The sequence below is a fragment of the Hemiscyllium ocellatum genome, chromosome 16 (assembly GCF_020745735.1).
Source record: "Hemiscyllium ocellatum isolate sHemOce1 chromosome 16, sHemOce1.pat.X.cur, whole genome shotgun sequence".
In the NCBI taxonomy this organism is placed as follows: domain Eukaryota; kingdom Metazoa; phylum Chordata; class Chondrichthyes; order Orectolobiformes; family Hemiscylliidae; genus Hemiscyllium; species Hemiscyllium ocellatum.
The window spans coordinates 4,399,532-4,543,710 of NC_083416.1; the positions used below are offsets into that span (position 1 = coordinate 4,399,532).

The window sequence follows — 144,179 nt, forward strand, 5'->3', positions numbered from 1 at the left end:
ATGGAGATAGAGCTTTTGTCACAGAATCATGAAGATGTACAGCACGGAAACAGACCCTTTGCTCCATATCCTAAACTAATCTAATCCCATTTGCCAGCATTTGGTCCATATACCTATTCATGTACCCATCCAGATGCCTGCAGGCTTTAATTTGACCTGGACCTTTTTTGATAAAGAGCCAATGGATTTGAAACATTAACTGTGCTTTCTCCCCACAGATGCTGCCAGGCCTGCTGAGTTTCGCCAGCAATTTCTGTTCTTGTTCAGATCTTGAGCATCCACAGTACTGTACCTTGTTTTATCCTGAAGAAGGGCTTATGCCCAAAACGTCGAATGCCCTGTTCCTTGGAACTTGCCTGATCTGCTGCGCTTTTTCAGCTCTGATCTCCAGCATCTGCAGAGTGGTTAGCACTGCTGCCTCACAGCGTCTGAGACCCGGGTTCAATTCCCGACTCAGGCGACTGACTGTGTGGAGTTTGCACGTTCTCCCCATGTCTGCGTGGGTTTCCTCCGGGTGCTCCGGTTTCCTCCCACTGTCACAAAGATGTGCGGGCCAGGTGAATTGGCCATGCTAAATTGCCCGTAGTGTTAGGTAAGGGGTAAATGTAAGGGCACGGGTGGGTTGCGCTTCGGCGGGTCGGTGTGGACTTGTTGGGCCGAAGGGCCTGTTTCCACATTGTAAGTAATCTAATCTAATCTAATCTAACCTCTCTTTCTCCTTTGTTTTATTCTGGCCTGGCATAGTTTGGTGAAACAGTAGAGGGAGCTTTACTCTACAAATACACAGAGCAATGAGCTTTCATCGTGATGGTGGTGAATTTCGAAAGTGAGAATGTGCATGATACCTTTCTCCTCACAAAAGGAAACGAAAGAAGATTGTTCAATTTAAATTCATCCAACTTTGCGCAGCTTAGCAAATCACGCAGTTGTTTCAAGTGGCTACAAAGTTGAGAGAGAATAAAACTCGGGTGAAACCACCAGCATTGAACTAAGCACCAGAAATGGTCAAAGGCAACCACTTCTAATGGTTCTTTCAAGGTATTCCACAGTAACATTTGGAGAATTGTGCCAGAATTAATTTTTATTCATCCATAGAAGTGTCACTCCCTGGGCCAGCATTTATCACCCATCCCTAATTGCCCAGAGGGCAGTTAAGAATCTGCAACATTGTAGTGGGCCTGGAGTCACATGTAGGCCAGACCAGGTAAGGATGGCAGTTTCCTTCCCTACAGAACCTTAGTGACCCAGTGGGGGTCTTCCTGACAGTCAACAATGGATTATGGTTATCGTTAGACTTTTAAGTCCAGATTATTATTGAACTCAAATTACACCATCTGCCGTGATGGGATTCGAACCCATGTACCCTAGAGCATTACCTGGGTCCCTGCATTGACATTCTAGTGATAATACCACTCAGCCATCATGTCTTTTAATGGGAGATTGGTTGAACTGAAGGCATTGAAAAATGTATGTCAGACTGTGCCAGGTTGAGAGAGAACCAACAAGAAAACCCTACTTGGTCTTCTCTTTACCATGATACCTGTCGCTGATGGAACTGTTCATCCCAGTGTTTGTTGACGCAGTGGAGACAAAGTCAAATCTAAATATTAAACCTTTCTTGGTGTTATGAGGTACTCCCACCGCACTGAAGTGATGAAGAGGTTCAGAATCTCACTGCACAAAACTGGATACTCCGGAGCACTGTGTCCATCAACAGCAGCAGAAATGTATTCAACAAATATATTCTGTAACCTCATAGCCCGGCACATCCCTCACTTCATCATTATCATCACACCAGAGAATCAAATGTGGTTCAAAGAGGAATGCGAGACTGCAGACCATAGAGTCACAGAGTCGTCGAGATGAACAGCACAGAAACAGACCCTTTGGTCCAACTCGTCCATGCCAACCAGATATCCTAACCCAATCTAGTCTCATTTGACAGACTTGCCCCATATCCCTCTAAACCCTTTCTATTCACATACCCATCCAGATGCCTTTTAAATGTAAGTACCAGCCTCCACCACTTCCTCTGGAAGCTCATTCCATACACACATCACCCTCTGCGTGATAAAGTTGCTCCGTATGTCCCTTTCAACTTTTTGTCGAAAGGTGTGGCACTGGAAAAGCACAGCAGGTCAGGCAGCGTCCGTGGAGCAGGAGAATTGATATTTCTCCTTGGATGCTGCCTGACCAGCTGCGCTTTTCCAGTGCCACACATTTAAACTCTGATCTCCAGCAACTGCAGTCCTCACTTTCTCCTTTAAATCTTTCCCTTCTCACCTTAAACCTATGCCCTCTAGTTTTGAACTGTCCCACCCTGGGGAAAAAAAACCTTTGACTTTCACCCTATCTATGCCCCTCGTGATTTTATAAACCTCTATAAGGTCACCCCTCAGCCTCCAACACTCCACAGAAAACAGCCCCATTCTATTCAGCCTCTCTCTGTAGTTCAAACCCTCTAATCCTGGCAATAGCTTTGTAAATCTTTTCTGAACCCTTTCAAATTCCACGACATCCTTCCTACAGCAGGGAGACCAGAACCGAATGCAGTTTTCCAAAAGTGACTGAACCAAAGGCCTGTACAGCTGTAACATGACCTCACAACTCCTCAATGTCACTGACCAATAAAGACAAAGAAGCAGCATAAGGCATATCGCCAAGACCCACTGGGGTACCGCACCATAGATCGAGCCCTGTTAATTCTAATCTATTATTGAAAGATTTTTTAAGGTATGTACAGTGTCCAAATTCCAACTTGACAGAAAACACAGACCAGGTTTCAGTAGAAACAAAAATTATTATCTATTATACTATAGTTACAGGGAAACCAATACAAACCATTGGCATCTAACATTACTAACTAAAACTCTAATCCCTTTATCAACTGTCCTTGGTGGAGGGAAAGAAAAACTGGAACATCGGTTCACTTCATTTGCTTCACTATTCTAATATTTCTTTGGCTAGCCAGAATCTTGGTGTTGAGTTCTCTTTCTCTGGATGTTTCCTACTGGTTTGTAGGAAGTGCAGAGGGACCGGTTCACTTGGATAATGTCCCTGATTTGTCATTTCAAAAGTCACAGCTCACAGCAACTGCTGCAGGGAATTTAACCAATTTTCTCCAGGTTTACTGCAGAGAACAGGCAGCTTCTGCTGGGAAGAACAACTGCAGCATCTTTCTCTCTCTCTCTCTCTCTCTCTCCATGTCTGTGTCTCTGTAACTTATTTCCAGTTCCAACCTGATCAGTTAGTTGAGAACCAATCAGCTTCAAGTTTAAACCCCTCCTCAGCTCCTGAGTGTCTGCACATTGCAAGAACCCATAACAACGATAAAAACAGAATTCACAATTTCCTTCCTGTGAAATTAAGCAGCCTTCCATGCACAATTTAAAACAAAACAATTCTTTCTCCTTGCAGTGCATAGTTTTTAAAGACTGAAAAATAAAAATAATTTGGAGATGCCGGTATTGGACTGGGGTGTACAAAGTTTATTTGGAAGACATGGTTCTTGCAAAGTCGAAAATGAGATTTCAGCAGGTGAAACTAAACACTAATGTATGTTAAGCAGAGGAAGGCGGCAGGTAATGTATAAAGTAATCCTGCACCAGCGAATCAGATAAAAGCTCTGCAGCCCTTTAGTCATGAATGGAGTTGATAATTAAACAAATAAGGGAGGCTCCACAAATGTCCCCATCCTAAATGATGGGAGAGCACAGCACATCACTGCAAAAGACGAGGCTAAAGAACTTGCATCCATCTTCAGCCAGAAGTGTTGAGCAGATGATTCAGCTGGTCCTCCTCCAAGTAGACAGGCAGGAGGTTGGAAGAACACAGCAAGCCAGGCAGCATCAGGAGGTGGAGAAGTCATGTTTCAGGTGTAACCCTTCTTCACGACTGGGGGTGGGTACAAGGCAGGCTGAAGATAAGTTTGCCCGGGTGGTTGGGGGAGGGTTTTGGTTGGGGAGAGGGGCGCATTGGTGAGGTAGTGATAGGTGAACGTAGGTAGAGGGTACGGCCGAGGTACCCATTTTCAGACTCACTCTTTGTGTTAGGAAGGAGCTATTGAAGACTTTGGATATAGCAAGAGTCAACATCCCAGATGTGGTCTTGAAGGTGTGCGCTCCATAATTAGCTGCACCCACAACCAAGCTGTTCCAATATAACTAGATTAGATTAGATTAGATTATTTACAGTGTGGAAACAGGCCCTTCGGCCCAACAAGTCCACGCCGACCCGCCGAAGCGCAACCCACCCATACCCCTACATTTACCCCTTACCTAACACTACGGGCAATTTCCCATGGCCAATTCACCTGACCCGCACATCTTTGGACTGTGGGAGGAAACCGGAGTACCCGAAGGAAACCCACGCAGACACGGGGAGAACGTGCTAACTCCACACAGTCAGTCGCCTGAGACGGGAATTGAACCCGGGTCTCAGGCGCTGTGAGGCAGCAGTGCTAACCACTGTGCCACCGTGCCGCCTGCTGGAGCAAATTTGGCATATGTGTTGATTCTGATGAGCACAAGATACAAAATTCCAGCACAATAATCTCTCTTGTCAGCAATATTCCAGCGAGAATTGGAACATCACCGATCTTATTGAAGCATTGGCCTTGGTGGTATGACTTCATTCAAGATTATTCTTTTCAATTACATTATTCTTTTTGAGTTGACCATGGGATAAAGTCGCATTTTTCCAACTTGGTAGGTGTGGTTGTTTCTTAAATTGACCACGAGCAGAATTTTATTTCAAGTGTAATTCTGCAAAGGAAAGATTTATAATGCAGTAACGTGTCAGACTGGGCCACCTATCAAACAGTAAACCTGTGACCCATATTCAATGACCAATACCCTTCAGGATAGGCTATGGCGTGGTGGTATTCGTGCAAGACGATTAATCCAGAGACCCAAGTAATGTTGTAAGGACCTGGGTACAAAGCCTGTGGCAGGTAGTGGAATTTGAATTCAATAATAACTTGGAAATAAATAGAACATAGAACATAGAACATAGAAAAATACAGCGCAGTACGGGCCCTTCGGCCCTCAATGTTGCGCCGACCAAATCCTACCTAACCTACACTAGCCCAATAACTTCCAAATGCCTATCCAATGCCTGCTTAAATGACCATAAAGAGGGAGAGTTCACCACTGCTACTGGCAGGGCATTCCATGAACTCACAACCTGCTGTGTAAAGAATCTACCCCTAACATCTGTCCTATACCTTCCACCCCTTAATTTAAAGCTGTGTCCCCTTGTAACAGCTGACTCCATTAGCGGTAAAAGGTTCTCAGTGTCTACCCTATCTAAACCCCTAATCATCTTGTACACCTCTATCAAATCTCCCCTAAACCTTCTTTTCTCCAATGAGAACAGCCCCAAGTGCCTCAGTCTTTCCTCATACGATTTTCCTACCATACCAGGCAACATCCTGGTAAACCTCCTCTGCACTCATTCCAATGCCTCCACATCCTTCCTATAGTATGGCGACCAAAACTGCACACAATACTCCAGATGAGGCCGCACCAGAGTCTTATACAACTGCAACATGACCTCAGGACTCCGGAACTCAATTCCTCTTCCAATAAAGCCCAGTACACCATATGCCTTCCTCACTGCACTATTTACCTGGGTGGCAACTTTCAGAGATCTGTGTACATGGACACCAAGATCCCTCTGCTCATCCACACTACCAAGTAGCCTACCATTAGCCCAGTAATCCATCTTCTTGTTACTCCTACCAAAGTGAATGACTTCACACTTAGCTACATTGAATTCCATTTGCCACCTTTCTGCCCAGCTTTTCAACTTATCTATATCCCGCTGTAACCTGCCACATCCTTCCTCACTATCCACAACTCCACCGACTTTTGTGTCATCCGCAAACTTACTCACCCAGCTTTCAAGCCCCTCCTCTAGATCATTTATAAAGATAACAAAAAGCAATGGTCCCAAAACAGATCCTTGAGGTACACCGCTAGTAACTGCACTCCAAGATGAACCTATACGATCAACTACTACCCTCTGTCTCCTTCCAGCCAGCCAATTTCTAATCCAAACCTCTAATGCACCCTCAATGCCATACCTCCGTAGTTTTTGCATTAGCCTACCATGGGGTACCTTATCGAACGCCTTACTAAAATCCATATACACAACATCTACTGCTTTACCCTCGTCCACCTCCTTAGTCACTTGCTCAAAGAACTCAATAAGGTTTGTGAGGCACGACCTGCCCTTCACAAAACCATGCTGACTATCCTTGATCACGTTATTCCTATCCAGATGTTCATAAATCTTGTCCCTTACAATTCTCTCTAAGACTTTGCCCACCACAGAAGTCAGACTCACTGGCCTATAGTTACTCGGGCTATCCCTACTCCCCTTCTTGAACAAGGGGACCACATTCGCCATCCTCCAGTCTTCTGGTACTATTCCCGTTGACAATGACAACATAAAAATCCAGGCCAATGGCTCTGCTATCTCCTCCCTAGCTTCCCAGAGGATCCTAGGATAAATGCCATCAGGCCCAGGAGACTTATCTATTTTCATCCTTTCCAGTATTCCCAAAACCTCTTCCCTACATACTTCAATGCCATCCATTCTAATCACTTGTGACTCAATATTCACACCAGCAACAGTGTCCTGTTCCTGAGTGAATACTGACGAAAAGTATTGATTTAGTGTCTCTCCAATCTCCTCCGCCTCCACACACAACTTCCCACTACTATCCTTGACTGGACCGATACCTACCCTAGTCATCCTTTTATTCCTGACATACCTATAGAAAGCCTTTGGATTTTCCCTAATCCTACCAACTAAGGACTTTTCATGTCCCCTTCTCGCTGCTCTTAGCTCTCTCTTTAAATCCTTCCTGGCTACCTTATAACTCTCAATCGCCCCAACCGAACCTTCACGCCACCTTCTTCCCTTTCACAAGGGATTCCAATTCCTTATTAAACCACGGCTCCCTCACAAGACCCTTAACTCCATGCCTGACTGGTACATACTTATCAAGGACACTCAGTAGCTGTTCCTTGAACAATCTCCACATATCATTAGTATTCTTCTCTTGAAGCCTGTTTTTCCAATCCACACATCCTAAGTCATGCCTCACCGCATCATAATTTCCCTGCCCCCAGCTATAACTCTTGCCCTGCAGTGCACACTTATCCCTCTCCATCACTAAAGTAAAAGTCACCGAGTTGTAGTCACTGTCCCCGAAGTGCTCACCTACCTCCAAGTCTAACACCTGGCCTGGTTCATTACCTAGAACCAAATCCAGTATAGCCTCACCTCTTGTTGGCCTGTCTACATATTGTGTCAGGAAACCCTCCTGCACACATTGGACAAACACCAACCCATCTAACGACCTCGAGCTATAGCTCTCCCAGTCAATATCTGGGAAGTTAAAGTCCCCCATAACAACCACCCTGCTACTTTCACTCTTCTCCTGAATCATCCTCGCAATATTATCTTCTACTTCTCTCGGACTATTAGGAGGCCTGTAGAAAACACCTAACAGGGTGACCTCACCTTTCCTATTTCTAATCTCAGCCCAAACTACCTCAGATGGCAAGTCTTCCTCCATCATCCTTTCCACTGCTGTGATACTATCCTTGACAAGTAATGCCACACCTCCCCCTCTTTTACCCCCATGTCTGACCCTACTAAAACATTTAAACCCTGGAACCTGCAACAGCCATTCTTGTCCCTGTTCTACCTACGTCTCTGTAATGGCCACAACATCGAGGTCCCAGGTACCAGCCCACGCTGCAAGTTCACCTACCTTATTTCTTATACTTCTGGCATTGAAATGTCTTAATGATGACCGTGAATCGGTTGCTGATTGTCAAAAGGGAAAACACATCTGGTTCACTAATGGGGAAGGAAATTTGCCATCCTTACCTGATCTGCCTACGTGTGACTCCAGACCCACAGCAATGTGGTTGACTCTTAACTGCCCTCTGGGCAATTAGGAATGGGTAAAAAGTGAGGTCTGCAGATGCTGGAGATCAGAGCTGAAAAAGTGTTGAAAATGTGTTGCTGGTTAAAGCACAGCAGGTCAGGCAGCATCCAAGGAATAGGAAATTCGACGTTTCGGGCATAAGCCCTTCATCAGGAATGAGAAGAGGGTGCCAGGCAGGCTAAGATAAAAGGTAGGGAGGAGGGACTTGGGGGAGGGGTGATGGAGATGTGATAGGTGGAAGGAGGTCAAGGTGAGGGTGATAGGCCGGAGTGAGGTGGGGGCGGAGAGGTCAGGAAGAAGATTGCAGGTTAGGAAGGCGGTGCTGAGTTGAGGGAACCGACTGAGACAAGGTGGGGGGAGGGGAAATGAGGAAACTGGAGAAATCTGAGTTCATCCCTTGTGGTTGGCGGGTTCCCAGGCGGAAGATGAGGTGTTCTTCCTCCAACCGTCATGTTGTTATGTTTTGCCGGTGGAGGAGTCCAAGGACCTGCATGTCCTCGGTGGAGTGGGAGGGAGAGTTAAAGTGTTGAGCCACGGGGTGGTTGGGTTGGTTGGTCCGGGCGTCCCAGAGGTGTTCTCTGAAGCGTTCCGCAAGTAAGCGGCCCGTCTCCCCAATGTAGAGGAGGCCACATCGGGTGCAGCGGATGCAATAGATGATGTGTGTGGAGGTACAAGTGAACTTGTGGCGGATATGGAAGGATCCCTTGGGGCCTTGGAGGGAAGTGAGGGAGGAGGTGTGGGTGCAAGTTTTACATTTCCTGCGGTTGCAGGGGAAGGTGCCGGGAGTGGAGGTTGGGTTGGTGGGGGGTGTGGACCTGACGAGGGAGTCACGAAGGGAGTGGTCTTTGCGGAACGCTGATAGGGGAGGGGAGGGAAATATATCCCTGGTGGTGGGGTCCGTTTGGAGGTGGCGGAAATGATGGCGGATGATACGCTGTATACGGAGGTTGGTGGGGTGGTAGGTGAGAACCAGTGGGGTTCTGTCTTGGTGGCGGTTGGAGGGGCGGGGCTCAAGGGCGGAGGAGCGGGAAGTGGAGGAGATGCGGTGGAGGGCATCGTCGATCACGTTTGGGGGGAATCTGCGGTCCTTGAAGAAGGAGGCCATCTGGGCTGTGCAGTGTTGGAACTGGTCCTCCTGGGAGCAGATGCGGCGGAGACGAAGGAATTGGGAATATGGGATGGAGTTTTTACAGGGGGCAGGGTGGGAGGAGGTGTAGTCCAGGTAGCTGTGGGAGTCAGTCGGTTTATAATAGATGTCTGTGTTGAGTCGGTCGCCCGAGATAGAAATGGAAAGGTCTAGGAAGGGGAGGGAGGAGTCTGAGACAGTCCAGGTGAATTTGAGGTCGGGATGGAAGGTGTTAGTAAAGTTGATGAACTGTTCAACCTCCTCGTGGGAGCACGAGGCAGCGCCGATACAGTCATCGATGTAGCGGAGGAAAAGGTGGGGGGTGGTGCCAGTGTAGCTGCAGAAGATGGACTGTTCCTAACCTGCTGTGCTTTAACCAGCAACACATTTTCAGCAATTAGGAATGGGCCATGAATGCTGGTCCAGTCAGCGACACCCATATCCATGAATGAGAAAAACACCAAAAAAAGTGATGGCTGAAATCGGTGTGTCAGATTCATTTTCTATGGTTTGGGTGATCCAACCTTTTGGCACTTGGATTGGGCTGTCTGCTCCTCAAATTGATCAGACAGGACCACTTGAGAAACATGCAAGGATACTGAAAGAACGAGTGGAAATTGTGGCTGCACTGGCTATAATGTTCTGACTTTTGACACACAGGAATGGTACTATGTTCCACCTTTGTCTAAACATGATTGTAAAGGTAAGTCCAGCAACTGCAACACAGTCAGTTTAATCTTGATGATGGGGAACATGTTAGAAACAATATCGTGGACAAAGTTTGTACTTAGGCAAATGTGGTTTAATTATGAAAAGCCAGCATAGATTTGTTCAGGGTAAAATCATGTTTAACAAACTTCCTTGAGCTTCTTGATGAGATATCAGAGACCATTATTGAGGTTAATGCTGGATGAAGTGACTGACTGGAGAACGGTATATTCTGGTGATCACCAGGGATCAATATTAGGATACGCTTGATTCCCAATATGCATTGCTAACCCAGACCTTGTACACAGGCATAATTTCCAAAGCATTATGAATCTTATGTCTCGAGGAATTAAGGGCTACGGGGAGAACGCTGGTAAGTGGAGTTGAAATGCCCATCAGCCATGATTGAATGGCAGAGTGGACTCGATGGGCCGAATGGCCTTACTTCCACTCCTATGTCTTATGGTCTTAATGGAGATCTTCAACGAGACATAGATGGGTAGATAAATGGCAGATGAACGTTCATGCAGGGAATTGGGAAGTGGTACATTTTGAAGGAAGTGCAGAGCAAGACAAATAAAGGACCTAATTCTAAAGAGAGCATAGTGGGGGTGGGGGAACCTGTGTGTATTTGTACATAAACCAGTACATCACAGGATAGATTAAGAAGGCAGTTAATATCGCATATGGCACCTTGGGCTTTATATATAGTGGGGGAAAGTGAGGACTGCAACTGCTGGATATCAGAGTCGAACATTGTGGAGAATGGACGTTTTGGGCATAAGCCCTTCATCAGGTTGATTCTCCTGCTTCTCGGATGCTGCCTGACCTGCTGTGCTTTTACAGTGCCACACTTTTCGACTCTTTATAAATAGTGGCGTGGAGTACAAAACTGTTTAACCTTAGAGAATAGTTAGGAGCTGGAAGGCACTCCCCAGCTGGGGACAGGTTAATTTGAGGTCTTGAAGTGGGAGTATTTGCGGGATGAGAATTAGAATTAGGTATTTTGTCACGTACTCACACGAGTACAGTGAAAAGTTTGTAAAGTGTCTGCTGAGGGAAGAATGGGTGACCAGGGCCTGTTCCCTGAGAAACGTGTTTGCGTAGATGCAACGATCTCCAGGGGCTGATGGATTCCATCCAAAGGGTCTCCAAGGGCTGGAGGCAGGAGGTGCATTGGTTTAAATTTCCTGAGGTTCCCCAGATTCTGGAAAGTTCCAATAGATTGGGAGTTGGTGGACGTGACTGGAGGGACTACAGGGCAGTTTAACATTACTCCCTGTTGGGAAGGAGGTTTATAAAAGGACAGCACTTCAGAAATCTCCATGTCAGAGGGAAATATTGGGGAAAAACTCTTCCCTCCCCATTTAATCAAAATGGAAAACAAATGTGGGCGGGCGGGGACATGACAATCCGGGCAAAATATATAATGATTTTATTTTTATTTAACGCCCGACCGCACCGCGGCGTCAATCTTTCGGTTGAGGTGGCGGCGAGAGGCGTGGTTTAGTGAGCGCAGTGTTGCGGCTGCGCCGGGGTAGCGGTGACGTTGGGTCGCTATGGGAGGCGGGGTTTGAGGTGCGCAGTGACGTCATCCCGTTGGCAGGGTAGGGTAAGAGGGGCGCGGTCACAGGTGATCGCGGTGGGAGGCGGGGCCAGGGCCCAGGGCCTCGTGGTGACGTAGGGTCCCGTTGGGAGGCGGGGTCGGAGGTGCGCGATGATGAGTGATCGCGTTGGGACGCAGGCCAGGGCTGCGCGGTGACGTTGTGAGGAGGCGGGGTCGTAGGTGCGCGGTGACGGGAGGTCGCGGTTGGAGGCGGGACCAAGACGACGCGGTGGGAGGTGGGGTCGGTGCTGCGCGGTCACGCAAGCGCCGCTGAAGGCGGCGGGATCTGAGAGGTGCGCGGTGACTGAGAGACGCGGAGGCAGGCGGAGCTTGGGTTGCGCGGTGACGGAGAATGGCGGTGTGAGGCGGGGCCTGGCGACGGAGAGGCACGGACGGAGGCGGGAAGCGGGTGTCGCGATGGGCGATGACGCGATGGGAGGCGGGGCTTGGCTGCGCGGTGACGTCGGCGCGCCGTTGGTGCGTGGTGGTCACGCGTCGAGCGTCTCGGATGTGCGGAGCGGCAACATTGTAGCGAGAGTGAGTGTTCTAGAACGCGGTGTATCCGATATCGAACGCAGTGTATCCAGTGGCAATGTAGCAGCCGGCTCCCGGCAGCGTGCTCGCTCGCTGTGTGTGTCTCGCTGCCCCAAGGCTAACAGCTAACGCCTTCTCATTTCTTTTAGTTATTTCTCATCTGCCTCCTTTTTTTTAACCTCCTCTCTTTGTATTTCCGGTAGGATCAGCCTCGCTGTGGGAACCAACAGGAAGCAGCATGGTTTAAGAAGCTGGAGCACTTTTTTTTGTGGAAAGGGAAGCATTTAAGGTAATGATTAAATGCAGCAGTGGCGGGGAGAGGGGGTTCCCCCTCTTTGTTTAGGGAAGAGGACTGAAGCGCACATCCGCTGTAATCGGTGCCTGTTTGTAGTGAGGCAGTGTTGCTGCTGACCTAAACTTTCCAAGGCCCAGCTCGGGTGGGATCTGACAATCGTTCCAGTTTCTTTGGGTGGTGCAGGCTGGTTTACTCGGTCTCGAGTTAATCGCGTGTTACTTCAGGTACACGGAACCAGCCAGTTCCCAGGAATGCGAATTGAGTTGAAAGTACTCCCTCAACCATTTGTAACTAGTTCAACTGCAGGATTGCAAAGACTGACTAGATTTTCACTTGCGCTTTGAGGACGAGTTACTTGCAGCATTTTGTCTGATGTTGCTCTTTATCTTTTATGATGTGACACTGTGGTTTTAACCCTTTGCACCAATTATGTAAAAGCTGTAGTCTAAATGCTGACTTCTGGCTAATCTTCACTCTCAAAGAGGTGCAAGAGACTTCCTGACTTGACATCTCCCTGAGCATTGAAGGGGTAATTCCTGCAGTTAATTTTAAGTATTTGGGTTCAGGAGGACATGCTGTATGGAAGTGCTAGATTCCCTCTAGATTCCCCTCCAAGCTGTGCACCTGATGGTTTATTTAACACGATGTGATCTGGAACAGAAAGTGATGTGAAGAAGGGCTCATGCCCAAAACGTCGATTCTCCTGCTCCTTGGATGCTGCCTGACCTGCTGTGCTTTTCCAGCAACACGTGTTTCAGCTCTGATCTCCAGCATCTGCAGTCCTCACTTTCTCCTAACAGAAAGTGATGGTCTGGGAGCAGCTGTGGGAAGAAAACGGGTAACATTTTGAGTCCAGCAACTTGTCATCAGAATGACCTACCAGATAGCACTGTGGGATCATCTGAATCATGTCCGACTAAAAAGGTGACTCAGCGCCACTACCTCCAGGGTAGCTAGGGATTGAATGATGCATTAAATAATATTGCCAACAATTTTCTTCCAAGAATCCTCTCATTTTAAGCAAAATTGGTGGAAGTTACCTTAGTAACTGTCTACAAAAGGTGCACATTGGATTGAGTTAGTGTGCAATCATAATAAAAGTTGGGTTTGTTTGTTTCTGTGGAAAATGTTAGGAATCACTGACCAAGATTCCTTGAAGCACATACAGCTAATAGAATAGATCAGTCCCACTCATTGTAAACGCTTGGCTTTGATTATAAATCTGCTTGACATTGTTGAAATGACCATTCCCTCACTAATTGAGGCCACTCCTTGGAAAGATTGAATGCCTGAGTTTTAATATCTGGGTACCAAGTCTACCCAGCTTTCTTGTAAGTTGAGAGTGGTTTATTACTGACGTCTGTTTAGGAATGCACACTCGTACTACCCCAGGTAGAGGGGAGTTATAATGCTCAGCTGATGTCAGTCAGACGTTGAGGATGCCATAGAATCATACAGCATGGCAGCAGACCCTTTGGCCCAACCAGTCCATGCTGAACATAATCCCAAACTAAACTGGTCCTGCCTGCCTGCTCCTGACCTATATCCCTTCAGAGTTTTTCTATTTCCTATCCATGTACTTATTTTCATCGTTTTAAATGTTGTGATTGTACACACCCTCACCACTTACCCTGCGTGTAAATAAAGTTACTGCTCACGTCCGTTTTAAAATTTCTTCTTCTAACTTTAAAAAAAGTGTTGATCTCCCCCACCCCAGGGAAAATACCTTGTCGATTTTCCCCCTATCTATGCCTCTCATGATTTTACAAACCTCAATAAGGTCACTCCTCCACTTGCTTCTCAGTCCCAGTCTATCCAAAGTGCAGCATCTGCAGTCATTGTTTTTACCCAGTCTCTTCAACTCAATGCCTCCATTCCCAGTAACATCCTGGCAAATCTTTTCTGAATCCTCTCCAGTTTAATAACATTCTTTCTCACGCAGGTTGACCAGAACTGCACACAGTACCCCAGAAAAGACCTCTGACGTTTCAGGGCTTTCCACTGTATTGAATCACTATCCCTGATTGTTTCATACTCGTGAAAATATGTTGGGGTCAGGAGCCAGTAAATAGTGAGTGTGTTACAGGGTTGATCTAGTTTGAGGTATGAACATTTGCTTCATTTTTGAGAATGAGAGCATTTGTACACAATACATGTTTTGTTTTGCCCACCTGTTAAAATTCTTCTGTGTGGGTTAATAACTACATTTTATGTTTATTCCATCTGTCTTTTTAACAAGTATTTCCTCGATCCCAAGTTTCTCTCTTTCTGGTCTGTTTTTTGAGACACAGACATCATGCGGCCTTTATTTTTAACAGGTTCCTCGTGTTGTACGTGGGTCTGTATTCAACTGAGCCACACTCGGCCGAATGTCTCTGTCATGCTCATTTCTTCAGAATACTCTCATGCTTTAATACAGGGTTCCTGCCGAATCATTTCCCCTTTTGCTTCCCCTCTAGTTGTATGTGGTGTGGCCATTTCTAGTCATTTGCAGATAATTTTATTTTGTGAAGCTATGAAGGGTTAATTGTCGAATGGAATTGCAAGTATTTTTAGACACGTGGAAACCACTGAGGCTGCTGTAGCGGTTGTAAAAGTTTGAATTAGTTTAAAAAAGCTGCTGTGTACCTTGTTTAAAAATTGGCTAATTTTAGTCTAACTGGTCATGGCTGTCGCAGGAAGCTGAATGCATTCACCAAGCTCTGGCAAGGTCAAGATTCCTGTTTCGATGTGGTGTACCTGCTAATGGGATGTGCTCCCACCCACCCGGGCAAAACAGCGGCTAGCACTATTGCCTCCCAGCACCAGGGACCCGGGTTCGATTCCTGACTCGGGTGACTGTCTGTGGGGAGTTTGCACATTATCCCCGTGTCTGTGTGGGATTTCTCTGGGTGCTCCAGTTTCCTCCCACAGTCCAAAGATGTGCAGGTCAAGTGAGTTGGCCATGGGAAATTGTACATAGTGTTTGGTGCATTAGTCAGGGGTAAATATAGTATAGGAGAATGGGTCAGGATGGGCTGCTCTTTGGAGGTTCGGTGTGTACTTGTTGGGCCAAATGGCTTGGTTCTATACTTTGGGGAATCTAATTTAATCTCTCCAATCAAATAATCTCTTTAGATAATTCAGGCTAAATTCCATCTCTGGTGTGAGCTGAGTTAGCTGAAATGTGTTGGTCCAGTGGTCAAGGGTGGGTGGAGTTTAGTTTGAAATCTATCTCTCCTTTTTAATTCATTCCCGAGATGAGGGAGTGTCTGGCTAATCCAGCATTTATTGCCCCTCCCTAATTGCCTGGGGCGGAGGCAGTTAGAAATCAACCATATTGCTGTATGGTCTGGAGTCACGTATAGGCCATACCAGGTAAGAAAGGCAGTTCCCCTCCCTGAAGGATATTAGTGAACCAGATGGGCTTTTCCTGACCATCGATAATGGATTCATGGTCGTCATTAGACTCTTAACTTATTGAATGTAAATTCCGTGCATCTGCTGCTGTGGGGTTTCGAGCGCAGGTCCCCAGAACATTACCCAGGCTCTGGATTAACAGTCCAGTGATAATATCACTAGGCTATCGCAGCCTCTTTTGTTTGGCCCTTAATTTCCAACATTGACCAACCTCGTGATGATGTCTAAAATATTTGTAACCATCACAAGGCAGGTGGGCGTGAGAGGTAATTAGATAGAAAACCAACCGCAAAGGAAGAGGGAGGGAAGGATAGAGATGGATTTCAACAACCTCTTGGAGGGTAAGATTTGAGTCCATATGGGGTGAGATTCAGAGCACAGGAGTCTCCAATCCACGGTGTAGCTGCTACCCCCAGGACACAGAGGGGTGCATCAGAGATCAGACTAAAGAGCAAGTTAGAGATTGAGAGAGGCTAAGAAGATGTAAACATGAAGATGTATATTATAACTTCAAGGGATTAAACTGAGGTTTAATCTATCAGCAAGTAAATGGGTGAACTTGGTGTGTGATTGGATAAGGCTATCTAAGGTTTGTGATTGGATCAGGGTATCTGAGGTTTGTGAGTGGATCAGGGTATCTGAGGTTTGTGAGTGGATCAGGGTATCTGAGGTGTGTGAGTGGATCAGGGTATCTGAGGTGTGTGATTGGATCAGGGTATCTGAGGTGTGTGATTGGATCAGGGTATCTGAGGTGTGTGATTGGATCAGATTACTTACAGTGTGGAAACAGGCCCTTCGGCCCAACAAGTCCACACTGACCCGCCGAAGCGCAACCCACCCATACCCCTACATTTACCCCTTAACTAACACTATGGACAATTTAGCATGGCCAATTCACCTGGCCCGCACATCTTTGGACTGTGGGAGGAAACCGGAGCACCCGGAGGAAACCCACGCAGACACGGGGAGAACGTGCAAACTCCACACAGTCACTCGCCTGAGTCGGGAATTGAACCCGGGTCTCAGGCGCTGTGAGACAGCAGTGCTAACCACTGTGCCACCGTGCCGCCCTAAGTGTGTGAGCGGATCAGGGTATCTGAGGTGCGTGAGCGGATCAGGGTATCTGAGGTGCGTGAGCGGATCAGGGTATCTGAGGTGCGTGAGCGGATCAGGGTATCTGAGGTGCGTGAGCGGATCAGGGTATCTGAGGTGCGTGAGCGGATCAGGGTATCTGAGGTGCGTGAGCGGATCAGGGTATCTGAGGTGCGTGAGCGGATCAGGGTATCTGAGAGTGTTGGAACAGTCCAGTCTGGAATTGACTAAGGTGCGGATGAGTGTTTCAGCTCTAGATGGGCACTAGGAGACGATTATATAGAGGTAAGCAGCTTAACTTTGTGTTTTATGCAACACTGATCATCATTTCTATTTACAGTAGATAGTTTTAAAAAATCCCAGGATGTTCCAGGGAACATGACCAGACAGAAATTGACGAAGGAAATATTAGGAAAGCTGATCAAGGGGGGTCTAAGAAGCATCTTGAAGTAGGCAGACAGCTTTACAAAGGGAATCCTAGAGTTCTTGATACCCAGGCCTCAAGATTCTAGAGCAAGGAGTGTATGGAGAGACGCTGGCAGTAAGGTCATTGATTTGAGCATGAGGATGGAAATTTTAAAATCGAGGCATTTTAGGTTCATAGTCATACAGCACAGAAACAGACCCTTCAGTCCAACCACTCCGTGCGGAACATGATCCCAAGCTAAACTAGTCCCACCTGCCTTCATTTGGCCCATTTCCCTCCAAATCTTTCCTATTTATGATTGTAGCCAAATGTCTTTTAAATGTTATAACTGTACCCGCATCCACCACTTCCTCAGGAAGTTCATTTGCACACTAATCACTCTCTGTATTAAAATAAAAGTTGCCCTTCATGTCTCTATTAAATCTATCTCCTCCCACCTTAAAAATATGCCCCATAGTGGTGAAATTCCCAACACGAGGGAACCGAACCTTACCATTCACCTTATCTGTGCCCCTCATTATTTTATAAACATCAGTAAGGTCACCCCTCAACCTCCTACAATCCATTGAAAACCGTCCCAGCCTTTACAGTCTATTTTTATATCTCAAACCCTGGAAAATCCTTTCTGAACCCTGTCCGGTTTAATAATGAGTTCACAGTATCGAAACGGTGGGCAAATGTGAGCTAGAATAGATGCAGCAAAGTTTCAGATAATCCTGGGTTTACAGAAGGTGAAAGGGCAGCGAGAAGATTATCTGAATAATTTCAGAATTGGCAGTGTAGATTAGTCATACATTCTGCAATTGTCTCTGATTGATCTGTGTTTGCAGTTGGAGACCCGGAAGCTGTGTGTTTACTTGGGAAACTATACTGTAAATAGAAAAGGGCCATTGAATTAATTTCTGTGTGTCACTTGCTATTGCAGGATTGAGATTCAAATCAGTTTGGGATGGTAAGTGAGTGGTGTCACATGATGTTGGAGGCATGTCATCTTTACATGCTAATGTCTCACTTGCAGGTTTGAGCCAGGGGATCATTAAACGGGGAAAGGAAAATTCTACCTGTACTAACTGTTTAAATTTATCTCTTTTTTATTTTCAAAAACAGGCAAACGAGAGCTTTTGGAAATACTGAAACCTGTGACCCTTCTCTGATGCCTCCAGTTCTTGCAGTGGTGAACAAAGTAATCCACCCTGAGTCATCACTCTGCTGATCCCTGATCTCTCGCTGTAATGTCTGTGCCCGTAATGGACAAACACAAAGTAAAACGTGCGCGTCTTGATCGGATTTGCGAAGGTAGGAGGTTGAAAAGGATATCCTGTGAAATTAAGTTTGCTACTACTTGTATGCCATTAATTAATTCTTATCTCAGCTGAATTTTGTTTTGGTTTCACGTGGAGGGCTGGCATTTCAGGATGCCCTCAGATTTTTTGTTGCTACCCAGTTAGCGTTAAGTTCTGAACCGTGTTGTTGGTGACTTATATTCAGGCCTGAGGTGGAGTGTGTTAAAGGGACAGCTGTGATGCACCTTGATAAAGGCCTGACCTTCCGTCGGATATGTTCATTGCATTGTTCTAAAGGACCACCGCAAGCAAATCAAAACCGTTTCAGTCTGTCAAATACTCCGTTAACTTGGGTTGTATTCAGCTATAAAGTTTCCCTTTGTGAATAAATTTGGAACCCACTCCTCCCCACACGAATAGTACTAGTTTACTTGGTGTCAAAGTTTCTAACTAGAAATTCTTCTAGAGGAAACTTGCATAAGTGATGTGTGAGGAAGTTAGTGATGGAAATGGTAGCAGCCCTGGGTTCATATTTAATTCAGGCCTGCTGCTGAACTGTTCCTGATTTCAGGCCCCAAGATGAAATGACTGCAGGTGTTTTCAACAATCCAAGGATTTTCGGAGAGCTGGCATTTTCATGTTTACTTGTGTGATGTGGATCCCAGAATCATTGACATGTACAGCCTGGAAACAGGCTCTTTTTGGTCCAACCCGTCCATGCCGACCAGATATCCCAACCCAATCCAGTACCATTTACCAGTACCCAGCCCGTAGCCCTCCTAACCCTTCCTATTCCTATACCCATCCAGATGCCTTTTCAATGTTGTAATTGTACCAGCCTCCACCACATCCTCTTCCTAAAGTGGCATTCACACTGGAAGGAATATCCCAGCTGGGGCTAAGCTAGTGCCTTACTTAATTTCAATCTTAACTAATATACATACAAATCTTCTGAAAAACCTTAACTACTAAATTTTATACTCTATGCCTCTACTATTAAAACCTAAAATATTGTATGTTTAATTGGCCTATCCTGTCACCATTTCTGCATATAAATACCCAGGTCCCTGTGCTCTTGAACTCCCTGACTCGATGTTGTTACTCCCATGTTCTTCCTTTCAAAACGTAATTACCTCGTATTTTCCCACATTGAACTTCAACCACTTGTCTGCCCAATCTACTGACTTGCTAATGTCCTTTTGAAATTCTACTCTCCTCCTCCTTGTTCATCTCGCTTCCAAGTTTAGAAACATCCACAAAGTTTGAAATTGAACCCTCTGTGCCAAGAGAGTGTCTGGAGATGGTTGTGTATTAAGTTGTTGAAATTGTGCTACCAATATTTTAGTTATGGAGAAATCACATGATATTGTAGTAAATTACTGAAATATTTTTCGTTTAGTTTGTGTAAGTAATTTGCCTCGTCAGCTTCCCTAACTAATCTGAGCATGAGATGGTTCTGCATTGCACAAGCTCATACACTTTCATTTTATCTTACACCTTTTCCCAAACCCGTGAACCTCTTGTCCTCAACACTTTGCAGTCTTTGCTCGGGTTTTGCTGGCAACATTGAGTTGACAGAGTAACATTTAATTACAAGGTCTTTCTAGTGATGATCCACTATGTGAAGTTATTCTCCCAATACCGTTGCCATGTTTTAGGTGACAAAAAGATGAACTGACTGTCAGTTAAGTCACGTGCAGTACATCCCTCCTGTATAACTGCTTCAGTCAGATACTGACTCGACTTTGCACAGAAGCAGAAATGTCCACACTCAGACCTGGTTCATGAACAAAATAAAACAAACGGTTCTTTACTCGTTCAGAATTTTTTTCCCTCTTCGGCGGCATGTCACCTCATTGTTTCCTTTTGTTTGATCTGTACAAAAAGGAACCATGTTTGCCAGTGACTTTAACGATCAGGATCCTGTTGGTTAGGGCCAGTAATTAATGCCCATCCTTAATTTGCCTTGAGCAAGTGACCGTGAGCTGTATCTTTTAAAACATTGCGGTCCATTTGGTGTATGGAACACGTGTGCCTCAGTCCTAACCCAGCGACAGTGAGGGAACACTGATATAGTTTTCAAGTCAGATTGTACGTGGATTTGGCGGGAAGGTTGTTATGGTGATTCCATGCACCTACAGCCCTTAATCTCAAGCATGTGCAAGGACATCTGCTTGGAAGATACTGTTGAAGGACTCCTGCCCAAAAATGTCAATTTTCCTGCTCCATGGATGCTGCCTGATCGGCTGTGCATTTCCAGCACTCCTCTAATCTCCAGCATCTGCAGTACCCACTTCAGCCTCAGAAGATAATGTTAAAGGCGCCGAGCCGAGCTGCTGGAATGCACCTTGTGGAAGCTGCTGCTGTGGTGATGGGAGAGGAGTGAAAATTTAAGATGGTGAATGGTTACTGAGAATCCCAGAGTGTTGTTGAGCTGGCCCCCATTCACACGATGGAGAGTGTTCTGTCACACGTTCCTGACATGTGCCATGTAGATGGTGGAAATGAGGGAGTCAGGCGGTGATTTGCTTGCTGAAGGTTTCCCATCGCCTAATCTTCTCTTATGGCCGTGAATCTGTCCGGCTGGTCCAGTTTAGTTTGTGATCAGTGGATATGCTGTGATGTTGGTGCGGAATCCCGCGATGGTGATGTAACCTAATGTCGTGGTTAGATTTGATCTTGTCTGTGGTGATTGCCTGGCACACTTGACTCTTCTCAGCCCAAGCCTGGATGCAGTCCAAGCTGTGCATATTGGTCAGAAACTGCTTCATTGTCCAAAGAATTGCAGAGCACTGCAATTGTCAAGCATTCCTTTTCTGATTGATGTGGGTAGGAGCATCTTTGAAACAATTGAAAGTATCGGATCAATGATACTGATGAATTCCTTCAGCGATATCCTGGGCATTGGCATCTTAGAAACCGATTTCTTTCTTTCGATGGATGTGCTCCAACCTTTGGAGTTAATGGAGGTTTGGAGCCTAAAGGGGAAATCCCAACTGGGTTGTCAGTCAGAGACCGACCTATGGAATTGTGATTGGCAGAGCACTGTGCAGGGACAGAATCTGAGGAGGTTCTCCTTCAATCACAGGGTTCACTCCTTCCTTACTGAAGGGGCAGAGACTGTAATGGGTAAGGAAGCTGGTGTTGGAGGGGGCAGCCTGGTACTGGGAGTCGCGGCACGTTTATTCTGGCCAATTGGTTTTCCATTGACTGCTGGACATGGCGAGCGAGAACCGGCACACTGAAAGGGGGAGGAATCTCTGGCAAATCTTTTGAAGTAACGAAGCCAAGAGCAGATCCAGGAGAGCCATTGCTCAGTCCTGTGTCAGTCTGGACTGGGCTGCCATTGGCCCTCATTGGTTTGGTTTATTATTGTCCTGTATTATTAAGTACAGTGGAAAGTTGTTTTTTGTTTTGTGTGCAGTACAGGCAGACCACACCATACAAAGTGCGTAAGGGTGATCAAACAGAGCGGGGGATGCAATGTCACCGCTGCAGAGCAGGTGCACAGAGAGTGAGATCAACATTAGATTTGAACTTGTAGGGGTTCACTGAGTCAAATAACAGTGGGGACGAAGCTGTCCCTGAACCTGTTGGTGCACGTGTTTTAGCTTTTGGATCTTCTGCCTGATGGAAGAGGTTGGAGGAGATGGTGAGAGGGGCAGTTGTTGTTGGCTGCCTTCCTGAGGCAGTGGGAAGTGTAGGTGGAGTCAGTGGATGGAAGGTTGGTTTGAGCTGCTGCTGGCCCTGCCTTGGTGATTGGCAGAACCAGAGGGATAATCCTGACATGATGGTCATCACCCTTCTGTACAAACCACATTCCAGAATCCTCGCAGTAAAAGGGGACATTTGAACTCCATTTGACTTCCCTCAGGCCTGGGTGATGCCAGGAGGCTGAAGTGTCCCACCCCTTGAGGACTGGGTTGAGCCGTTGAGAATGTGTGACCATTCTGCCCCTCATGCTCTGCTGAGCTCCTCAGGTTGTCATTTCGTGGTACGCAACCTGGCCATCTTCCCCCCCCCCACCACCTGAACTGGCAGGATTCAGGGTGAGAGGCTCCGACAGCGTCTCTCTGTATCACTGAGGGGGCTGCTGCGTCAGACAGATGCTGAATTGAAAAAGACATGACCAGCTCTCGCTTCATCCGATCCCTCGGAATGTCGGTGATTGCTCCAAGTGGCGGAATTGTATGGACAAAAACAAATAGGCCACTCAGCCCTTCAAACCTGCTGTACCGTTTGCGACCATGGCTGTTTTGGTTTTAACCTCAACTCCTGCATATCTCTGGTGATCTTTCATCTGCTTTTGTCGTCGAGAGAAAGTGAGGACTGCAGCTGCTGGAGATCGTGAATCTACCACTACCTTTTAATAATAAAGATACTGCGTGCATTGCCTTTTTTTTTGAGGATGGGACATCTAAAGACTGTCCGCTCAAAAAATCTTCCCCTCTCATCCCTTCCTTAAAGGGACACCCTCTTGTTTTTAATTGCTGACCCTAGTTCACGAACCTTCCACAGGAGGAAATCTCCTTTCCACATCCACCAGGATCTTCCAGGATTCAATTACATCACCTTCTAAACTCGAGGGTACAGGCCTGTACGTCAGTCATATTGCTAATGCCTTTTGCTCATGTAACTTTTGAGAAGTGTCTGTGTCCATGAGGGCTGACTCTTGTGGGACCAGGCAAGCAGGGTAGGTGTGTAAACATGACCCCCACCTATTCTGAGTAAAAGGTGAGGTCTGCAGATGCTGGAGATCAGAGCTGAAAATGTGTTGCTGGTTAAAGCACAGCAGGTTAGGCAGCATCCAAGGAACAGGAAATTCGACGTTTCGGGCCAGAGCCCTTCATCAGGATGAAGTGATACATTTTCAGCCCCCACCTATTCTGAGCCCAGCTATCACTGCCAGCCGAACCTGCTGCTTGCAGGGTAAGGGAGTGAAGGGCTGTGTTAGTTCCCTGTTCTACGTGCATTGCTTTCTAAATAGGAACTGATTCCTGTTGAGTGATGCTCCAGATGGCACCCACCCACCAACAGGAGTGATGTGTGCCAGTCGAAGTTTAGAAAGTGCTTTTTTTTTTGTCCCCCCTTGTTTGGTGAAGTTTGGAAGAGATGTTGCATACTTTTGACTTCTTCTTGCCTGAGGAAGAAATGTGATTGGGCTTCAGCGTGTTCCTGTCGGTGTTGATACTCATTTTTTTCTTCAATTACTAATGGATCCTAGCTACGTCGCACACACGTCATCAGAGCTCACTATTTATAACCTTTCTGGAAAACTGGTCAGGCCACTTTTAGAATACCGCGTTCCGTTATGGTCACCCTGCTATCGAAAGGGTTCAGAAGAGATTTACAAAAATGTTGCTGGGCTTGGACAATTGAACTTCATTTGATTTCCTTCAGGCCTGGGTGATGCCAGGAGGCTGAAATGTCTCACCATTTGAGGACTGGGTTGAGCCGTTGAGAATGTGTGACCATTCTGCCCCTCGTTCTCTGCTGAGCTCCTCAGGTTGTCGTTTTGTGGTACGCAACCTGGCCATCTTCCCACCCACCCTCCCCGAATTGCCAGTCTTCTGTTGAGCAGGATTCAGGGTGAGAGGTTCCGACAGTGTCCATCTGCATCACTGAGGGGGCTGCTGCATCAGATGGATGCTGAATTGAAGAAGACATGGTCGGGTTGTCCCGAAGGGTCTGTTTCCGTGCTGTACCTCTCTGAGTGTATCCAAAAGGCATGTGTTATGACGTTGATCTGCCCTGCAGAGGTCCCTCTGCGTCACCACCTGGACCCAACCACTCCCAGTTGCTTTATTGTCTTTCAGTCATAAGCTTATGAATGGACCACCTGATTGTAAACTCTGTGGTAATCACCTCCATTCATAAGTCAAAAGATGTGGTGCTGGAAAAGCACAGCAGGTCAGAGCAGCCAAGGAGCAGGGAAATCAACGTTTCGGGCCAAAACCTTGAGTCAGGGTTCGGCCAGAAACATTGGCTTTCCTGCTCCTTGGATGCTGCCTGATCTGTGCTTTTCCGGCCTCTGACCTATTGGCTCTGGTTTTCAGCATCTGCAGCCCTTGCTGTCTCCAACTCTATTGGTACCTTCACCAACCAGCAAGCTGGTGCAGACTGCTTACAATGGAACCTAAATAATCAGGCTTGCACTGACCACGCTCAGCCACCACCACGAAGGCAAATTATTTAGGAGCAAGTTACTGAAGATGCTGGAACCTGTGCTGAAATCAAGAAATCTGGAGATCACAGGAGGTCAGATAGCATCCGTGAAGAGAGAGAGAGCAAGCTACAGTCGCAGTTGATAGGATAGTGAAGTGGGCGTTTGGTATGCTTTCCATTATTGGTCAGAGTATTGAGTACAGGAGTTGGGAGGTTATGTTACGGCTGTGCAGGACATTGGTTAGGCCACTGTTGGAATATTGCGTGCAATTCTGGTCTCCTTCCTATCGGAAAGATGTTGTGAAACTTGAAAGGGCTCAGAAAAGATTTACAAGGATGTTGCCAGGGTTGGAGGATCTGAGCTACAGGGTGAGGCTGAACAGACTAGGGCTGTTTTCCCTGGAGCGTCGGAGACTGAGCGGTGACCTTAGAGGTTTACAAAGTTATGAGGGGCATGGATAGGATAAATACACAAAGTCTTTTCTCTGGGGTCAGGGAGTCCAGCATTAGAGGGCATAGGTTCAGGGTGAGAGGGGAAAGATATAAAAGAGACCTAAGGGGCAACTTTTTCACGCAGAGGATGGTATATGTATGGAATGAGCTGCCAGAGGATGTGGTGGAGGCTGGTACAACTGCAACATTTCAGAGGCATTTGGATGGATATATGAATAGGAAGGGTTTGGAGGGATATGGGCCGGAAGCTGGCAGGTGGGACTAGATTGGGTTGGGATATCTGGTCGGCATGGACGAGTTGGACCGAAGGGTCTGTTTCCATGCTGTACATCTATGAAGGCTTTTCATTGCCTTCAGTTTGATGAGGTGGGTTTGGTGCCATGCTTTGTGTTACTTTGATGTTGAAAGCATCTAAACTGCAGCTCCTCTTAAGCAAAGCTAAAGAGCCGCAAATGGAGCCCTGTCCTGTTGTAACCGGGAGCTGATGGGATTGGAGCTCTGTCCTGTTGTAACCGGGAGCTGATGGGATTGGAGCCCTGTACTGCTGTAACCGGGAGCTGATGGGAATGGAGCCCTGTACTGCTGTAACCGGGAGCTGATGGGAATGGAGCCCTGTCCTGTTGTAACCGGGAGCTGATGGGATTGGAGCTCTGTCCTGTTGTAACCGGGAGCTGATGGGAATGGAGCCCTGTCCTGTTGTAACCGGGAGCTGATGGGATTGGAGCCCTGTCCTGTTGTAACCGGGAGCTGATGGGATTGGAGCCCTGTCCTGTTGTAACCGGGAGCTGATGGGAATGGAGCTCTGTCCTGCTGTAACCGGGAGCTGATGGGAATGGAGCGCTGTACTGTTGTAACCGGGAGCTGATGGGATTAGAGCCCTGTACTGCTGTAACCGGGAGCTGATGGGATTGGAGCCCTGTCCTGTTGTAACCGGGAGCTGATGGAATTGGAGCCCTGTACTGCTGTAACCGGGAGCTGATGGGATTAGAGCCCTGTACTGCTGTAACCGGGAGCTGATGGGATTGGAGCCCTGTCCTGTTGTAACCGGGAGCTGATGGAATTGGAGCCCTGTACTGCTGTAACCGGGAGCTGATGGGATTGGAGCCCTGTCCTGTTGTAACCGGGAGCTGATGGGATTGGAGCCCTGTCCTGTTGTAACCGGGAGCTGATGGGATTGGAGCTCTGTCCTGTTGTAACCGGGAGCTGATGGGATTGGAGCCCTGTCCTGCTGTAACCGGGAGCTGATGGGAATGGAGCTCTGTCCTGTTGTAACCGGGAGCTGATGGGAATGGAGCTCTGTCCTGTTGTAGCCGGGAGCTGATGGGAATGGAGCTCTGTCCTGTTGTAACCGGGAGCTGATGGGAATGGAGCCCTGTACTGTTGTAACCAGGAGCTGATGGGAATGGTGTTTTGGAAATAGACACAATGGACTGGAACATTTCCGATATACATAAACTGATCTTTTGGTGAGTGCACTGCTGTGTTTAATTCAAATGGAGTAGACTTGAGTGTCGTGTTGTGCTTTGTGTCAGTATAGTATTGAGTAAGACATTTGGTGCGGTATGGTTGTCTGTTTAGCTGGGTATGTCCCCAGACATTTCATGACATAAACTTTGCCTTATGTCCCTGACATGGGACAAGCTGAGTTAGATTAGAACAGGCCCTTCAGCCCAAAAGGTCCACACCAACACTCTGAAGAATAACCCACCAGATGTATTCCCCTAACACTACGGGCAATTTAGCACGGCCAATTCACCTTAACCTGCACATCTTTGGACTGTGGGAGGAAACTGGAGCACTTGGAGGAAACCCACGCAGACTCGGGGAGAATGTGCAAACACCACACACTGTCGCCCAGGGCAGGAATCGAACCTAGGTCCCTGGCACTGAGAGGCAGCAGTGCTAGCCACTGTGCCACCCTGTGTGCCAGTTGGAAGAGAAGTGGACTTCATTACTCAGTTGCAACATCTTGGCCCCTAGTCATTGTAAAACCTATAAATGAAGGTGTCCAAAAAAGTGAAAAACACTTTTCTAATTCCCGAGTATTTATTTCTTCCATCTGGTTGTTTGCACCAGTGTTCTGGGGATCCTCCTTTCATTGATGCAGACTCCAGGAGAATCCTCGAGGGTTGTTCAACTGATTGTTAAAAGTTTGACGATACGATGAAAGTTGGCTCCAGGTCGCATGAGCTCCCTCCTTAACAGCAACGGGGGGATACCGAAACAAAAGAGACTGCAGTGGTTCAAGACCTCGCCACCACCTCCAGGACAGTGAGGGAGGCAGTCATTGATACAAACATTCCACAAAAACTGTGCACAAATAAAAAATTAACACAAACCAACGTTGTTTGATGTTTGTGAACTAAAAATATTCAAAACAACAATCAGCAATTGCTGGAAAAGCTCAGCAGGTCTGGCAGCATCTGTGAAGAGATATCCGTTAACGTTTCAGGGTCTGATGACCCTTGCGGGGTGAGGGAGCAACATTCGACTTCATTTGAAAACAGTCACACAGCACAGAAGCAGACCCTTCGGCCCAACCAGTCCATGCCAGCCATAATCCCAAACTAAACTAGAACCACCTGTTTGTGCTTGGCCCATATCCCTCCAAACCTTTCCCATCCATGTGCTTATCCAAATGTCTTTTAAACGTTGTAATTGTACCCACACCCACAACTTCCTCGGGCACTTTAGTCCACCCTCGAACCACTCTGTTTTAAAACAAAAGTTTACCTCATGTCCTTTTTAAAACTTTCTCCTCTCACCTTAAAGATATGCCCCTGGTTTTGAACCCCCCTAACCTTGGGGAAAGACCCTTGTCATTCATGTTCTGTCTCTGCCTCTCATGGTTTTATAAACCTCAGGGAGGTCTGATGCTGGCAGAGTTTTATCTTCTCACCGGCGTTTCAGTTCAGCCGAGTGTTGCTGGCTGTGACCTTCCCTTCTGTTGGCTTTGAGCAGGCCTCAAGATGAAGTGGGATCCATTTGGTTACTGACTGTACAAATGAGGAACAAGTAGAATCAGATCAAGTAAAAGTTATGTGATTAACTGGGCCATGCTGTGGGAGATTAGGCTGAGTATGAAGTCTGGAACTAATTTGATGGATAAAATCCCTGGGAGCTTTGAACCGTTTCGAATGAGTGAGTGAGTACGTTAATATATCAGATGGGCAGCCGTGATCTCCTAGAACTTGATTACTTTAGGGAATTGGAGTGGAATTTTCCAAAGTTCCTTCCTGCAGTTATTGGGAGGTTTTTGTATGCATCACAAAGCGTTAGCATTGTTCGTGATTGGGGAGGCTGGTGTACAAGGTTCCTCTAATGTTTAAAGGCGGCTGCGTTGGGTGACATTGACCTTGTTACTTGTATGTCCATGTAATTAGTGTGGGCTAGACTTGATCACAACATGCATTGGCCTGTAATTTGACCCAATCCAGCACTACCGCTTTGATTGTAATGCTGGGAAGTAGAACTGATAGTACTGGCTGTGGGGAAGCTTTGGGATTTATCGGACAGTTGTTGGGAATATTGTGTTTCCAAGCCTTATCTTCCTGCTCTCAAACAAGCGATGTGAATTAGCGGATTGATTCTGGCGATATGTTCTGCGAAGGTATTTATCAGCTTTCAAGGGGGTTCGTGAAATATCCTAGTCTGTTACAGGTTGTGCTGCAACAGCTCACTTTTCGTTAACTCGAATTTACTCTCGTGCGGTTACTGAATTGGGGACACGGTTTCTATAGTGTGAAGTTTTGAAATGTGTGTTGGCTGTAATGCGATTACATTAAGCGCTGTCTCTAAAGTGCAATTTTTCTATAATGTGGGGTTGCACAGGAACACAGCTGCTGCGTTATAGCCAAACTAGTTGGGCTACTTTTCCAACTGATCAAATACACAGGCTACAGGTTGAAGAGGGAAAGTTTTGCATTTTTAAAGCCCCTTATTCTGTCTTCACTTTTGAAAAGTCTGAAGGTTATTTATGGATATTTGCATTGATCAAGGACCGAATGACTGACTGACTTCACTCCCCCTGATTTGGAAACTGAAACAACTGTGAATCGGAAAGGAAAACCGAAGTTGCTGGAAAAGCTCATCAGGTCTGGCAGCATCTGTGGAGAGAAATCCGAGTTAACGTGCAGTCACCCTCCCTCAGAACTGATGGCTGCAGAGGGAGGGTCATCAGACCTGAAATATTAACTCTTGTTTTTTTTTTCCACAGATGCTGCCAGACCACCATCTTGTTTTGTGATCGCTCTGTGATCACTATTTCTTTCAGCTTATATACTCTAGCTCCTGGGAGCCCTCTACTCCTTCAAAACAAAAGTCTATCTCTGATCAAGCTGTTGATCCCTTTATTGGGCTCATTGTCGAAGTTTTAGCGTTGCTTGTTAAATGCCTTGAGATGCTTTAAATTAACTGAGCTGCATACTGAGAAGTTGTCAGTATCCTGTCCATTTTATCCTAGTTTGTCAGAAAGCAGAGAGTGCATTACGTTGGTGTTTCTGAACTTGAGTTGTTGGGTTCCTGCAGTTCTGTTTGGCAGTGAGTGGAAACTGTTCCCAGTATCCCTCCTGTCAGCTGGACTAAAAATAAATTGGAAGTGAACTTCCTCCAACACTGTCACCATCCAACACTCCCAGGACAGGAACAGCGTGGGGCTCCACATGGTGTAAAGCTCTTTTGTGCAAACAGGAGAAAATAATAATGAAACAGCCCTCGCTGGGACAGCGCATTGTAGTCGAGGGCAAATTGATAAGTTGGATGGAAATATACAGAATTAAATAAAGATAACATCGTCAGGGATGATGGTGCACTCCAGGCCCTGGTCTCTAAAGGCCTTGACCATGCCAGTGAGCAGAATCTGCTCCCTGTCCAGGAACACCCGTGCATGGATGTAACCCCAAAAGAGGGGCAAACGGTCAGGGTGGGAGACTCCTTCCTCAGCCCGTGCTCTGGGCCTGTTAATGGTGAGTTGGGCCACACCCTGGGCAAAGAGTGTGAGAAGGCCTGTCGACTTGTCCATCCCTCCCTGCATGGCAGTGCCCATCGATCAGGAGCGTGGGGTTGAAATACAACCTAAATGTGAGCAGCAAGCTCCTTCAGAAAAAAACTAAACACTGCAAGGCAGGCAGCATCAGGAGGTGGAGCAGTCAGTGTCGGGTGTAACCCTTCTTCAGGACTGGGGATGGTGTAAAGGGAGCTGCAGATAAAGGGGCTGGGGGTGGAACAGAGTGGTAAAGTGGGGATAAGTGAAGACAGGGGGAGGGTGTGACCTGGTTGGTGAATGGGAGGAATGCATCTAGTTGGTGGCAGGAAGGAGAGGAGCTGGAGAGGGACTTGAGGGCTGGGAAGGAAGGTTATTTGAAATTGGAGAACTCGATGTTGAGTCGTCCCGGCTGTAGGCTGCCCAGGTGGAAGCTGAGGTGGTGTTCCTCCAATTTGCGGTGTGGTTCATTGTGGTAATGGAGGAGGCGGAGGATAGTCAAGTTGGAAAGGGAGTGGGAAGGGGAATTGAAATGGACGGCGACTGGGAGGTCCGGTCAGCCCCTGTGGACCCGCTGAGATGTTCGGTGAATCATTCCCTGAGTTGGCGTTTGGGCCCCTTGATGTAGAGAAGGCCAAGTCGGAAGCACCTGATGCAGTAAACTAGGTTGGAAGAGAGGCAGGTGAACCTCTGCCTCACCTGGAAGGATTGTCTGGGGGCCTGGATGGAGGGAAGGGGAGGGGCATGGTGTACTGGCAGGTTTTGTCTCTGTTCTGGTTGCAGGGGAGGTAGACCAGAGTAAGGAACCTGCCTGAATAGTGCAGGACCAATATCCTAGAATGGGCAGGTTGTCTAATGACTGAAGGTTGGACAGGTGAGGCTTACAGCTGCTTTAGAAGAATAAGAGGGGGTTCTTGCGACGTGGTGTGAAGTGTTCCTGCTGCTGATCCAGGGTACAAGTCCCACCTGCTCCAGATGTGTAATAACATCTTTGGTGAGAAGGATCTGTTTCCAAGCTGACTGAGGAGAAAACATCCCAGCAGAAGGGAGGTCTCTGAGCCCTCCTGTGTATTGGTTCCCACTAAAGGAGAGCAAAGTTCGACTGGGAGATATCCACATCACGCAACATCAGTGCACAGCATCATAGAATCGCTACAGTGTGGAAGTGGGCCATTCAGCCCATCGAGTCTGCACTGACCCTCCAAAGAGCATCCCACCCAGACACCCCTCCACCCCGTCTCATTAACATTGGAAATTTATTCCAATGTACAGGGTATTGTACAAACCCCAGTTGTAACTTGAAATAAAAAGGTGTTTCTTGTGGCATAGTAGTAATGTCCCTATCTCTGGGCCAAGAGGCCTTAGTTCAAGTCCAATTTGCTTCAAAGACCTGTAATAAAAAAAACTGAGTAAGAGACACCTTTGATGGAAATGTATAAAATCCTGGGGACTTTAAGAGGCTAGATAAGAAAATGGTGTTCCTTTTCTGGGAATATCTAGAATTCGGTGTCACTGTTTCTCAACAAGGGATCACTAACTTAAGACCAAGTTGAACATTTCTGTCACAGAGGGTTACAATTCCTCAGAAATCTCTTCAGAAGCTGATGGAAGGCAATATCTTTGACCAATCTTAAGGCAGAAGTAGATAAGCAAGTGGCTGAAAGGTTATTGAGAACATAGAGTAACCAGACCCAGCCTTGATCTGATTGAACAGTGAAACAGGTTCATGGGGGCAAAGCCCTACTTGTGCTCCGAGTTTGTGTGTTTGTATCCATTCCATGGTTTGTGTGTGTGTAAAGCCCCTCAGTTTGACATGTTAGGCCTCCAGCCCCTCCCCACCACCTCCACACTGTGATCTGATTGACCCCCTTTCTGACAGCAGGTCTAGCTAACGCAGTGTTACCACGGATTGCTGAGTGGTCACTTTCCTGGACTTTGGATGAGATTTTGCGGGCACAGTGCAGTCCTTTCCATTCAAGGTGAAGTGTGGTACTGCCACGTGTAGAGTTACCTGGTTATCTCCAAGTACACGGCATGCGATGAAGCTGGAAAAGAAAGCTGAAGGCGGTTGCAAGATCCAAATAATGTTGAGGAGCACAGAAGCTAGAGGACTGCAGGAAAGTTTGAAATTGAGAGCAAAGATTGGCCAGTAAAATCTCAGTCTGTGCACTGAGGGGGTTGGGCCATGAGATAACTTGTGCGTGGGATATGGAAGTTGTGAAGTGAGTTCTTGATGGGTATTTTGTCTCTCGTCACAAAAGAGAGGGCTGTTTAACATTCTCATCACAGAAAGAATGTGAACTATTACAAACAACTGGGGTAATGTGAGAGGTTGTACCCGAGGGATGGGCATTCACCAGGGTGGCTGAATCATTGGGCCGAAAGGGATTGCTCCCTAGGAAACAAGGGAGCAAATACTGATGTTTGAAGGAGCAATTTCCAGTCCTCTCCAAATACAGGCGCGGTAACAGAGGGTTGGACCCCAGCCAATGTCGTGTGCTATTGTTTAAAAAGGGTGTGAACAAGACCAAACAGAAAAAGGAAAGTCAGCCTCTGGCAAAGAACAAGTAATTAGAATCGATTCTGAGAGACAGGCTGTTAGGCCTGGATTAGAACGTCAGTGTGGCCTTGGCAGGGGGAAGGTCTTGTTAATTTGATTTGGGTTTTATTACGGGAAGGCAGTGAGGATTGTTCGTAGTAGTCCTGTGGATATTAGTGAGACATTTAACAAGGTGGCACACTAGTCAGGAGAGTAACAGTAGGACACAGTGGAATATGGCAAGCTGGGACCAAGGTTGACTTAATGGCGGGAATGGTTGGTGTTCCTGCAAGCAGAAGGTGGTTTCCAGGGATGCATTGGGGTCGGTATTGGTTACCTTTGCTGTTCCCTGGGGCTAATGATTTGGGGGACCTGCAGATCACATGGGGAATGGCTGTGTATTTGTTTTGTGAAGAATATAGCATCATTTGAATGGCAGTACATTGACTGGGCAAGAAGTGCCGAATAGAATTCAATTCTGAATTGAGAGCTGTGGGAGGGTAAGTAAGGAAGGGAATACTCAGTAAATGGAAGGATATTGAGAGGGCTGGATGGAAGGGATACTTCCGAATGTACATCTACAACCCCTTGAAAATGACGCGGTCGATGGACTACAAGCATAGAGAATAGCTTCCTATTTTTTGGACAAGGTACCGAATACAAAAGCAGGGATATAATGCTGAAGCTGTTGTATACTGTGGTAATCCCCTCTGCCGCTGGGAGACCTGTTTCAAAGGTGTGCAGTAACATCTCTGAACAAAGAAACCTGCACTCCAAGGTTTCGATCTCCATGAAAGTGGAGTCCCACTTTGACAGGATAGTAAAGAAGGCCTTTGGTATACTTGGTCAGTGCATTGATTAAAGAGGAAACTCGAGTATCCGAATACCAATTATCCGAAGGAGATTTCATGGTCCCGAAAGATGTGTTTCCGGCAGTGATCACGTCTTTTGTTTAGAGTGATTTAAACAGGCACCGTCTCCGCGCTGTCTCTCTCTCGCGCTGTCTCCTTCCCCTCTCTCGCGCTCTCTCTTCCTCTCTCGCGCTCTCTCTCTCGCTCTCTACCCCTCCCTCTCGCTCTCGTGCTCTCTCTCTCTTCTCCCCCCCCCACCCCTCTCTCCTCCCCCTCTCTCTCGCGCACTCTCTCTCGCGCTCTCTCTCGCTCGCGCTCTCTCTCTCTCTCTCTCTACCCCTCTCTACCCCTCTCTCTCTCTACCACTCTTGTCTCTCTCCCCCCCTCTCTCTTCCTCTCTCTCGCTCCCTCTACCCCTCTCGCTCCCTCTACCCCCCTCGCCCTCTACCCCCCCCACCCTCTACCCCCCCGCCCTCGTGCCCTCGCGCTCTCTCTCTCTCTCTCTTTCCCCCCCCCCCCCGCACCCCCTCGCGCGTGCTGTCTCTCTCTTTCTCTCTCCCCCTCTTTCGCGTGCTCACTGTCTCTCGCCACACTTTCCCTGGTATTCTACAGCGGGGTGTACCCGAACCCCATCCCCCGCTTCCCAGGTATAGTCTCTCCGCCATTGTCCTGTGCACGGCAAACATGGAACCTGTCAAGAGTTTGCACTGTAAAGTTGTGTGGGGCTGGGGCTGCGTGTGTATGTGTTGGTGTGCAGTCCCGATGCCCCGGATAGGGGACTGTGTGCGCTTTGTGCTGGTTGGGGCTGGGTCCCGCGCACTGTGTGCTGCTGCAGTCTCCTGAATAGGGACTAGACGTTAAACCTCCGAGCCCCAGAGGAAAGGCTTTTAATCGATTATCTGAACAAAATAGTATCCGCCGATCACATACAGTGGAACCTGGATTATCCGAACAAGAGTTGGGAGGTCATGTTGCTGCTCTACAGGATATTGACGAGGCCACTTTTGGGACAGTGTGTTTAGTTCTGCTCTCCCTGCTACTGGAAGGATGTTGTGAAATTTGAAAGAGTTCATAAAAGATTTACTAGGATTGAAGGGTTTGAGCTGCAGGGAGAGGCTAAACAGGCTGGGGCTGTTTTCCCAGGAGTGTCGGAGGCTGAGGGGGGACCTTATAGAGGTTTATAAAATTATGAAGTGCACGGATAGGGTGAATAGACAAATTATTTTCCCTGGGCTCGGGAAGTCCAGAACTAGAGGGCATAGGTTTCGAGTGAGAGGGGAAAGATTTAAAAGAGACCTAAGGAGCAACTTTTTCACGCAGAGGGTGGTACGTGTGTGGAATGAGCTGCCAGAGGATGTGGTGGAGGCTGGTACAATTGCAACATTTCAGAGGCATTTTGATGGGTATATGAATAGGAAGGGTTTGGAGGGATATGGGCCGGGTGCTGGAAGGTGGGACTAGATTAGGTTGGGATATCTGGTCGGCATGGACGGGTTGGACCGAAGGGTCTGTTTCCATGCTGTACATCTCTATGACTGTGTTTAACCGGTTGGTTAGGGAAACTGGTAAAAACTCGGTTTCGGCCACAGCTGGAATTTCATGTGCAGTCCTGGTCACCGCATTCCAGGAAGGGCATAATTGCTCTGGAGAGAGCGCAGAACAATTTAGAGGCACACTGCCTGAAAATTGCTGATACGAAGTGACATTGGATCAACCTTAGAGCAGAGGGTGCAGATGCTGATTTAATGGAGATGCACATAATGTGGAGGGGGCAGACAGGACGGGTTAGCCTTTTGCAGAGGTTAGTGATTAAGGTGACTGATTTTAGCAGGAGAAGTGAGGGCAAACTCTTTGCCCAGAGTGTGGCAAATGTCTGGGATTCATTGCCTGGTTTGGTGGTGGAGGCAGAAACCTTGATGATGGACTTGAACTGAGGCCTGGCCCAGAGGTGGATACACTAGCACAGAAACCTCCCCATTGTCTCCATGTCTTGTTACACATGGGTTTGTGAAGCATCCTACTTATTGGTATTTTTATAAGATTCTCTTTTGTGGTATCTACACCTGAAGTCTTGTGACCTTCAAGGCTCTTTCTTTTGGGTTGGCACAGACACAGAGGGCCGAATGGCCTAAATCCGTGCTATAACTTCCTTTACTCCAAGTTGCCCACAGCCAGAGCTCCTTCAATCCTGTTACCTGTTCTGTTTAGGCAGGGTTTTAAATGACTTCAAAATATTTTGTGGGTGGCATGGTGGCACAGTGGTTAGCACTGCTGCCTCACAGCGTCGGAGACCCGGGTTCATTTTTCCCGCCTCAGGCGACTGACTGTGTGGAGTTTGCACGTTCTCCCCGTGTCTGCGTGGGTTTCCTCCGGGTGCTCCGGTTTCCTCCCACAGCCCAAAGATATGCCGGTCAGGTGAATTGGCCATGCTAAATTTCCCGTAGTGTTAGATAAGGGGCAAATGTAGGGGTATGGGTGGGTTGCGCTTCGGCGGGTCGGTGTGGACTTGTTGGGCCAAAGGGCCTGTTTCCACACTGTAAGTAATCTAATCTAATTTCTACCAGACCCTGTTGTGTATTGTTTTGATGAAGACAGCTGAGTGAGGGGATAATGTGGATCAGTGTTGAACTAGTGTTGGAGAATTCAAATCTAAAAATTGAAGGTCAGGCCTGTGCCCACCCTCCTCCTGGAAAAGCGATTCTCCATTGAGCACGCGTTTTTTTTTTGGGCGTGTATTAGGAGCATTAAACAAGAAAGGGACATACAATTGGGTTTTATGTTCCAGCTTCTCAATTAGAGGTTAGGTTGGAGTCTGCAGGGGTTGATGAGTAGTTAAATTTCACTTATGCCAATGCACCAAGTTCAGCAATAGTCCATTACATTGCCCACTGGCACATTTTTGTGGCATCATATTACCCCCCCCCCCCCCCCCCCCCCCCCCCCCCCCCCCAGGAGGTTATTTGCCAACCTTGAAAATAACTCTCTCGGCCTAATTTCCCAGTGGCAATAGCAGCACGCTGGTGAGGATGCTGTCTTTGATGCTGAGGGGCTTGGGGAATTCGTTAGAATCCCTACAGTGTAGCAGACCACTTAACCCATCAGGTCTACGCTGACCTCTCCCACCCCCAACCCATCCCTGGTACCCCGCATTTCCCCAGCTAGCCTGCACATCCCTGGACACCACGGAACAATTGTGCACGGCCAACCGCCCTAACCTGCACATTAGATTAGATTAGACTTAGATTAGACTTACAGTGTGGAAACAGGCCCTTCGGCCCAACAAGTCCACACCGACCCGCCGAAGCGCAACCCACCCATACCCCTACATTACCCCTTTACCTAACACTATGGGCAATTTAGCTTGGCCAATTCACCTGACCCGCACATCTTTGTGACTGTGGGAGGAAACCGGAGCACCCGGAGGAAACCCACGCAGACACGGGGAGAACGTGCAAACTCCACACAGTCAGTCGCCTGAGTCGGGAAATGAACCCGGGTCTACAGGCGCTGTGAGGCAGCAGTGCTAACCACTGTGCCACCGTGCCGCCCGCCACTGTGCCACCGTGCCGCCCGCATCTTTGAATTGTGGGAGGAAACCCACGCAGACATGGGGAGGACGTGCAAACTGCACACAGCCAGTCACCCCCGAGGCTGGAATCGAACCTGGGTCCCTGGTGCTGTGAGGCAGCAGTGCTAACCACTGAGCCACCGTGCTGTCTATCCCTCTGGGAGTTACTCTGAGCTCCTTTCCCTTTAAAATCTGATTCATTGGACGATGTTACCCTCCACCAACCGCAAAACGGTGCAATTCTCATTTGTGAAATCACTTTGTACAGAACACCCTTGATTCTCTGAGCGAGGTGGCTAGGGAGTATTTTGTTCGGATAACTGATGACGTTTTTATGGGACCTAAGATCTTGTTTGGATAATCCAAAACTTGAATAATTTCAGTTTGAATAACTGAGGTTGTTCTGTATCGGTAAATACAGAAGTGCAGTTGTGGTCAGTGGCGGCTCTTAGGCGAGGTGTGCTGAAGTAACCAACTAATAAAACTGATGCCTGGTTTCAAACTAGTGTGCTGTATTTACCCGAAAATGAAATTGTCCTGTATCTAATTTGGAGTAGAGTTGTAAAACTAGTGAAGTTTTGCCTCCAACTTACTGCATGGTCCTTCAGTCATTCTCACTCCTGTATGAGTTTTGAGAAAAATGGAATGATATAAAAGGATGTGCAGATTTTTAGGGACACACTAACAAGTTTTGCTGAACGAGAGACTTGAGGTCTAATTTTGCCCTGCCTTCAGATCTCTTTGATTTTAAAGTTGGGAATTTGTGGAACTCTCTGCAGTTTTCGATTAACTGATGGATGCTCTTGAGAAATGACCTACAAATTCCCTGTTGAGTAAATACCAGCACATTGCAGTAATTATTCCTGTAGGTTGTGTGGGCTGGACAGGCAAGGCAGTTATTTTATTTGCAGGACAGCGGGCACTGGGATTGGCTGAGTGAATTACCTCAAATACACGGTTCTGTTCTCGACATCTTATCCTTAACCTCTCCCGAGGGAGGCTGGCCCGCCCTTTATCCTGATGGGAATTAGTGGCTTTTATTCTTTTTTTTAAAAAAACCCCACTGAATAAAATTCCCTGTTAGTAGTTCGGGGCTCTTTAACGAAAAGAGCAAGATGTATAGCTAATGAGCTTTGTCATGGTTGGCTGCCACTGAATAATGTCTGTGTCTGATTGGTTTGTCTTGGAGCTGTGTGTGTGTGTGTGTGTGTGGAACATTCTCCATTGCTTTCCCGAACTGGCCTAGCAGCCTGTGGAGAGAACCGTAAAGACAGGAATGCAAGGTTAGTTCCTCCCTTCCCTTGCTGTCACACTTCATCTCTTGCCCGCGCGCTCTCTCTCTCTCTCTCTCTGCTGCTGCTCTTTCCTGTGCTTTTCGATGCAACCCTTCAAATATTTGCTGTGTTTCTTTATGCCGTACTGATGTTGCAATGGGTATAAGTTGGCGGGTGGGGGGGGGGGGGGAAGGGAATTGATTTCATTTTCCCTTCCCTTGGTAAGGTCAGGGTGGGGTTGCAGCAGCTGGCTTGCTACTGTTTGAAAACAGAGTTGAACAGAGGTTTCTGTGTACTCCTTGGGGCTTATTGGCAGGGACCTCTATACTTTTATTGTTGCAGAGACGTCGGGCACCATGTTGCTGCCGTGATGGGAAACGGAGCATTCAAAACTTATGATTTATTTTTATTTTTGAGGGGGGGATCTATCTGCCGTTACAGGCCAAGATGTCAGATAGTAAATACGGTTTTAACATCCTGTGTGTTTTTTTTTAAGAAAATAAAAGGCCATCTGTTTTTCTTTTACTCTGCTTCACAAGATAGAATGTTGAGGACATGTGTCAAATATTTGCACAGGGATCTTTGGAGGGGGGAAAGAACTTCAAGCAGTTAAATGAGCTAAGTGCTCTCTGTCAATCAAGTGTGGAATGATTGAAGTGTTGTGTAGGGGAGACAAACTGCTGTGTGACACTCGGATGCAGACCCGAGGGGAGAGTGGAGAATATGACAATAATCGATAGGATTGCCTGTTCGCTGGGGAGTCAGCAGGGTTACATTCAGCGAGTAGCAGGTAAGGTGATTACATGGGAGAGAAACTAATGGAGTTGAAGCTTCAGTGGCTTTCAGTACATGGTGGTGATGTTTGCTTTCTGGCTGGGTTCTATACCAACCGATTGGCTTTAAGTGTCTAAATGTGAGGATCTGGCAGTTCTCCTGTGGTTCAGACGGTTCGGCTCGTGCAGTTAGTTGCTAGAGGGTAATTGGCTGGCTGGCTGCTTCCACTCATCAATTCTGTTAAGCAACCTTGCCCGAAATAGAATGGGTTGGGGGGGGGGGGGCGCTGGGAGTACATTAGATAACGTTTAAAAAAAAACTTTCTTTTTAAAAACGTAAAGGATCTTTATGTCAGTACTGTTAAATGTTAGATAATTTCACTCCCACATTATCACCTTATCTGCTGGTGTGCATTGTGGTATTTGGGCAAATTTGCCCTCCCCATTCCCCACCTCTTGTTCCTTTTCTGACCTTTATTCCCACACCCTCACCCCATATTCTTCACAAAACCAATTGCCAAGTCAGGGATCTTCCTTTCAGTGCTGTTAAATGTGTGTTTTAATGCCATACTGACAGAGAATGTATTCTGATATTCTGTGATAATCCTGTAATCGATATCTTACTGCCTGTTGGAATAAGTTGACTCTCCAATAATGTGGTAAAACAATGACTGCAGATGCTGGAAACCAGATTCTGGATTAGTGGTGCTGGAAGAGCACAGCAGTTCAGGCAGCATCCAAGGAGCAGCGAAAACCTCTTCATCCCCTCCCCACTCACCCATTGTACTCCATGCTACTTTCTCCCCACCCCCACCCTCCTCTCGCTTATCTCTCCACGCTTCAGGCTCTCTGCCTTTATTTCTGATGAAGGGCTTTTGCCCGAAACGTCGATTTCGCTGCTTGTTGGATGCTGCCTGAACCGCTGTGCTCTTCCAGCACCACTGATCCAGAATCTCCAATAATGTGCTTTGTGGTATACCCCCCCCCCTCTTCCAGTGCCCACCCCTTCTCCTTTTTGACCTTTTATTCCCACACCCTCACACCATTCTACTGACCACTCAGTTTATCTAATGGTTTCCTTGTTAATGGATAGAGTGATTGATTTTTCTCTGCCTAACATTCCCTCCCTCTGTTTCCCTTCTCAAATTAGAAGCAGCCAGTGATCTTGCGTCTGTCCTTGTGAATGGCTGATGTTCTCCACCTCTCAAGTGCTTAAGTGTACCCAGATCAAAGCCCAAGTTTCTGGAGCTCCGTATTGAAGTTCCTTCAGTCTGGTTTCTGTCTGGCCGTGGCAGTACTGAAACCATTCTTACCAAGGTCACCGAGAACATCCTAGTTAATTGTGTTGAGAGTTGTTTCTTCCTATGTGCAACCTTTGACAGGGTTGACTGTGCCATCCATTTCTAATGCCCTCCCCATCATTGCCTGACTCGGTGAGACTGCATTTGCCTGGTTTGATTTGTAGGGCATGAAACAGTGCAGGACCTTCGGCCCTCAATGTTGTGCCGGCCTTTTATCCAACTCTAAGATCAGACTAACCTACATCCTCTTCATTGTACTATCATCCACGTGCCTGTCCAAGAGTCTCTTAAATGTCCCTTGTGTATCTGATTCTGCTACCCCCGCTGGCAGGGCATTGCACTAACCACCCCCTCCCCACTCCCTGTGTAAAGGACCTGCCTCTGGCATCTCTTAAACCTTCCTCCAATCACCTTAAAATTATGTCCCCTCATGATTGGCATTTCCACCCTGGGAAAAAGTCTCTGGCTATCTGTGCCTGTCACCATCTTGTACACTTCTACCAAGTTACCTCTCACCCTCCTTCACTCCAGTGAGAAAAACCCTAGCTCCCTCAACCTTTCTTCATGAGATATGTCCTCCAGTCCAAGCAGCATCCTGGTAAACCACCTCAACACCCTCCCTAAAACTTCCACATCTTAAACTATACGTTCATAAGTAGAGAGCTGCCTGTAGCGATTTCCCTTCCTGCATCACTTCTGTCCATCACTGAGGGTTTGTCCTCGGTCATGTTCCACTATTCCCTGTGTGTTGGGTGACAGCAACAGCATCTAACAGCATTTTTCTCACAAGGCCACGTGGTGTGATGGAAGCATCCACATCTTCTACTTGACCACTATTGGAATTGTGAGACCACTTCTCTAATATCCAGATTTTCTCAGCAAGCATTACCTCAAGTTGCATACACTGCAAAGATCGAAGCCATTGTTGCCACCAACTCATTTCCATCTTTCTCCATCTTCCGGTTGAGGCTGAACTTCAAGGATTTCCTGTTTGGACGTGTTTCCAAAATCACAACTCCACACCTGTGGCCAGATTGCCTGTGCCATGTCCTAACTGTCTGCCTGCTTCATCTGGTCTGCTGCTGAAACCCTCGACCATGTCTTTTGTTACCTGTAGACCTCACGGTTCCTGAGCGTTTCTGCCGTGGAATGTCCCAAGCAGTGGAGCAGAGCTCCTTCAGTGCAGCTGGAACTCCGGTCTCTGTGACACTGTAATGGGAGTTCTACAGCAGCCAAGGCTGACACCAGTAAAGTACTTACTCTGTGCTCTGGCAGTAAGATGACACCAAAATTGGAGGTGTAGTGGACAGCGAAGAGGGTTACCTCCTGATTACAATAGGATGTGGACCAGATGGGCCAATGGACTGAGAAGTGGCAGATGGAGTTTAATTCAGATAAATGCGAGGTGCTGCATTTTGGGAAATCAAATCTTAGGAAATATACACTTAATGGGTAAGGTCTGAGGGAGTGTTGCTGAACAAAGAGACCTTGGAGTGCAGGTTCATAGCTCCTTGATAGTGGAGTCGCAGGTAGATAGGATTGTGAAGAAGGTATTTGGTATGCTTTTTTTATTGGTCAGCATATTGAGTACAGGAGTTGGGAGGTCATGTTATGGCTGTACAGGACATTGGTTAGGCCACTGTTGGAATATTGTGTGCAATTCTGGTCTCCTTCCCATCGATGGAAAGATGTTGTGAAACTTGAAAGGGTTCAGAAAAGATTTACAAGGATGTTGCCAGGGTTGGAGGGTTTGAGCTACAGGGAGAGGCTAGACAGGCTGGGGCTGTTTTCCCTGGAGCGTCGGAGGCTGAGGGGTGACCTTAGAGGTTTATAAAATTGAGGGGCATGGATAGGATAAATAGATAAAGTCTTTTCCATGGAGTGGGGGAGTCCAGAACTAGAGGCCATAGGTTTAGAGTGAGAGGGGAAAGATATAAAAGAGACCTAAGGGACAACTTTTTCCCACAGAGTGTGGTACGTGTATGGAATGAGCTGCCAGAGGAAGTGGTAGAGGCTGATATAATTGCAACGTTTTAAGAGGCATCTGGATGGATGTTTGAATAGGAAGGGTTTGGAGGGATATGGGCCGGGTGCTGGCAGGTGGGACTACATTGGGTTGGGATATCTGGTCGGCATGGACGGAAGGGTCTGTTTCTGTGCTGTACAGCTCTATGACTGTAACTAAATATTAAGTTTCACCTGCTCTTGCTTTTTTTTGTAGCCACATTTCTATTTCCTTGTCAGTTCCTTGCTGCGGGTTTTGTGCAACTTGCAGCAACTCCAAGATGCACTTGTCCTATTCATAAAAGAATGCTTTGTTAAAATCGATAGAATTCACTGCCACGGGAGGGTGTGGAGGCTAGCTCATTGAGTATACCTAAGATGGGGAAAGACTTGTTTTTGATTGTGATGGGGATCAAGGGTTACAGGGAGAAAGTGGGAGAATGGGGATTGAGAAACGTATCAGCCATGATTGAATGGTGGAGCAGGCTTGAAGGGCTGAATGGCCTAATTTCTGCTCCTATTGTAGTGGTTCTGTTCGCCGAGCTGAAAGTTTTTGTTGCAAACGTTTCGTCCCCTGGCTAGGAGACATCATCAGTGCTGTGGAGCCTCCTGCGAAGCGCTTCTTTGATGTTTCTTCCGGCATTTATAGTGGTCTGTCCTTGCCGCTTCCGGGTGTCAGTTTCAGCTGTCCGCTGTAGTGATTGGTATATTGGGTCCAGGTCGATGTGTCTGTTGATGGAGTTTGTGGATGAATGCAATGCCTCTAGGAATGGCTCTAGAGGCATGGCATTCATCCACAAACTCCATCAACAGACACATCGACCTGGACCCAATATACCAATCACTACAGCGGACAGCTGAAACTGACACCCGGAAGCGGCAAGGACAGACCACTATAAATGCCGGAAGAAACATCAAAGAAGCGCTTCGCAGGAGGCTCCACAGCACTGATGATGTCTCCTAGCCAGGGGACGAAACATTTGCAACAAAAACTTCCAGCTCGGCGAACAGAACCACTACAACAAGCACCCGAGCTACAAATCTTCGCACAAACTTTCTGCTCCTATGTCTATCACTTTCTTTTCAAAATAACATACAGATCTTTCTGACTATAGGCCTTAGTGCATCTGATGGATTTACTTTGGCACAAGTCAGTTCTGCTACAATGCGTGTTTTTTTCAACACAAGTTGGCTTTAATGCAGTTGAAGAGTTATTTGTAGAAGGCGAGCGTTCCTTGCCTGTGGCTCCAATGCAGTTCTGGCCCCATTAGTTTAACTGGCTCAGCTATTGTGCGATTTTCTTATAACATGAGATCACATGAGAACTGAACTAACACCTTCCATCAGAACCGACTGTATTCCCAAATGTACTAAGATGTTCCAAATGCATGTTTAATCCTTGATAATGTTGATTTCAATAATTGGCTATAGAGTGTGCTCGAGAGAGGAGGAGCCTTCCTTAACACTTTCTGATGGTGTAAATTTGTGAATGGTTGTTCAGTATTGTTTAAAAATTAACATCGTTCAAGGTATGTTTAAGCTAACTGTGCTGATGGCTTGCTAAGTGAGTAATATCACCATCTGATATCTGATTTATCAGTGAATGTTTGGTGTGAAATGATAGTGCTGATCTGAAGTAAAACTCGCAGCATAACTATGCATTGATCTAGAGGTCGTTGAGTGCAATTTTAAAAACAAATTGTACACTACATTGTTCTGCCAGAGGTATGCTTACCAACTCGAGAAACGTCCGTTATGTCGAAGGCTTATTGTGTTTAAAGAGTAATTTTTGACGTGAGAAAGGTGATATTTGTTTGTATACCTGCATCATTTCTTGAAGGAGATCTGTAAGTTATGGGCAACAGGTATCTGGGTGCATCACCTCCCAATTCTCATTTAAATCTCTCACTGTCTCGACTTGAACATACGACTGTTCACTTCCTTCTGACTGAACCTTTGGGGTTGTCTGTCTAATAGCATTGTACTGTCACTATATGGACTGAAACCGATCAGGATGAAGAATCCCCCCCCCCCACCTTTTTTAGGCCATTAGGGGTAGGTATGAAGTGCTGCACTTGTTAGCAATTCCCACAGCTAAAAAAATGAATTTTTAAAGTCCTATACTTTTCCCGAAGGACTGTGCTGCCATTTTGCAGACACGTCAGAAGTTTGATGGTCCATGTATGAGGTACTTTGATCATAATAGTTGTATCCAGTCCAATCGCTGTCGGTGGGCAGCACGGTGGTTAGCACTGCTGCCTCACAGCGCCAGAGACCCAGGTTCAATTCCTGCCTCAGGCGACTGACTGACTGTGTGGAGTTTGCATGTTCTCCCCGTGTCTGCGTGGGTTTCCTCTGGGTGCTCCGGTTTCCTCCCACAGTCCAAAGATGTGCGGGTCAGGTGAATTGGCCATGCTAAATTGCCCGTAGTGTTAGGTAAGGGGTAAATGTAGGGGTATGGGTGGGTTGTACTTCGGTGGGTCGGTGCGGACTTGTTGGGCCGAAGGGCCTGTTTCCACACTGTAAGTAATCTAATCTAAAAAAATCCAGAAAGCAAAGATTGCTCAAGGTGTTGAAGATCAATAGGGTGCGATTGATGCATTGTTTTTCATTTTCCTTTGAAAGCAAAATCATCTGTGATACTCAGAATGATATTGCAGGCTTTATATTCCAACAGGGTGCACTTCTGTTCCAGAATATTAAATACTCATAGTTTGAAGCAGTTTATTAACTCCTCGCGCTCTCCATTAAGAACTTGTTCTGCTTGGGATCTGGTTTTTCTACAAAGTGAACATGCACCGCTACACCTGTGTTTCCACACACACACCCACCAACTGTAATTGCACTGTCAACACTGGCCAGGAAGTGATGGAAGGTAGTGTTAACCAGAAATCTCATGGAAGTTTGATTCCCTTATGTGCTTTCATCAACCCATCCTTTCCATGTCAGTCAACAATGATCCAACTCCAAAGATCCAGCTTGTGTTCCCAGAGCCCTGGAGGCTAAGGCAATGCAGGGGCCTGTCTAACTACTGCTTAAATGTTAGAGTTTCTGACTCGACCATCCCTTCAGCACTAAGTTCCAGACTCCTAGCACTGGGTGTGTAATAAAGCATTATCCTCGACCCTCCTTTTAGAGTCAGATGTCCAGCCCTTTTTCCTTTAAATCTATACCTCTTTTGTTTTGACCTACCTACTAATGGATAAAGTGCCTTCTTCCCCACCCTATCAATGGTGCCCTTCATCTTGTACATCCCTATTGGGGCCTTTCCCAAACTTGGCTGTTCCACGCCCAGCCGATGCAATCTTTCCTGTTAGCTCTGACCATCTAGCCCAGGCAGCACCTTAGTAAGTCTCTTCTCTTCTACCTGTTGTGCAGTCTGCTCTTTCCTACAATGCGGTGACCGGAACTGCATCCACTTCACCAGCCAGGGCTGAACCAGTGTTTTATGCAGTTCCAGCATGTGATCCTGCTGTTGTATTCTGGGCCTCAGTTCGTAAGAGCCAGTACACCTTCTCTGTCACCAGATCTGCCTCCCTGCTCTCTTCAGCGGCCTGTGGATACATACATACGAAGGTCCCCCTGAACTTCACTACCTTCCTGGGTCCTGCATTCATATTGTAACTTCTGCATTTTTCACCCTCCTGAAGTGCATTATTTCATGCTTTTTTCAGGATTGAATTCCATTTGCCGATGCTCTGTCCACTTGACTGGTCTGTTGATGTTGGTCATTTTTTATATGCACAGTCTAAGGTTTATTGTACAACAAGGTTGTGTCTAAATACTGCTGATTACTTCAAACTAAAATGCCCAAATTCAAACCAGCCATGCCACAGGTTGACTTTAGTCTTGAAGGGCAGTCTAGTAGGTAATGGATCTCTGGTACATCTGCAGGAAGCCACAACTAGTTATAGACGTGCATACACGTGTAAACGTGCACGCACACTTTATTCAGTGACATAAAGAGAGATTAAGCAACACAGTTTATTGTAGAGATGTCAAATGCAATCCTTTCATTTTATTTTACAGATAAACCTAACAGTTGTATTTCGCTCTCCTTCTGGGCTTTTGTGAGGGGAAGTGTTCTTGCTCCTATCACCATTGTTGATCAGATTAAGTGTTCCTAGTTTATATATGCTACCCCATCAAGTACGAGGAGGTTAAGTCTGGGTTTGTTTGCAAGCACAGTCCAGCAACATTGACCAGCAAATGCTAACACTGTTAAGTGTAAGGCTCCTTTGTCCCCTTCAAGCACTTCCATGCCTTGCAAAATATTCCAGGTTGGGTGCAACTGAATGTTGTAACTATCCCTAAATCCGTCACTTCCTCGGGAAATTCATTCCTCTCACAAAACACCACTTGTGCCTTTTCTAAATCTTTTCCCTCTCACCTTAAAAATTTGCCTCCTAATCATGAAATCACTCACCCTAGAGAAAGATACCTGCCATTTCCCTTATCTATACCCCTTGCAATTTTATAAACCTCTATAAGGTCACCTCTCAACCTCATACCCTCTCGTGAAAAATATCTCAGCCTGTCCAATCTGTCCCCATAACTCAAACCTTTCATTCCTGACAACATCCTGGTAAATCTCTTCTGAACCCCTTTCGCCTATAATATCCTTCCAGACCAGAACTGCACACAGTACTCCAGATGAGACTATACAATTTCCTGTACAACCTCAACATCACGTTCCAACTCCTATACTCTAAGGTGTAATTGAATATTTAATTAATGAATCTGATGTTAAGCTTGAGACTGGGAAAAGCGACTGAACCTGACACTGAGTCAAGGCATGGGCTAATATTCTACAGGGTGTGGGTTGGAGTTAATAACCAGGCTGAGTGAAGCCAGAAACAGTGCAGTGATACTGAGAGCTGAAGTAATTAAGTCCTTTTTCATAAAAAGGGTTGTATTTCTAACTTGCCACTTGAACTAGTCAGAGTCCCTACAGCACAGAGACACTGGCCCTTTGACCCAAACTGGTCCATGCCGACCAAAATGTCCATCCGTGCTAACCTCGTTTCCCTGCACTTGGCCCATATCCTTCTAAGCTGAAAATGTGTTCCTTAAGAAGGGCTCATGCCCGAAACGTCGACTCTCCTGCTCCTTGGATGCTGCCTGACCTGCTGCGCTTTTCCAGCAACACATTTTCAGCTCTGATCTTCAGCATCCGCAGTCCTCACTTTCTCCATATCCTTCTAAACCTTGCCTGTCCATGTATTTGTCCAAATGCCTTTTAAATGTGGTTAATGTACCCACCTCAACCACTTCCCCAGGCAGCTCATTTCATAAGCGTACCACCTATGTAAAAACATTTCCCTCGGGTTCCCTTTTGTTTTTTTCTCCTCTAATCTTAAACTGGTGTCCTCCATTCCTCAACCCTGAGGGAAAAAAGTGCATTCATCCTATCCATGCCCCTCATGATCTTTTAAACACTTCTATAAGATTCCCCCTCAGTCTCCTATGCTCTAAAGAAAAAATAAAGTCCCAGTTGTCCCACCTCTTCCTATAACTCATACCCATAAATTCCTGGCAACAGCCTTGTAAATGTTTTTCTGTCATCTTTTCCAGTTTAATACCATCCTTCCTATAGCAAGGTGACCAAAATGGCACACCATACTCCAAGTGTGGCCTCACCAACATCCTGTACCACTGCAATATAACTTTCCAACTTCTCTACTCAACGCCCTGACTGATGAAGGCCAGGGTGCCAAAAGCCACCTTCCCTGCCCTGTCTACCTGGGACTCCACTTTCAGAGAACCATGCACCTGAACTCCAAGGACCCTCTGTTCCACTACACTTCTGAACTGTTCTACTTAACAAATGGCTTGGCATCCTCTACTCTTGTATCCTGCCCTACCTAAATTGCCTGATAGCCCATCAGCACACTGTCTGTGGGCAGGGCGGGGGGTTGCATTTTAACGCCATTTATCTGTAACTTGCTTAGCAAGGTCTTGGTCTTTTTTAGCAGCTGCAATTGCCCATCGAGCACGGCAGTGTAAGAAATTAGGAAATTGGCTTTGTTCCAAGGCTTTTACTATCTGCTTCCCAAAGGAAGGGCGTTCTGATCTGGAGGAAGTTGGGCTTTGCTGTACAAACTGGCAAGGAGAACTCCCTCCTTTCTCACCCCCCACCCCTCCCCACCCACCCACACTGTGCTGAGACAGAAAATTATGTGTATAAGGTGGGGGGGGGGTGGTGGTGTGTGGCAGGGTGGCAGAGTCCCATTCCCCACTGCACAGGGTTTGTATAATTTACATTGGTGTGTTTGGGCTGTCAGGTCGCATGGCCTGACCTTAGGATCGGTTCACATCTGGTGTCTCTGAAGTTTTATATTCACTCAGACATTTCCAGGGCAAGTATTGAGCTCTGATGAGGGGACATTAGATTAGAATTCCTGCAGTGTGGAAACAGGCTCTTTGGCCCAACCAGTCCACACCGACCCTCCGAAGAGTAATCCACCCAGACCCATTTCCCTCTGACTAATGCACCTAACATGGAGCAATTTAGCATGGCCAATTCACCCTGACCCGCACATACTTGGACTGTGAGAGGAAACTGGAGCACCCGGACGAAACCCAGACAGCCACGGGGAGAACGTGCAAACTCCACACAGACAGTCGCCTGAGGCTGGAATCGAACCCGGGCCCCTGTCACTGAGGCAGCAGTGCTAACCACTGAGCCACCGTGCCACCCATCTGTGAATGAGAAAATAGTAAGGGTGGCAAAGGTCCCTCGCCATTAATCATTCTGCGGCTACAGTGTCGAATGTTTGCATTGGTTTTTACAAAGCAGGCCTCACTGTGGTGATTAACATGTACCTGAGTTAAAGGAGAGAGTTTCTGGGGAAACAGTGCGGATGCACCAGTCTTCAGTGGAGTTTGGAGCAGTGAAGGGGTGATTGTCTGGGTGAATGCTGGAAGGATCGTCTCCCTTGTAGGTTGGGGATATGGGTTACAAATTAAAGGTCTCCAAATTGAGACAGAGGCAAGGAGGTGATTTCTGGGGGTGGTTGGTCTGTGGATTTGAGTAATTTTAAGGCAGAGGTATTTAGCTTCTTGATTTGGAGATGCCAGTGTTGGACTGGGGTGGACAAAGTTTTTTAAAAAATCACACAACAGGTTATAGTCCAGCAGGTTTGTTTGGAAGCACACTAGGTTTCAGAGCGCTGCTCCTTTATCGGGTTGCTATCTCCTTGATGAAGGAGCGGCGTTCCGAAAACTTGTACTTCCAAATAATCCTGTTGGACTATAACCTGGTGTTGTGGGATTTTTAACTAGATTCTTGCAAGCAGCCATAAAGCCCACAGATGATAGACAGGATTGTGCAGTTGAGGTTTCAATCAGATCAGCCATGATGTTCTTGAATGATGGGATGGCTTTCAAGGGGCTGAATGGTCTCCTTGGGTTCTTAATTTGCACATTTTTATGTTAGATATGCTGCAAAATGCTCATGATTCAGCAACAAATGGTTCCACATTATCCAGGGACATCTTGCTTATTTACCCTGAAATAATTAATTCTGCAGCATTTCTATTCATTCAACTATTTGTCATTTCTTTAGAAACCTTTGGGCCATAATCTCATACAGCTGGTGTTTATAGATAGAAACAGACCCTTTGGTCCAACTCGTCAAATTTCCCAAACTGAACTCGTCCCATTTGCCTGCTTTTGTTCCATATCCCTCTAAACTTTTCCTATTTGATGACAGCACCGTGTCCCTCTGCAATTTAAAGTAGAAATCACCGCATCTGGGCTTTTTTCTAAATTTTAAAAACAAGTATCTAGCATCCTTGCTGATTCAACCCTGTTCCATTTCAGGCATTCACAGAATCCCTATTTATATAACGCCGTGCCACTGAACTTGACGGTATAAAAACATAAGAACTAGGAGCAGGAGTAGGCCGTTCAGCCCATTGAGCCTGCTCCCCCATTCACTAAGATCATTGCTGACCATTTCACGGACTCGCTCCACTTACCCGCCCGCTCACCATAACTCTTAACTCCTTTACTGGTCAAAAATCCATCTTTGCCTCAAACATTGTGAGGTAACCTCACCTGCTTCACTGGGTGGGAAATTCACAGATTCACAACCCTTTGGATAAAGAGGTTCCTCCTCATCTCAATCTGAAACCTGCCCCCCTTTTATTCTGAGGCTGTGCCCCTAGTTCTAGTTCCACTCCCCCCCCCCCCCCCCCCCCCCCAGTGGAAACAACCTCCCTGCTTCTATCTTAATTATTCCCTTCATCGTTTTATATCTTTCTATAAGAGGCCCCCCGCATTCTGCTAAATTCCAATGAGTATAATCTGACTCGCGTCATAAGGTCACCCCCTCCATTTCGGAATCAGCGTGGTGAACCCCTCTGCGCTCCCTCCAGTACCCAACCCAGAACAAACCCGAACGAGACGGGCAGGGAGTAATTTGTTTGGATAACGTTTTTACAGGACCTAGGCATCTTGTTGGGATAATCCGGAATTTGGATAATTGACATTCAGATAACTGAGCTTGTCCTGTGTGACCTTTCTCCAGTAAGGAGACCAAACTGCACACAAGGGCCTCACCAGCACCTTGTACAGCTGCAGCGTAACCTCCCTGCTTTTAAACTCCATCCCTCTACATGATGAATCAGAATCTGTAGAGTTGGAGGGTGCTGTCTGGATTAGATTACTGATCGGGCTGGTTGCCACCCAGGTAAATAGTGCTGTGAGGAAGGCATATGGCGTACTGGGCTTTATTGGAAGAGGAATTGAGTTCCGGAGTCCTGAGGTCATGTTGCAGTTGTATAAGACTCTGGTGTGGCCACATCTGGAGTATTGTGTGCAGTTTTGGTCGCTATACTATAGGAAGGATGTGGAGGCACTGGAACGGGTGCAGAGGAGGTTTACCAGGATGTTGCCTGGCATGGTAGGAAGATCGTATGAGGAAAGGCTAAGGCACTTGGGGCTGTTCTCATTGGAGAAAAGAAGGTTTAGGGGAGATTTGATAGAGGTGTACAAGATGATTAGGGGTTTAGATAGGGTTGACAGTGAGAACCTTTTTCCGTGTATGGAGTCAGCTGTTACTCGGGGACACAGCTTTAAATTAAGGGGAGGTTGGTATAGGACAGATGTTAGGGGTAGATTCTTTACACAGCGGGTTGTGAGTTCATGGAATGCCCTGCCAGTAGCAGTAGTGGACTCTCCCTCTTTATGGTCATTCAAGCGGGCATTGGATAAGCATATGGAGGTTATTGGGCTAGTGTAGGTTAGGTAGGCTTCGGTCGGCGCAACATCGAGGGCCGAAGGGCCTGTACTGCGCTGTATTTTTCTATGTTCTATGTATGATGAAGGCGAAAGTGAGAACTGCAGATGCTGGAGATCAGAGTCCAGATTAGAGTGGTGCTGGAAAAGCACAGCAGGTCAGGTGGCATCCAAGGAGCAGGAAAATTAATGTTTCAGGCAAAAGCCCTTTGTCAGGAATGATATGATGAAACCAGCAGAGGTACAGTCAGTGTTGCTGGCTCAGAAAAGTAATTGAGTTGAATGGTCTAAGGGATCATTCCTGTACAACGCTGAAACCTGAGGGCCAAGTCACCGGGGCAGCCTAGAGTCGTACATGGGCTTTGTATGAATTCTCTGTCTGTCTGTGACCAGTCACAGTGGGACAATCACAATAACTAACCTTTTAAAGGAAGTTTACCATTGGATACAATTCCATTTGTTTTCTGGGTTTGGCAACGTCCTGCGGAAGCTGTTGGAAATAAGGGAAGGATGGGAATAATCGGTGTGTAGCCCACTTCAATCTCTCCACCTAAAGCTGATGGAAATAAATCAGGACAGAACATTCAGCCAGAGCACTGGCAGAGATCAGACCCACTGGCTGGAAAAGTCAAATTGAGGTATTACACCTTCCCAATTAGGGTGAAGTACTTTGAGGGGAGAAAGTTCAGCTGTCTCTCAGTGGGTGTGTGCGTGTGGATTTGCCTCAGGATCAGGGTGCCTGGCACTTTGCCCGTGGGAAAGTGTCTGTGTACGTGCAAGTAACTTGCCTGAGGAAGTACATTGTCTGCAGCTTGCTGTGTTCAGAGATTCTGAGAGGAGAGCTGACTTGAGGTTTAGGTTAAGTTGGTGAAGGACAGGGGCCCAGTGTCCATGTCTTACTGTGACTCAGTCTAATTGAAGTTGAGCTGTTTTGAGTTTGGTTTTGATTTTTTTTCCCTTTTCCTTTCACAATTGTCGCCTTGTGCTTGACCCACTGTTACTATGTCAGATGTCTGGAACTCCCTCCCTAACAGCACTGTGCGTATATCTCGAATGTAATTCCCAAGACCATCTGTCATTTCATCAACCTGTGGGCTACACGTGGGGGCTTACGGACCTTCAGCCCTGGTCCTCCAGGCGAAGGTGAGGACTGCAGAGTCCAGACTAGAATGGTGCTGCAAAAGCACAGCAGGTCAGGCAGCATCCGAGGAGCAGGAAAATCAGTGTTTCGGGCAAAAACCCTTCATCCTGATGAAGGACTTTTGCCTGAAACATCGATTTTCCTGCTCCTCGGATGCTCCCTGGTCCTTCAACTCAGTCTGTAGCTTAATCGTCTTGGGACAGTACCATTCTTCCACAAGAGCCCTAAGCGCAAATGCCCATAAGACATAGGAGCAGAAATTAGGCCACTCAGCCCATCAGGTCTGCTCTGCCATTTAATCATGGCTGATAAGTTACTCATCCCCGTCCCCCCGTTTTCTCCCTGTAACCCTTGATACTCCAGAACCTATCTACCGCAGTCTTAAATATACTCAGTGACCTGGCCTCCACAGCCTTCTGTGGCAGTGAATTCCACAGATTCCCCGCTCTCTGGCTGAAGAGGTTCCTCCTTGTCTCCATTCTAAAAGGTCTGCCCTTTACTCTAAGGAACCAATTCCAGTACAAAGTAGGGCTTGCAGCCAGCTCCACATCCCCTCTCCACAGCTTTAATAATGTGACTGCCCAGTTTTGAACCAGGGACCTCTTGCGTTTGAGGAGCACGTGATAACCATTACATCTGTAGCAGCATGGTGCTCCAAGACCTTTCAACGCTGCGCCTGATTGGCTATTTAACACGATGGGTGTCCAGCTCCAAATCCCAATCCAATGGACACATGGAAGCGCACACTTCTCTCTTTTCTTGTCATGTTAACCAGGTCACCAAGCAACATTGATGGAAAGGTAGAAAATAACTCTTAGACTCATTCCGAAAAGCTCTCTGATAACCTTCTCTGGATACCGCACCCTTGAAAACAAAGCTGTAAATTGAGGAGATCACATTGAGAGAGAAACACAATCCCCAGTAATCCCGCCCATCTACCTCATACCTTAGTCATGGGGGCCTGAATGCTGCAGGGATGAATCTACATTTTCAGCAGTTGTCATTCTGCAGTAACGTGTCTGTCCGCTCTAAGCAGAATCAGAATTGTGTGGCAAATACAGTGTAGGTTAGCCTTCATCTTTCAGCACACCCATGGGTAATGCTCTAAAGTCACACTGACACACATCCCTATGTGGAGTTTGCACATTCTCCCTGTGTCTGTGTGGGTCTCCTTCAGGTGCTCTAGTTTCTTCCCACAGTCCAAACCTGTGCAGGTCAGGGTGGATTGGCCATGGACAGAAACTCCCACCTTCCACCCCACCAACCTCCATATACATCACAACATCTTCCACATACAAATGGACTCCACTGCCAGAGGTATATTTCCCTCCCCACCCCTATCCCTTTCCATAAAGACCATTCCCTCTGTGACTACTTTGTCAGGTCCACGCCCTTTCCAGCACTTTCCCCTGCCACCACAGGAATTGCAAAACCTGCGCCCACACCACCTCCCTCACCTCCATCCAAGGCCCCAAAGGAGCCTTCCACATCCATTAGAGTTGTACTTGCACTTCCACGCATGTCATTTACTCTGCCTGTTGTTCCTGATGCTGTTTCCTCTACATTGGGGAGACAGGACGCCTACTCGCAGAGCACTTCAGAACCTGGATGGCACGGTGGCTCAGTGGTTAGCACTGCTGCCTCACAGCACTAGGGTCCTGGGTTCGATTCCCACCTGTCTTGTGGAGTGTGTGCATTCTCCCCTTGTCTGCGTGAGTTTCCTCTGGGTGCTCTGGTTTCCTCCCACAATCCAAAGATGTGCAGGTCAGGTGAATTGGCCATGTTAAATTGCCCATAGGGTTAGATGCATTACTCAGGGGTAAATATAGAGTAGGGGAATGCATCTGGTGTGTTATTCTTCAGAGTGTCGATGTGGACTTTTTGGGCTGAAGGGCCTGTTCTAATCTAACTCAGCTTGACCAATGTCAAGGACACAAGGCAAAGTTTATGTCATGAAACATCTAGGGACATACCCAGCTAAACAGACAACCACAGTGTTAAGTGCGTTAGGGGTAAATAGAGGGTAGGGGAATGGGTTTGGGTGGGTTTCTCTTCGGAGGGGTGGTGTGGACTTGTTGGGCCGAAGGGCCTGTTTCCACACTGTAGAGAATCTCTGGGAACCCGCACCAATCAACCCCACTGCCCAGTGACTGAACATTTCAACTCCCCCTCCCACTCTGCCGAGGACATGCAGGTCCTGGGCCGCCACCAGCACCGCTCCCTCACCACTTGACACCTGGAGGAAGAACGCCTCATCTTCTGCCTCTGAACACTTCAACCCCAGGGCATCAATGTGTTTCCTCACTTTCCCTCCTCCCACATTATCCCAGTTCCAACCTTTTAGCCCTATTTTCTTGGGGGGGGGGTGGGGGGGGCTTGGTTTGATGTTAGCCATGGGGACTGTGGGTTTACAGGGTGGGTGGGGTGCTCTTTGGAGAGTCGGTGTGGACTTGATGGGCCGAATGGCCTGCTGCCACATGACAGTGATTCTATGATCGGTTAGCTCCAAGATCCCTTGAAATGCGCCAGTTGGGACATTCTAATGTTCATGTCTCCTCTTCAGAAAGAGGCCATTCGGTCCGTCCTGTGGCTGTTGGCATTTTAGTGGATTTACACGATACGTGTGCGGTTCACTTTTCCCTGTGCTACTCCCAGCTCGTTCTAACCCATTCCTGCTGCCAGCCCTGCCCTCAGACAGCTGCCAGTTGGAGTCACTTATTGTCACCTCCCCACAAGGAAAGTGAGTCTAACTTTTTTACTTATTATTTCATGTGATGGCAGTGTCATTGTCAAGGCCATTATCTGTTGCCCATGTCTGAGTGCACTTGAGAAGGCGGTGTTGAGTCATCCAGCACGGAAACAGACCCTTCGGTCCAACCAGTCCATGCTGACCATAATCCCAAACTAACCTAGTCCCACCTGCCCATATCCCTCCAAACCTTTCCTATTCATGTGCTTATCCAAATATCTTTTAAATGTTGTAACTGCTCGCACTCAACACTACCTCTGGACGTTTACTCCACATTGAAGCCAATCTCTCTATATTTAAAGTTGGCTCTCATGTCCTTTTGAAACTGCCCTTACAAAATGCCCCGTCGGCTTGAAATCCCCAATCGGAGGGCAAAGGCACCCACCATTAAGGAGGAGAAAGTGAGGACTGGAGATCAGAACTGAAAATGTGTTGCTGGAAAAGCGCAGCAGGTCAGGCAGCATCCAAGGAGCAGGAGAATCTTCAGGATTCCTGAAGAAGGGCTCATGCCCGAAACGTCGATTCTCCTGCTCCTTGGATGCTGCCTGACCTGCTGTGCTTTTCCAGCAACACATTTTCAGCACCCACCATTAACCCTGTTTATGCCCCTCATGATTTTATAAACCTCTAAGGTCATCCCTCAACGTCCTACACTGCAGGGAGAAAGGTCCCAGCCTATCCAGCTGCTCCTCAAATCCTCCAATGCTTGGGAGTTGTAGAGGTATACAGCACGGAAACACATCCTTCGGTCCAACTCGTCAATGCCGACCAGATATCCCAGCCTAATCTCGCCCTATTTGCCAGTATTTGGCCCATATCCCTCTAATCCCTTCCTATTCACTTGCCCATCCAGATGCCTTTTAAATGTTATAAATGTACCAGCCCCCCACCATCTCCTACACCTTTACAGTCCATAGTGAATAGGTCAACCCACAGTGCTGTGAGGGATGCAGTTCCAACCACCTGACCCTGGACCAGTGATACCTTTCCAAGTTCAGATCGTGAAGGCTTGGTGTTGCTGTGTATCTGCTGATCCTATCCTTCAAGATGGCCGAGATGACAGGCTGTGAAGCAACCTTGGGCAAGTTGCTGACGGTTCAAGAACCTGAGCAATTCTTCTCCTTCCTGAGTTCCAGCTGTTAAAATTGCAGGGGAGTTTGCTTCGGTTGTGAAAAGTTGCTGTGAAGCACTCAGCGAAAACGGGAACGAGGTAAAAGAGGTGTTATCCAACTCAGCCCCATTGTCTTGTGTAGGATGTGGTCCTTCAGTTTATCTTCAGTCAATCTCCCACTTCCTTGTGAATGGAATTTTGGGTCAAAGTGGAATTGCAGTTCAAATGTGAAATCTCCAGAGAGCGACCAAAAATAAACTGTATTTAAACTCTGAATCGCTGCATGGCTAATTAATCTGGCTATGTTTTAAGAATTCGACTGGAATGTAATTGATCTGTCTCCCTCTCTGTCTCTTCCTCTCTCTGTCTGTCTGTCTGTCTGTCTCATCCCCCACTCTGTCTGTCTGTCTCTGTCCCCCTCTCTGCCTGTCTCTTTCTCCCTATCTGTCTGTCTGTCTCTTTTCCCCTCTCTGCCTGTCTCTTTCTCCCCCTCTGTCTGTCTGTCTGTCTGTCTGTCTGTCTGTCTCTCCTCTTCTCCCCCCCCCCCCCCCCCATTCCTGACAAAGGGCTTTTGTCCGAAACATTGATTTTCCTGCTCCCCGGATGCTGCCTGAACTGCTGTGCTTTTCCAGCACCACTCTAATCTAAACTCTGGTTTCCAGAATCTGCAGTCCTCACTTTTACCTCTTTCTTCTCTCTGTCTCACCTTGTCTCACCAATCCTTTCCCCTTTCTCTGTCTATTCCATTCTCTCCCCTCCACCTGAAAACGTAGGAGGGTTGTTCACCTTCAGAGGGAATTACAGCTCTGAGCCCTGTCCTGTTCTAACAGGATAGTCACAGACGCCGTTTTGAGGCGGGCGGGGGGAATTGCTGTTTGTGACTTAGCTCTAACTCAAGGTGGCTACAGGCCGGCTTCATTAACCCAGAGCTATCTTCCATGTCTGTACGCAGTGGGGACTGTTGAGCTTTTAAATAGACTTTAATCCAAATTCAGCTTTAGAAAATAAATACTCAAACAAATAAGAGGCAAAATTCAGGCTCAAGTCAGAAGATTGATCAGAATCTACACCTTTTAAGTAAAAGGAAAGGTTTTTTTTTTAGAGCCATGGTAAATGCATTGTCGGGAGAATACAGGAGTGTATAGAACGTTGTACTAATTGTGTTGTATAGATGCCCTTATTCGTTCAGATCTTTCCAGTAATATTGTACCTGAGACTAATAAAGTGAGACACGCAGCCACAGCCCCAATGTGAGCAATTAGGACAAACTGGAGACTTGATTTGGCAACTTTTGGGTGGCATGGTGGCACAGTGGTTAGCACTGCTGCCTCACAGTGCCAGAGACCCAGGTTCAATTCCCACCTCAGGCGACTGACTGTGTGGAGTTGCACATTCTCCCCGTGTCTGCGTGGGTTTCCTCCGGGCGCTCCAGTTTCCTTCACAGTCCAAAAATGTGCCCGTAGTGTTAGGCGAAGGGGTAAATGTAGGGGAATGGGTCTGGATGGGTTGCTCTTCGGAGGGCTGGTGTGGACTTGTTGGGCTGAAGGGACTGTTTTCACACTAAATAATCTTTAAAAAAAACTTTCCATTTGCAGAATAACTTAAGTTGGCTGTTCCTTCATTGACGAAATGTAGGGGTTTATCTGCTGTTAACACTACTTTAGGTATTTTTAATCAACCTGTACAGATATTTCATAACATCCATCTGGGACACACGGCACTTGAGCCTGGGCCTCCTGGTCCACAGCTGGGGACATGACCACTGTGTCACAGGAGCCCCTTTATACTGTGGTGATGCTGAATTCGCGTGCATCCAATTCTTTTATTTTCTCACACAAAATGATGAAAATGCTGAGACATTTGTGTGGATACTTTGCCAGTATTTTACTGCAGGTTGATTTCTGGGAAACTTGCATATTGAGAGATTGCAGTTCTATTTGTTATGAGTGTTGACCAGAATTTCCAATCCATTCGGGCAGTGAGAGAATGTGAGTGAAACGGCCTCATTCTCCTCTCTGCTATTGTACCAAAACAGAGACAGGACTGAGAGAATGGCCCAAACGAGATCATAGAATCCCAACAGCGGGGAAGCAGGCCATCAAATCCACACAGACACTCCAAAGAGCATCCCATCTGGCACCCCTCAATCTCCGTAACCCCACATTAGCCATGGCTAACGCACCTAACCTACACATCCCTGGACACTATGGGCAATTTAGCATGGCCAATCCACCCTGACCTGCACATCTTTGGACTGTGGGAGGAAACCCTCGCAGACACGGGGGCAATGTTTGTGTGGAGTTTGCACAGTCACCTGAGGCTGGAATCGAACCCGGGTCCCTGACGCTGTGAGGCATCAGGTACTAACCACTGAGCCACCTGATGGCTGATCTTTCACCTTCACACCCTTTCCCAAGTTATTCCATGTCTTTTGAAATCTTCCCTATCTAGACTACATGCCGATAATTTCCTATGTTTGTGAAGGCTTCTGAGTCCTATCTGATCTTAACTCTAACTCTCATGATCTGTTGTTCTCTGTTGCAGTGTTGATTTTAATGTTGCTTGGCAGAGACTGGCAAGATTTCCTCAGTTACCCACTAACTGAAGTGACCACCGTTCAGTGGGTTGAATCCCAGGATTGCTCAGTACTGAAGCAGTCCTACTGTATGGCCAAGTACCTGCTTCCTTCCAGCAAGGCAATGAGCACCGCCTGAGAAAGCACAGCAGGTCAAGCAGCATTAGAGGAGCAGGGGAGTTGAGGTGAAGGGTCCTGACCTGGCACGGGGACTCCCCTGCTCCTCTGCTGCTTGACCTGCTGTGCGTTTTCCAGCTCCACACTTTATCCACTCTGACTTTCCTGCATTTGCTAGTCCTCACTAGCTCCCACAGTCCACCTTGCATCAGTCCCACCCCGTGTTGGTTTCGTAGCATGGTCCAACAGGCTAGTCGTCAACTTGCAAGTCCTTCAAGTACCCCTGGGGTGAGGCAATAACAGCAGGAGACTCTCTTGGTAAAACTAACCATTGAGTCTTTGACAGTGTCTGATCAGCAGAGTATAGTTTGAATCTAATGTCAATAATTGAGCGATTTTAGTTCTTCAGTTGTTAAATCGCGCACACACACAGCATACTTATTATGATCTTTTGAGTAATGGAATGAAAATGTTTATTATTTATTAATAGAATTTACATATTTATGTGCACATTTGTTTGGTCAGTATTATGGAAGCACGCAACATTTTGTAGGGAGTTATTGGAGCAGTACTTTGTGTTCGAGAAAGAGTCGCGCTGCTCTATTTTTAATGCTACCCAGGGTCTACAAAGGTTTGCTTCTCAAATATCTCTGGAATTTACATCTTCCTTCCCTACCAATTCAAGCCTCACCTGATGAAGGGGCACTGCTCTGAAAGCTTGTGATTTCAAATAAACCTGTTGGACTATAACCTGGTGTCATGTGACTTCTGACCTTGTCCACCCCAGTCCAACACCGGCACCTCCACATAATTCAGGCTTGGCGTTTCAGTTGTAGAGTCTTTGGGATGTACAGCACAGAAACAGACCCATCGGTCTAACTTGTCCATGCCAACCAGATATCCTTAATTAATCTCGTCCCATTTGCCAGCACTTGGCCCATATCCCTCTAAACCCTTCCTATTCATATACCCATCCAGATGCTTTTTAAAAGTCCACTTGGGAAAGGAAGGTAAGAGTTATAGAGGGGGCAGTGGGCAACATGAGTGGTGTAAAACTCTGAAGATGATTGGCATTGAGGGCCCCAAGAATTCCACAGAGGCTAATGGATGCAGGAGTCATGTGCTGACCTTGCGATAACAATTTGACCCAACAGCGATGTACGGTCAATTGCCAAATTTATTATCCGTACAATCCACAGTGGGGAATTTTTTTTTTGCTTCAGATACATAAAATTTTAACATTGCATTTAAGCTTTTCAAAATTCCTAATGCTTCGTGTGGTGTAATGGATCGTGAAAGTGAAAAATTAATGAAGGTGGCATTAATGTCGGACCTGGGGGCATTTGTTGCTGACTGCAGTATTGGAGAACTGGCTGAAACAGGGTGTGGATGAAATCAAATAGGAAATGACTTCCTGCATAAAACTGTGTGTAAATTGATTTTGTTTTGATATTCACTTGTGGGATGCACATGTCACTGGCTAGGCCGGTGTTTATTACCTAGTTGTAATTCCTTGAGTAGAGGTTGGTGAGCTGCTGCTGACCTTGGGGTGTAGGAGCCCTGTTGTTGGGGAGGGATTTGACTCTGCGACTCGAAAGGAATGGTGGTGTGGTTCCAAGTCGGAGTGAAATGTGAATTGGAGGGGAACTTGCAGGTGATAGTATTCCCAGTCTAGAACTAGTCCCACCTGCCTGCTCCTGGCTTATATCCCTCCACACTTTTCCCATTCATGAACTTATCCAAATGTATTTTAAGTGTTGTAACTGTGTAGCTGCATCCACCACTTCCTCTGGCGATTCATTCCACACGCAGAAAGTGAGGACTGCAGATGCTGGAGATCAGAGCTGAAAATGTGGTGCTGGAAAAGCGCAGCAGGTCAGGCAGCATCCAAGGAGCAGGAGAATCGACATTTCGGGCATGAGCCCTTCTTCAGGAATTCTCCTGCTCCTTGGATGCTGCCTGACCTGCTGCGCTTTTCCAGCAACACATTTTCAGATTCATTCTACATGCTAATCACTGTGTAAAAATATTGCCTGTCATGTCTCTCTTTGAATCTTTTTCCTCTCTTCTTAAAATTATGGCAACTAGTCTTGAGATCTCCCACCATGGGCAAAATACACCTGCCATTCACTTTATCTAAACCCCACATGATTTTATAAACCTTTTGTCAGGTCTCCTCTCATCTTTCTGCTCTGCTGTAAAAAGTCCCAGCCTATCCAGCGTAGTTTTATAACTCAACCTCTCCATTCCTGGCAATGTCCTGGTAAATCTTTTCTGAACCCTCTCCATTTAATATCCTTCCTTTAGCAGGGTGACCAGAACTGCATACCAGAAGTGGCCTTACCAATGTCCTATACAAGCTCAAGGTGACAGCCCAACTCCTGTATTCAGTTGTCTGAGCATTGAAGGCGAGTGTGCTAAACACCTTAACCACCATATTTACCTGTAACACAAATTTTGAAGAATTGTGTACCTGATCCCCAATTGTTTCTGTTCTACAAAACTACCCAGGGCCCTATCGTTAATTGTGTAAAGTCCTACCCTTGTTTGTGTCACAAATGCAATACCTCGCATTTATCCAAATTAAACTCCATCTGCCACCCCTCAGCCCATTGACCCAATTGATCAAGATCCCCTCGTAATCTTAGATAACCTTCTTCATTGACCACCAATTTTGGTGTCATCCTCAAACGTACTAACCAAGCCTTCTATATTCTCATCCAAATCGTTCATATAAATGGCAAGCAAAAGTGGGCCCAATACCGATCCCTTTGGAACATTGCTGGTCACAGGCCTCCAGTCTGAAAAACAGCTCTGCACCACCACCACCACCACCACCACCCTCTGTCTCTTACTGCCAAGCCAACTTTACATTCAGTTGGCAAACTCACCCTGAATCCCATGTGATCTAACTTTACTAATTAGTCTGTCCCAAGCGGAACTTGTCGAAGGCTTTAGTGAAGTTCAAGTAAACAACAACTATTGCATTGCCCTCATCAGTCTTTTTGGTTACTTTCACAAAACACTCAAGTTTGTGAGGCTTAATTCTCCCCCCATAAAGCCATGCTGACTCTCCCTAATCAGTCCTTGCCCCTCCAAATACATGTCACTCCTATCTTTCACAATAACCTCCAACAACTTATTCACCACTGCTGATAGCCTCTCAGGTCTATTGTTCCCACATTTCTCCTTACAGCCTTTCTTAGCTAAAGGCACAGCATTAGCCACCCTGAAGTCCTCTGGTACCTCACCCCGATCATAGACGATACAAATATTTCTGCTAGGGGGCTGTGCAATCTCTTCCCTAACTTCCCACAATGACCTGAGGTACACTTGCAGGATCCTGGAAATGTATCCACCTTTGTTTTCTAAGATCTCCAGCGCATCCCCTTCTGTAATGTGAACTGTTTTCAGAACATGAGTATTTATTTTGCTGAGTTCTATAGCCTCCGTTTCCCCTTCAAGGTGGGAGACTGTGACCTTGTTTCGAGGAACCCTGCTGTTACTGCACTGTCTCCTGTGGATGGTCACCATCTGTGGCACTGTGTGCTGGTGATGGAGGGAGTGGTTGTTGAATGTGATTATGGACCTGGAGGATGTCCCAGGAGTATTGTTGGAGCTGCAGTCATCCAGGGCAAGTGTATTCCATCAAACTGTTGACTTGTGGCTTTGAGGATGATCCAGTTCACCCTCCCTGATCTGTAAAAAGCATGAAAGAAATCTTTGTTTTATAGAACACTCGTCACTGTCTCGGCCAGCCTAACACGATTATTAATGAAGAATCTTTTGAGGTGCAGCTATTGCAGTAGATGCTGGTTACCCTGCTGTCTGAAATGCCTCATCAATATTTCTGTCACTGAATATTTTCTCCCAACTGTTCAGTTCCTGTTTGAGCTGAATCAGCCCAGTTTGTAAGTGAGACTGTTTGCCCAAATGACCTCTTCAGAGCTGAGGTGTTGGATTTCAGAATCACTTGAAGTCTGACTGGAAGCAGGCCATTTGGCCCATTGAGTCCATGTTGACCCTCCAGAGAGCATGCCAAGCAGACCCACCTCCCCTTCCCCTATCCCTGTAACACTGCATTTCCCTATGGCTAACCCACCCAGCTTGCACATCCCTGAACACCATGAGCAACTTAGCATGGTCAGTTGACCCTAACCTGCACATCTTCAGACTGTGGGATGAAACTGGAGCACCCGGAGGAAACCCATGCAGACACAGGGAGAATGTGCAAACTCCACACAGTCGTCCGAGGCTGGAATTGAACCTGGCACCCTGGTGCTGTGAGGCAGCAGTGCTAACCACTGAGTCACCATGCCACCCCTAGGTACCTGTTTGGTTGGTTCAGCTGGACTAGGTTCCATACGTGTTCTGTGTATGCTAATACATGTAAGCTCATACTGTTCAGTACATAATGGAGAAGTGAGTGCTAGCATTGTCTTTTGCATAGCTGGGTTAGTCCCAGAATCTACTCTGTCAGGTTCCTGTTCATGTCAACTGTTCGGAGTCCCCTGTTCGAGCTTGTGGCAATTGCTGCAGGATGGGGTTCGGGCTGGGTTCACCTGAGCTATGGGCTTGGAGTGGTTTACTTCTGCACCCCCACAGTTACTTGTTTAAGGGTTTTAGTTGTGGGAGTTGTACCCATGGAACCACTTCGTGCCTTAGGTCACTGCCGCCGGGAGTTGGAGGATGTGGCTAATGTGCTGTCTTTACTTCATGGCTCTAGTTGGGGTGGCACAGTGGTTGGCACTGCTGCCACACAGCGCCAGGGACCCAGGTTCAGTTCCAGCCTCGGGTGACTGTGTGGAGTTTGCATGTTCTCCCCGTGTCTGCGTGGGTTTCCTCTGGGTGTCTGGTATGCTCTCATACACTCGACGTTGTGCAGGTTGGGGTGGATTGACCATGGTAAACCATCCCGGAGTGTCCAGGGACGTGTAGGCTAGGTGGGTTGGCTATGGGGAATATAGGATTAGAGAGATAGGGTTGGGGAGTGCATCTGGGTCGGATGTTCTTTGGAGGGTTGGTGTGGACTTGATGGGCCAAATGGCCTGTTTCCACACAAGAAGATTCTACGATTGATGTAAGAATCTCCTTTTTGACATGGTCTTTCTGGTAGATATCTAACGCTTTTCTGTGAGGTGGTGTGATGGGATTTTTGGCCAAGCCCGATCAAGCCAAGTTTAATGTACAGTTCCTGACCTGAGAAGTCTAACTCTGATGTCTCACCACAGATGCTGCCAGACCTGCTGAGCTTCTCCAGCAACTTCGGTTTCTGTTTCCAAGTTCAAAGTAGACAGGAAATGTTGTTACTACTCTTGAGTTGCGGACTGGATTTTTAAACCTGGGCTTGTTTTGTGCTTCTCTAACTGGGGTGTGTCTGGTGAAAAATAAATCATTTACCAAGTCGTCATTAACAAAACCAAACTGGTCGAGCTCAGTCTGCGTTGACATGTCCCTCACTCCCAGATTCTGTCCAGTTTGATTCCAAGTGAACAGCAATGAGAGCTGGTCCCCTGCAGGAGAGAGGGACAAACACAAAGCATTTTATCTCTAACATCACCACTATCAATGACCTTGCTGAGGTCAGCGGGAATGTGTTGTATTAATACAATTTGTGTTTATAATAAATACCTGGTAAGGGCTTTAATGCTCATTAAATATTTCACAGATATTAATAAACATATGCTTATATCTCTCTTGCAACCTGATGCTAAGATTGCTCCATTTAATGCATCTTGGCCTTCATTAGGATTTGTTTTTTCCAATTCACAGCCCAATCCATCACCCTCTGTGTCTAGTCCTTGACGTGGTGTGTGGGTCACTGTCCCTCTGTCTTGATTCTGCACAGTTGCTTCTTTTCTGGACTGCTCCCAGTGCCTGAAGTCATGTTGGAAATGTACTGTTTTAGCCTACACCTCCCATATCCCAGTTAATCTGTGTTTCTGCACTAACCTTCACTCATTGCCAGCAGTGTCGTGGTGGACAAAAGTGGAACCTTTTCATAAATGGTTATTCTTTCAACGAAAATTATCAAGTGGAAATGTACATGTTTCCTTGTATCTTGTGATCAGTGTGTTTTATGTGTAATGTGTCTTGACCATAGTTGTACACATTAAATAATTTTGTGCAGCCCATCTTTTGTTGAGTGTTTGAGACAGAATTACAACACCTAGTTCAGATATTAAAAACCGATAGACACAATCTCACACAAATTAGATACAGTGAAGATAAAGTAACGCAATTCCTATGGATTGTCTGTTTCTCTTGTGGAGCAGTGCTGGAGCTTGAGTTGACATGATTTGATGTGAAAACACGGGGCTCTTAATAAGATGTGAAGGTTCGTGTGCTTGAATATCCAGGTCCTCTCTATCGCTCTCTCTCTGTTCCCCACCCTTCTCTCGCGCTCGCTCACTCACTCACTCACTCACTCTTCTCCAAACCCCTCTCTCACTTCTGTCTCGCACTTCTCCAACCCCCACTCTCTCGCTCTTCCCCAGCCCTCCCTCCCTCTCTCTCTCTCTCTCTCTCTCTCTCTCTCTCTCTCTCTCTCTCTCTCTGTCCCTCCCTCTCTCTCCCTCTCCCCCTCCCTCCCCCCTTTCTGCCCGCACCCCCCTTCCCCCACCCCCACACACTCTCTCGTCCTTCCCCCCCCACCCCTCTCTCGCTCGCCCTTCCCCCCCCCACTCCTCTCTCGCTCGCCATTCCCCCCCCTCCCACCCCTCTCTCGCTCGCCATTCCCCCCCCCCACCCCTCTCTCGCTCGCCATTCCCCCCCCCACCCCTCTCTCGCTCGCCATTCCCCCCCCTCCCACCCCTCTCTCGCTCGCCATTCCCCCCCCTCCCACCCCTCTCTCGCTCGCCCTTCCCTCCCCTCCCACCCCTCTCTCGCTCGCCCTTCCCCCCCCCCTCGCTCGCCCTCCCCTCCCACCTATCTCTCGCTCGCCCTCCCCCCCCCACCCTCTCTAGACCTTCCCCCTCCCCTCCACCCTTCCCCCACCCCCACCCTCTCCCTCTCTTGCCCTTCCCCCTCCCACCCTCTCTTGCTCGCCCTTCCCCCTCCCCACCGCCCAACCTTCTCTCTCCTCTTGCTCGCTCTTCCCCACCTCTCGCGCTCACTCTCTCGCTCTCGCACTCTTCCCCATCTCACTGTCTCGCTCCGATGACGTTCTGAAGGGCCATCTTTGCAGGATCACTTCTTGCTGTTAGTTTAAAAGTAGAAAATTAAAAGGCATCTGGATAGGTATATGAATCGGAAGGGTTTGCAGGGATCTGGGCCAAGTGCTAGCAGATGGGTCTAGATGTACCTAGGGTGCCTGTTTCGCGTGGATGAAATGGATCAAAGGGTCTGTTTCCCTGCTGTATGTCTCATGTTGCTGTCATCTGTACAAGTTCAAAGTTCAGCCTTGGCCCAAGCTGTTGACTAACGTTTGACCATTTCAAATGGTAGAATCCAAAATAGTTACCAGTCTGTTTTGTAAAATTGAGAAGATGGCAGATAACAGACTTGCACTTATCTGGCAGCTTTGAAAGTAGGAAACTGTCTCAGGGCAACATACTAGAGCATAAATGTGCAAACTCTGCGTCTAAAAGTAATGTTCAGGCAGATGACCGGGTTGTTATGGTTTTATACAGGAGGGTAAGGGGTGTCATTCTCGGTTGCAGACCAGACAGCCACATGCACCACTTTAGACTTGAACCAAGTTGGGAGTGGGCAAGACGCCAGGGTCAGATGTTTGCAAAGATCATCAATGGTTGTAGTCCTGGAGAAAAGTCACTGATGGGTTTGTGTGGCCAGTGAATTTTAAGCTCTCTATTGAGACCGGTGCAGACAAGTAAGCGGGGGATTCCTACACAGGCCGTGTTTCTGGCCTCTGCCACCTGGTGCTGGTGTTGAGTCTGTGTACTGTCACAGCATTGCTTTAAAGCCCTATCTTCAACAAACTAAATGTAAATAAGACCATTGTGTTGAGAGGAAAGCGAGTACGTTTGCAGTAAACTCTGTCTGGTTTATCATGCTGGTGGTAGCAAGCCTTCTGTAAGGGGTAGTGTTTGGGAAGGGACTTTTCCAGCCAGCACTTTGCTCACTTGTCTCTTCACGTCAGACAAACAGAGCAAGTGGTTAAGTGCAGCCTTTATGGCTGCATTTTACTAATGGTTATGTCATAGTCATGGAATCATACAGTGTGGAAACAGACCCTTCGGTCCAACTGTCATACGGCACGGTGGCTCAGTGGTTAGCACTGCTGCCTCACGGCGCCAGAGACCTGGGTTCAATTCCCGCCTTGGCAACTGTCTGTGGGGAGTTTGCACATTCTCCCGTGTCCGTATGGGTTTCCCCCAGGTGCTCCGGTTTCCTCCCGCAGTCCAAAAATGTGCAGGTTAGGTGAATTGGCCATGCTAAATTGCCTGTAGTGTTAGGTATAGTGGAATGGGTCTGGGTGGGTTGCTCTTCGGAGGGTCAGTGTGGACTTGTTGGGCCGAAGGGCCTGTTTCCACACTGTAACTAATCTAGTTCAGGCCAATCTAGTCACCCCAAGTTGATCTGGTCCCATTTACCTGTGTTAGGTCCATATCCCTGTAAACCTTTCCAATGCATGTCCCCATCCAAATGCCTTTTAAATGTCGTAACTGTACCTGCATCTACCACTTCCTGTGGCAGCTCATTCCACATCTGACCCACTATCTGTGTGAAAAAGTTGTCACAAATCCCTTTTTTTAAATATTTCTCCTCTCACCTTAAACCAAGTTCCTCTCCTATAGAGCTCTCTCACCCTAAGAAAAAGACTTCTGCTAATCCACCTTATCGATGCTCCCAATGATTTTACAAACCTCTAAGGTCACCCCTCAGCCTCCTATGCTGCAGGGCAAGCAGCACCAGCTCCTCCGTATAACTGAAACCCTTGATCATAGCAGTGCCCTGTCTTTAGTATTGTGAACACACTCTGGTCTAAATCTGTCTCAGGATGTTTCCCTGTCTGTTGCAAACAGTTAGCAGTTAGATTAGATTAGATTATTTACAGTGTGGAAACAGGCCCTTCGGCCCAACAAATCCACACCGAACCCCCAAAGTGTAACCCACCCAGACCCAGTCCCCTACATTTACCCCTTCATTTAACACTACGGGCAATTTAGCATGGCCAACTCACCTAACCTGCACATTTTTGGACTGTGGGAGGAAACCCACGCGCGCATACTGGGAGAATGTGCAAACTCCACACAGACCAGCCCCCATGTCACCTTGTGTCAGAGGTAACTTATTGTTGCCTGAGCCGAAGGCATTTTGGCGTGGGCTGTCATATGTCATCTCCTCACCTGTCCCACTCGCTGTCACCTCAAATGTTTGGGAAAGGGGGACTTGTCTGGGACCATCAAGATCAATGAGTTAGGAAGGAGAAAAATCAGTGAGCTGAAAGAAATGACCTGTTCCATTTACAGATTTAACTTTGAGTTATTTTCATTTATAAATTCAGGCACACAGTGTTTTGATTTGCAAGGTGTGATGTTGTTTCTCTGATGGAAGATTTGTATCGTCATAGAGATGTACAGCACGGAAACAGACCCTTCGGTCCAACTCCTCTCCTACAGAACCGAAGCTTTTACAACAATTCACTTAAAAGTTGTTGCACTTAGGACTGCAACGACTTCACCGTTCCAAACTCCTGTTTCATCAGCTACCTTCAGAAAGTCATCAATCCGATTGCAAGCTGGGCTGTTTTCCCTGGAATGGCGGAGGTTGACGGGAGACCTGATCGAAATCTGTAAAATTATGAGATGCATAGATGGTGTTGATGGTCAGAATTGTTTTCCCAGAGAGTTGAAATGCCTAATACTTGGAGGTGTGCATTTAAAGGTGAAGAGGAGGGGGGAGAAGAGTAAAAGAGTTCAAAGGAGATGTGAAGGGCGAGGTTTGCAGAGAGTGGTAGGAGTCTGGAATGCACTGCCAGGGGTGGTGATGAAGGCAGATACGATAGGGACATTTAAGAGACTTTTAGATGAGCACATGGGTATGCAAGGAATGGAGAGATATGGCAGGCAGAAGGGATTAATTTAATTTGGAGTCATGTTTGGTACATCATCATGTGCTCTGCTATACTATTGTGTTCTCAGTCATCTGACTAGCCAAGGTCATAAATAGCAATACCTTGAAACAGAGAAGACTCTCCCCAATATGTGGAAAAAGTGAGGACTGCAGATGCTGGAGATCAGAGCTGAAAATGTATTGCTGGAAAAGCGCAGCAGGTCAGGCAGCATCCAAAGAGCAGGAGAATCGACGTTTCAGGCATAAGCCCTTCTTCAGGAATGAGGAGGGTGTGTTAAGCAGGCTAAGATAAAAGGTAGGGAGGAGGGACTTGGGAGAGGGGCGTTGGGAATGCGATAGATGGAAGGTGGTTAAGGTGAAGATGATGGGCCGGAGAGGGAGTGGGGGCGGAGAGGTCGGAAGAAGATTGCAGGTCAAGAAGGCGGTGCTGAGTCTGAGGGTTGGGACTGAGAGAAGGTGGGGGGAGGGGAAATGAAGCTGGAGAAATCTGCATTCATCCCGTGTGTTTGGAGGGTTCCCAGGCGGAAGATGAGGCGCTCTTGCTCCAGTCGGCGTGTTACCATGGTCTGGCGATGGAGGAGGCTAAGGACCTGCATGTCCTTGGCGGAGTGGGAGGGGGAGTTAAAGTGTTCAGCCACGGGGCGGTTGGGTTGGTTGGTGCGGGTGTCCCAGAGGTGTTCTCTGAAACGTTCCGCAAGTAGGCGGCCTGTCTCCCCAATGTTGAGGAGGCCACATTGGGTGCAGCGGATGCAGTAAATGATGTGTGTGGAGGTGCAGGTGAATGCAGTAAATGATGCTTGGCACACCCTCCTCATTCCCGAAGAAGGGCTTATGCCCGAAACGTCAGTGCTCCTGCTCCTTGGATGCTGCCTGACCTGCTGCGCTTTTCCAGCAACACATTTTTTCAGCTCTCCAAATTTAAGTTTACCTCAGAACCAAACCGTGGGAAACTCAACCACAAGAACCAGCACAATTTATTAAATGTCCTGTGCCTTTCTTGTCAAATAACATGTCAACTTGTCTAAGATGGTGGTGAGCAACACTGAAAACTCCTCAAATTAGTCTTTTCTTTCCATCCTCCTGAAAATGCAGCTTTGAACATTTTAGTTTTTCTCCTGAACTGGCCTTAAATGCTTTGTATTATAATTGTAGGTATTTGATTCAAGAATCCTGCTCCCTTTGTCTTTTTAAATCACACCAAACTCCCAGTTTTGAAATTGTCTCTGAAAGAGTCTTGGTGAGTTGAGGAAACTAATCCCTGGAAAGTTGAATCATGTTGGGGGGGGAGAGGAGAAGAGAAGAGAGAGAAAGGGATTAAATCGTTTTGCAAGAGGGGGCTTAAAATATTTAAAAGTCACAGCAAAAGACAATAGAGCAGTAAAAACGGCAGCCATTAATTTCGGAACCCTGGCTGATCTGATTACGTGACACAATTGTCTCTCCCACCCCAATCCCAAAACCCACTCCTCTGTTGGAGTGTCAGAGTTTGTGATTGAGAAGCTTGTTCATTATCACAGCTTTTCAATACTGTCTGTGCTGAAGGAGGGGAAAGGGTAGTTGGTGGGGTGGCTGTTGTGGGGTGGGGATGGGGTAGGGTGTGGAAATGTAGGAGACTGTGCAGCCCTGACTAGTCTGGAGGAGTTCTGTTTACTTAACAATGCAGAGGCCTGTTTGAATATTGTGTGAGCTCCTGATTACATTTCTGGTTTCCTGTCTGTGGTGAGGTTTCAAATCGGCTTAACCCTTTAGGCACTGGAATCTCAAGTGTGCAAGTCAAAACGAGGACAGGCCTATGCCTGAGCGACACATTTCCTTGGCCACTCTGCCAATCTGCTTACCCCTATAGAGGTTTCCGGAATGCCAAGGTGTCTGCACCAGTGCACGTTCTTGTTTCAATATCTGGAACTGGTGGGACAGTGGGGGAGTGTTATGCCAAAGCAGTTCTGGTTTAACTCACGGGCTGTGCAGTGAAAGTGTAGGCAGTACTTTCAGAATCATAGAAACACCACATCATGGAAGCAGACCATTCGGCCCAACAAGTCCTGCTGAATCTTTGACAAAGTTGAAGAGGAGCTTCAGCAGTGTAGAAACAAGATTAAGGCTGGTGTAGCCGATAATATTTGGGAATACGTGCCTGGTTCCTCAAAGTGAGCCACTTTGAAATGCATTTACAATTGAACAGCTTGTGTGGGGGTGTGAGATACAGAAGGCATTAGCGTGTCAACCTAAGAAAGGCCTACATCTCTGTAGATCTGTTCCACCATTCAATCCCACTGTGTCTGATCTGGAATGATGTGGAGATGCCGTTGTCGGACTGGGGTGTACAAAGTTAAAATCACACACCGCCAGGTTATAGTCCGACAGGTTTAATTGGAAGCACTAGCTTTCGGAGCGCCACTCCTTCTGATGAAAGCTAGTGCTTCCATTTAAACCTGTCAGACTATAACCTGGTGTTGTGTGATTTTAACTTTGATCTGAAATGCATTCTGTTTACTTGCTTTCACCCCCACCCCACCTCCCACACACTTTGATGCATTTACCGAGCAAGTCTGTCAGTCACAAACTTTGAGCTTCTCAGTTGACTGCATCCCCAACCTTCTGAATGGGAGAGTTTCAGGTTTCTGCTGTCCTTTGTGTGTGGGGGTGGGAAAAAGAATGCTTCCTAGTTTTACCCTTGAATGACCTTGTTTGAATTTCCAGATTGTACCTCCTTCTGCATTGTCGCCGCCAGCAGAAATGGTTCACTCTGTCCACCTGCTTTAATCCCTTAAACTCACCTGGGGGATACTCTCCCTGACATTCAGAATTCAAGAGAATACAAGTCTCGTTTATGGACCCTGTTTTCATAATGTAACCTTATAAGCCTTCTGTATGGCCTGGTAACTCTGAGCTACATTCCTTTCAAGACCAGGATATCTGTCATCGATTCAGTGTCCTAGCCAAGTGCTCTCAATTTTTAAAAAGGCATTTGTTCGTGAGGTTTTGGCTCAGCATTAATTGCTCATTTCTGATGGTTCTTGAGAAGATGATGTTGTGCTGCCTTCTCAAAATAATGCAGTTCCTGGGTTGAGGAGGTGGGTGTACACCTACAATGCAGTTCACAGAAGCCCCACAGGCCATTCAGTCTATCAAGTCTATGCTGACCCTCTGAAGAGCATCCCACCCAGACCCAATCAATTCAAGGGCACTTAAAGCAATGTAGGGGTTCCCTGATTGATGAACATCAAACTTACGAATGCTTACAATCGTATACAAAGCTGTAATTTTCAATCTCCAATGTATGAACAGTTCCTATACTTGTAGACATTATATTGTCCTATATTGTGCTCAGAGCTGAAAAATGTGTTGTTGGAAAAGCACAGCAGGTCAGGCGGCATCCAAGGAGCAGGAGAATCGACGTTTCGGGCATAAGCCCTTCTTCAGGAATGAGGAGGGTGTGCCAAGCAGGCTAAGATAAAAGGTAGGGAGGAGGGACTTGGTGGAGGGGCGTTGGGAATGCGATAGGTGGAAGGAGGTTAAGGTGAGAAATCTGCATTCATCCCTTCATTTCCCCTCCCCCCCACCTTCTCTCAGTCCCAACCCTGGGACTCAGCACCACCTTCTTGACCTGCAGTCTTCTTCCTGACCTCTCCGCCCCAACCCCTCTCCATCCTATCACCCTCACCTTAACCTCCTTCCAGTTATCCCATTCCCAACACCGCTCCCCCAAGTCCCTCCCCCCTACCTTTTATCTTAGCCTGCTTGGCACATCCTCCTTCATTCCTGAAGAAGGGCTTATGCCCGAAAGGTCGATTCTCCTGCTCCTTTGATGCTGCCTGACCTGCTGTGCTTTTCCAGCAACACATTTTTCAGCTCTGATCTCCAGCAGCTGCAGTCCTCACTTTCTCCTATATTGTGCTCAGCCTTCCTTACAAATCAAGTTAAAAACGGTCTCCGAAATGGACACTGCTGACGAGCTGGGACCTGCAGCACTGTTGACATCCCATGAATGAATGAATTTTCAAAAGAAACTTTGTAATCTAGCAGCATAGAGAGGGACTGCATCAATATAGTGCTGAGCTTTTGCAGTCATCAGCAAATATCCCCGTTTCTGACCTTGTGAATGGCTGACACACATGTACACAAGTACGTACGTGCACATAAACGCATTCACAAGCACACATGCATTCAAATGCATGTGTGCGCACATGACCACAAATCCTCCCCAGTCCAAGTTCCTGTTTCACCGTGAGCGCTGGTGCTCTGAAAATTCAAAATTGTCATTCCTATCAGATCGAAAAGTTGAAGTTCTAAATTGGAGGAAGGCCAATTTTGACAGCATTAGGCAAGAACTTTCGAAAGCTGATTGGGGGCAGATGTTAGCAGGTAAAGGGACGGCTGGAAAATGGGAAGCCTTCAAGAATGAGATAGCAACAGTCCGGAGAAAGTATATTCCTGTCAGGGTGAAAGGGAAGGCTGGTAGGTATAGAGAATGCTGGATAATTAAAGAAATTGAAGCTTTGGTCAAGAGAAAAAAGGAAACATACGTCAAGTATACACAGCGGAGATCAAGTGAATCCTCAGAAGTGTATAAAGGCAGTAGGAGTATACTTAAGAGGGAAATCAGGAAGGCAAAAAGGGGACATGAGATAGCTTTGGATTCTCCTTAACTCTGTTTGCCAAAGGATTTTTACAAATACATTAAGGACAAAAGGATAACTAGGGAGAGAATAGGGCCCCTCAAAGATCAGCAAGGCGGCCTTTGTGTGGAGCTGCAGGAGATACTAAATGAATATTTTGCATCAGTGTTTACTGTGGAAAAGGATATGGAAGATATAGACTGTAGGGAAATAGATGGTGACATCTCGAAAAATGTCCACATTTCAGAGGACGAAGTGCTGGATGTCTTGACATGCATAAAGTGGATAACTCCCCAGGACCTGTACCCGAGAACTCTGTGGGAAGCTAGGGAAGTGATTGCTGGGCCTCTTGCTGAGATATTTCTATCATCGACAGTCACGACAGTCACAGGTGAGGTGCTGGAAGACGAGGTTGGCTGACATGGTGCCACTGTTTAAGAAAGGAGGTAAGGACAAGCCAGGGAACTGTAGACCAGTGAGCCTGACCTCGGTGGTGGGCAAGTTGTTGGAGGGAATCCTGAGGGACAAGGATGTACATGTATTTGGAAAAGCAAGGACTGATTAGGGAAAGTCAACATGGCTTTGTGCGTGGGAAATCATGTCTCACAAACTTGCTTGACCTTTTTGAAGAGGTAACAAAGAGGATTGATGAGGGCAGAGGGGTAGATGTGATCTGTATGGACTTCAATAAGGTGTCCGACAAGGTTCCCCATGGGAGACTGATTAGCAAGTTTAGATCTCATGGAATACAGGGGGAACTAGCCATTTGGAAACTGAACTGGCTCAAAGGTAGAAGACAGAGGGTGGTGGTGGAGAGTTGTTTTTCATACTGAGGGCTGTGACCAGTGGAGTGCCACAAGGATCGGTGCTGGGCCCTCTACTTATTGCCATTTACATAAATGATTTGGATGAGAGCATAAGAGGTACAGTTAGTAGTTTGCAGATGACACCAAAATTGGAGGTGTAGTGGACAGTGAAGAGGATTACCTCCGATTACAACAGGATCTGGACCAGATGGGCCAATGGGCTGAGAAGTGGCAGATGGAGTTTAATTCAGATAAATGCAAGGTGCTGCATTTTGGGAAAGCAAATCTTAGCAGGACTTATACATTTAATAGTAAGGTCCTAGGGAGTGTTGCTGAACAAAGAGACCTTGGAGTGCAGGTTCATAGCTCCTTGAAAGTGGAGTCACAGGTAGATAGGATAGTGAAGAAGGCATTTGGTATGCTTTCCTTTATTGGTCAGAGTAGAACATAGAACATAGAAAAACACAGCGCAGTACAGGCCCTTTGGCCCTCGATGTTGCGCTGATCCAAGCCCACCTAACCTACACTAGCCCACTATCCTGCGTATGTCTATCCAATGCCATTTTAAATGCCCATAAAGAGGGAGAGTCCACCACTGCTACTGGCAGGGCATTCCATGAACTCACGACTTGCTGAGTAAAGAAAGTATTGAGTACAGGAGTTGGGAGGTCATGGTGCGGCTGTACAGGACATTGGTTAGGCAGCTGTTGGAATATTGGAACCAATTCTGGTCTCCTTCCTATCGGAAAGATGTTGTGAAACTTGAAGAGGTTCAGAAAAGATTTACAAGGATGTTGCCAAGGTTGGACGATCTGAGCTACAGGGAGAGGCTGAACAGGCTGGGGCTGTTTTCCCTGGAGGGGTCGGAGGCTGAGGGGTGACCTTATAGAGGTTTACAAAATTATGAGGGGCATGGATAGGATAAATAGACAAAGTCTTTTCCCTGGGGTGGGGGAGTCCAGAACTAGAGGGCATAGGTTTATGGTGAGGACGGGAAAGATATAAAAGGGAGCAAGGGGCAACTTTTTCACACAGAGGGTGGTGCGTGTATGGGATGAGCTGCCAGAGGAAGTGATGGAGTTTGGTACAATTGCAACATTTAAAAGGCATCTGGATGGGTATATGAATAGGAAGGGTTTGAAGGGATATGGGCCGGGTGCTGGCAGGTGGGACTAGATTGGGTTGGGATAGGAGATCAGTATAGATGGGTTGGACCGAAGAGTCTGTTTCTGTGCTGTACATCTCTGTGACTCTATGTAATCTTTCTAGTAATTTCTGCCCATCCAGTCTGAGGTTGCTACTCAGTGCACGTGCTTCTGATACGCTCTCAGCACAAGTGCCTGAAGGAAACTGGCTCTGATTGGCCAAGCAGTTCTGCAAAATCTTTCAAAAAATCAGTCTGTCGTGCTCCTTCTGTCATGTGGTCAAAGGACCCTTCTGCAGGTCACGTGATCAATGCTGATTGGCTGCCTGTTGGACAAACCTGGTCTAGATTGTCAGGAAATACACCCTGTGCTGTAACTTTACTGAAACTTAGTCCACTTCATTCGTAAAGAGTCACAGAATGACTACAGTGTGGAAGCAGGCCATTCAGCCCATTGAGTCCACCCAGACTGTCCAAAGAGCACCCCATTCCTATGGCCTGTCCCTGTAACCCTGCGTTTTCTACGGCTATTCCACCCTAACCTGCACGCCTTTGGATTGTGGGAGGAAACTGGAGTGCCCGGAGGGAACCCACACAGACACGGAGAGAATGTGCAAACTCCACGCAGACAGTTGCCCGAGGGTGGGAGCGAACCCGGGTCCCTGGCACCGTGAGGCAGTTGCGCTGACCACTGAGCCACTGTGCCGCCCCAAGAATATTTTATTCTTTAAAATATTTGAGCAATTCATGCTGTCACTGCAAGTAGCATAGTTTTCACCACGTACTACCACCAGGAGAGTTATCAACGTGCTGCTGCTGTCGCCATCTCTCTCAGACGGAGATCACTGTTGAAGTCTAGCCAAAAGTGATCATTCTGCACATCTTTAGCTCTCTTTTTTTTAATCTGTGACCTTCTATCTCTGAAACTCTGACTGGAACCAGCCCTGCCTTGTACTTGCTTTGGTCACACGTAATGGATTATGTAGATATTCCGGCTCCCGCCATCCTTGCTGAAGGTTTGAAATGAACATGCCCCCTTCCATCCTGGCTGTGCTCCAGTAACTTTCGGAGGGAATGAAACCGTTCTGCTGGAATAAAACCTCCTACGATGGAATGATTGAGGAAAATTTCCTTTCACTTGAGTGGTGGAAGAGGCCTTGCAGGTTTTTTCCTGGTTAAAGCGCACAGCTGTTTCAGGGAGAGCGAGCAGTGTTGTTATGCAGTGATGACTAATTGAGATTTTTAAGCTGGGTATTGTTTCCATGTGTTGCCATGAATCGCATCAAATTCCTTTCCGTTCTGTTTGCGAGGAGCAAGTGACACAGCTGGTAATGATTCATTTGTTTGCTTCAGGTGAAACATGGCACTCCAGAGGCTCAGCCAGACAGCTCACGAGACTTTCGTTAGCACCACACTGTCGTGGGAAGCAAGAGACCCCATTTACTCCCGTGTTAGAAGTTGCTTCACAAACGGTTTCGAGAAATGCTTTTTTTTAATGGTTCTATTCCTGTGCTCTCAGTTCGAGGACATGTGTACTTTAATAGCTGCTGGAGGAAAGGATGGTGTAATCTGGGCAATCGCTTTACTTGCTTTCAAAATAAAACTAGCCAAATAGAAGAAAGAAGCCAAAAGATTCATTCAGTTTGCTTTTTGAATCCTAATTTTGTTTCAGCAATGATCCCTCTAATGTGGGAGCTGTGATTTGAAACAGTGAACGCATCTACTGTTGTGAAGTATAAAAGCATGTGTTAATGTGGTCCCTGCCATCTCTCCGGGCAGTCCAGTCTGCTCCATTGTCCCACTGAACTCCCACAGGTCTGCGTGGTTTCTTCCCTCAAGTGCTCATCCAGTTTCCTTTTGAAATCTTTCATAGTTTCTGCGTCCACCAGTTCATTTCCACGTGTCACAAAACGTGTCCCCTCACGTCTCCCACACACCACCAACCCCAACCTCTTGCCTGACGTGTGAAGTCTGTGTCCCTTCGTTATAGAGGAGAAAGTGAACGCTGCAGAGTCAGAGTTGAAAAGTGTGGTGCTGCAAAGGCACAGCAGGTCAGGCAGCATCCGAGAAGCAGGAGAGCTGACGTTTCAGGCATAAGCCCTTCATCAGGAATTTTCCTGATGAAGGGCTTATGCCCAAAACATTGACGCTGCTGCTCCTCGGATGCTGCCTGACCTGCTGTGCTTTTTCAGTGCCACATTTCTTGACTCGTCCTTAGTTGTAGAGTCATTCAGCATGGAAACAGACCCTTTGGTGCAACCGTAATCCCAAACTGAACCAGTCCGGCCTGCCTGCACCTGGTCCACATCCCTCCAAACACTTCCTACTCATGTACTCAGTTTGTGAACCTTCAGAAACTGGCAAAAGCTTTGTTTGCTTACTTTAACTAAAGCTGTCATAGTCTTGTACACCTCAATCAAACCTCCGTCCTTGCAAGTAGAACAATGCTTCAGTTTGGTAATTGCGTTCCTGACTGTTACTGTCTCCCTCAGACCACAGCCGTTGCCATGTGGGAGGAACTGTTGGTACAAAACTTGGCAGCAACTATTACCTGGCCAGGTGACATTGCTGTGATCTGATTTGATACTCGCTACTTACAGTGGACCCTAACCTTATGGTCTCTGTTTGTTCAACAGCAAGTAGCTGAACTCTGGGAGTGAAGCCTGTTCTGAACCGAGCTCTTGCAGTGTGTGGTGTAAATTTATTTGTCTTTCATTTGCCCAGGAATCTTCCTGTACCTGCTGTGCACACTGTCCTGCTCTTACAGCTTCACCTTCCCCATTAAAACAGTTTTCTCTTCCAGCACAGCACTGTGGCTCAGTGGTTAGCACTGCTGTCTCGCAGCCCAGGTTCAATTCCAGCCTCAGGCGACTGTCTGTGTGGGGTTTGCACGTAGTGTTCAGGGATGTGTAGGTTAGCTGCATTAATCAGGGGTAAATGTAGAGTAATACACGAATGGGTCTGGGTGGGATACGCTTCGGAGGGTCAGTGTGGACTTGTTTTGCCGAAGGGCCTGTTTCCACACTGCAGGGATTCTGTGAATCTGTGCTGCTTTGATTTGACTTTCCCTGTCTTCCTTCCCATCCACCAACCATCTGCCCTGCCCTTGGCATTGCTTGTGTCTCTGTAGCCTGCAGCTCTCTTTTTGCGAAGGTGGTAATAATGACGTGCAGGTCTTGGTATGGTTCCAAAGCAGAGGTTGGTGCGGCTTCACATCTTTGAAGGTGGTAAAAGCCGTTGATGTTGTGGTTAAAAAGAACATACAGGTTAACGAGAAGAGACATGTCATACTACAGCAATTATGTTGAACTTTTAAATTATTAGTAAAACCTCAATACTGTCCAACTCTGGAACTACACACCAGGAGCGATATGTGAAGAGGGTGTGGAAGCAATTGAGAGAATGATACTAGGGTAATGGTCCTTAGATTCATTTTAAGGACTCAAGGCTCTTGTCAGAGTCTTTTGTTGGTGACTGTATTGGTGTTCAGCACTACATCCAAGTGTTAAATGTCAGCGTGCACCCCATAGTCTCAACTAGCCTGTCCACCTCACATTAAACCTTAAAATATTAAACTCTATTGTAAAGGATATAATCGCCCGAGCATTTCGAAATACATAATATGATCTCTCTGAGTCAACATGGAGTCATGAAGGGAACTCATGCCTGATAAAGTTAGTAGAACTTATCGAGTGGGGACAACAAGCAGGGTAGATAATGGGAAAGCAATGGACGTAACACAGTTGGAGTTTCAAAAGGCATTTGATAAATTACCATGGTCATAGTCTTGGAAATTGTATATCAGCAGGCATAGATTGGCTAGCTGATAGAATGGTGGTAAGAGGGGGCATTTGCAGCAAGTAGGTTGTTACAGGGAGCAGTGCTGGGGCTGCTCTGATTCACATTACACGTTAATGACCCAGATGAGGGAAGTGGATGTACCACAGTCACATTTGCAGATCACATAATAATAGAACATGAGACCTATGCCCTTTGGTCCTATCAGTATGGTGGGAAGGTAAGTGGTGAGGATGACACAGATAGTCTGCTGAGGGACATCAACAGGTTAAGCAGGTGGGTAAGACCTTTGCAAATGGATAAATGTGAGGTCATGCACTTTGACAGCAAGAATAGAGGAGCTGAGTATTATTTGAATGGAAAAGGACTGCAGAAAGCTACAGAACAGATGGATTTGGGCTTCGTTGTCCATGAATCTCTCAAAGCTAGCGTCCATGTTCTGCAAATAATAGACAATAGACAATAGGTGCAGGAGTAGGCCATTCAGCCCTTCGAGCCTGCACCGCCATTCAATATGATCATGGCTGATCATTCCTAAGAATTGCCTAGGGAAGGCAAACAAAATGGTCTTTATTTCAAAGGGAGCAGAGTATAAAAGTAAGGCTGTTTTACTAACACTATACAAACACTCACTATTCAGATTGTGTGAACAATTCTGGGCCTGCTATCAAAAGAAATGTTTGCTTGTGTTGGAATCGTGTCGGCTAATCCCGGTATGTCCTCCTGGCCTGGCGTGGTGGGCTCTTGGCCCGGTGTGGCTTCACCATGGGTGTCCAGCCTCAAGGTGATTCCCGAGCGGTCTCCCTGCTCGAGAACTGAGAGGTGAAGCTCATCGCGATCTGAAGTTGGGGACTGGAGCTTGGGTGCTGGCGTGGGCTGGGATGGAAGAATTTTTATTCTGAGCTTTCTCTATTTTCAAATTTATTCCTACGATCTCAAATGCTGGATTCCTTATTTCTCTCTCTCCTGATATTTTCTGAAGAAGTTGTAGTGAAGAAGCTGTGCCTAGGTACCTTTGTGCTTAAGATGGTGCAGTAGGTGATGACTCCTAACCTGTACTCATGGTGAAGACATGTGACAGTAAAGCTAATTCTATTCAATTCTGGTATCAAGGGATCATTTTGGGAGGGAGGGGTTGAGTAGGTTGGGCCTGTACTCGTTGGAATTTCAGGGAATGAGACCCAATCTAATGAAGCATTCATGACTGTGAGAGAACCTGACTGAGTATGGGCAACAAAGTTTGTACCCATTGTAGGAGAGTCCAGGGCCAGGGGGCATTATCTCAGAATAAGGGATTGCACATTTAAAACAAATAAGGAGAATTTCCGCTCTAATTCACCTTCGAGGCTGTGGATACTAGGTCTTTAAGCATTTCGGGGCTGAGATAGATTTAAATCAGAAAGGGAACCATGGATTATTGGGAAAAGGCAAGAAAGTGGAACTGGAGATGTCGGATTAATGGTGATCTCATTGAATGGCTGAGCAGACTGAATGGGTGAATGACCATCTCTGTCCTGAGGGCTGATGGTTTTAAAAACCCAACCCCTTTGCTGTGTTTTTCTTCTTTTTCTGGCTTGATGGTCAATTTTGTTGAAAGTTCCCATGTAGTACCTCGGTCAGTTTCACTGAAGAATAAGCACAATTTATTCTTGCTACAGCAATGCCACATTTTCAGTTTTGGAAGACTCCAGTTTCTGAGTAGTTCAGTGCATTGAGTGTTTGACCAGGTTGGGTAAGTGTGGTGTAGCCCTCTAACTGGTTCATTACCCAGCCTCTGTTTCTCTGTGATTTGAGTCGTTGCCGTGGGCAGTGTATTGAACCTTATTGCCTGCTGTTGGAGTGATGAGCATCTGTTTTTGGACTGCAGGAACCTTCAGTACTTAAATGTGACTAAACTACCAACTTCAGATTCATTTGTGATTCGCAATGACCTGCACTCTTCTTAGTGAAAGCAGTGGATACCCAATCTGCTTGGAGACCTAAGGGAGAGAGGCTGTTCCCACTGCTGGGTGAAACTGGAACTAGGGGGCAGGGTCTTCAAATAAAGGGGGGAGCAGGTTTCGGACTGAGTTGAGGAGGAACGTCTTCACCCAAAGGGTTGTGAATCTGTGAATTCCCCGCCCAGTGAAACAGTTGAGGCTTCCTCGTTGAATGTTTTTGAGGCAAATTTAGATTTTTGAACAGTAAAGGAATTAAGGATTACTGTGAGCGGGCGGGAACGTGGAGCTGAGTCCACGAGGAGATCAGCCCTGATCGCATTGATGGGGGACCAGGCTCCAGGGGCCAGCTCATTCCTGGTGAAGGTCTCTGGCCCAAAACGTTGGGTCTCCTGCTTCTCAGATGCTGTCTGACCTGCTGTGCTTTTTCAGCACTCTGATCTCCAATATTTGCAATCCTCACTGTCTCCTTGATGGGCCAAATGGCCTACTCCTGCTCCTATTTCTCATGTTCTTATGCACTTGGGTCTTTTTTTAGTTTTCAACTTGCTGTTGCTTGTTTAGTGCTCACACACGTGATTTTAAGAGTGTATCGGTGAAGCCGTTATACTTTTGGCGCTGGTGTCATCTCTGAAATAATGTTAAGAGTGCCTTGCCTGGGTGGTGGAGTGAAAGGGACACCCTGGCAGTATCCATGGTTGGAGCCGTGCTTTATATTCTAACAGCTAAGTTGACCACTTTTGTCAGAATAAATATTACATTTCAGAGAATCCCTGTGGTGCAGATAGAAGCCATTCAGCCCTTCAAGTCTGCACTGACTCTCCAAAGAACATCTATCCCTCCCTCTCCCCCCCCCCCCCCCCCCCCCTCATTTCTGTATTTCCCATGGCTAGCCCACCTAGTCTCCACATCCCTGGACACTGTGGGGAAATTTCCCATGGCCAATCCACCCTGACCCGCACATCTTTGGAATATGGGAGGAAACCCACACAGACACGGAGAGAATGTGCAAATTCCACACAGACGGTCGCCTGAGGCTGGAATCGAACCTGGGTCCCTGGTTCTGTGAGGCAGCAGTGCCAACCACTGAGCCCCCGTGCCATCCATATTTAGTGGAAACTATCAGGATAAAGCCAGATTGGGTTGGGATATCTGGTTGGCATGGACTGGTTGGACGGAAGGGTTTGTTTCCGTGCTGTACACCTCTATGACTCTAATAGCATTTCCAAAGTGTTTCCAGTATAAAATCGGGCGGATGGTCTGAGGCCAAACCTTTGCTTCTTGCAGTGCAAGCCTCCTTAACACCTGGACAGGAAAATAGCAGACTACCTGGATTCGTTCATCCAGACTCAGTGTCTTCGGGAGCAGCAGAGAGGTCAGCACTGTAGCTGAGTCTTTTCAAATGTTATGCAGGGCAAATAAAGTTTTTGAAGTTTCCACTTGATTTCCAAAATCCAATTTCCAAGCTGTATGTGCTCTGTCCTTCCAAACATTGCTCACGTCAGCAACCAGCCTTCTATATTCTCTTAACATGAGAACAATGTTCTGGTGGTTACTGGTCAGTCACTGGTGATGTTGATGGTGAATCAGTTTGAGGGAAAATGAAAGTCTCCCACCAGAACAATATAAATTTTAACGTGGTATAATAACTGCAAGTCACCAGATTACAGAATAAGTGCAGTTTATTCCAACTGTAAAGATGTTGCATTTTCTTTCACTATTTTGGGAAAATTTCTGTTTTTGAGTTTTCTGGTGACCTGCTGTTAGGATAGTGTTTATTTTCAAATACACCGAGGAGGGAAGATGCAACCTGGATTTAATGGCTTCGTCAAAAAGTGCCCGCTGACAGTGCAGCACTCCTTTGGTTCTGCACTGGAGTATCAGCCTCGATTGTGTACAACATCTCCCAGCCATGGGGCTTTTGACTTGGATGCGTGAATGTTAAAATTGAGTCAGTCTGGATGGTGAAAGTGGTAGAGCAAGAGATTCAGGGCCGTCTGTGAAATCACCGAGAAAGGAACTGACTTTTCTTCCGGGGCAATGCAATCATTTATCCTTGTTCTTTTCGCTTCCCAGGTATTCGTCCTCCGATCTTAAATGGCCCAATGCACCCACGTCCTTTGGTGGCGCTGTTGGATGGTCGGGATTGCACTGTGGAGATGCCTGTCCTGAAAGACGTTGCAACAGTGGCATTCTGTGATGCACAGTCTACTCAGGAGATCCACGAGAAGGTAAGAACATTGTCACTCGCTGGTGACATTCGGAATGGCTTAAAGTACTTTGGCAGGAGTGTGGGAACTGAGAGATGGTAATAAACAGGGATAGCAAGGTGTGGCAGACATTGGGAGAGACATGTAGCACTAGAATATGAAATATTTGGTAAGTTCAGCAATGGGAGGGCAAGGAATAATGTTTAAAATAGGGCTGTGATGCCTGTACATCAATCTGCAGAAAGTGATCAATAAGATTTGAGTTGCAGATACGAAAATGATGATGTAGCAGTAACAGAGTTCTGACTCAAAAAAGAGCAGGACTGTGTATTGTGTGCCTGAGCACAAGGTCTTCAGGAAACAAAGGGCAGAGGGTCGTGGTCTCGATTAAAAAGAGCTCTGCGTTGCTCGAGGAAGGGTGCTCCAGGGTAGTCATAAACAGGATCTATTACACAAAACGTGCACTTACATCACTCTGGACAGGCTACCAGTTAGTGTCATGGAGCTATACATCATGGAAACAGACCCTTCGATCCAACTCGTTCATTGGACCAGAAACCATGTTTCCCAAATTAAACTAGTCCCCACCTACCTGCTCCTGGCTCATATCTCTCCAAATCCCATCTGTTAGTGTACCTGTCCAAACATCTTTTAAATGCTGTAACTGTACCTGCATATGCCATTTCCTCTGGCATTTCATTTCCACACACAAGCCACTCTGTGTGTGAAAAGGTATGGAACAACAACTTTGTGAGGAAATTACAGAGAGGTGTAAGGACAGAGAGACCTGGGGTCCAGGTATATAATTCTTTGAAATTACGGGCCGGTTAAGAAAGCGTTTAACACACTTGCCTTCATTGCTTAGACCTCTGAGCATAGGAGTTGGGAATTCACGTTGAGGTTGTACAGGACATTGTGAGGCCTTTTCTGGAATACTGCACCCAGTTCTGGTCACCTAGTTATAGAAAGGATATTATTAAACTGGAGAGGGTTCAGAAAAAATTAACCAGGGTGTTGCCAGGAATGGAGAGTTTTAAGTTATAAGGAGAATCTGGAAAGGCTGGGATAATTTTCACTGGAGTGTAGGAGGTTAGAGGTGACCTTATAGAGGTTTATAAAATCATGTGGGGTGTATATAAGGTGAACCCTTTTCCTTAGGGTTGGGAATTTCAAACCGAAGGGGCATATTTTTAAGGTGAGAGGAGAAAGATGTAAAACAGACATGAGGGGCAAAGTTTTTAGAGTGGTTTGTGTGTGGAATGAACATCCAGAGGAAGTGGTACATTCAGGTACAGTTACAACGTTTAAAAGGCATTTGGATAGGTAAGTGAGTAGGAAAAGAGTGGAGGGATATGGGTCTGGTGGAGGCAGGTGGGACTAGTTTGGTTTGAGATTATGGTCAGCATGGACCGATTGGGCCGAAGGGTCTGGTTCTGTGCTGGATGACTGTATGACCAGTATTGTGTGCTGTCTCTTTGACAGGAGGTGGAGTGACCTTTTCTGTGCCTTGACTTTGTGGTTTTGAAGCTTGCACACTTTGCGAAACGTTTTCTAGTCAGACTGTTTCCTATTTGATGCCACCAGCCTGTGGTTAAGAACCCTATTTGCCACGTGCTTGAGCACCTTGCAAAGTTGGCATCGTTTTGTACCTGATGTTTTACTTCAGCCGCACTGAGATAGTTTCCTTCAATTGGAGTGCCATGCCAGAACAGGATAGCTGAATGTGGCTGCGTCTTGTGCTTCTGTTACCAGCCTCTGGGCCTGAGAGAGAAAATGGACAGTGGCATTTTCTTTGTCCATCCTTGAGTGAGGTCAGTGTTGGCAGTCTTACAGCCTGTAGGAAAGCAAGGTGATTCAGAGCAAACACAGTCATTACAGCACGGAATCAGACTTTCTGTTCGACCAGTCCATAATCCCAAACTCATCTAGTCCCACCTGCCTGCTCCTGGCCCATATCCCTCCAAACCTTTCCTGTTCAAGTACTTATCCAAATGTCATTTAAATGTTGTAATTTTACCCAACCCACCACTTCCTCAGGAAGTACATTCCACGTGCAATCCACCCTCTGTGTAAAAAAACAATTTGCTCCTCAGGTCTTTTTTTTTAAACCTCTCACCTTAAAAATGTGCCCTCAAGTCTTGAAATCCCTATTTGAGGGAAAAGACACCTACCATTAATCCTGTCTGTAACCATCCATGATTCTATAAACTTCTATAAGATCACCCCCCTCCCCTCCAGTGAAAGAAGTCCCAGCCTGTCCAGCCTCTCTTTATAACTCAAACCTTCTTTACCCGGCAACATCCCAGTAAATCTCCTCTGATCCCTCTCCACCTGGATTACGGCCAGAACTGAACACAGTACTCCAGAACAGGCCTCACCAGTGTCCGGTATTTTTAAACGTACGTGCTGCGTTATCATTAGGATTTCATTGAAGTGTAATGCATGGAACTTCCAGCAGCTGGATAAACTACCACGAGACGTGTGCAGTGTGGGCATGATGTGGGTCATTTTGCTGTCAGTTTGAACACTCCTAGGTTTGGATATTTTCATGGAATGATTGCAGCACAAGGGGATCCTGTGTAACCTGTCACACACAGACCAGATCCCTGAAGGAGCAACTCCTCGAGATTCATTGGCCCTGTCAACCGCTAATTTTCTGTCTCTCTCTGTCTCTCTCTCTGTCTCTGTCTCTGTCTCTCTCTCTCTCTCTCTCTCTCTCTCTCTCAGCTGATTATCCTGCTGCCTTCTGGAGGGTCTGTATCTTAACTCCACCACATTGTGGCTGCTCTCAGTGTAAAATAGCATTCCCTCCATGTCACCATTGTTAGTGTTGCCAATTATCACTAAATTCATGTTCTGCTGATGGAAGATATTCATAGAATCGCCGCAGTGTGAGGGGAGGCCATTCTGCCCATCCAGTCCCAGCCAGCTTATGCTGCCAACTCTCTGAATACTCCTACACTGTGCATATGAATCATGGAAGCAGGCCATTCGGCCCCTCGAGTCCACACTGACCCTCTGAAGAGCTTCCCACCCAGACCCATCCCCCTGCCCTATCCATGTTTCCCAAGGACGCTTTGGGGACAATTTAGCATGGCCAATCCACCCTGACCTGCACATCTTTGGACTGTGGGAGGAAACCGGAGCGCCCTGAGGAAACCCACACAGACACTGGGAGGACGTGCAAACTCCACACAGACAGTTGCCCGAGGCTGGAATCAAACACGGGTCCCTGGCACCATGAGGTGTGCCAACCATTGAGCCATATATCTGAAGCCTCCAATTTCTGCACACTCGCCTTTTCCGCTGTCATTTGTTTGGAGCGCGTACGTTGGAGGTGATGGAGATTTATGCAAGTTTTTACTGGAGCTGGATGGTGGAAAGGATGAGTTCAGAATGTGGTGTTGCAGTTTCTGGACAGTGTGCGTGCATGTATCTGTTCAGTCTCATTACTGAGGGGTACCCTGACCTGGTTGAGCTGCACCAGGTACGAGTCAGCAGTTTTCTAGTCACTCCAACCCGGAGGTGCTGTTGGGAAAGGAGTGGGACCTGATCCAGATGGACTTGTGGGGAGCTTTTGGAGAACTTTGTTATTAAATTATCCGTGTTGTAAGCTGATATTTAATGGAAAGTGTGGTAAACCATTTTACTATAGCCTTCTATTATTCCCCAATACAACAGACCTTGCAGAATGCAGAGTATTTTGTGTTCTTCAGCTTGGCATTTCTTACTTTGCATTGATAGATTTTTCATTCACACTGTACAATGGAAAACCTGCCTCTTGTTTTATTTGTGCTATTGGATAATTAAGATATTTTTCAGAAACGTGAACTGTACAGACGTCGAGGTCGAGGGAGACGTGTGACTGCACCCACACTGTGTCCACCTGACTCTGCATGGCAAACAAGCCAAATTGATCGGATTTGTTTCTTTCCTCTCTGTCTGCAGGTACTAAATGAAGCAGTGGGTGCCCTGATGTACCACACCATTACATTAACACGAGAGGACCTAGAGAAATTCAAAGCACTTCGAATTATCGTCAGGATTGGCAGTGGCTATGACAATGTCGACATCAAATCAGCTGCAGACTTAGGTAAGGTGGCCTACTCAGAGAGCTGAGTGACGGGGCAGAATCGAGCTGATTGCCAGTCACTAACTGAGCTGTGCTGTCCCACTGGCTACATTGCCCTTGTCCAGTGGCTGATGGAGACGTTGTTAGCACACAGTGCAGACTGATTTGTGCTCTTTTTGATGCTTGAAAATTGCAGGTTGTCCCAACCTGTTGTTTGTATTAGCTGTTTATTGATTTGGGTGAGAAACATTGAATAATTACGGCCAGCAAGCTTTGTTCCCTTTTGTTCCCTATATTGCTTTCCCCTAAAACACTGTCCCTTTTGGGGCAGCACGGTGGCTCAGTGGTTTGCACATTCTCCCTGTCTCTGCGTGGGTTTCCTCCAGGTGCTCTGGTTTCCTCCAATAGCACCAAAGGTGTGCAGGTCAGGGTGGATTGGCCATGCTAAATTGCCCCATAGTTTCCAGGGATATGCAGGCTAGGTGGGGAGCCATGGGAAATGTAGAGTTACAGGGATGAGGTCGGGGTTTGGGTCTGGATGGGATGCTCTTTGGGGAGTCAGTGTGGACTCAATGGGCCGAATGGCCTGCTTCCACACTGTAGAGAGTACACGGGAGCTTTCAAATATTTTAGCCATCCATCCTGAACAGATTGGTGTGTTCCAGATCTTGTCCCACTTTTCAAAGAGTGTCTGAATGGGCATTGAGGGGAGATAAAGTTTTGGTTGTACGTGTAAACTATTCTTTATGGCACTTTGAGGGAAGGCCGCTACCAACCCTGTTGCTTTGTGGAAGCTTTTGATGGACTGACTGGAAATGTCACAGTTTGCTAAACCTGTTACTGCCCCCACTGTTCACTGTCTCACTACTCCATTAGACTTAGGAGCAGAAATTAGGCCATGCAGCCCATCCAGTCTGCTCCGCCCTTCAATCATGACTGGTAAGTATCTCAGCCCCATTCTCCTCCTTTCTGTCCGTAACCGTTGATCCCCTTGACCCTCGAGTACCTATCTGTCTCTGCCTTAAATGTACTCCATAACCTGGCCTCCTCAGCCTTCTGTGGCAGTGAGTTGCGTGGATTCACCGCTGTCTGGCTGAAGGAGTTGTTGTGCAGGATTGCACAAGAACTGATTGTACAGCACGGGAGCAGGCCCTTCAGCCCTTCAAGCCTGACCTTGCAGTGTAGCTGTGCGGAATGTTGTCAACATCTCTTTCTTTAAACTTCGTTTAGTTTTGTTTTTGTTTTGCAACTCAGTTAATAATGCTGACAAAGTTGATTGATAGTGAGGTGAAAGTGAGGACTGCAGATAAAGCACAGCAGGTCAGGCAGCATCCGAGGAGCAGGAAAGTCGGGCGTTTCGGGCAGGAGCCCTTCATCGGGTTTGCCAGCAAGTGTGGTCATTTGACGGGGCGTGTGGTGATAATGCTAAATGTTGTGACCCTTCGTGTTACAGGGATTGCCGTGTGCAACATTCCCTCGTCATCGGTGGAAGAGACAGCCGACTCCACACTGTGTCACATTTTAAACCTTTACAGACGGTCAACGTGGCTGCACCAGACTTTGCGAGAGGGGACGAGGGTGTCGAGCGTCGAGCAGATCAGAGAGGTTGCTGCAGGAGCGGCTCGGATCCGGGGGGAGACTCTGGGCATCATTGGCCTGGGTACGATGGACAGACGCTGTGGTGTTGCATGAGTATCCACCCCTTTACCTCAGCAGTTTCTTTCCGTTCTCTTTTTGCAAAGGCAGTCAGTTCTCCAAACTAGAAATCACAGAAGCACTCTGCAGGACAGAGCAGTGTCCGTTGAGGGGATGGACAAAGCTGTTGCTTTGAGAAATTATTTTCTGTCAGAACTGAAAGTTACCACAAGCAGCGTTGAAATTGAGAAGACCACTTTGCCCATCCCTCCCTTCCCTCTGTCCTGGGTGAGTCAAGCTTGCAAAAAGGAAGGAAATAATTCAAAGGTTTGTGTCAGATTAGAAAGAAAAATACTAAGATGTGTAAAATGCGTAATTTTCAATAATTTAAAGGATTGAGGAAAGAGCAAATCTGAATAGTTTGCTAAGCAGAACATATTGCCAAAGCCTTTTGGAAGTAGCAGCCATGTTGGGGTAAAAGAGGGGGAGGTGTGGCATTGTTTGTCAAGGATTGTATAACAGCAGTGGAAAGGACGATGGATGAAGACTTGCCATCTGAGGTAGTTTGGGCTGAGCTTAGAAATAGGAAAGGTGAGGTCACCCTGTTAGGAGTTTTCTACAGGCCCCTTAATAGTCCTAGAGACGTAGAAGAAAGGATTGCGATGTTGAGTCAGGAGAAGAGTGAAAGTAATAGGGTGGTTGTTATGGGGGACTTTAACTTTCCAGATAGTGACTGGGAAAGCTATAGCTCGAGTACGTTAGATGGGTTGGTGTTTGTCCAATGTGTGCAGGAGGGTTTCCTGACACAATATGTAGACAGGCCAACAAGAGGTGAGGCCATACTGGATTTGGTTCAAGGTAATGAACCAGGCCAGGTGTTAGACTTGGAGGTAGGTGAGCACTTTGGGGACAGTGACCACAATTCGGTGACTTTTACTCTAGTGATGGAGAGGGATAAGTGTGCACTGCAGGGCAAGAGTTATAGCTGGGGGCAGGGAAATTATGACGCGGTGAGGCATGACTTAGGATGCAGCTTGGAAAAGTAGGCTTCAAGGGAAGGGTGCAATCGATATGTGGAGCTTGTTCAAGGAGCAACTATTGAGTGTCCTTGATAAGTATGTACCTGTCAGGCAGGGAGGAAAGGGTTCGTGTGAGGGAGCCGTGGTTTAATAAGGAATTGAAATCCCTTGTTAAAGGGAAGAGGGTGGCCTATGTAAAGATGAGTCGTGAAGGTTCAATTGGGGCGATTGAGAATTATAAGGTAGCCAGGAAGGATCTAAAGAGAGAGCTAAGAGCAGCAAGGAGGGGATATGAAAAGTCCTTGGTTGATAGGATTAGGGAAAACCCAAAGGTTTTCTATAGGTATGTCAGGAATAAAAAGATGACTAGAATAAGAATAGGTCCCGTCAAGGATAGTAGTGGGAAGTTGCGTGTGGAGGCTGAAGAAATTGGAGACCCACTGAATGAATACTTTTCGTCAGTATTCACTCAGGAACAGGACATTGTTGCCGATGTGAACATTGAGTCACAATTAATTAGAATGGATGGCTTTGAGATATGTAGGGAAGAGGTGTTGGAAATTCTGGAAAGGGTGAATGTAGATAAGTCCCCTGGGCCTGATGGCATTTATCCTAGGATTCTCTGGGAAGCAAGGGAGGAGATTGCAGAGCCATTGGCCTTGATTTTTATGTCCTCGTTGTCTACAGGAATAGTGCCAGAAGACTGGAGGATAGCAAATGTGGTTCCCTTGTTCAAGAAGGGGAGTAGGGATAACCCTAGTAACTATAGGCCGGTGAATCTTACCTCTGTTGTGGGCAAAGTCTTAGAGAGAATTGTAAGAGATAGGATTTATGAACATCTGGATAGGAATAATGTGATCAAGGATAGTCAGCATGGTTTTGTGAAGGGCAGGTCGTGCCTCACAAACCTTATTGAATTCTTTGAGAAGGTGACTAAGGAGGTAGACGATGGTAAAGCGGTTGATGTGGTGTATATGGATTTTAGTAAGGTGTTTGATAAGGTTCCCCATGGTAGGCTACTGCAAAAAGTACAGAGGTATGGCATTGAGGGTGAGTTGGAGGTTTGGATTAGGAATTGGCTGGCTGGAAGAAGACAGGGGTAGTAGTTGATGGTAAAGGTTCATCTTGGAGTGCAGTTACCAGCGGTATTCCACAAGGATCTGTTTTGGGACCATTGCTGTTTATCATTTTTATAAATGACTTGGAGGAGGGGCTAGAAAGCTGGGTGAGCAAGTTTTGCGGATGATACGAAAGTCAGAGGAGTTGTTGACAGTGAGGAAGGATGTGGCAGGTTACAGTTGGATATAGATAAGCTGCAGAGCTGGGCAGAAAGGTGGCAAATGAAGTTCAATGTAGCTAAGTGTGAAGTGATTCACTTTGGTAGGAGTAACAAGAAGATGGATTACTGGGCTAATGGTCGGATACTTGGTAGTGTGGATGAGCAGAGGGATCTTGGTGTCCATGTACACAGATCTCTGAAAATTGCCACCCAGGTAAATAGTGCTGTGAAGAAGGCATATGGTGTACTGGCTTTTATTGGTAGAGGAATTGAGTTCCGGAGTCCCGAGGTCATGTTGCAGTTGTATAAGACTCTGGTGCGGCCGCATCTGGAGTATTGTGTGCAGTTTTGGTCGCCATACTATAGGAAGGATATGGAGGCACTGGAACGGGTGCAGAGGAGGTTTACCAGGATGTTGCCTGGTATGGTAGGAAGATCGTATGAGGAAAGGCTGAGGCACTTGGGGCTGTTTTCATTGGAGAAAAGAAGGTTTATGGGTGACTTGATAGAGGTGTACAAGATGATTAGGGGATTAGATAGGGTTGACCATGAGAACCTTTTTCCACGTATGGAGTCAGATATTACGAGGGGGCATAGCTTTAAATTAAGGGGTGTTAGGTATAGGACAAATGTTAGGGGTAGATTCTTTACTCAGCGAGTTGTGAGTTCATGGAATGCCCTGCCAGTAGCAGTGGTGGACTCTCCCTCTTTATGGGCATTTAAACGGGCATTGGATAGGCATATGGAGGAAAGTGGACTAGTGTAGGTTAGGTGGGCTTGGATCGGCGCAACATCAAGGGCCAAAGGGCCTGTACTGCGCTGTATTTTTTTCTATGTTCTATGGGGAGGTGCAGGTGTTGGACTGGGTTTTATTTGAAATCACAAGCTTTGGGAACGTCGGGTGAAGTGAGGGGCAGTGCTTCAATATCTTGATGTCACGTGACTTCTGACCTTGAAGAAATAGGTAGCTAGAAGGAATCAGACAGTATTGCCAACCCTGTACCTGTATTTGGACCTGTCCTACCCATAGCTACTTCCTTGGTCTCCTGAGCTCCTGGATGGTGGTCAGTCGTAGGAATAGTGTCCACACAAAACATTAAAGACCAGTCTGAGCTCAGCAAATGCTGCACAGCTTAACTCAAAGCTGGCGCCACCGGTTTTGGACAAATATTTCCCCCACACCTACCATCCCCACATACTCCCTTCCCCCACAAAGCCGTTTCCCCACACCGCACCCCCCCCCCCCCACACGCCCCCATCCCCCACACCCCACACCGCCATCCCATCCCCCTCTACCTCATCCCTCACACATCCCACAATTCCATCCCTCCCACCCATTACTGTCCGGTTGCTAATTTGTTTCTCTCAGTATGGAAAAAGCATCAGGTGTGACCCTTTTCTGTTGCAGGCCGTGTTGGTCAGGCAGTGGCTTTGCGGGCAAAAACGTTTGGATTTAATGTGATTTTCTACGACCCGTACCTGCCGGATGGTGTGGAGAAGTCGCTTGGGCTCCAGAGAATAAGCACCTTACAGGACCTGCTGGTTCACAGTGACTGTGTGACCCTGCACTGCAGCCTGAATGAGCACAATCACCACCTCATCAATGACTTCACCATCAAACAGGTAGAGAGGGGACAGGGTCCAGCGTATTACTGTGTTGGCACGTCACCCACAAAAACACTCCATTCAAATGCGTGCAACACCTTGGAGGCTCTCGTCCTGTTGGAATGCAAGTCCGAACCATTTTAAAACACTCAGTCCACAAATTTCTATCAATTGATTAGAATAAACATTGTGTGCAGTTTCACAGAATTATTTCAGGATGTGGATAACACTGTCCAGGTTGGAGGAGCAAACTCACTGGGCCGAATGGTTTAATTCTGTTCCTGCGTCTTATGAACTTATTGACCATCCCTAAAGTCCTCCTTGAATTGCCGAAAAGAAGTTTTTTTTATACTTTGGTACAGTTATAGAGTTGTAGAGATGTACAGCACAGAAACAGACCCTTCAGTGCAATCCATCCATGCCGACCAGATATCCCAACCCAATCTAGTCCCACCTGCCAGCACCTGGCCCATATCCCTCCAAACCCTTCCTGTTCATATACCCATCCAAATACCTTTTAAATGTTGCAATTGCACCAGCCTCCACCACTTCCTCTGACAGCTCATTCCATAAACATACCACCCTCAATGTGGAAAAAGTTGTCCCTTAGGTGCTTTTTAAACCTTTCTCCTCTCTCCTTAAACCCACACCCTCTGGTTTACACTCCCCCACCCCAGAGAAAAGACCTTGACACTCAGTCTATCCCCGCTCACCCTCATGGTTTTATAAACCTCCATACCTCAGCCTCCGACGCTTCAGGGAAAACAGCCCCAGGCTGTTCAGCCTCTCCCTGTAGCTCAAACCCTCGCAACATCCTTGTAAATTTTTTCTGAACCCTTTCAAGTTTCACAACATCCTTCCGATAGCGGGGATTGAATGGCTTGCTGGGCCTCTTCAGACTGGAATCGAACCCAGGGCCCCCTGATGCTATGAGGCAGCAGTGCTAACCATTGAGCCACCATGCTTCCCTTTAAGAATTAACTGTGTTGGAGCGTGACTAGAGTCAAGCCAGGTACGGGAGGCAGTTTTCCTTCCCTCATGGGCATCAGTGAGCCAAATGGCTTTTTACAACAATTCAGCAGCTCTGTCATCATGCTCTGGTGCTTATTTCCTTTTCTTTTATTCAACATATTTCAAATCCCATCACTATGTTCAACTATGTTCAGAATTATTCTAGCAATATATAACCATTGTACTCCTACTTCCATCCAGTGTAGCTCTTCCATGAGCAAGTGACAAAGTATCATTCAATCGAAAACCAAAAAAAAATCTGATGCTTTCCTGCGGCTCAATCCCTGCAGGCAGAAGATCCCAGGTTCTATCCCTTATCAGCACTGAGTTACTTCACCTGTGTGATGTTAGGTGGCCATGATTATGTTGCTCAAGGCTGTTCCTCTTGGCGTCCATATGCATCATAGACTGTCAGCGCCATCTTGCTTTTCCAAGATGGCGGCCCGAGTAGGCTGCGTCAGCCGGAGCTCATCCGCTCTGTCTTTTTATTTCTCTGTCTTTTGTGTTTTTTGTTTTGTTTTCTCTCCTCTTTCTTCTTGGTGACATCCTGAACTCCCAGCCTCAGCGCCGACTTGGACTCCCAGCCCGCGTGGCAATCTTTTGGCCCGGCCTGGCCTCAGTGTGGATCTCGGGCCTTGAGGTGATTTTGGAGCAGTCTCTCAGCCTCAAAGTGAAGCCCTTTGCAGGAGTCAAGGCGTGCCGCAGACTAGAGGCTAGGTGTCTGTGTGGACTGGGTTGGAAGGGCTGTTGTTCTAAACTTTTTATCTCTCTCTTTTCTAACTTACTCTTACCATCTGCAATGCTGGCCTTTTTATATCTTTATTTTTCTAATATTTTTTCCTTAAGCATTTGTACTGAAGTATCTGTACCTAGTTACCTAAGATGGCGCTGTATTGGCGACTTGTCAACATTCCACTCTCCCCATGGTGAATACATGTGACAACAAAGTTAATTCTATTCAGTTCAATTCATCTCCACCATATTTATCCATTAAGACTGTGAATTGTTATATTTTATTGCGAATCTGCAGATTGTTGAAATGAGCTAATTGAATACTTGCCAAATCCCTAATTAAAAGTGGGATGGTTTGCAAAATTGCTTAATTGTTCTAGATGACATGAACATCACACTCTGCTGTTTGTGTGTGTAAATGAATTAACTGCTATCTCAATTTTGAGTAAAATCAATACTGTTTGGGTGGCTCCTTCTGCCAGCTCAGGTGGTAACTGTTCTGTGTCATTGAATGCATTTTGCAGATGTTTATCATGTTATTTGATTGACTTCACAGTAACCTGTATGTCAGAGAATCTTGCTGCCTTTTTATAGTGCAGTACGTTTTACAGCGTGCCCCCGTTCACTTTGCAATGAGTTGCTCGGTTTTGTGTTAACTTGGTTGATGGGACTATTTCACTGCTGTCTGCCTGTGCTGCCCTGTTGTAATGATTGTGAATCCAATTCACAGATGCGTCAGGGGGCATTCCTGGTGAACACAGCACGAGGGGGGCTGGTGGATGAGAAGGCACTGGGCCAGGCACTGAAGGACGGACGGATACGAGGGGCAGCGCTGGATGTCCATGAATCTGAACCTTTCAGGTGGGGGATGATTTTGGGCATGGGTTGGTCAAGGCAGCTTGGTTTCCTTCACGTCAAGTTTTGTTTGTCAGTGGGGATTTTTATTTTGTGTGTGGTGGGGATTGGTGGTTCAGAGAGGAGCAAGATCTATTTTCTTTCTCACGATATCCTCCTGTACTGCACCTTGGCCCCTCCCCTCACCAATGCCTGGGTGAATGGTTGAACCAGTGAAGATGGCAGGACTTGGTTCCTCATCAGTGCTGCATTTTTGTTGAGCCGCAGTGGTTTGGAGACAGTGAGAAACACTCTGGGCGTGTGTTGTGGTCAGTGGTCCCTGCTGGGATTCCACATATGAATTCTGCTAAAAAATAAATTCCAGTTCTTTGAATGCCCTGAGCGTACATATGGCTAATAAGCATTTGCCTGCACCTTCAGGAGAGACCAAACATCAGCAAGGGGAAATACTGCATAAAAGAAGGTGAGATACAGATAGCGTCAGAGTAGAACAGGAGTGTTTCCGGACAATGAGAGAATGAGATTCAGGTTTACTGTGGAACAGGACAAAGAGCAGTTAATTAGGGGAAGGCCAGGTCAGTGAGTTGAGAAGCGATTTGACCAAACGTTTGTCCACAAGACATGATGGAACATTAAGCTGCCTTTAAAGAGAAGATAAATTCAGGTGGAGTTGAGGTACATGCCCATGATGTTGGGGGAAGGTAGGATAGTCAAAGCCCTGGATGACCAAAAGGTGCTGGAGAGGAAAATGAAGCAGAGAGAAGGTTTCTCTGAGCACTGTCGAGAGTGTGGTGCTGGAAAAGCACAGCTGGTCAGGCAACATCCGAGGAGCAGGAGAGTCGACGTTTTGGGCAACAGCCCTTCCTCAGGAATGAGGAATCGGGTATCACAAGCCTGATTATACTCTCCTGCTCCTCGGATGCTGTCTGATCCTGTTGTGTTATCTCAGTGCCACACTCTGGACTCTGATCTCCGGTCCCCACTTTCTCGTTTCTGTGAGCAATGTCAGGTTGAGAGCCCACACTCGAACCAGGCTGAACGGGCAACATTTATAGGACCTGGGGAGGAAAGGAAAAACTGGAAGTCAAAATGGTAGACTTCCTGCAAAGGAATTCAGAAGGCCCCTGTAGGTGTGTAAATAGTGAAAGGAGGAAGGGAGCTGATTAGGGACCTGAGGAGGATTTTTGCATCTCTCTCAGTCCAGGAAGAAGCTGCTACCTGAGTTATAGTAAAAGAGGAGGTTATTACTGAAGGAGGTTTGGACCCAGCTGCTGGAATGGGGTGTGTTTGACAATACTGAGCAATGTTGAAAAAGCTCTAAAAATAATCTTTCAGTCTTTCTCGAGTAAGGACTGGAGAATTGCACACTTTGCGCCCTTGTTCAAACCATCTGTAAGCCAGTTAGTGGTAGGAAAACATTTATGAGCAATAATCTGAAAAGCAATTAAATAGTTACTCGGATAAATGTGAGGGAATTGAGGAAAGCCAGTAAAGACTTGTTCAAGGCAAGGCATGCTCAATTAACTGGGTGGAGTCTTTTTGATGGGGATAAGAGGGCTGATAGGGGTAACGTGGTTGATTTGGTGAACGTGGACCACGGGAGGGTTTATTAGGAAACTCAAAGGCTGTGAATGGAATGGAAAGTGGCACCATGATTACAAGATTGGTTGAGGGTCAGGAGCAAGTTGTGGAGAATGGGTTGTCTCACCAGTCTGGAGCAAGTACACAGTCCGGTTTAGCACTAGGAGCCCACCATTGCTTGATCTGTTTTAATGACAGACTTGGTTGTGCAGGAGACAGCGTCTAAATATACAGAGGGTGCTAACCTTGGAAGTCCTGTGAACTGAGGGGAGAGTATTGATGGTCATCCAAAGGAACTTTGTTGAAATAGGTGAATGTGTGAGAGGTGAGACTCCATCCAAGGGAGTGTGAACTGATGCATCTTGGAAGGTAAAGGAAAGGCAATAGAAAAATAAAGGTACAGATCCATAAAGAGTGCAGGTGCAGAGGGACATGGGGGTATTTGTGCATGATTTGTGGGAGATGGTAGGGTAGGTTGTGAAAATGGTTAAATGCCCTACACACTCCAGCGCTCTCTAAATAGGAGCGGCAGTACGAAAGTGAGGAGATTCCATAGAACTGTTCAAAATCTCAGAAACTGGAGTGAACGAGAGCTGACTGAACTTAGACTTAGACTTACAGTGTGGAAACAGGCCCTTCGGCCCAACGAGTCCACATCGACCCGCCGAAGCACAACCCACCCATACCCCTACATTTACCCCTTACCTATCACTACGGGCAATTTAGCTTGGCCAATTCACCTGACCCGCACATCTTTGGACTGTGGGAGGAAACCGGAGCACCCGGAGGAAACCCACGCAGACACGGGGAGAACGTGCAAACTCCACACAGTCAGTCGCCTGAGGCGGGAATTGAACCCAGGTCTACAGGCGCTGTGAGGCAGCAGTGCTAACCACTGTGCCACCGTGCCGCCCATGAGGATGAAGAACCAATGGCAATATTGGATAAAGCTTTTTAATGCAGCAAGTGATTAGAGTCTGCAGTACAGTGCCCGTGAGGCAGATCCGAGTGGGAGTTGAAGAATTACCTAGAAAGAGAAAATGAGTACGGCCTCTGGGAAAAGCTAGTGGGATGGGACTCGGAGAATTACCCTCAGAGAGGATTGGCGCAGATGCTAACGATTGGCTAGCTTCCTCCAGTGCTGCAATCCCGAAAGGGAGGGAAGGAAATTTTGTCCGGGTTTAGACACTTGTTAAGGCCAGAAATGTATATTTGAAATTAGCGATGTATTAACCACAGCCATCACTGAGAGTGCAGATCACGGGCCTGTGTTAACCAAGTTCTGCTGCGCTAAAGCTATGTACATGTCTGCGGTGTGAAATTGTGGTATGGTTAAATTGAAGGGGGATGTTTTGGAAATCGAAAGCAAGTCTGTGCATTGCTGGGGGGAAAAAAAAGGTGTTGCTGTCTGTACCTGAAAAACGCCGTCTTTTTAGTAACTCCGTCCGTTTTCGGAGTTAGTTGTTCCCATGTTTTTTAAATGTTGTGTTCGTGCTGTGTTCCAGTTTTAGTCAGGGACCCCTGAAGGATGCACCAAACCTGATCTGCACCCCACACACAGCCTGGTACAGCGAACAGGCTTCCATTGAAGTGCGGGAGGAGGCAGCTCGAGAGATCCGCAGAGCTATCACAGGTACCGGATCTCAAACCTTCACAATGTCGAGTGAATGAATCCACTAATGCCTCCAGAAGGCATAAAGGAGGGTTGAATGGGACACGGGAGGAGAGGGAGGACTGTGAACTGGTAGTAGAGCGGTACAGCATGGAAACATGGTCCAACTTGTCCATGCCGACCAGATATCCTAAATTCATCTCATCCCACCTGCCAGCACCCGGCCATATCCCTCCAAACTCTTCCTATTCATATACCCATCCAAATGCCTCTTAAATGTTGCAGTTGTACCAGCCTCCACCACATCCTCTGGCAGCTCATTCCATACACGTACCACCCTCTGCGTGAAAAGATTGCCCTGTTGGTCCCTTGTATGTCTTCCCCTCTCATTCTGGACTTCCCCAACCTGGGGAAAAGATCTTGTCTGTTTACCCTATGCACCTCATGATTTTATGAACCTCTATAAGGTCACCCCTCAGCCTCTGACACTCCAGGGAAAACAGCCCCAGCCTGTTCAGCCTCTCCCTGTAGCTCCAACCCTCTGACTCCAGCAACATCTTTTCTGAACCCTTTCAAGTTTAACGACATCTTTCCTATAGCAGGGAGACCAGAACTGAAAGCAGTATTCCAAAAGTGGCCGAACCAATCTCCTGTCCAGCCTCAATATGAACTCCAAGGCTATTTAAATGATCAATCTTTGAGCACTGTTGAGACCTCGGTGTGATTAATTACTCTCGGTGTTGAGCTGTTCCTCTGCTATTTTCCAACAATGTACCTCTCCTGCCACAAGAGGGGAGTGTTGAACCTTTCCTATCTGTTTGGAAACTAATTAAAGGCGTCCTGAGATCGAAATAGAAATGCAGCTCAAGCTTTGCTGGAAGTCCACTCTTCCAGGTAGCATTGGAGGGCAGTGATAATCTTCCCTTTGCTGCTGGTTTGCGGTTTTGAAGCGATCCGTTTCGTTAGCGGTCTTTAAATCAAAGCCTGCTGTATTTAGTAGTTAACAATTCTAAATGAAATTCCTCAGGCCCTTTGAAGGGTGTCAAAGTACAGATTGGTTAGCTGTGTAAATTTGGAAGTTTGGGGTGGCATGGTGGCTCAGTGGTTAGCACTGCTGCCTCACAGTACCAGGGACCTGGGTTCGATTCCAGCCTCAGGCAACTGTCTGTGTGGAGTTTGCACATTTTCCCTGTGCCTACATGGGTTTCCTCCGGATGCTCCGGTTTCCTCCCGCAGTCCAAAGATGAGGTTAGAGGGGATCAAGCAAGGGGTTAGGGGTTAGGGGTAGAGGGGAGTGTGTTAGACTGTTGACGGACTAAAGTGTGATGTACAGCTTAGCTGCTCCTGTGACCTTCACTATGTCCCTTTGCTTCTCCACAGGCCGCATTCCGGACACCTTAAAAAACTGTGTGAACAAAGAGTATTTGGCAGCAGCTGCTCAGTGGACTAGCATTGACCCGGTGGCTGTACATCCCGAGCTGAATGGGGCTGCTTACAGGTAGGATAGAAACTCGCTGTGGATTCGCGGTGAGCTGCATGTGCTCCCTGCTCTGAAGTGTAGACCTGATCTGCTGTGTCTTCATCTGAGTGCACAGTGACCACAATGTGCAGCCTGTGTAATCCATTTCGGTCATCCGTGCAATTAATCATAGAGTCATAGAGATGTACAGTATTCGGTCCAACCCGTCCATGCCGACCAGATATCCCAACCCAATCTAGTCCCACCTGCCAGCACCCGGCCCATATCCCTCCAAACCCTTCCTATTCATATACCCATCCAGATGCCTTTTCAATGTTGCAATTGTACCAGCCTCCCCCACATCCTCTGGCAGCTCATTCCACGCACACACCATCCTCTATGTGAACAAGTTGTCCCTTGGATCTGTTTTGTATCTTTCCCCCTCACCCTAAACTTGTGCCCTCTAGCTCTGGACTCCCCCAACCCAGGGAAAAGACCTTGTCCATTTACACTATCCATGCCCCTCGTGATTTTATAGACCTCTATCAATGGTAAAAGAGTTGGCTGAATGATTTATCAATCGAGGATTTAGGGAGCAAGTCCTGCTGTACAACTGCAGATCCTGTGACAGTGGTGCAGCCCTTCACCTTGGGTATTAGGAATGGGGCTGTGCTTGTTCCAGGGCATTTGTGCTAAATGTCATGAAAACTGAGAAATAAAACCAGTGATATATGAACCGCAGTTCAGCATTTCCTTGCAATATTGTTATACTGGCAGTGTTTATTTCTGAATCAGTCTGTTGACCCCAGCACTGAGTTACATGGGAGAAGGAATAACCCTCGCCTCAGGTCACCATTTGGTGAGTTGGTGGTTGATCTGTTCATCTGCCTTTGGCCTATATCCCAGAATATCTGTTGCGTAACTGGAATTAGTTGATCTCTGATGTGTAACCGTGCTGCTGAGTTTCTGTTTAACCCCTGGTGTGTAGGAGTGTTTTCTGCTTTTGCTACTGAAATGCCTGGCTGTAACTCGTACACTGTACCCTCCATCCTGGACTCCTGAATCAGTTATCTCTATTTACCATGTCTGTTCTCTGTTATGTCTCAAACTTTGACTAGGTCACGACTTAACCCCTTCTGAGTTCAACTGGAATCTGTACAATCTCCCCATGTCATTTAACCCTTAGATCAGTCTGGTCAACTTACAGTGTGCCATCTCCAAGATGTGGGTTCTGTGAGAGAGTCCGAGTGCAGGAGCTGGGGGTGTCAAGGTCCAGTCCCTGAACCGAGGGTCTGGAGGTGGAGGATTGGTGTGTGTGTTGGGAGAGGGTGCTATTGTCTGTGCACCTACAGCCAAGTCTGAGTGACAGGAAATGGAGAGCTGCTTTTTGTTTTTGCCTTGCGAGATGCTGTGTGCGGAGGGAGGCTGCAGGGCGACCGAATGGAGAAGGGAGATAGCCATCGGAATGACCAGTGGGAGGGGAAGGCTGGGAGTGAGAGGAGAGTTTGAAGGTGAGTGTCCATGGAAGTAAGGAGGCCTAGGTTGGTGATTATGATGGACTGCACGGGAGGAGGGAAGAGTAAGAGGCCACAGAAAACTAGAACATAGAACATTCCTGCACAGGATAGACCTTCAGCCCTCAATGTTACACCGACCTGTGAAACCAATCTGAAGCCCATCTAACCTACACTATTCCATTCTCATTTATATATTTATCCAATGACCATTTAAATGCTCTTAATGTTGGTGAGTCCACTGCTGTCACAGCAGGGCACTCCACGCCCCTACTCCTCTGAGTAAAGAAACTACCTCTGACATCTGTCCTATATCTATCACCCCTCAATTTAAAACTATGTCCCCTCATGCTAGCCATCGCCATCTGAGGAAAAAGGCTCTCACTGTCCACCCTATCGAACCCTTTGATTATCTTGTGCGCCTCTATTAAGGCACATCTCAACCTTCTCTTTAATGAAAACAGCCTCCAAGTCCCACAGCCTTTCCTCACAAGACCCCCTCCATACTGGGCAACATCCTGGTAAATCTCCTCTGAACCCTTTCCAAAGCTTCCACATCGTTCCTGTAATGCAGTGACCAGAACTGTACACAATATTCCAACTGTGGCCACACCAGAGTTTTGTACAGCTGCAACATGGCCTCGTGGCTCCGAAACTCAATCCCTCTACCAATAAAAGCTAACACACCGTATGCCTTCTTAACAACACTATCAACATGGGTGGCAACTTTCAGGGATCTATGTACATAGACTCCAAGATCTCTGTTCATCAACACTGCCAAGAATCTTACCATTAGTCCAGTACTCTGCCTTCCTGTTACTCCTTCCAAAGTGAATCACCTCTCACTTTTCTGCATTAAATTCCATTTGCCACCTCTCAGTCCAGCCCTGCAGCTGATCTATGTCCCTCTGTAACCTGTAACATCCTTCTACACTGTCCACAACTGCACTGACCTTAGTGTCATCTGTAAATTTACTAACCCATCCTTCTACGCCCTCATCCAGGTCATTTATAAAAATGACAAACAGCAGTGGCCCCAAAACAGATCCTTGCGGGACACAGATCGTAACTGAACTCCAGGATGGATATTTCCCATCAACCACCACCCTCTGTCTTCTTTCAGCTAGTCAATTTCTGATTCAAACCGCTAAATCACTCTCAATCCCTTGCCTCTGTATTTTCTGTAATTGCCTACCGTGGGGAATCTTATCAAAACCTTACTGAAATCTATGTACACCACATCATCAGCTTTCCCCTCATTCATCTGTTTGGTCACCACCTCAAAGAACTCAATAAGGTTTGTGAGGCACGACCTACCCTTCACAAAACAGTGTTGATTATCCCTAATCAGATTATTTCTTTCTAGATGATTATAAATCCTATCTCTTACAATCCTTTCTAAAACTTTGCTCACAACCAAAGTAAGGCTCACTGGTCTATAATTACCAGGGTTGTCTCTACTCCCCTTCTTGAACAGGGGAACCACATTTGCTGTCCTCCAGTCTTCTGGCACTGTTCCTGTAGACAATGACGATTTAAAGATCAATGCCAAAGGCTCTGCAATCTCTTCCCTGGCTTCCCAGAGAATCCTAGGGTAAATCCCGTCCAGCCCAGGGGACTTATCTATTTTCACACTTCCCAGAATTGCTAACAGCTACAGCTTCCAGCTCAGCGAGCAAACCTACATTCAGAACCTTAACCTGAGCTACAAATCTTCTCAAAACTCGCTACCTCCTCCTCATGAACCTCAATCCCATCTAATTGTCTGTATCTCTGTATTCTCCTTGACAACATTGTCTTTTTCCTGTGTGAATACTGACGAAAAATATTCATTTAGCACCTCACCTATCTCTTCAGACTCCATGCACAACTTCCTACTACTGTCCTTGACTAATCTTATCCTAGTCATTCTTTTATTCCTGACATACCTATAGAAAGCTTTAGGGTTTCCCTTGATCCTACCTGCCAAGGACTTCTATGTCCCCTCCTGGCTCTCCTTAGTTCTTTCTTTAGGTCCAACTTGTATACTTGTAGAAGGAAAAGATGTCCCAGAAGCCTCTGCACTCTGTTCAGTTTTTAAATGGAGAATTTACCTACCCGACAAACCCCTGGTTTCCACACTCGCCGGTTCTGCTGCAGAAAACTATTTCAAATCTGTCAGTAAAGGAACTCAGCTAAGGGCTGGGAAACTTTAAATCACTGAGGTAATTAATTACTGAATATGTTCCGGAGGTATTCTGTGGGGAAGATTGTAATGGATGCTCTTGTAGTGAACACTGTGTGTTGGGGGTAGGAAAGAAATGTGTAATTGAAGACTCACTTGTATCGACCCAAATTGAGGAAAATGACCACCCACAAACCTCAAGTTATTGACTTTTTACTCGTGAGCTCACAAGGAGAGACAAGTCGACCGAATGATCACAAGTCACTCCGACGGGACACAGAGTTGTGTGGTTATATACATTACAATCATTTAACAATTAGCAAACTGTTAATTGGAGTATAATGAGCAAGTGGGCACTCCGCTCAGTCATTAGCCCCAGTCATGTGGCGTCTGGCCAGTGCTGGTTAGTAGTTGATAAGGAAATGTCAGTATAACAACAGATTCTTGTAAAAGAAGAACATTCCCATTCTGGGAAAGAGTTCACTATCTGATGCTCATACAGCCAGAAGGTCAGCCTCCTCACTGAGCCTGGGAACGTACAAACAGACACTAACTAATATGAAAATTAAAATGGATTCCAGACTTCTAATATGTGACAAGATGGCTGCTTTGATTATGATAAATGTCCCACACTGTGTCAATTATTAAATTTAACTCGACTGAGATTTGAGATGCAGTTTAAGAAAAAGCTAGGCAAACTGACCGTATCCCGTTGGCCTGTGTTTGGCACCTATCCCTCTAAACCCTTTCTATTCATGCACCTGTCCTCATGTCATAATTGTACCAGCCTCCACCACTTCCTCTGACAGTTCGTTCCATTTCTGTTCGCCGAGCTGGGAATTTGTGTTGCAGACGTTTCGTCCCCTGTCCAGGTGACATCCTCAGTGCTTGGGAGCCTGGACACCTAGAAAGGGGACGAAATGTCTGCAACACAAATTCCCAGCTCGGTGAACAGAACCACAACAACGAGCACCCGAGCTACAAATCTTCTCACAAAGTTCATTCCATACATGTACCACCCTCGATGTGAAAACGTTGCCCCTAAAGTCCCTTCTAAATCTTTCCCCTCTCACCTTAAACATATGCGCTGTAATTTTGGACTCCCCTACCCTGGGGGGGGGAAGACCTTGTCTATTCACTCTATCCAAGCTGCTGATGATCTTATAAACCTCTATAAGGTCAGCCCTCAGTCTCCTGTGTTCAAGGGTCAGAAGTCCCAGCCTATCTCCTTATAACTCAAGCCCTCCAGTCCCAGTGGCATCCTTAAAAATCTTTGCTGCCCTCTTTCCAGTTTAATCGCATCCTACTTAGAGCAGTGTGACCAGAATCGAATGTAGTATTTCCAAAATGGTCTCACCAATGTGCTATACAACGTGGCATCCTAACTCCTGCACTCTGAACGATGATGGCAAGGATGCTCAACCCCGTGTGTTCACCTCCCTGTCTACCTGCGTCTCCGGTGTCAAGGAACTTTGCGTTTGAGTACCATGGTTTTGTTGCTGAGCTTAGCTCCCCTGTGCTTGGGACAGATTGCTGATAGCTCTTTGTCTGATTACAGATTTCCGAGTGGAGTGGTCGGGGTAACAGCAACAGGCATCTCGGCTGCTGCTGTCGAAGGAATCGTCACAGGCGCCATCCCAATGCAGCACGGGATACCTTCAGTAGCCCACCCTTCACACACACCATCCCCCAGCCAGACATCCAAATCAGAACCTGACAGAGATATCCCAGCTGACCAATAGCAGCTCTCAAGAAGAAAAGAAATGGCATTCCTCACCTTTTGACCTTTAACCTTCTGCCAGGAAGTTGACCTGAAGTTCACAGCAAAAAAAAACTGGGACTGCAAAGTGTAGTTTGTGCAGTTAAACAGAAAGTGTGGAGGCTTTACTGCATTTCCAATTGACGTATGTAATTCTGTGACTTTGTATGAAAAGGATAAAAGCGAAACCTTGTAGTACCTCAAGTCAGCCATGAATGTACTCTGTCCGTGTACAGTTTTGTAGAAACCACAAATTTGTTTAGCTGTGAATATACTTTTTAAAAAAAAAGTGAAAATATACAGGACTTCCTACTTTTGCATACGGAGATGCTTTGTCAGTGCACAAAATTCTCAGGCGAAAACTAATAACTTCATGATTTTATTGTCTTAGTTCTCTTGGTGATTTGCCAAGTCCCTTCAGTGTCTGTGTTCACAATGGCTGTTAGCGGTCGAGGGAGACCCACTGGGCTAGCGACAGTTCTCCCAGTTACAAAACCCCGTGAAAACTGCAGTGCATCGACGGACCCTGGTCTTCTTTCCAACCTCGCTCCCTCCCACTGCCCTCTCCATTGTCCGACCCCCCCCCCCCCCCCCCCCCCCCCCATGAGAGCAAGCCCCCAGCTGTGTATAATGCTTCTTGGTATGTTCATAGTTCAACCTGACTCACCTGGACAAGGTTGGCATCTCCCTGTCCTTGCTGTGATTAAGATGAGGGCAGCTGCACAGTCTGATTTCCCCCCCCCCCCCCCCATTAACCGTGTTCTGCCAATTTACTTACACCTTGCCATTCCTCCCCACCTCTCTCCCTCTCCCCCCGCTCCCTGCCCCCCCCCAAGAAAAAAACGCAATGACTCGGGATTAGAAATGGGTTTGATTTAATAACCAGCACGTGAGCTTCTGTTTGGCTTATTGCATGGAGCACTGTGTGGGGGTTAGGGGACTGGAAATGAGAGGCTGGGTTTTATTTTTGTCTGCTTTATCCCTCAGTTTAGGACAAAGAGTGTGTTGAAATGCTGTATTCTGGATCTGTGTGTAAGCAATCCCAAAGTAGCAATGGAACTTTGCATCAGGTGTACCTGAAGGGACTTGAAATGACCGTACTATCTTCACAGCGTGGATTTTCACGGAACACCTTTTTAACATTAAAGGATTAAGAAACAAAAAAAACCAAGGTTATTTCTTTTTCTTCTGTTTTAGAATGAGCATTTATAATGTCAGTTGTAATGTGAAGTAGATCCCAGATTAGGAATTCAATCTCCTGAATCCCTCTCTTGTTACGGCCATCAATACTGGGTGCCAGCCTCTGATTGCTGAAGATGGTTTTATGCTTTCTCTTTTCACTCACATCCCTCTGCTCCTTTATCAGTTTCCTTTTTTTGTTAGAAACAATCATGTTTGTGGCTGTAATCATTGGTATGAAATATTTTAATAAAACCAACAGCAAAAAGACAAACCTGGAGCCAACCTGCCAAGCGGTTCCTGTCTGTTTCATTGTGTGAAGCGAGTGGTAATTTTCGTAGTGGTCTGGGGATGAGGTGTGTCCCTTGATCAAACCACAACCTCAGCAGCAGTATGCCATGTTCCAGTTGGTTTGATTTACTCCGCGTGGCACTGGCAATCAGCAGAAAGCGCGGCAAAGGTAAATTCCCATGAGGGTGTATCCTCGACAATCCTGGGTCCTGAGCCAAACTGTTCCAGTACAACTCCCTTGATCAGAAACTTAACTGGACTGGACACCCATACTGCAGCTTCAAAAAACAGGTCAGAGATCGGGAATGCTGCGGTGACTGGGGACGAAAAACCCGAAAGAGGCTGTAAATAAAAGCAGAAATTTGGTGGGAAAACTCAGCATTCCGGGTGGAGAAAAATCCAAGTTAATGTTTCAGCTGCAAGTCTGAGGATTGCGTCTGCGCAGTCTTGCGTTCTGAGGACTCTCTGATTTGCGTTAACTCTGATTTCTCTCCACAGGTGGTGCCGGACCTGCTGAGCTTTTCCAGCAATCTCTGTTTTTGATCATCTTGTGATTAACTTGTCTCCTGGAGACAAGTTGAAAGTGGGGATGGGACGTTGAGTGCACCTCCAACAATGTTCCCAAAGCTTGGCACCATACCCACTCCCTCGATCTCTGACACTCGATAGCAGCACAGAGGTGGTATCTATAAGATGCACTGTAAAAACTCACCACTTTCTGAACCCACTAAGGGACAAGTGATACATGGGTACACTGCTGTCACAAGTAATGTCATAGATTCCCCACAGTATGTAAACAGGCCATTCGGCCCAACCAGTCCACACCGGCCCTCTGAAGAGTAACCCACCCCCCTACATTTACCCCTGGCTAATGCACCTAACCTACAAATGCTGTTGGCAATTTAGCATCATCAATTCACCTGTCCTGCCCACCTTCGGAGTGTGGGAGGAAACCCACACAGACACGGGGAGAATGTGCAAACTCCACACAGACAATCGCCCGAGGCTGGAATTGAACCCGGGTCTCTGGGGCTGTGAGGCAGCAGTGCTAACCACTGAGCCACCGTTCGGACCATCACAGTCCTGACTTGGAAGTTCCTTCAGTGTCAGTGGGGTCAAATTCCTGGTAATTCCCTCCTCAGCAGCATTGTGGGTATATCTACAGGACATGTTTGAAAAGGTAACTCATCACCATCTGAAGGACAACTGGGGCTGGGTGTTAAATGCTGGTCCAGCTACGGAAGCTCAGTCGTCGCAGTGAATTTTTTTTAAAAAATGAGCTAACCATGGAAAATTAATCAGAAGGTTGTATCCACAAAAAAGGGAAGATAGTGAGGACTGCAGAGGCAGAGTGGAGCTGGAAAAATACACAGCAGGACTGATGAAAGGTTCTGACCCAAAACATCCATTCCCCGACTCCTCCAATGCTGCTTCACCTCCTGTGCTCTTTCCAGCTCCACACTTTGCCACCAAATGGATTTGTCCTGTTTTTGTGGATAATCAGCTACCCGTCCGTCTGCTGTTGCTCATTAACAAAGGGAAAGGTTCACCTTTTGGGCTTTGACAGGATCACGTGACCCTGGGTCTCATAAACTCTTTGTCTAAATGTGGCTGCAGGAGCTACATTCTGGAGGTGAGATGGGAGTCCCCTGCCTCTGATTTCAACACAAGTGAGTGTGGCGTCAAAATATCCTGGCAAAAACAAAGCCAGCATGAATCAGGAAATCTCTTCACTGTTTGGAGTCATCCATCGCATAACGATCCTATCGGAAAGATGTTGTGAAACTGGAAAGGTTTCAGAAAAGATTCACAAGGATGTTGCCAGGGTTGGAGGGTTTGAGCTACAGGGAGAGGCTGAACAGGCTGGGGCTGTTTTCCCTGGAATGTCGGAGGCTGAGGGGTGACCTTATAGAGGTTTACAAAATCAGGTGGGGCATGGATAGGGTAAATAGACAAAGTCTTTTCCCTGGGGTCGAGGAGTCCAGAACTTGAGGGCATTGGTTTAGGGTGAGAGGGGAAAGATATAAAAGAGACCTAAGGGGCAACTTCTTCCCACAGAGGGTGGTACATGTATGGAATGAGCTGCCAGAGGAAGTGGTGGAGGCTGGTACAATTGCGACATTAAGAGGCATCTGGATGGGTGTATGAATAGGAAGGGTTTGGAGGGATATGGGCCGAGTGCTGGCAGGTGGGACTAGATTGGGTTGGGATATCTGGTCGGCATGGAAGGGTTGGACTGAAGGGTCTGTTTCCATGCTGTACATCTCTATGACTCCATGACTATTAGAGGTTAATCATCTCAGCCCCAGGACATCATGGAGACATTCAGTAGTGATGTCCCTCTTCAGTAGGGGGCATCACCACAAGTACTCTGTAATTTTTAATCAGCCTGCTGAGAGAGGCTATTACACAACTCTGGGCAAGTGGGAGGGCACTTAAACACGGGCCTTCTGGTTCAGAGGTGTGGACGCCACCAAGTACCTTAGGGTAATCTCAGCCCAAATAACTAGAGCTGTGACATCAATGGCCTTTCCTCCAACATGAGTGGGGCCATCTGTTGCTAAGTGCACCATTCTCAGATGCTGAAGCACTCCATACCCATGTGTAGCAAGAACTGAGCAACATTTAAGCTTTAACCGTCAAACATGGTGTGCATGTGTCAGGAAAAGACCATCTCCCTGACTCCCCAACATCTGTTTACCAGCTAACATCATAGAATCCCTACACTGTGGAAGCAGACCATTTGGCTCATTGAGTCTACACCAGCCCTCCGAAGAGCATCCCACCCAGACCCACTCCCCTACCCTATCCCTATAACTCTGCATTTCCGTTGGCTAATCCTGTACATCTTTGGACAGTGGGAGGAAACCCACGCAGATACAGGGAGAACATGAAAACTCCTCATAGACTGTCACCTGAGGGTGGAATTGAACCCAGGTCCCTAGCGCTGTGAGCCATTGTGCTGCCCTGTTGTAAAGGAGCCCTTTCTCCATTCCATCATCTTCCTTTATTTCAATCTGAAGACTTGAGCATGAATTTGTACATCGATGTAAAAAAAAATGCAAGCTCAATAAAGTCTCGGGTTCCACTTGATAGTGAGAAAGCTCAAAATGTTAATAGATGCTGAAAAGCTAGCAATACAGTAACTGACCCAGGGGAACTCGAGAAAATTCCTCTCTCACTCTAGAAGGCAATCAAACAAGCTGCCAGAGATTTGTGCCACATCACCACGTGACCTTAATTGACCCACACAGCTTGGCAACGTGTTCCACCACACACATATGAAATGGCCTTTTAAAGGGCTCTTGGTACCTTCACTTACCACTCGGCAAGTGCCCTCTGATGGTTGGCTTCTCTGGTTTTAGCCTTTAACCTGTGTGTTTTAGACATGCAATCTTGATGTGTTCTTCCAAAGTATCCAAATCTACATCGAATCTGTACAACTTAAATCATTCATCGCTGATTGTTTTTGCAAAGTGAATGACCCAAACTCGCTGTTGACCTGAGGGGTGAGGTTAGGTGCCCACAGAATTGGGTTGGGTGAATCTGTGTGAATTGGCAATGTGTCCAAGATAGCAAGTTCCTCTAGTTGCTGTTTCAAAGCTGCCTTTTTAAAGTTATTGCAAAGATCCGGGGTGGCCTTCACTGAATTGTCAAATCATTACCATGTGGTGGTTGTTTTAGAACCTCAATCTGTTGCTGAAGCTCTCGTTAACACTAATTTTGGCAACAGACAGGTCCGTAATATTAAGCAGTCATGCAAAAGAATTTGTGAAAAAGACTATTGTTATTCTCAGCTGCTCATGCTAAAACTTTATTATAACGATTATTGCTCCTTTCAAAGACAATTTGGATCATTTACTGGGATCCATATCCAACAATACTAAATCTGTACTATTCAGTGAATCTTTTTGATTCCATACAGTATGGAAACAGGCCATTTGGCCCAACAAGTCCACACTGACCCATTTCCCCCTGACTAATGCACCTAACACTACTGGCAATTTCTCATGGCCAATCCACGCTAACCTGCGCATCTTTGGATTGTGTGAGGAAACCCACACAGACAACAGCCCAAGGCTGGAATTGAATCCGGGTCCTTAGTGCTGTGAGGCAGCAGTGCTAACAACTGAGCCACCATGCCACCATATTGCCTTTATTGGTCAGAGTATTGAGTACAGGAGTTGGGAGGTCATGTTGCAGCTATACAGGACTTTGGACTTTTATTCCTGATGAAGGGCTTTTGCCCAAAACATCAATTTCGCTGCTCGTTGGATGCTGCCTGAACTGCTGTGCTCTTCCAGCACCACAGATCCAGAATCTGGTTTCCAGCATCTGCAGTCATTGTTTTTACCTCAGGACTTTGGTTAGGCCACTTTTGGAATACTGTGTTTAATTCTGGTCTCCCTCCTATCGGAAAGATGTTGTGAAACTTGAAAGGGTTCAGAAAAGATTTACAAGGATGTTGCCAGGGTTGGAGGATCTGAGCTACAGGGAGAGGCTGAACAGGCTGGGGCTGTTTTCCCTGGAGCATCGGAGGCTGAGGGGTGACCTTATCAAGGTTTATAAAATCATGAGGGGCATGGATAGGATAAATAGACAAGGTCTATTTCCCTAGTATAGGTGAGTCCAGAACTAGAGGGTCATAGGTTTAAGGTGAGATGGGAAAATATAAAAAGGACCTAAGGGGTAACATTTTCACACAGAGGGTGGTACGTGTATGGAATGAGCTGCCTGAGGAAGTGGTGGAGGCTGGTACAATTACAGCATTTAGAAGGCATCTGGATGGGGACATGAATAGGAAGAGTCTAGAGGGATATGGGCCAAATGCTGGCAAATGGGGCTAGATTAGGTTAGGATATCTGGTCAGCATGGACGAGTTGGACCGAAGGGTCTGTTTCCTTGATGTGAGGCTCTCTGATTCTATACTTATCCTGATGATTTTTATTTGAGGAACCCAAATTGATAAATTTGTGACAAAAATGAAGTGTTTAGCAACTATGTGAGGGAGAATTACCCCTATTGCTTTGGCTTCCCATCCCCTGACTCCCCACCCCCTTCATCTGCAGCTCCCTTTACCCCCAACCCCATGACCTGAAGAGGGTTACACCTGAAACATGACTTCTCCACTTGCTGATGCTGCCTGGCTTGCTGTGTTCTTCCAGCCTCCTGCCTGTCTTCTCTGTTGGATTCAGGAACATTTGAATAGTTGGTGGGTTTTTTTGTAGTGCTGGCTTGTTTTATTCATGGCAAAAATTGCCCAAATTCATCATCTCTGTCAGAACATGATAGAGGGCAATGGACTGATGGTCCAGATAGGACCCCCTCAAAATATTTTAAGAAGGTGGTCTAGACCCTAACTTTTCCTTATATTAAAGGTAGATGTGAAATCTGTGTTCCTGATGCATTAGGGCTTAACTACTTGACATTAAGCAAAACAATTTATTTCAAAACTGTAATTAAAATAGAATCAAAGAAAGATGAATTTAGAATAACAACTCTATTGGAAAATTTAACCGAATAACAGATATAGTGCCTATTACTAATTAACTGTTCCAATATAGTAATATCCCATGATCACACCCTTTGGCAAAAAGGCACATTCAGACATAAATTCTCACATGCAGTTCTCCAATCCAGGAGGAAAAGCTATCAAGAGAAAATTCAGAGAGTGTAGCAGCCAGGAGACATTCACTGAAGCTTCTAACTCTGCCGAGACCCCAATAGTTTCTGATGTTACTGAGAAACCAAAACCCAGAGATCCTGATCTGAGAGAGCTGGCCACACCCATTCAGGCTGTTAAACAAAACCCAACGCTTCCCAAACTGTTTAGGAGCCGGCTCGGTGCCTCTCATTCAATCTCTCTCTTAAAAGAAACCAGGACAAAATAAACCTCTTAAAGCCACAGCATCTTTCACAATAAAGAGAGGATGTGTTCACCAAAATACCAAAATAGTAAAATGTGAAGGAATTAAACCCATCTGGTCAGTACCAGCTTACTGGCAGGTGACCACTCAACACGAGAGTGTCAGCCTATGAAGTGAAACCTTGGTGTATGCGCCAAATAGGGAGATGTAAATGTGATTAAAAACATACACTGGGACTCAGTTATGACTAGACTTGTTGAATACCTTCCACCACAGTGTGTACAAAGTGGCAAACTCCTTTTGAACAACAGGGTGAACGTGAGGACTGCAGATCAGAGTCAAGATCAGAGTGGTGCTGGAAAAGCACAGCAGGTCAGGCAGCATCCGAGGAGCAGGAAAATCGACATTTCAGGCAAAAGCTCTCCATCAGGAATGAAGGCAGGGAGCCTCCGGGGGGAGAGATAAATGGGAGGGGGGTGGGGCTGGGGTGAAGGTATCTGAGAGTGCAATGGAGATGGGGATGAAGGTGATAGGTCAGAGAGGAGGGCGGAGTGGATAGGTGGAAAGGAAGATAGGCAGGTAGGACAGGTCATGGGGACAGTGCTGAGCTGGAAGGTTGGAACTGGAGTGAGGTGGGGGAAGGGGAAATGAGGAAACTGGTGAAGTCCACATTGATGCCCTGGGGTTGAAGTGTTCCGAGGCGGAAGATGAGGCGTTCTTCCTCCAGGCATCGGGTGGTGAGGGAGTGACGATGGAGGAGGCCCAGGACCTCCATGTCCTCGGCAGAGTGAGAGGGGGAGTTGAAATGTTGGGCCACAGGGCAGTGTGGTTGATTGGTGCGGGTGTCCCAGAGATGTTCCCTAAAGCGCTCTGCTAGGAGGCGTCCAGTCTCCTCAATATAGAGGAGACCGCATCGGGAGCAACGGATACAATAAATGACATTGGTGGATGTGCAGGTAAAACTTTGATGGATGTGGAAGGCTCCTTTAGGGCCTTGGGTAGAGGTGAGGGAGGAGGTGTGGGCACAGGTTTTGCAATTCCTGCCGTGGCAGGGGAAGGTGCCGGGAGGGGAAGGTGGGTTGGTGGGGGGCGTGGACCTGACCAGGTAGTCACGGAGAAAACAGTTTTTGTGGAAGGCGGAAAGGGGTGGGGAGGGAAATATATCCCTGGTGGTGGGGTCCGTTTGGAGGTGGCGGAAATGTCGGCGGATGATGCAGTTTATGTGGAGGTTGGTGGGATGGAAGGTGAAGGGGGGTTATGTCCTTGTTACAGTTGCTAATACCCACCCATGTGACACAAATACTTTGAAACCGCCAAGACCATCAGAAAGTTTCCGTCACATCCAGGGAGCCAAATTGTTTTCCTCTCCTGCTGATGACAATATTGAAGTGCTTGAAGATTCATATTTAGTGAGTTACCGAGTTGCAAAGTCAGGAAAAGCTCACACCAAGGTATAGGGACTTTTATTACCTGCATCCAAACCTTAACTCCGTCACTGCTATTAGAACATAGAACAGTACAGCACAGTACAGGCCCTTCGGCCCACGATGTTGTGCCAAGCATTTATTGTAATCTAAGATCAACCTAACCTACACTCCCCCAATTTACTGCTATCCATGTGCTTGTCTAGCAGTCTCTTAAATGTCCCTAATGTCTCTGACTCTACTCCCACCACTGACAGTGCACTCCACTACTCTCTGTGTAAAGAACCGACCTCTGACATCTCCCCTAAACCTTCCTCCAATCATCTTAAAATTATAACCCCTCATGACAGCCATTTCTGTCCTGGAGAAAAGTCTCTAGTAATCCACTCTATCTACGCCTCTCATTACCTTGTACATCTCTATCAAGTCACCTCTCTTCCTGCTCTCCAGTGTGAAAAGCCAGAGCTCCCTCAACGCCCCTTCATAAGACACACCCTCCACTCCAGGCAGCGTCCTGGTAAATCTCCCCTGCACCCTCTCTAAAGCATCTATATCCTTCCTATAATGAGGCGACTAGAACTGGACACAATATTCGAAGTGTGGTCTAACCAGGGTTTTATAGAGCTGCAGCATTACTTCACGGCTCTTAAACTCAATTCCCCCGTTAATGAAAGCTAAAACGCCATATGTCTTCTTAACAACCCTATCAACTTGACAACTTTGAGGGATCTATGTCCGTGGACCCCACGATCCCACTGTTCCTTCACAGTGCCAGGAATCCTGCCTTTAACCATGTCTGCAGCATTCAAATTCGACCTTCCAAGATGAATCACTTCGCATTTAACCAGGTTGAAATTCATCTGCCACTTCTCAGCTCAGCTCTACATCCTGTCAATGACATGTTGTCATCTGTAACAACCCTCAATACCATCTACACCAACAGTGACCTTTGTGTCATCGACAAACTTACTAACCCACCATTCCACTTCTTCATCCAAGTCATTTATAAAATCTACGAAGAGCAGAGACCCAAGAACAGATCCCTGCGGGACACCACCAGTCACCGACCTCCAGGCGGAATACTTTCCATCCACTACCACTTGCTGTTGTCTTTTGGCCAGCCAATTCTGTATCCAGGCAGCCAACTTTCCCTGTATCCCAGACCTCCTCACTTTCTGAAAGAGCCTACTGTTGGGAACCTTATCAAATGCCTTACTGAAATCCATATACACCGCATCCACTGCTCAACCTTCGTCAACTTGTCTCATCACATCTTTGAAGAACTCAGTAAGGCTTGTGAGGCATGATCTGCCCCTCACAAAGCCACGCTGACTCTCTTTAATCAAACTATGTTTTTCCAAATAGTCATAAAGCTTGTCTCTCAGAATCCTTTCCAGTACCTTGCTTACCACAGACATAATACTGACTGGTCTGTAATTCCCAGGGATTTCTCAATTCCCTTTCTGAACAGAGTAATAACAGTCGCCCTCCCTCCAACCATCCAGTACCACTCCCATGGACAGTGAGGATGCAAAGATCATCACCAGGGGCGAAGCAATCTCGTTCCTCGCTTCCCGTAGTAACCTTGGATATATCTGGTCTGGCCCTGGGGACTTACCTATCTTGATGCTTCCCAGAATTTCCTGCACATCCACTTCCTTAATATCAGCAGGAATATCAAAGACGGTCAGCACCAGGAATATCTCAAAACACAGAGTTGACCTGATGAAGTTACAACAAAAGGTGAATTCATGCCAAACAGCGGACAGAGCTTGGAATGGGTAGACTAATCAGTTTCACAACCAGCAGATCATACTTAAAGTCTGCAAGCATATCATATCCTATTGGCTCCAACAATATGTCGGTGATGATACTGACGATGTTAGTATGGACCCCTGTCCAAACGTTTCCGGTCCAGCTCTGGTATTTAGCCATCAGTATGGAGAATTGCCCTGCCTTGTCCTGTACATAAAGCGCAGGTTGAAACCAACCCAGTTAATTACTTGCTGATTGGTAAATGGTGATGGAAGGGGTCATCGATGGTGCTGTCAAGCAGTACTTGCGAAGGAGTAACCTGCTCACTCATGCTCAGCTTGGATTCTGTCAGGGTCACTGAGCTCCTGACCTTATTCCATCCAGCCTTGGCCCTAACGTGCAGAAAACAACTGAATTCCAGCGGTGAGGTGAGAGTGACTGCCCTTGACGTCCAGACCACAATTGGAAGAAGAAGTGATGTAGTAAACTCTGATCACAGTGACATCGAATGTCAGGTGTGACCATGATCAGAGCTGGTTTGAAGTTACAAAGTGTTGTGTTTGATGTCCAAACTTGAACCATTCCCCCTCCCTGCTGCTTAACTAGATGTTGATCGTTAATTCTTAATGAGGACTGCCACTCGTTAGCATCCATAAGCTCAACACATTTGTTTAAAGGGCGGCACGGTGGCACAGTGGTTAGCACTGCTGCCTCACAGCGCCAGGGACCTGGGTTCAATTCCCGACTCAGGTGACTGACTGTGTGGAGTTTGCGCGTTCTCCCCGTGTCTGCGTGGGTTTCCTCCGGGTGCTCCGGTTTCCTCCCACAGTCCAAAGATGTGCGGGTCAGGTGAATTGGCCATGCTAAATTGCCCGTAGTGTTAGATAAAGGGTAAATGTAGGGGAATGGGTGGGTGGTGGGTCGGTGTGGACTTGTTGGCCCAAAGGGCCTGTTTCCACACTGTAAGTAATCTAATTTCCCAGCTCCTGCCCTTCCACACACAGGATAGAAACTAGATCATGGAAGTCGGAGCGTGGTTTCCTAGTAACTCCAGCCCGTCCAGACCTCCGTCTTGTGCACCAACATCTCAGGGGGTGTTCAGGGCAATGGCACGTGTCCACAGCTGATGATGTCCAACACATGCCAGCCTGTATGCTGCCATCATGGCACATCACGTATGGTACACGTCTGTACGTCAATGTTGCAACTCGGACCCAGCCTCCTCTCGGGGTCACAGTGCTGACGCAAGACAACTATGAGCCTAAGGTCAGGAGACCAGCAGATGGAATGGACCAAGCTCCATCTCAGGGCGCTCAGTCACCAACTACTGGGATCTCCACACCATCACGTCCTACCCATTTAGGGCTTTACAAACTCAACCACAGCTAACAGGAGCTCAGTCCTTGTACCTTCACTTAACTATTAGTGTGAGCTCAAAGCCCAGGAATCCCGACACAGCTGTCAGCAGTGACCAGTCAAAGGGGTGGGCGTGTTGTTGTATAACAGTGATGTTATGTTAATGGTCCACCTACACCAGGTACCAGCTAACTCACTGAGTGTACTTTCACCAAATGGCCATGTCTCCAAGTCTAAAGGCAGACCCACTTCAGTCAGTGGAGGGTAATCTCCAGGGGTTTGGGTACAGCTGCTTGGGGCTGGTCAGAGTCAGGATCCTCTCTTTGAAAGGAGTGAGAAGCTGAACATTGGAAAGCCCACCACCCATATTGGTCCTGTGCCCAGGCCATTTCGTTCTGGGCTGGATGAAAGGGAGGGACTGAGTGAGATGGAAGTGGATGTTAGTGCTGGTGCAGTGCATCTACACTAGTGCCCAGTTCAGAAACACTTTGAGTTTAAAATTCTCATCTGCCCCTTCACATATCTGCATGTCCTCATCCCTCTCTATCTCTGTAAGGTCTACACTACAGGAAGGAGACACTTGGAAAGAACATACCTGCACCGTGCCATAAATAATGAATTAAAGCCAATTATTTACCGTAACCAGCCACACAGTTTTCCGTCATTGTGGTCAGACTTCTTTGGCAGGGAGAGAGTGGGAGACGAGGTTAAATTAAATGGTTATTTTCTTCTGAGGAGGCGACTTAGTTACTCTTGTTGCTGTGATGATCTCTCTCACCCAGCCTGGGACTGGGTTTCCGAAATAGACCAAAAGAAACAGGTTGTCGTTAAGCTGGAAGCTGCCTGTTTTCCATTCCTGTAAGTTGCTCTGCCTGGTTCCTGTCCCAGGGCCGTGTCAATGGTGATTCCACTCGCTTACAGCGGTATTTTAATGAGGGAGAATGAACAAATAATCTCCATTAAAACATGATTTAAACCAGTTGTTAGCTCCGCCCTGCTTACAGGACAGCTTTGTTTTCAGCCTGGAGCTGAATTGCTCGATCTGGAATGGACCGGTTACTGCACCTTGGCAAATAAAAGTTAATTGCAAATAAGTTGGAGACATGGGAAAGTACAGAATGCAATAAAGAACGTGCAACCAATCTAACAAGTTCTAAAATGGAATACCTTTCCAAATTTAGTTCTGGTCCTTCCATATACTTTTCACACCATCTGTGTCCACTATCCCCTGAGCAATGAGACTAATATCGTTATCAGCTTAATGGGAGGTACGTTTATCATCTCCAGTACATGTAACGGCAAGGATTGCCTTCCTACCAGAAAACCTGAGAAATTATTGAGTTTTTCTCAAATTCATATTGTGGGATGTGGGCTGGGCCCATCATTTATTATCCGTCCCTAGTTGCCCCTTGAGAAGGTGGGGGTTGAGCTGCCTCCTTGAACCGCTGCAGTCCACCTGCTGTGGGTTGACCCTCAGTGCCTTGACGGTGGGAATTCCCGGATTTTGACCCAGCGACAGTGAAGGAACAGCGATATATTTCCAAGTCAGGATGGGGAGTGGCTTGGAGGGGAACTTGCAGGGGGTGGTGTTCCCACGTATCTGCTGCCCTTGTCCTTCTAGATGGAAGTGGTCGTGGGTTTGGAAGATTAATGTAGTTTAATGTGGAAAGAAAAGAATGCAAAACCTAGATTCTAGTTTTAGGAAAGGGTAGAATTTTAGCTTTTTTCATCATTTCTCTATTTTTGTACCTGGTCTATTTTAGTCACGAGGATTTGGAACCAGGTCCGTTTGTATCGAAGATGGAGCATGAGTGGTGACATTGTGAACTTTACACCTGTACTTTTGTACTTGAGTACATGTGACAATAAAGGGGATTACAGTGGTGCTGGAAAAGCACAGCAGTTCAGGCAGCATCCGAGGAGCAGGAAAATCAGGAATGAAGGGTATTTGCCTGAAATGTCAATTTTTCCTGCTCCTCGGATGCTGCCTGAACTGCTGTGCTTTTCCAGCACCACTCTAACCCAGAATCTGGCTTCCAGCATCTGCATGTGACAATAAACCCTAATTCTAATTATAATTCTAAAGAGAGAAACAGATCTGTTCCAAATAGCGTATATACATATATATTTCACTTGTAATATAATAATATATTCTCAGGTTCTACAGGAGCATTAATATGATGCTGAGGTACGATAGGAGGTATTTAGTCAGAAAACTAAGAGCTTGGTCCAAGAGGCGATTTTAAGGATTGTTTTAAAGGAGAGACAGGAGATACAGAAGAAGAGATTTTCTCGGGAAGGTGGCTCAGAGCTTGAACTTGGCCACCAATGGGAGAGAGATTACAACTGGAGGAAACATAAGAGGTCTAATTGAAAATAGTTCCAATATCTGAAAGTGTTAGGTGCCTGGAGGAGACGACAGAGATAGGCAGGACTGAGCAAGGATGTGGAGAGGTTTGAAAACAAGCATGAGAATTTAAAAAGTCTGGATGTTTCTTGACCGGGAGCCTGCTTAGGTTTCAGCTGAGACAGTAATGTGTAAACAGGACTTGCTGTGAATTACGGCACAGGCGACAGAATTTCGGATGGCCTCAGCTTTACTGTGTTTAGAATGTGCGAGAACAGCCAAGTCAGTCGAGTCAAAATCAAGAGGGAGATGAAGGGATGAACTGCATGTTTCCACGAGGCTGTGTCAGGTCAGTGGGAAGTGTTCACAAAAACGTAAATGTTACATCCTGATCCAACCACTTTACTCCCACTACTCCATGGGTCACAAACTATCCTGATCCCTGATCCGAACACCAGCTCTCCAATGCACATATCAAACTTCATCTACAATGTAAACACTGAAAGACCTGCAGGTGCTGTAAATCAGAAATACTCCCAAAAAATTACTAATTCAGCTTGTCCCCTTTGTAGCTTCTTTGGCACTTTATCAGGTGTGATATTCCAGGACCTCTTTCTTCAGGCAGACACTGAAGTTAGACATGCATCAACTTTTAGATGTATGTCCTTTTTCTAAAATAAACACATTACAGATGAAAACAAAACAGAAATTGCTGGAAAAGCTCAGCAGGTCTGGCAGCATCTGTGGAGAGAACCCAGAGTTAATGTTTTGGGTTGAGTGACGTTAACTCTGATTTCTCTCCGTAGACCTGCTGAGCTTTTCCAGCAATTTCTGTTTTTTTTCATCTGTAATGTGTTTATTTTAGAAAAAGGACATGCATCTAAAAGTTGATGCATATCTAACTTCAGTGTCTGCCTGAAGAAAGAGGTCCTGGAATATCACACCTGATAAAGTGCCAAAGAAGATACAAAGGGGACAAGCTGAATTAGTAATTCTTTGGGAGTATTTAAACTGTGAACATGATGGTAAAAAATTATAGCAGACTGGGTGATAAACATGTCCATGTTCCCCATTTCAAGAGTACACCGGGACAGGGGTTTAACCCTGGCCAATGTCCTTTAGTGCCTAACACCCTGGACCAAGGTGCTATGACATTATATCTCTGTGATAAGCCATTTAAACAGCCATGCACTACAGGTCAATCCAATGGGACAGCTCACTTGCTCTAAGTGCTGTGGCTGCCAAAAGGATTGGGGAGGAAAGTGTTTCAATAAACCTACAAAGTTAAGAATTTCAAAATTTACATTATTTACCAACATCAATCCTTTCAGTAACATCCACTACAGTGGCCATATTGTTTGACTAACTGCTCTTTGCAAACAATTCAGAGATTGACCATATATCTTTCATTCTTTTTGGACTCACCTACTGTTTGTAACCTTTGTGCTGAGTGACTATTTCTTTTTGGTTTTAGTAAGAAATAAACTCAGTCTTTTTGTTAATTCACGAAAACCTCAGCCAAGTGGCTTTACCAAAAAGGAAGAACAGAAACTCATTTGGGGCTGGGAGAGAGGAAACAGGCCATTCCGCCCATACTGACCCTTTGAAGAGCATCCCACCCATCCCTGTAACTTCACATTTCTCATGACCAATCCACCCTAACCTGCGCAGGTTTGGACTGTGGGAGGAAACCCACACAGACACAGGGAGGACGTGCAAACTCTACATAGACAGCTACTCAAGGGTGAAATCAAACCTGGGTCCTTGGCACTGTGAGACAGCAGTGCTAACCACTGAGCCACCGTGCTGCCCAACAGTGGGAAGGGAATCCTTCTAAACTTAAACTTGCTGTGACTATCCGTGAGGCAGGTAAAAAAGTAAGGAGGAGCAATTCATCTTGTCTCACCCGGTTGTCTAATGGTTTGATGTATCCTGTCTGGAACCATAGCAAGTTGGGAATCTCGCCCAGGGAATGGTTTGTACTACAACAGAAAACAAAAGCTTTCCTAGTTATGGAGTCATCCAGCTTAGGTCATTCGGCCCAACCAATCCATACTGAACATAATCCCAAACTGAACTAGTCCCACCTCCTGCTCCTGGCCCATATCCCTCCAAACCTTTCCTCTTCATGTATTTGTCCAAATGTCTTTGAAACATTGTAATTGTACCCACACCCACCACTTCCTCAGGAAGTTCATTCCACACAAGAACCACCCTCTGGGTAAAAACATTTCCCTTTTCTCTTTTTTAAAACCTTCTCCTCTCACCTTAAATATATGTCCCCTTGTCTTAAAATAATCCATGGGACAGGAAATTCGACGTTTCGGGCATAAGCCCTTCTTCAGGCTTATGCCCGAAACGCCGAATTTCCTGCTCCTTGGATGCTGCCTGACCTGCTGCGCTTTTCCAGCAACACATCTTCAGTTCTGATCTCCAGCATCTGCAGACCTCATTTTCTCCTTAAAATAATCCACCCTTGGAAAAAGATCCTTGCCATTCACCTTATCTATGTATTAGATTTTTCAGCCCAACAAGTCCACACCGACCCTCCTAAGAGCAACCCACCCAGACCCATTCCCTTCACACTACAGGCACTTTTGCGTAGCCAACCCACCAAACCTCCACGTCTTTGTGACTGTGGGAGGAAACCCACGCAGACACGGGGAGAATGTGCAAACTCCACACAGAGAGTCGCCTGAGGTGGGAATTGAACCCGGTGCTGTGAGGCAGCAGCGCTAACCGCTGTGCCACTGTGCCGCTCATGAGTCTATAAGTCTCAATAAGGTCACCCCTCAACCTCCTACGCTCCAGTGAACAAAAGGTCCCAGCCTTTCCAGTCTATTTTTATATCTCAGACTCTCCCTTCCTGGCAACATCCTGGTAAATCTCTTCTGAACCCTCTCCAGTTTAATGATATCCTTCCTATCACTGGGAGACCAGAACGGGACACAGTATTCCAGAACAGGCCTTAATATGACATCCCAACTCCGAAACTCAAAGGCCTGAGCAATGATGGTTATCAAAAATGTTACCAAAATAGCAAATTGTACCTTATCTATATCAATTTTTAAACTTCAAAAATGTATTAAATGGCTTTCTTATAAACACAATTATTGGTTTGTTGTCAAAACAAGCGTTATTCAATGAAGATGCAATAATTACTGTAGCCAGTAATGTAGTAGCATAAATGTTTAACCTTCTAAATAGACTCAAAACATACACACACACACACACTCACACGCGCACACACAGACACACGCACCCACACACACACAGATACAGACATACACAGACACACACACACACACTCACACGCGCACTCACACACATACACACAGACACAGACACATGCACTCACACACATACACACAGACACACACAGGCACGCACACACAGACACAGAAACACACACGCACACACACGCACACACAGACACAAAAACACACACACACACTCACACACATGCACACACAGACACAGACACACACAGACAGACACAGAAACACACGCACTCACACATGCACACACACATGCACTCACATGCACACACACATGCACAAGCACACACACATGTACACGCACTCACACACACACATGCACTCACCTCACCTGCACACACATGCACACACACGCATACGCACACACATGCACACACACGCACATGCACTCACACACACGCACATGAACAGACACACACACGCACTCACACACACACGTGCACACACAGACACAGACACACACACACGCACTCACATGCACAGACACATGCACACACAGACACACACAAAGACACACACAGACACACACATACACAGACACACACTGACACACACATACACAGACACACACACACACGCAGTCACACGCACACACACAGACACGCACTCACACGCATGCACACACATGCACATGAACTCACACGCACACGCGCACACACACACACAGACACATACAAACACACATACACATGCACTCACACACCCACAGACACACATACACACAGACACACACTCACACGTGCACACACACATACGCGCACACACAGACACACATACAGATACACATGCACGCACACACACCAACACGAACACACACAGACACTCACACAGACACACATACATACACAAGCACACATGCACTCACGCACATGCACACACACACGCACCCACCCGCACACACACACACGCACTCACACGCACACACACACAGACACACGCACACACACAGACACAGACACACACACATACCCACGCACATGCACTCACATGCACACACACACATGCACACACAGACACATGCACGCACGCACATACACACACAGACACACACACACACAAAGACACATACAGACACACACATACACACACACAGACAGAGACACACACACACACACACACGCATTCACATGCACACACACACACACAGACACGGATACAGACACACACGCACATGAACTCACACGTGCGCACACACACGCACATGAACTCACACACACGCACACGCACACACACATGCACTCACACACACATACATGCACACACAGACACATACACACACAGACACACACATACACACACACACTCACATGCATACACACAGACAAACACAGACACACAGACACACATGCACACTCACATGCATGCATACGCACACACACAGACACACACGTGCACATGCACACACACACAGACACACACATACACACACACACAGACACATACACACGCACTCGCATGCACACACACAGATACAGACACACACGGACACACACATACACAAGCACACACACACGCACACGCACTCACACACACACACGCATACACACACTCACCTGCACACATACACATATGCACACACACACACACGCACTCACATGCACACATGCACACACATACGCACATGCACTCACACACACACGCACACACACAGGCACAGATGCACATACATACACATGCACATGCACTCACATGCACACACACATGCACACACAGACACGCACACACACATACATGCACAGACACACACACACAAAGACACACACAGACACACATACACACACACACTCACACAGAGACACACACATGCATACACACAAACACACACACAGACACACACACACACACACACACAGACACACACACAGACACACACAGACACACACGCGTGCGCATGCATACACACACACACACACATACACACTTCATAAAAGGAGAAAAAAAAATCACACAACCATCTCTGTGTATGTTGTCTTTCTGAAAACAAAATGATTTTTGACCAATGGCTTATTCTTGAGGGCGAAAGAAGTAAGTGTCGAATGTTTTGAAGCCAGTTGTTCTGAAGTTGTGCCCCCTGTGGGCAATGATGTGGAGGTGCCAGTGTTGGAATGAGCTCCCAGAGGGAGTGGTGGAGGCTGGTATAGTTACAGCATTCAAAAGGCATCTGGATGGGTATAGAATAGGAAGGGTTTAGAGAGATATGGGGCCAAGTGCTGACAAATGGGACTAAATTAATTTAGGATATCTGGTCAGCTTGGACGAATTGGACTGAAGGGTCTGTTTCCATTTTGTACAGCTCTATGACTCTCTAACTCTCAGGTTGTGATGGGTAAAACAGCAAGGGACACACTCCTCGTTTTCTGTTGGGGGTCAAACAGGGTGTTACTGGGTGTGGAAGGTTTGAATTATAAAGAAAGGCTGGGACGTTTTCACTGGAGAGTAGGAGGCGGAGGGGTGACCTTATAGAAGTTTATAAAACCATGAGGGGCATGGATAAAATAAACAGCAGGTGTCTATTTCCAAGGATGGGATATTTCAATACTGGGGGCATATTCTTAAGGTGAGAGGGGAGAGATTTAAAAAAGACATGAGGGGTAATTTTTTTACACAGAGGGTGGTTCGTGTGTGGAATGAACTTCCTGAGGAAGTGGTGGATGTGGATATAGTTAGATAGTTGAAAAGATATTTGGATAAATACATGAATAGGAAAAGGTTGGAGGGATATAGGCCAGGAGCAGGGTAGGTGGGACTAGTTTAGCTTGGGAACATGGACTAAGGTGTCTGTTTTTGTGCTGTATGACTCGATGACTCTATAACACAAACTATTAAGACCCTGTTAAGTGGCTCAATGAGGGTTGGAAATAAAATTGTAGGAGAGCGCTTAATTGATGGTTGGGGTAATCCCAATACCTGATATGTAAGGCATATCTGGCAAAAGATCCCAACATCATTAAGTATCCCGAGCTAATAAAAAGTTTTATGGCAATTTCCTAATCCCCAAATGGCTTGCCCATTGGAATTTTGTGTGCCACTTAGACAACTTTGTTATGATACTCAGATTGCGACCATAACTTGATAGTTCACCATTACTCAACAAATGGTATTTGAGTTGGTTTCCAATTCTTCATTAGCACTTTGCCTTTTAAACAATAATACTCAGATATTGGTTCAGACTCAAAATCATGTGGGGCAATAAAGATGGTGAATAATGAAAGTCTTTTCCCCAGGGTAGGGGAGTCCAAAACTAGAGGGGCATAGGTTGAAGATGAGAGGAGAAAGATTGAAAAGCGACCTGAGGGGCAATTGTTTCACACAGGGGATGGTGTGTGTGTGGAATGAACTGCCACAGGTAGATGCAGGTATGTTACCACGTTTAAAAGGCATCTGGGCAGGTACATGAATAGCTGAAAATGTGTTGCTGGAAAAGCACAGCAGGTCAGGCAGCATCCAAGGAACAGGAGATTCGACGTTTCGGGCATAAGCCCTTCTTCAGGGCTTATGCCCGAAACATCGAATCTCCTGTTCCTTGGATGCTGCCTGACCTGCTGCGCTTTTCCAGCAACACATTTTCAGCTCTGATCTCCAGCATCTGCAGACCTCACTTTCTCCAGGTACATGAATAGGGAAGGTTTAGAGGGACGTGGGCTAAATGCTGGCAGGTGGGACTAGTTTAGTTTGGTTGGCATGGACAAGTTGGACCAAAGAGTCTGTTTCTGTGCTGTAGGAGTCTGTGAGTACCTTTCCACCTAGCGGACAAATTGGACCATTAGCCAGCATCAGCAAGCAATTTGATCCAGTGTCTCTCCTCACCTTTATTGGCTAACTCCCTTGATTTGAATAAGGAAATAGCTCACAGTTTGAAATAAAATATTCAGAACCTTCAATGGTCTGATCCTTTAGTTGTTGAGGAGGAAATTTCTTGACTGTCAAGAGGCCTTTTTAATAAATCCTAAGGAAACATGTTTTCATTGTTCCACCTGAATGCTTTTGTCCTCATTTCCTTTCGAGATGCTGAGAGTTACAAGGCTACCTTTGACATTCCCACTAATGCAATCAGTCCCCTACTGGACTTAAATCCATCGGCTTTGGTACACCCAGTCTTATGACTTGTTATTTTCACTTGTAAGTTCTGGCCTTGCTCCTGCATTATTTTAGAACATAGAACATAGAAAAATACAGCGCAGTACAGGCCCTTCGGCCCTCGATGTTGCGCCGACCGAAGCCTACCTAACCTACACTAGCCCAATAACCTCCATATGCTTATCCAATGCCCGCTTGAATGACCATAAAGAGGGAGAGTTCACCACTGATACGGGCAGGGCATTCCATGAACTCACAACCCGCTGAGTAAAGAATCTACCCCTAACATCTGTCCTATACCTACCACCCCTTAATTTAAAGCCGTGTCCCCTAGTAACAGCTGACTCCATACGTGGAAAAAGGTTCTCACTGTAAACCCTATCTAAACCCCTAATCATCTTGTACACCTCTATCAAATCTCCCCTAAACCTTCTTTTCTCCAATGAGAACAGCCCCAAGTGCCTCAGCCTTTCCTCATACGATCTTCCTACCATACCAGGCAACATCCTGGTAAACCTCCTCTGCACCCGATATTTTGGCAGAATATGTTTCCATCTACAGTTTTTCTAATGCTCCAATTTTCATTTAGATTTCTGCATGACTATTATCTGACATGTAACTGTCTGTCTGAGCCAACACAGGTATAGAACAAAGAACAAAGAACAGTACAGCACAAAACAGGCCCTTCGGCCCACAATGTTGTGCCGGCCTTTTATCCTAGTCTATGATCAGACTAACCTACATACCCTTCATTGTACTAACTTCCATGTGCCTATCCAAGAGTCACTTAAATGTCCCAAAGGTCTCTGACTCTGCTACCACTGCTGGCAGGGCATTCCAAACACCCACCACTCTCTGTGTAAAGAACCTACCCATGACATCTCCCCTAAACCTTCCTCCAATCACCTTAAAATTATGACCCTTTGCAACAAACATTTCTGCCCTGGGAAAAAGTCTCTGTCTATCCACTCTCTCTGTGCCTCTCACCATCTTGTACACCTCTATCAAGTCACCTCTCATCCTTCTTCACTCCAATGAGAAAAGCCCTAGCTCCCTCAACCTTTCCCCATAAGACACACCCTCCAGTCCAGGCAGCATCATGGTAAATCTCCTCTGCACCCTCTCTAAAGCTTCCACATCTTCCCTATAATGAGGTGACCAGAACTGAGCACAATATTCCAAATGTATCTGCCACATCTGCTGCCTCTTTGGTTAGTTGAAGCTCAGCTGAATAAGTTTAACATTTACTGGAATGCTGCTTTTCAGTCTTCCCATTGTCATGATTTCCCTTAGACTCTTAAACATTTTCTCCAACTTTAGTGATCAAAACCACTAATTCTACACCATGGAGTATAGACCTGTTCTCAGGGAGATTCAGTTCAGGCAGCATCCAACGAGCAGCGAAATCGACGTTTCGGGCAAAACCGAAACGTCGATTTCGCTGCTCGTTGGATGCTGCCTGACCTGCTGTGCTCTTCCAGCACCATTGATCCAGAATCTGGTTTCCAGCATCTGCAGTCATTGTTTTTACCTCAGGGAGATTCACTCCACCTAAAACATTCTCTCTGATTTCTCTCCACAGATGCTGCCAGACCTGCTAAGCTTTTCCAGCAACTTCTGTTTCTCATTCTATACTATTTCTGTTTTTTTCTTGCAAATTTAGATTTAGATTTTATAGACATGTGCACTCAAGTACAGAACTACAGTGAAACATGAATAATGTCTCCATACGTGGCACCACTTTAGATACAAAGGTACCTGGGCACAAAATAATTAGGTATAAAATAGTAAGAAAAACAGAGTTAAAAAGTTAAGCATTACCTTCGTAGAATAAGTGGAAAAATAAATAAATAAGGTAATAGTTAATATTAAAGTCTGTAAATTTCCTGATTGGGCCTCTCTCTTAACGTCCTACATTTTAATTGACAAATTTCAGGAACAAACTCTGTGGATTGAGCATTGCTTTTTCTTTATAAGTTTCATGATCTACAAATTGCTCTCCTGACAAAGTGACGTACTCTTCCATAATTAAGGCCCAATTCATCCTTTGGACACTCCTCTGTGGAGTGGACACTCCTCTGTGGAGTGGACACTCCTCTGTGGAGTGGACACTCCTCTGCCCAGTCACCTTTCCAAATGAGGTGAAAAATTCCTTCCACTCTACCCTCAGTAAGTTTAGGAACTAAACGTATGTTTCTATTTAAATCAAATCCCTCATCCCTTGAGCAATCATTCTTCGAGTCACTACCTCATCTTTCTTCTTTTATCCTTCCTTCCTTCTCTCTCTCTAGTTCATGCTTTTAACTCCACCTTTCTTTCCATTTTCTTTCTTTTCTCTCTCCTCATTCTCCAGCTCAACCTTTCTTATTTCCAATTCTTTTTTCTATCTATCTCCTTCCTTTCTCTTTTGTTTCTCTTTTTTTTCCAATTCGAGTTTTTTCCTCTCTCTTTCCCTTTCTAGGTCTTCATTTGCAGCTGAATCCAAGCTAATTCTAGGTATGAGACATTAGGCTCAGTGTCCCACTGTTAAGATCCTGGCATTATTTCAACCTTCAGTTTATCTGCTAACTCTGTCAGTTTATACGTAGTCAAATATTTCAAATTGTTATGTCTTCGTTCACGTAATGTTTTATATTCCCACAGACATCTTAGCTACGTTCAATGCTGTTTTGAAAGTTCAATAAATTTCACCTCAACACTCCTGTTTTACGTCCACCAATGCCCTGTGAATGAATAGAAAAAAACCTATTCCCAATAATCTTTAGATTAGATTAGATTACTTACAGTGTGGAAACAGGCCCTTCGGCCCAACAAGTCCACACCAACCCGCCGAAGCACAACCCACCCATACCCCTACATTTACCCCTTACCTAACACTACGGGCAATTTAGCATAGCCAGTTCACCTGACCCGCATATCTTTGGACTGTGGGAGGAAACCGGAGCACCCGGAGGAAACCCACGCAGACACGGGGAGAACGTGCAAACTCCACACAGTCAGTTGCCTGAGTCGGGAATTGAACCCGGGTCTCAGGCGCTGTGAGGCAGCAGTGCTAACCACTGTGCCACCATGCCGCCCACTTTGATTCTCTGTATCTACCTTCATGGTCAAAAATTCAATGATCCTACTACTGAGGCAGAGTTCCAAAGTTCTACAACACACTGACAGAGAGAGGAAAAATAAATCACCTCATCTCTGTCCGAAAAGTGGGAACCCCTAATTTTAAAATGGTGTTCCCTGACTCTGGACTGACCCACAAGAGAAAATCTTTTTTCCACATTTGCCTTATGAAGGCCATTCAGGATATTATAAATTTCAATTAAATCATCTTCCACTCTCCTGATCTCCAGCGAAAACAAGTCTGACCTATCTACACATTCCTCGACAGACAACCTGCTCTGTCCAGGTACTCAGCTCCCATATTCCTTTGCCCTCAACACACAGGATCCCTGCGCGATTTTGGCCTTTTTTTGCTTGCTATCAGGAGACACTTACTGACACTAATGAAGGCAAGTAGATTTCACAGTTATATTTTGGTAATGCATCGTTTAGTGAATAGATCTGAAAACTAAATGACGGTTGACATTTAACCTCCTCCTTCACCGATTAGCTTGAAGAAGTTTTACACAATAAAATGCAACTTTCTTTTCAAGGCTCTTCCTTCAAGTTAAAGTAACTCAAATAGATTGCGCTCAGCTTACGGTACGGCTAGAGAAATCACAGCACTCAAGAGCAGAAAAAGAAATGATCTCCCTCTCCTTTGAGCCAAGAATCACGTGTGGGTCTGTGCTAATGAGTTAATGTAAGTGGACCTGCATGTGTACAGTATAAAATGAGAAAGCAGAGAGGGACAAAGAGAGAGAGAGGGACAAAGAGAGATAGAGACAAAGAGAGAGAGAGACAAAGAGAGAGAGAGAGAGGGACAAAGAGAGAGAGAGGCAAAGAGAGAGAGAGAGAGAGAGAGAGAGAAAAACTATAGAGGAAGATAGAGATATCCAGAAAAAGCTGCAGAGAAAAAAATCCTGAGACATCTTAGACCACCTTCTCCAGCTCAAAGTTAAAAATCACACAACACCAGGTTATAGTCCAACAGGTTTAATTGGACCCGGCATCTCCAAATCTCCAGCTCAGTAAGCCTTTTAATTTATAATTTGAATATATTAAGATTCCTCTACAATGCTGTAATGTGAAGTTCTCTTAAAATGGTTTATTTCTGCTCTTATTATATCTCATATCAAAGCTCACCCTCCAGGTTCCTTTACTCTGCCTGTCTGCTGTCCAGCTTACACCTCTCTTTCATTTGCCCCCATCAACTGAGGGGATCTAATTGTCATCTTTTGCCACGAGGACACTGAGGTGAGGTGAGGGAGGAGGCTTCAGTGATGTTCTCAGCCAGCACAGGGACTGAAACCTGGCTGTTGGGATCATCCTGCACCACACTCCTGGAGTCAGCAGCTCCCCTCTCCCAGCCTGCGAGAGGTGACACCAATGTTTTTCTTTCTGTCCTTGAGGGTATTCGCGTTGTGACTTCAAGTGAATGGAAGGATTGGATTCTGTTAGGGTTGGGCCAGATTTTCCCTTCTCTGCACCACCCAGGTGAGACTTATACGCTGAAGGGTTAAAGATAATTCAATCCCAGTGAGTTTCAGCACAGCCTGATTGAACAGGCCGATGACAAATCTGAAGATTTCTCAATACGCCGGGGAAATATCAGTTAAATGCGGTCACAGTTATCAGTCCCCAAACTTTCTCGTTTAGATTCCGGCCATATTCCTGACCAATGTTGATATTTTATGCAGGATCTTTGAGGCCCTGTTGTTTTCTCTCTGTCTCTCTCATCTCCACCAGGATTTGAAGCTGACTCTGAAAAGCACCTGAGGGAGGATAAAACCCTTAGAATTTAACCAGAACCGAAAGAACTGCAGACACTGTAAATCAGAAACAAAAACAGAAAAATTGCTGGAAAAGCTCAGCAGGTCTGGCAGCATCTGTGGAGAGAAGTCAGAGTTAACATTCCTCAGAACTTCTGAGGAAGGGTCCTAGGATTTAATATTAGTCTTAAAAATGGACTTTAATTATCCGAATTATTTGGAAATGTTATCGCCAATAATAGCATCATTCAATGATTGATCACACATTTCCTGTCAGATAAACACCTCTCCAATTCAAAATGTCAACCATAAGAGCCATAAGAAATCAGAGTGGAAGTAAGGCCATTCGGCCCATCAAGTCCACTCCGCCATTCAATCATGGCTGATGGGCATTTCAACTCCACTTATCCGCACTCTCCCTGTATCCCTTAATTCCTTGCAAGATTAAGAGTTTATCAATCTCTGCCTTGAAGACATTTAACGCCCTAGCCTCCACTGCGCTCCGTGGCAATGAATCCCACAGGCCCACCACTCTCTGGCTGAAGAAATGTCTCCGCATTTCCATTCTAAACTGCCCCCCTCTAATCCTAAGGCTGTGCCCACGGGTCCTAGTATCCCCGCCTGACGGAAACAATTTCCCACCATCCACCCTTTCTAAATCATAATTGGGATGATGGGGGAGGGGAGATGTTTGGACACTGGGCACTAATGAAGATAACTCAGAGAAATATGGAAATCAATTTTAAACTTTACATCTGAGACAAACTTCAGCCCAGTACTACCTCCCGTAACCTGTCAGAATACTTCCTCTCTTTTTTTCTAAATGATTCGATTAGATCCGATTCCCTACAGTGTGGAAACAGGCCCTTCAGCCCAACAAGTCCACACCGACCCTCCGAAGAGTATCCTATCCAGACCCACCTCCCTCTGGCTAATGCACCTAACACTCTGGGCAATTTAGCCCGGCCAATTCACCTGACCCGCACATCTTTGGACTGTGGGAGGAAACCCACGCAGACACGGGGAGAATGTACAAACTCTACACAGACAGTCACCCGAGGCCTGGAACCAAACCTGGGACCCTGGTGCTGTGAGGCAGCAGTGCTAACCACTGAGCAGCGTGCCACCCCTCCAGCTTCGTTGTTCATCTCTTGATTTGATACAGTTTTAAAAGATTTCAGAATAAATTCCTCTGCCTCCTAATTGAACCAGGCTCTGTGCCTTATTCCTCTCCCTGCCAAATCTATGAGTTCTTGTCTGATTTCTACATGTTCGTACCTGTAATTAAGAACAGATTGTGTTTGTTTTATTTCACTGGCACCTGTTAATGAATGGAAACAGCGTAATACAGTGTGGTACCATTTCTTTCCCTCTTGTACACACAGGTGTCCACAATGGAACCTCTCATTTGTCTGTGGCTTTGGAATGTTCTGGAGCTGTTGCTCCTCACAAAGCCTTCCGGCGGCCACCCTTTCCAGCCCTGCCTGTCTCACAGAGCTGCCTCATACTCACTGACATTTGAAGGCAAATGGAGCCCTACTGCCTTCTCCAAGCAATACCCAATGTACAGACCTCCTGCACAGTACTCGCCTCTCAGAGGTAAGAGAACAACTGTCCTCCGGGAAGCAAGAGAAACGCACATTGTAAAAGGGGAAGGAAGAGTTTGGGGAAGTAATGGTTAACTGAAAATAAGTTAATATGAGTGGTTTAACCCCTTTTAGTGTAAAAACATTAATTGCTCACAGAGAGTTAAAATTTCTCCTCCATTTTATGGCTAGCATGAGGGGACATAGTTTTAAATTGAGGGGTGATAGATATTGGACAGACATCAGAAGTAGTTTCTTTATTCAGAGTGTAGTAGGGGCATGGAATGCCTTTCCTGCAGACAGTAGTAGACTTGCCAACTTTATGACATTTAAATGGTCATTGGATAGACATATGGATGGTAATGGAATAGTGTAGGTTAGATGGGCTTCAGATTGGTTCCACAGGTCGGCGCGACATCGAGGGCCGAAGGGCCTGTACTGCGCTGGAATGTTCTATTACCTTACTATGGCACTAACGCTTCAACTTAGAGTCACAGAGAAAGTACTCCCAGCCTATTTCGCCTCTCCCTGTGGCTCAAACTAGTTTGCAACTAATTAATTGCCGCAGTGATTTCAAGTTTCTTTGCTCTCACTTGGACAGGTACGTGAAGGGTAAAGGTTTAGAGGGATATGGGCCAAATGCAGGTCAATGGGGCTAGTTCAGGAAATCTGGTCAGCATGGAGAGTTGGGCAGAAGGGTCTGTTTCTGTGCTGCATGACTCAATGACTCTAAGCTGGCACGAGTGTGTTAAGGCTTCTGTTAGGGTATGAGAGTGAAAATCAACGAGGTAAAAACAATGACTGCAAATGCTGAAAACCAGATTCTGGATCAGTGGTGCTGGATCAGCAGTTCAGGCAGCATCTAAAATGCAGCAAAATCGACGTTTTGGGCAAAAGTCCTTCATCAGGAATAAAGGCAGTGAGCTAGAAGCGTGGAGAGATAAGCGAGAGGAGGGTGGGGGTGGGAAGAAAGTATGAGGGTGATGCTAGTGACAGTGATTTTGACTTTTTCTTCATTGCTCAGTCTGATGGGGTCCAGCCCATCTCCTCAGTTGTACCTCCTGCTGGTCTGGCCTGGCATTACAACAATGGGCCAGAAGTTAAGCACAAACTCAATGATATGTTGGGAAAAAGGTGGACATGCACAGTCACACTCCAGCCTCACTGTTTGACGGGGAAGGATTACTTGAGGAAATCAGCTGAATTCCTCCTGGTGTCTCTGGATCCAGGGAATGGGGAAGGTGGGGGGTGGTGGGGAAGGTGGGGGGTGGTGGGGAAGGTGAGGAAGGTGAACAACTCAGCAATCCAATAGTAGCTGGAGTCTTCATATTTAACTGAGTTCAAAAGCCCTCAGGGCGTTTCCTCTGCTGATCTCAGAGGCACGGATACCACCAGCCGGGAACATCTCTCCGGCTCAATCACAATGCCCAGGGTTGGGCCTGAGCTCACTCAGGGCATTCAAGAGGCTTAGGAAATGAGCCTGCACCAACAGCCCAGCTCACCTCCACTGTAGGTATCCTGCAAGGATTCCTATAGTGTGGGCACAATTCCCAAAGTGAAGTCTTCCACTAAGAGATGATCCAGTGTTAGATAAATGATGCTGTTAAAATAGACAGTAGCGTTTGACTTTGTGTGAAATAGTTGATGGGAGTCAGCAGTCCATGGCACTCTCTCTTTGATTGCAGTTGATGAGAATAAAAGCAGACTCCTGAGACACTGTTACTTGATCACATGGTCAGAAATTATCTGTGTCCGAGCAGTTGTTTAATTTTCGCTAGCCTGAGTAGTGTAGTTGTTCATCAGCTTAATTGACTTAACTACCACCATATGGGTGGCACGGTGGCTCAGTGGTTAGCACTGCTGTCTCACAGTGCCAGAGGACCCCAGTTTGATTCCACCCTCGGGCAACTGGAGTTTGCACATTCTCCCTGCATCCATGTGGATTTTCTCCCATAGTCCAAAGATATCAGGTTAGGGTGGATTGGCCATGCTAAATTACCCATAGTGTCCAGGAATGTGCAGGTTAGGGTGGATTGGCCATGCTAAATTACCCATAGTGTCCAGGGATGTACAAGTTAGGGTGGATTGGCCATGCTAAATTACCCATAGTGTCCAGGAATGTGCAGGTTAGGGTGGATTGGCCATGCTAAATTACCCATAGTGTCCAGAAATGTGTGGGCTAGGTGGTTTGGCGTGCTAAATTGCCCTGCAGTGTCCAGGAATGTGTGGGCTAGGAGGTTTGGCCATGCTAAATTACCCATAGTGTCCAGAAATGTGTGGACTAGGTGGTTTGGCCATGCTAAATTACCCATAGTGTCCAGGGATGTGCAGACCAGGTGGGCTAGCCTTGGGAAATATAGGGTTATGGGGATAGGGTGCATGGGTGGATTTGTGTGAGATGGTTTTTGGATTACAGACTTGATGGGCTGAATGGCCTCTTCTGCACTGTAGGGATTCTATGTTTCCAGGAGCTCACTCAATAACTTAACGAATGCTTTTCACTGAGTTAATCACTTAACCTTCCAACACAGCCATCACTCACAGTGATAAGTACCATCTCTGGCAGTTGGATTCACTGGCCAGCCCTGGTGTACAGGAATACAAAACGCTGGTGCGGCCACACTTGGAACTTGTGTACAGTTCTGATCACCATATTTCGGGAAGGATGATGAAGCATTGGAAAAGGTGCAGAGGAGATTTACCAGGATATTGCCTGGTCTGAGGAAAGGTCTTATGGGGAAAGGCTGAGAGACTTGGGTCTGTTCTCACTGGAAAGAAGAAGACTAAGGGGGGATTTGATAGAGACATACAAGATGATTAGAGGATTAGATAGGGTAGACAGTGAGAGTCTTTTTCCTAGGATGATGACGTCAGCTTGTACGAGAGGGCATAGCTACAAACTGAGGGGTGATAGATTTAAGACAGATGTCAGAGGCAGGTTCTTTATGCAGAGCGTGGTAAGGGTGTGGAATGCCCTACCTGCTAATGTAGTCAACTCAGCCACATTAGGGAGATTTAAACAATCCTTAGATAAGCTCATGGATGATGATGGGATAGTGTAGGGGGACGAGCTGAGAATAGTTCACAGGTCGATGCAACATCGAGGGCCAAAGGGCCTGATCTGCGCTGTATTGTTCTATGTTCTATGTTCTATGTCCTATGCTCTAATACACCGAGAAATGAACTCATGCTACACTTGCACAGAGACGCAAAACACCAAACACAAGATGCACAGTGTCGCTGGATTCTTCCAGGCACCAGCCTTCCAAGTGGAGTAGGGCAGAGCTTTAATGAAATTTACAGTCTACCCAACACACCCACTGGTACAGAACAGGTGGTACAATGCTCACTTGTACATGAGAGAGACAAGCAGCTCAGTAATTTGAGGCTGGTGTTGGTGGAACCTGTGGGTGGGTTCAACTGAAGTGCCAATGGAAACATTGCAAATCTCAGTGCAGAGCTGCTGATTCATCTAACTTTTAGTTCCAGAGATTGGGCCTCCTGATGAAAGTTAATTGACATCACAGTTAACTTTCGGAAGCTGCGAGCAGCTGGTGGCAACACGTCCAGGGGGTGCTGACCAGTGAGCACACAAACCTAATCTAACACTCTCCAGGTCTGTAAAAGTTTCACGCAGGGCAAGCGAGTGGATGGGTTTAGCTTTGTGGGTCAGTTTTGCAAACCTTTCGGTCACCTGTGTAAATCTCAGCCCGAGCAACGGCACTTGCATTCATGTTCGGTATTGGTGAATTCATTCTGATCACCTCAGGTACAGAACTGGGCGTAATTCCTGAACCCTACCTCAACAGAGCTTTGGGTCTGACACGTCTCCAATCAATGTAGACACTGAACCAGAAACAGCATTGCAATTGGCCAAAGATGTTCAGGTTAGGGTGGAAATGCCGTGCTAAATTACCCAGTAATGTACAGGTTAGGGAGGAATGGCCGTGCTAAATTACCCTGTAATGTGCAGGGTCCAGGTGGAATGGCCATGCTAAATTACCTCGTGATGTGCAGGTTAGGGAGGAATGGCCGTGCTGAATTACCCTGTAATGTGCAGGATTAGGGTGGAATGGCCGTGCTAAATTACCCCGTGATGTGCAGGATTAGGGTGGAATGGCCGTGCTAAATTACCCTGTAATGTGCAGGGTTAGGTTGGAATGGCCGTGCTAAATTACTCTGAAATGTGCAGGTAAGGGTGGAATGGCCGTGCTAAATTACCCTGTAGTGTGCAGGGTTAAGGTGGAATGGCTGTGCTAAATTACCCTGTAATGTGCAGGGTGCAGGTGGAATAGCCGTGCTAAATTACCCTGTGACGTGCAGGTTAGGGTGGAATGGTCGTGCTAAATAACCCCATGATGTGCAGGTTAGGGTGGAATAGCCGTGCTAAATTACCCTGTCGAGTGCAGGGTGATTGTGGAATGGATGTGCTAAATGACCCCGTGATGTGCAGGGTTAGGGTGGAATGGCCGTCCTAGATTATCCTGAAATGTGCAGGGTTAGGTGACATGGCTGTGCTAAATGACCCCGTGATGTGCAGGGTTAGGGTGGAATGGCCGTCCTAGATTATCCTGAAATGTGCAGGGTTAGGTGAAATGGCTGTGCTAAATAACCCGATGATGTGCAGGGTTAGGGTGGAATGGCCGTGCTAAATTACCCTGTCGAGTGCAGGGTGATTGTGGAATGGATGTGCTAAATTACCCTGTGATGTGCAGGGTTAGGGTGGAATGGCCGTGCTAAATTACCCTGTAATGTGCCAGGTTAGGATAGAATGACCGTGTTAAATTACCCCTTAGTGTGCAGGATTGTGCAGGGTCATAGATTCAGAGAATTCCTTCCGTGTGGAAGCAGACCATTTGCCCCATTGTGTCCACACTGCCTCTCCGAACAGCATCTCACCCAGACACACCCTATCATTCTATATTTCCCATGGCTAACCCACCTAGTCTGCAGATCCCTCAACACAATGGGCAATTTAGCATGGCCTGTCCACCTTCACTTGGACATCCCTTGGAGGAAACCGGAGTACCCGGTGGAAACCCACACAGACACAGGGAGAATGTGCTAGCTCCACACAGACAGTTGCCCGAGGGTGAAATCTCTCTCTCTCTAACTGTCTTTCTCTCAAGCAAGCGTGAGTTTTCTTTTCCATTGCTTTCTTGGTGGAATTTTATTGGGAAATAAAAGGAAGTGATTCGGAGTTGCGGGGTGATGTGGGTGATGTATTACATGGAGAATTGCATCCTTTCACTGTGATTTGATTGTTCCTCTGCTGACCTTCATGGTTCATATAGTGTCCAGTTCTGATTGGTTTGTCGGCAGTGACAGCATCATTCTACGTGAGGGGGATCATTGGAAGGAGCAAGTGACCCTTGGCTTTTACCGTTATGATGCTGGGACAGACAGTGGCTTCACTTTCTCCTCAACCTGTTTTGTGACAGCTCCCCAATAACAACGTCTGAGGGCAGACTTGGCATTAGGTTTGAGGGGCAAAAGAAATATATGCGTTGGTGTCCACACGGAAAGTACCCAATATATATGGATAATGGCCTCTAGAGTTTATTAAAAGATCACTTTCAACAATCCAGGTAGTTCCTCCAAAACACGATAGTTGCGAACTTGTGCAACCCTTCGTTATAGAAACATCACTCTTTAGAAACAGCGCTTCAAGTGTTGGCGATATAATCGCATTACAGCCAACACTATTTAGCATTTAGCACAGACACAACACTAGAAAGCTCATCCTGGTGGTCAGCCGGACATAATTGTCCTCAGGCAAGTTGAGGGATAACCTTCACTTCAGAGATCCACCGGAATAAGTCAAGGTCTGTCTTCAGAGGCACCGTCACAAGGACTCTTACCAACTTTTACAGATGCGCCATAGAAAGTATTCTGTCCGGATCCACCGCAGCTTGGTACGGCAACTGCTCTGGCCAGGACCATAAGAAACTGCAGCGAGTGGTGAACATAGCCCAGTCCATCACACAAACCCAACCTCCCATCCATTGACTCCATTTACATTTCTTGTCAACTCACAAAGGCAGCCAATATCATCAAAGCCTCCTCTCACCCTGGTTCTAATCTCCTCCGTCGGACAGGAGATACAATAGCTTCTGTAGCAACAGGTTCAAGAACAGCTTCCTCCCCGCTGTTATTAGACTTCTGAATGGACCTCTCAAATTTCACATTTAATGTTGATCTCGCTCTCCGTGCATCTCTGCGGCAGTAACATTGTATTCCTCGCTATTTTCAATAACCCAAATGCACTCTGTATGGTATGAACTGCCTGTACTGCACACAAAACAAGTCTTTTCACTGTATCTCAGTACATGTGACAATAATAAATCAAATCAAGTCAAATCAATTCCAGTCCAGGGCCTGTTCAGGATGGGCAGATACAGGACTCTCTCCTCGTTAGAGGTGAGGAGCTAAATGATAGCACACCATCCACCTTGACTCATTTTGCCCGAATGTGGGCTGTTTACCTCTGGATTGAGAAGGGGGGAGATGGAGGGCAGATTATACAGGAGATGGAAGTGGTTTCAGTGCAACAGGTGAGGTGTTCCCTGGGAGGGAGTAGAAAGTGCAGAGGGCATGCAGGGTTAGCGATGTCGGGGGTTGGGCTGGGTGGCAGTAAGTGAAGGGAGTAATAATGAGAGTTGATGGAACATGAGCCTTCATGGGAGGTGGGTACCGCGTGGGAGGGAGGGGGGTGGTGACGTGTCAGAGAGAATGAGCAAAAACTAAGCAAGCGACCTGTTTACACAGTGAAACATAATGGGACCTTTGAACAGGACTATTTCAAGGTCAGCCGGGAGGGCCCTGACAACAAACGATCCAAGGCAGTTACATAAGAAGATGCCTGAAGACAGACAAGTGATTGGTCCCAGCCTGATTAATCAAAGGATGATTGTCCCAGTAAACGGATAACACAGGCAGTGAGTCTCAGCCCATGGACCAGCTCGATTGACCCCCGCCGCCCCCTTTACCTGCAGCTCCCCTCCACACCCACCCACAATCCTGAAGAAGGGTCACATCCCAAACGTCGACTTCCCCACCTCCTGATGCTGCCTCTCTCCCTGTATTGTTCAAGCCTCCTGCCTGTCTCCCCGTGTTGTTCCAGCCTCCTGCCTGTCCCACTGTGTTGTTGCAGCCTCCTGCCTGTCTCCCTGTGTTGTTCCAGCCTCCTGCCTGTCTCACTGTGTTGATCCAGCCTCCTGCCTGTCTCACTGTGTTGATCCAGCCTCCTGCCTGTCTCCCTGTGTTGTTTCAGCCTCCTGCCTGTCTCCCTGTGTTGTTCCAGCCTCCTGCCTGTTTCCCTCTGGTGTTCCAGCCTCCTGCCTGTCTCCCTGTGTTATTTCAGCCTCCTGCCTGTCTCCCTGTGTTGTTCCAGACTCCTGCCTGTCTCCCTGTGTTGTTCCAGACACCTGCCTGTCTCACTGTGTTGTTCCAGCCTCCTGCCTCTCTCCCTGTGTTGTTCCAGCCTCCTGCCTGTCTCCCTCTGGTGTTCCAGCCTCCTGCCTGTCTCCCTGTGTTGTTCCAGCCCCCTGCCTGTCTCCCTGTGTTGTTCCAGCCTCCTGCCTCTCTCCCTGTGTTGTTGCAGCCTCCTGCCTGTCTCCCTGTGTTGTTCCACCTCCTGCCTGTCTCCCTGTGTTGTTGCAGCCTCCTGCCTGTCTCCCTGTGTTGATCCAGCCTCCTGCCTGTCTCCCTGTGTTGATCCAGCCTCCTGCCTGTCTCCCCGTGTTGTTCCAGCCTCCTGCCTGTCTCCCTGTGTTGTTCCAGCCTCCTGCCTGTCTCCCTGTGTTGATCCAGCCTCCTGCCTGTCTCCCCGTGTTGTTCCAGCCTCCTGCCTGTCTCCCTGTGTTGTTCCACCTCCTGCCTGTCTCCCTGTGTTGTTCCAGCCTCCTGCCTGTCTCCCTGTGTTGTTCCAGCCCCCTGCCTGTCTCCCTGTGTTGTTCCAGCCTCCTGCCTGTCTCCCTGTGTTGATCCAGCCTCCTGCCTGTCTCCCTGTGTTGTTCCAGCCTCCTGCCTGTCTCCCTGTGTTGATCCAGCCTCCTGCCTGTCTCCCCGTGTTGTTCCAGCCTCCTGCCTGGCTCCCTGTGTTGTTCCACCTCCTGCCTGTCTCCCTGTGTTGTTCCAGCCTCCTGCCTGTCTCCCTGTGTTGTTCCACCTCCTGTCTCATGTAGATTGACTCCTACAGTAGCTGCAAAGTCAACAGCTGAAATCATTTTGTCGTAAATAGTTTATTTGAGGTTACTCACAATATTAAGAAATAGAGTCGGGTTAAATAGGGTTCAGAAAATCACAGGGATCGATTTCAACATGGTATAGATACACATATAACCAAAGTATAACAGAAGCATTAGGAAAAGACATTTAAACATCGATGTGGATGTTAATTAGCCTCAGGAAGCACTTTCTCCTATCTCTAAAAATGGTCCAATGTGAAATGGATCCATTGTAACTTATTAATCACAAAATGCTAACAGTAGAAGTTGTTCTATAGCTGGGATGGCAATGGCCTCGTGGTATTATCACTGGACTATTAATCCAGAGACTCAAGTCATGTTGAAAAATGTGGTGCTGGAAAAACACAGCAGGTCAGGCAGCATCCGAGGAGCAGGAGAATCGATGTTTCGGGCATAATCCCTTCTTCAGGAATGAGGCTGGTGTGCCAAGCGGGCTGAGATAAAGGGTAGGGGGGAGGGAATTTGGGGGATGGGCGTTGGGAATGTGATAGGTGGAAGGAGGTGAGGGTGAGGGTGATAGGCCGGAGAGGGGATGGGGGCGGAGAGGTCGGGAAGAAGATTGCAGGTCAAGAGGGCGGTGCTGAATCCGGGGGTTGGGACTGAGAAAAGGTGGGGAGAGGGGAAATGAGGAAGCTGGAGAAATCTGCATTCATCCCGTGTGGTTGGAGGGTTCCCAGGCAGAAGATGAGGTGCTCTTCCTCCAGGCGTCGTGTGGTCAGGGTCTGGCGATGGAGGAGGCCAAGGACCTGCATGTCCTTGGTAGAGTGGGAGGGGGAGTTAAAGTGTTCAGCCACGGGGCGGTTGGGTTGTTTGGACCCGGTGTCCCAGAGGTGTTCTCTGAAACGTTCCGCAAGTAGGCGGCCTGTCTCCCCAATGTAGAGGAGGCCACATCGGGTGCAGCGGATGCAGTAAATGATGTGTGTGGAGGTGCAGGTGAATTTGCGATAGATATGGAAGAATCCATTGGGGTCTTGGAGGGAGGTGAGGGGGAAGATGTGGGCGCATGTTTTGCATTTCTTTGGGTTGCAGGGGAAGGTGCCGGGAGTGGAGATTGGGTTGGTGGGGGGGTGTGGACCTGATGAGGGAGTCGCGGAGGGAGTGGTCTTTCTGGAATGCTGATAAGGGAGGGGAGGGAAATATATCCTTGGTGGTGGGGTCTGTTTGGAGGAGACGGAAATTATGAAGGATGATATGATGTATCTGGAGGTTGGTGGGGTGGAAGGTGAGGACCAGTGGGGTTCTGTCCTGGTGGCGATTGGAGGAGTGGGGTTCAAGGGCGAAGGAGCGGGAAGTGGAGGAGATGCGGTGGAGAGCATCGTCGATCATGTCAGAGGGGAAATTGCGGTCTTTGAAGAAGGAGGTCCTCTGGGTTGTTCGGTATTGGAACTGGTCCTCCTGGGAGCAGATGCGGCAAAGGCGAAGGAAATGGGAATATGGGATGTCGTTTTTACAGGGGGGAGGGTGGGAGGAGGTGTGGGGGTTGGTCGGTTTATCGTAAATGTCTGTGTTGAGTCGGTCGCCTGAGATAGAAATGGAAAGGTCTAGGAAGGGGAGGGAGGAGTCAAAACGGTCCAAGTAAATTTGAGGTGGCGGTGGAAGGTGTTAGTAAAGTGGATGAATTGTTCAACCTCCTTGTGAGAGCACGAGGTAGCGCCGATACAATCATCGATGTGGCGGAGGACCAATTCCAATACCGAACAATCCAAATGGCCTCCTTCTTCAACACTGCAATTTCCCCTCCGACGTGGTTGATGATGCTCTCCACCGCA

General features: G+C 46.8%; 1 protein-coding gene across 5 annotated transcripts; it reads left to right on the top strand.

The window, feature by feature from the left end:
- The first annotated feature begins 11,611 nt into the window (after positions 1 to 11,611).
- LOC132823326 (C-terminal-binding protein 1-like) lies at positions 11,612 to 107,598 on the top strand. 5 transcript variants are annotated; one of them, XM_060837015.1, is made up of 11 exons: positions 11,612 to 11,699; positions 12,144 to 12,229; positions 18,261 to 18,449; positions 83,700 to 83,854; positions 87,782 to 87,926; positions 89,359 to 89,565; positions 93,247 to 93,461; positions 95,917 to 96,047; positions 99,128 to 99,255; positions 100,615 to 100,732; positions 105,930 to 107,598. In XM_060837015.1, exons 3-11 carry the CDS (start codon positions 18,386 to 18,388, stop codon positions 106,111 to 106,113), a joined length of 1,347 nt encoding a protein of 448 aa, XP_060692998.1. In that variant the 5' UTR covers positions 11,612 to 11,699; positions 12,144 to 12,229; positions 18,261 to 18,385; the 3' UTR covers positions 106,114 to 107,598. The 5 variants fall into 5 exon arrangements, with proteins under 5 accessions (XP_060692998.1, XP_060692996.1, XP_060692995.1 ...); XM_060837013.1 differs by lacking the exon at positions 11,612 to 11,699 and adding an exon at positions 11,862 to 11,943; XM_060837012.1 differs by lacking the exon at positions 11,612 to 11,699 and adding an exon at positions 11,953 to 12,035.
- The last annotated feature ends 36,581 nt before the right edge of the window (positions 107,599 to 144,179 follow it).

What these genes read in the sequence shown, in the direction of transcription:
- LOC132823326 (XM_060837015.1), top strand. Translation starts at nt 18,386, where the DNA reads ATGTCTGTGCCCGTAATGGACAAACACAAAGTAAAACGTGCGCGTCTT. An exon ending in TCTGGGCATCATTGGCCTGG is followed by an intron (nt 89,566 to 93,246) that starts GTACGATGGACA and finishes TTTCTGTTGCAG; the next exon opens with GCCGTGTTGGTCAGGCAGTG. An exon ending in ATGACTTCACCATCAAACAG is followed by an intron (nt 93,462 to 95,916) that starts GTAGAGAGGGGA and finishes TCCAATTCACAG; the next exon opens with ATGCGTCAGGGGGCATTCCT.